General features: G+C 34.1%; 3 protein-coding genes and 1 pseudogene across 7 annotated transcripts; all 4 read right to left on the bottom strand.

The window, feature by feature from the left end:
- Positions 1-16,984: 16,984 nt before the first annotated feature.
- Positions 16,985-90,157, bottom strand: LOC148955629 (NFX1-type zinc finger-containing protein 1-like). 5 transcript variants are annotated; one of them, XM_089108279.1, is made up of 5 exons: positions 90,037-90,157; positions 78,674-78,812; positions 41,834-41,957; positions 28,261-28,392; positions 16,985-19,131 (listed from the first exon to the last, which is right to left on the bottom strand). In XM_089108279.1, exons 2-5 carry the CDS (start codon positions 78,788-78,790, stop codon positions 17,729-17,731), a joined length of 1,776 nt encoding a protein of 591 aa, XP_088964405.1. In that variant the 5' UTR covers positions 78,791-78,812; positions 90,037-90,157; the 3' UTR covers positions 16,985-17,728. The 5 variants fall into 5 exon arrangements, with proteins under 5 accessions (XP_088964405.1, XP_088964406.1, XP_088964404.1 ...); XM_089108280.1 differs by lacking the exon at positions 90,037-90,157 and adding an exon at positions 87,378-87,477; XM_089108278.1 differs by lacking the exon at positions 90,037-90,157 and adding an exon at positions 87,336-87,432.
- On the bottom strand, positions 36,111-37,040 carry LOC148955630 (serine/threonine-protein kinase PLK4-like; annotated as a pseudogene).
- Positions 90,158-114,588: 24,431 nt separating the features above from the next.
- On the bottom strand, positions 114,589-124,399 carry LOC148955631 (uncharacterized). The gene is made up of 4 exons (XM_089107818.1): positions 124,394-124,399; positions 122,562-122,721; positions 117,122-117,350; positions 114,589-114,967 (listed from the first exon to the last, which is right to left on the bottom strand). The coding sequence occupies exons 1-4, from the start codon at positions 124,397-124,399 to the stop codon at positions 114,589-114,591; spliced, it is 774 nt and encodes a 257-aa protein (XP_088963944.1).
- Positions 124,400-126,726: 2,327 nt separating this feature from the next.
- Positions 126,727-142,559, bottom strand: LOC148955632 (NFX1-type zinc finger-containing protein 1-like). The gene is made up of 4 exons (XM_089108284.1): positions 142,430-142,559; positions 139,366-139,637; positions 131,578-131,721; positions 126,727-127,055 (listed from the first exon to the last, which is right to left on the bottom strand). The coding sequence occupies exons 1-4, from the start codon at positions 142,506-142,508 to the stop codon at positions 126,744-126,746; spliced, it is 807 nt and encodes a 268-aa protein (XP_088964410.1). The 5' UTR covers positions 142,509-142,559; the 3' UTR covers positions 126,727-126,743.
- Between the last annotated feature and the right edge of the window lie 1,620 nt (positions 142,560-144,179).

Raw genomic sequence — 144,179 nt, forward strand, 5'->3', positions numbered from 1 at the left:
AAATCTGTAAAGTTTTGAAAAATAGGATTTTTTCAAAATATATGCCAAAATAATATAGGAAGGCGCATATCCCCTAGTTATCATGAAACTAAGGGGAGGGGAATGTATTTTTTTCATAATCTGCGGACAAAAATTTATTGTTTTTTCCATTATTTCAATGAAAATTTAAAAAAGCCATTCTTCAATAAAAATACAACAAAAGTATTTTTGAATGAAAATACCAAAAAAGCATTTTTCAACGAAAACACTGAAAAAGGGTGTTTCTTAAATTCCAGAGGGAGCACGTGCCCCCTCTCCAATTGAAGCCACTACATTGAATTGGAAAAATTATCAAAATTAAAGTTTAAAATTTTTATGGTATCTTTTCATTTGCCAATTCTTACGGGTATCCGCATCACCGAAACAGATAACTAGTTTTCTTGTAACATGCCCTTCCTCTTTCATCTGTATCTACTATTTGAAGCTTTTACTTAGCTTCTGGAACAGGAAATATATCTTGGGGTTCCGAAATTTCTACTTTCAGCGTACAATCAGGCAACTAAAAACCCTGTGGCTACATTCTATTGGATCTTAATCAAAATGCACCCGAGGATTTACGTGTAGTCACAGATATTTTTGACAATGAAATTACAGTATATATTTCCATGAACAGTAAAAAAGGCTATTAGTGGCCATCCTGACACAAAAGACACTACATGAAAATAGACATTTATTTTCCGTTCTAAGCACTTCAAAACCCTCCACTTAAGAAAGAAACACTCACACATGGTATTAACAATGATTTCATTAATCTAATATCTTAACTTTGTTAAATCTTAACCGAGGGCAATGTTCAACTGCCAGAAGTAGTTAAGCAACAGGCAAAGCAGCATCGTTCCATTGTATGTGCCTTGGCTTGCAAAAGGAAAAGAAAAATATTTAAAAGGAAACTTCTTCTCGAAGCCGGTGGTATTTTTTTACACTCTTACTGCCAATAATTGCAGGACTTGTAAACAGTTTTCTCTAGATAGCTAAACCATATAAATCAACTCGAAAAGAACTAGCTCTTTCACAAATTGAGCACTTTGAGGAAAATCCCAGTAAATTTACTAGTGATAAGAATATTGATGATGATAAAAAACTGCTTTTACTTCAAGATACACTTCGACGTCTGGATAAACATAAGCCCTATCGTGTAAGACCAGTAAATGCAAGTTTCGTCGATCACAAAAGGAAAACATCTCTTCAAGATTCTGCTGCAGCTAGAACAATAACACAATTAAAGGAGGAGGAATTAAATTCAATAGTTTCAAGCATTGGAAATCTAGTGCCACACTCATATCGTGAACAAAGTAAAAGGCTTATAGCATATCTCATGGAAACTAGTCAAAATCAGATTTAAGTTGATAGCAATGGGAAACGAATTATACTTCAGGTGAAGAGTTATAATCTAAAAGATTTAATTTATGATATGGTTACAAATTGTAAAGGAATTTTATCATTTGACACTCATCTATACAACTGTCTAAATACATTAAACTTCCCCAAAAGTCATATTAAAAATAGGCAAATTCTAAGAAAAATAAATGAACATAGTCCATCGTCATCAACATTAAAACAAAAAGAAGAAGAAGAAGAAACAGGTGAAGATTTTGAATCAATCTTGGAAAATTCTAGTACACCTAGTGGAAACGTTGATTTGACGTTGACGAGACCGGTGATAGCTAGACAAAAGCGAAGACGTATTGATATCAACTCATCATCATCATCATCACCCACTAGTATACAAAGTATACTTCTCGAAAAGCCTTATTAGCAATAAGCAAATTCTAAAGAAATTAAATGAACATAGTCCATCAACAACAACAACAACATTAAAACAGGAAGAAGAAGAAGAAGAAGAAGAAGAAGAAGAAGAAACAGGTGAAGATTTTAAAGCAAGCTTGGAAAATAGTAGCAAACTTAGTAAAAACATTGATTTGACGATGACGATGACGAGACCAATGGTACCTGGACTAAGGTTAAGACATAATCATAACAACTCGTCGTAATCATCATCACCCACTAGTATGCAAAAGGGTAGTGGACTTTACACTACGTGCTTGCGTTCAATATGTTTCAAGTTTTGAAACAAGTTTATAAAAATACTGGTGAAGTGGGAAGTTTAAGCGCCCACACCACGCTTTCCAAAGACTCTGGTGTTGATACTAAAAGTGAACAAGAGTATCTACAAAATGAACCAAGTTAAAATCCATATCAAAATCATAGGGTTTGTGGTAATCATTATTGAAAAACTAAAGCATTTTTCCCACTGTATATAATGCAAGCAGATCTCTTAACTCTAGATGAGATTCAAAGGCATAACAATACACCGTACAGGTATATTCTACATGCAATTAGTGTCTTTAGTCGGTACATTCTACTTAATCCACATGTAGAAAACGTACTAATGAAATATAATACAATGCTCTATCATAGTCAGCGTCCTATAAAGTCTGCATTGGCCGAAAGATTGATAAGAACTAGTCGACTTCTAATCTCAAGATATTTAACATTGAAAAATACAGCTGCTTTTATTTATGATTTAGATAAAATCATGTAAATTTATAATCAATGTCCACATCGATCATTGTCCAAGTCAACCCCCACGGAAGTTCATCATGCTAATCATAATACATTTGACAATTTTCTTAAACAACATTCCAATGAAAAGGTTGTGAAGAAAAGATTCAATGTTGGTGATATTGTTCGAATTAATAGAACAACTAATATTTTCGAAAAGGGTAATTACTTATGGTCCACTGAACTTTATAAATTGTCAAAAGTCGTGGAAACCAAACCCATAACTTAACGTCCACGAGACGCCAAAGATCAAGAGATTCTCGGTGGTTTTTATGACTATGAAATACAAAAAGTTAAAAACACTGAAATATATCAAATTGAAAAGATATTAAAGAGCCGTACAAACAAGCGCAAGAAACAGTTGCTTGTTCGTTGGCTAGGATACAACTCTGATTTTATTCTTGGATTGGAGTTGAAGACGTACACAATGCCGAATGATTTTTATGTAACGCTTATGCCCAACATCTCCAACCCTCTCTATAATGATTTGGATAAAAGATGTGATTTTGGACAAAACTCTCCCCCTTCCCATCAAAGTCAATGATAGAAAGTATGAAGTTGCTATTGTCGATTGTATTCTCAAAAATACATACGATATCCTGAGAAAAGATCGTGCGTATGAGATAAAAGTTATACCATTCGATTTGTCACTCTTTGTCGAGTATGAATGGGGTGAAGCACTTAAATCTAGTGAATATCCATGTCACATTGAAATATAAAGAATGTGGTAGTATAACTGATTTGTGTCGTACAATCGATAGAAAAATCTCTGCATCTGAATGATAATCTGAGGGATGTTCTTGGCTTTAAACAGAATATGATCAGTGGTAAAAACGCTGGAACTGTCAGTGGGATGAATCATGTGTTTTTGTAGATTATCCACCTGGTTTTGCCTTGGACTCTTGTATATTCCTTTTTGCGTCCTTTGTGGAAACATCGAGAGTTGGTAATTCAAATGTCCCCTTCCTACGTGTTCTTGAACGAAAAACAACCCATGAACATGTTCATCACTATAATATAAAGCATTTTCGGTATGTTTCTGTAAACACTTTATATTTGGAACTCCGTCAGTTAACACTAAGAAGTGAATTAGGTGATCATCTAGTAATAACAAAAGGTTTAGCTGTGATTACATGTCATATTTGACCCTTCATTCCTTAAGATGAAAAATAGAAGAATTCTACTTTTCTGTCCTGACATTGATTGTTATGTTGGTGTTCGGAGTCCTAGTTAAATACGTCATGGTTCGCACTATTACAAGGGGCGTACTACAATGTCTGGCAATGGTCTTGGTAATTCGTTTGCTAGGCTATTTCGTTCTGCGCTACCCCTTCCCAGAAAATATTTTGTACCTGCTGCATCAAATTTTGCTGCCTCAACACTGCAGGACTGGGGGTCGGGTAAAAACTTCAACAAGAGTCTTAAAAAAAATATTAGATCTTCAGCAAGAGCCGTTGGCGAACAATTAAAATCTCAGCAAAATGGGAAGGGCTTAAAAAGGATGCATGGTTATCATTCACTCATCAGTCTCTACCTAGGTGGGAAGCGAAAGACATCAACAACGACTTTGAGGAAAAAAGGAAGAAGAGCAATAAGGAGAAGAAGAAAAAGATTGTTAGATCAAAGAAGAATTTCTTCTCTAAAGATGACCTATTTCCCCCACAAAGAGTCGCATCCATCAATCAGCTCCTCATTGAATCTATTCAATGCTAAAAAGGTTGATGTCAGTGTCAAGTATGGCTACTTTGAACAATTTAATCCTCAACAACCCCTGTCGGAAAATATACAATTTCAGATATTTTCCAATGAGGATTATTTCATCGATTTATCATCAACATTTATTGATTTAAATTTTGTGGTGAAGAAAAAGTCAGACAAGACAACTCCCATTGCTGGCGATGGCCTGTCCTATGAAAACTGTATCCTACACAACTTGTGTAAACAAAATGAATATATTCATTAATGGGACATTGGTGAGAACTAGCAATAATTTATCGAACTATGCAAGCTACATACAATTTATGATGATGAATCTAAGGTAATACAAGGAGTTGAGAGGACAGTTATTGGGATATGAAAATAGATCATATGTTGATACTGACGGTGAGTTAACTGTTGCAGTGACCCAGGAGTATCATTTAGTGGGAAAATTAAATCATGAGATATTTAATATATCTCAATGGTTGCCTCCCAATGTTAAGATTGACATAAAGTTACAACTAGCTCCATCCAATTTCATTTTTAGAAAAACACTTGCTGCAGCACCTGATGTGAATGTAATTATCACTTCAGCAATTCTTCATATACGAAAACAACAGGTTATGAGCTGTGTTGCATTGGTAGTGGAAAAGCTGAGAGCCAATGGTAACAATATCAAATTTCTTGTCCCCCATACAATCCCCAATTAACGTCACATTGCCACTGGTTCTGGTAGTTATACCAATTCGTCATTTATCAATGGAGAATTCCCCTCAAAACTTGCTTTGGGCTTTGTGAAGAGTGGTAGTGCCGTTGGATCTGGACCGCATCACTCCATGATTTTAATTTTCTTGGCTTATCTAGCCCTGTGTGCAAAGTAAATGGAATTCCCTTGTACACTTTATCATTTGATAAAAAATCCTACAGAACTATGTATTAATTGCTCTGCAATCCCTAGATCATGATCACAACTATTTGAAAATGGAATAACCAATTTGATGTTTTCAAAAAATCATGGTTTAATTGTTTTGGACTTGTCTAGCACTCAAGATATGAGCATAGTACGAACGGGGAATGTGCGCTTAGAGTCTAAATTTGCCGATGCTTTGACTGAAAGTATCAAATTAACATCACTGAGTCAAGTTAAAACTTATTGGGAAATCACAACCGACGGCAGTGTTCTACTAGACCTCACACCATGAACACAAATCAAATAATTAGCGTATTTAGTATGGATGTATATATGTCCAAATACAAATCCTATTGTATACCATCGGACTTCCTTGAAAAAATTCCAAGTATTAACAATACCCTAGTCATTGTTAATAGCAGTCCGTCAAGTGTAAAGACAGGTCATTGGCTATGCATCTTTCAAACAGCAAAGAATATAGAATTTTTGGATCATCTTTGCCTATCACATAAATTCTAAAACCCCAAACATCAACAACTTTATTGAAATCAGTGGGAAAGCTTTTATTCAAAATCGGAATAGAGTGCAAGATCTAGCGACTAAAATCTATGGCTTTTATGCACTACTCTATTTTATTTTCAGATGTCGTGGTTATACTTACAACAAGTTTCTCAACATTCAAGTTGACAATCCTCTTCTGAATGACTTCCTAGTGGAGAATGGACTTTAAAACATGTTTAATATTGATTTTCTTGCCCTACAAACAAAATGTTCTAAAAATGTATGTAAAATTGTTTTTTAATAAAAATAATGTATATACATAACAAAAACAACTTTCTCCTCTTCTTCTACTACGTATACGTATTTGTCGAGAATAACTAATGCTGATAGATCATCTGAATTCACTGTATTCTGGTCCTGATGTGCTGCAATGTCAGGGCCACATTTTCTACAGTAGAATGTAACTTCTATCTTATTATGTCTCTATGTATAGTCAATGATACTATTTTCGTTCATATTGTAAAATTCACGTTTTTCAATTTGCTTATTTGAAGCAATGTCACATACTGTGTTTTCAAATGGTGAATCACATTCTGTAAGAGCCAAATAAAAATCATTAGGCCTATAATCATACTAGCCATTGTTTTCACACCGATGACGTCACAATTAAATTGACAAAACATGACGATACCAGTCTCTTAGTAATAAACTAAAATCACGCTTAGTGTTCTTTCTAATCATACCAGGATTTGTATTCTCTCACTGATTACATTTATCATAATGTGAATTGGAGCATAGGTGTCCTCTAGGGTGAGAGTCACACATCTCTTCAAGGCATGAATTACAACCGTTAATTTGTATGGCATATCCTCTATGCAATTTACACGGGTTGCATACTCTACACTTTTGATCGTACTCGTCAATAATTGTACAATTCTCACATGATGACCAGCTGCCCAGTGTATACATACATAGTGGACATGTAATGAACATTTTTTCATGTGTTGACACTCTCACCATCAAAATGAAACTGATATATGATCGGTAAATTGAGAGGCAGAAGGGAGAGAGAGAAAGAGAGAGAAAGAGAGAGAGAGAGAAATAGAGTGAGATAGAGAGAGAGAGAGAGAGAGAGAGAGAGAGAGAGATAGAGAGAGAGAGAGAGAGAGAGAGAGAGAGAGAGAGAGAGAGAGAGAGAGAGAGAGAGAGAGAGAGAGAGAGAGAGAGAGACAGAGAGACAGAGAGAGAGAGGAGTCAATCATGTTTGAACAGCATCTTATAAATTCTTGTGAAAAATCATAGTCTTAAATTTCTAAGGTAGTGTGTTCAAAAGCAAATCCACAATACTATTTTGTCTTGTTTCGATTAATATGTCAATAAATTGTGTAAATGCCTTTGGACTACGACGTAAAAGTTTCATACAATCGTCTAATGATGTAGAATCATTTTTCATTGTATCGATAAGTATTCTCTAAGAAAATATCTTCCTCTGAAGAGATAACTGCAGAAAATCATTATCTAGAATCAAACATTTTTCCATAAGAACTAGATTTCGTATAATTTTCTCTTTCTCAAATCCATCCATTTTTTTACAATCTTAACACTCTCACAACCAACTCCAGACTAACCAGGATTCTTTCTACTTTAAGAATATACGCTAATCTACTATAAAAATATATCTTCGATTTAGAAACATTTTTATTAAAATAATTACAATAATAATAATCACTGATAAAACATATTTTCCTCAATATATTTCACTATTGCATTTAAAGCAGCTTGTGTATCTTGTGTATATATGCACTATATCTAGCTTCGAGGCAAAGCAAAAATGCTGTTCCAATTTAAATTTGCTCAGTGATATCACATATCTTGCATGCATATCATCCCATTCAAAGCTTAGTCAAGATCCTCGTGTAATTTCCACTGCTACGTTTTGTACTCTTGTCTTTGTATCGTTGCTGCTACCTGCTCCACCATCAAGCTCCAATAGCGCAAACATAGCACTCATTTTCTACGCTAATATTTTGTCAAATAATAGAGTATAAGAAAAAAACAAACTGTTCTCTCTCTCTGAATTAAATTCTCTTACTAGTATGAATTACAATGAAAATCACTCCTTATATTGAATCTGGTTACTATGGTTTGGTTGTTATGACCTCATAGCTACGATATTCAACTCACCATAAATGGTGTCCCGTTAGTGGAAACATCTCTGAGTGGCCCAGAAATCAGTGTAGCTGCAAAAACCTGTCTGACAGGTCTTGTGTATCTTATATTCCCTATGGCTCAATAGTACTCTCAATAGTAACCTTAACTCTAAAAATCGGGATTTTAATACCAAAAGATACACAAACAAAATCAGGTTCTTATGCTGATTTCAAATATATAAGTTTCATCAAGTTTAGTCCTACCCATCACAAGTTGCGCGCCTGAGAAAATTTGCCTGATTTTAATAAATAAGGGGGAAACATCCCCTAAGAGTTATAGAGTCTTAATAAAATTCACACCATCAGATTCAGCGTATCAGAGAAACCCACTGTAGAGGTTTCAAGCCCCTATCTGCAAAACGTGGAATTTTGTATTTTTTGCCTGAAGAAAGACGACGGATGCGCCTCTATTTGTTTGTTTTTTTCAGGGGTGATCGCATCGACCCAGTGGTCCTCCCACGCTCATTTTTTTCCCAAAGTCACCCAATCAAAGTTTTGAGATAGCCATTTTGTTCAGCATGGTCGAATATCTAATAAATATGTCGTTGAGGATGACTTAATCCTCCACAGATCCCGGGGGAAGGGCTGCAAGTTATGAATTTTACCCAATGTTTACATATAGTATTGGTTATTGGGAAGTAAAAAGACGTTTTCAGGGGGATATTTCTGGTAGTGGGGGGGGGCTGGGGTTACGTGGGAGGATCTTTACATGGAGGAAGTTTTAATGGGGGAAGGGAAATCGCAATGAAGGGGGCACCAGATTTCCCAGCATTATTTTAAAAAACGATCAGAAATTCAATATAAAAAAACAGGTTTTCCAACTGAAGGTAAGGAGCAGCATCAAAACTTAAAACGAACAGAAATTATTACGTATATGATTGGGTTCGCCCCCTAGTCAAAACCCCGCTCTTTACGCTAAAGATTTTTTAGAGCTTTCATAAGAGGTATTTATTCTAATTAACAACCCTTGTGATTAAGGGGTCATTTTTAATGAATTGGAACAAAATTCGAACTCTATCGTAAAGAGTGAGGTATTGACTAGGGGGCGAGCCCCCTAATATACGTATTAAAAATATAGGAACATAGAAGTCCGTTACGTAAGTTAATTCGTAAGTTACGCATATCTGTTACTAACAGAAACGTTCGTAAATAAAATTAAACAACGTTCGAGAAAGCCATTTAACCAAAAAAAAGTAGAATTAATATGCAAATTTTGTTTTAATTATTCATGTATGGTGCCAAAATCAAGCCAAAATCAAAACCCGTGGTAATTCAAAAACGTTCAAAAATTAAATTAAAAAAAGTGTTTATTTAACTGAAGGACCGACATTTAAACTTAAAACGAACAGAAATTATTCCGTATATGAAAGGGCCTGTCCCCTCCTCAACGCCTCGCTCTTTGCGCTAAACTTAGACTCTTTCTCACAACTCTATTTTTGTAAACAATAAAGAAATTTAGCGTAAAGAGTGATGCGTTGAGGAGGGGACAGCCCCTTTCATATACAGAATAATTTCCTGTTAGTTTTAAGTTTTAATGTCGCTCCTTACTTTCTGTTAAAAGAACTTGCTTTTTTATTTAATCAATATAAGTATTGAAGAGAATTACTTAAAAGTAATATTTCAAATTAAATTTTTAAACATTCAATGGCTTAGTCAGGCCAGACCCTAAAGATATCAATAAAATTCAGGCACCTCTCTTTTCCATCAAGACAAAATTTGAGGTATATTCACACAAGAACAAAATTCAAAGAAAGAAAAGGAAAGAATCAATTTAATGGTTTTAAAGAAAACAAAAATTGAATAGAAAAAGAGTAGATTTGAGATTAAGGTGGGGAGGAGGCTAATTTAATCACCTGTTATTTTAGTTTACTTTATTGCACATAGGAACCGTAAAAATCGATAAAGATATCCTCCTTTGTTTTTTCTTCTCAATTTTTTGTTTTTGTTTTTTAAGGTATCTCTTTTCAATGTACTACTATTTTCCACATTAGTTATTTCTCTTAAGTGTTATGTCATATAAAAATGAGAAACTTGAAAAAATTACCCCCCCCTTAGATTTTTGAAAATATACCCACCCTTTTTTAACCTTTAAGTAACCCTTTTATAACCCTTTTTAAGCAACATACATTGGAAATTAGCTCTTTCAGAAACTAAACCAAATATTGAGAGAGGAGGGGGGAGGAATGGGAAGGAAAGAAAAAGAAAGGCAGAGATAGAAGGGGGAGAAAAACCAGGTGACAGATTGAAATTCGAGGCCGTATTCAAACTACTCAAAACTTGCCTTCAAAGAGCTAAAATAAACTTAAAGTAATACCTTAAAATACCGTTTTTTCTAAGGAATCTTAAAAGCTTTTCTTTGGTTGGCCCAGGAACCCCTCGTCAAGCTTCAGCCAATATCCAACAACTTCAGCCAACATTTTCAATATAGTTTTTTTTTTTACTTTAACGTTTTACCGTAATGATAGACTGAAATTAACGGCCTTCCAATACATAAAAACAATTAGAAAAACATAAGTTCATGAATTTTTTTTCACTCAGAAAAGAGACTAGTTTTTTAGTCCTGTACTCTCACTCGCGAAACTTCCTTTTTTAAAAAGATTCATCAAATAAAAAACAAAAATATCACGAGAACCGGACAAGGGTATACGCAGGAAGGGTATAGGTGCCCGAACGCCCTGAAATCCCAATTTCTGGGCACTTCTTGCTCAAATTCTCAAGTTTTTTCATTACCACCCCCTCCCCCTCCAAAAAAAAACAACAACAGAATTGCGCTGGTTTTCCATATCCATGTCTGCAGGCTGACTGGTTACAAGAGTGTCCCTACCATAACGGTAATTCAGCATCAGTCGGCAATTTTGATGATGTGACAAGAAAGGCTGATACTGTGGTAATGATGTGATGATAATTTTACCGTTATTTTTATGAATAAAGGCTTGTCAAATTTTAAAAAGTTCCCCCGCGTATCGGAGGTATCCTCAAATGCATATATCGTAACAGTTGAAATTATGAAACCATAGTATTCGTCAATACCGCTTGCGGTAACAGAATTTATCGATATAATTTCAAACACTTCGACAAACACTTCGGACATACAACAAGAGAAAGACAGGCACTTTAGACATACAAACCAACAAAGAGAGACATTAATTAAAAAAACTTTTTCCACAAAATAAGTTTTTCAAAGAAAAGTAAAGAACTCCATTAAAAAAAAATGAGCAAAACTAAAATCAAATAATCTACCAAGCGTGGAACTACCACATGTCAGGATCGATAAATCAATGAAACCCAAAACGAACAGAAATTAGAATAAATAACCGAGTCAAGCTCCAAACGAGCAGAAATTAACATAAGTTGGGCGCAAAACTCCTTTGCCTTCCGAAGGCCAGAACAAAATTTGCACTTTACTGAAAAAATATAAATGTCTTTACTTTTGTAACTTTAATAAATCAAATAATATTAACATTTTGATTACTAAATTTCAGTATATGTATATTAACTGACAATGCAAATTCATTTGTATTTTTTTTTCAGTAAAGTGCAAATTTTGTTCTGGCCTTGGGAAGGCAAAGGGGTTTTGCGCCCAACTTATGTTAATTTCTGCTCGCTTTGAGTTTGACTCGGTTAAGTATTTGAATTTCTGTTCGTTTTAGGTTTCATTTATTTATCAATGCGGGTTTGTGGTAGTTTCACGCTTGGTAGATTATTTGATTTTAGTATTTGCTCCTTTTTTGTTTAATGGAGTTCTTTACTTTTTCTTTGGAAAACTTATTTTGTGGAAAGTTTTTTTAATTAATTTCTGTTCGTTTTATATTGACATAGTCTTTTCAGGGAAAAAGAAAATAACAATTTGAATCTTTTCGTTTTTTTAAGACTTTATAGTTTGGCCTGCTATTTGTATGCTGGAGAAATATTTTCAGCAATTTTTAACAGCATACACCCTTTTAAAAATCTGGACACAAATAGTACTGTTTAATTTAGTTTCATAACTTCTCTAGTTGACCTGTAATGGAAAACTTGATACCATTTGCAAAAAAATCTGTTTACTTTCTTTGATAGCTTGGATGCACTTACGCCATTTGGATTTGGTTAAATTTTAAGAGCAGAAATAGCCCCGAACGTTTGAACATAATACCCTCAGTCGTTCTTGGGATACTGTTGAGATGCCTTATTGGGAATTAGCATTATCACAGTGCTTTTTGATTTAATCTTAAGTCAACATTTAGTTTTTAAACATTTACAAATTGGATTTGAGGAAGACTAAAATCTATTCTATAGATCATACACAACAACTTTCTATATAAACCTTATATGCCCCCAGGGCATAACTTACAACCCTTGCACTGAGGGCTCTGAGGGGGTTATCATCCTGAAAGACCTAATTTCCAGAACTTTCAACTACGTTGAACAAAATGGATATCTCAAAATTTTGATTGGATGTGTTTAGGAAAATGGTGGGCGTGAGAGAGATATTAGTCGCTCTCCAATCACTTCCAACTATTAAAAAGGCACTAGCCCTTTCAATTCCAATTGATTGAGTCCTTTGGAAGTTTCTGCGATAATGCTTTCAATAAAAATATTTTATGCCCCCAGAGAATAACTTACAACCCCTGCCCTGAGGGCTGTGAGGGGAGGCGTTGTCATCCTTAAAGACCTAATTTCCAATACTTTTAACTGCGTTGAATAAAATGGCTATCTAAGAATTTTGATTGGATGTGTTTTGGGAAAAGGTGGGCGAGAGAGGGGGGTTAGTTGCCCTCAAATCACTTTCGACTGTTAGAAAAGGGTACTAGTCCTTTGAATTTCAAATCAAATGAGTCCTTTTTCAAGTTTCTATGACAAAGATTTCAATAAAAACCTTATATGCCCCCAGGGCATAACTTATAACCCTTGCCCTGAGGGTTGTGGGTGAGTGTCCCCCTTAAAAATATGTTTTCTATCTGGAAATCCACTACCCTGAACAATATAGCTATCTCAATATTTTTAGTTGATGTGTTTGGGGGAATAATGGGTGTGTGGGAGGGGGGTAGTTGACCTTCAATCACTTTCGGCTATGAAAAAGGGTTCTAGTCCTTTGAATTTTAAATCGAATGAACTTAAATTGAAGTTTCTACGGAAGCGTCTTTTTTAGAAACCTTATATACGCCCAGGGCATAACTCAAAACTCTTGCCCAGCGGGATATGGGGGAGTGTCCTCCTCAAAAACATATTTTCTATCTGGAAATCAACTACGCTGAACAAAATGGCTATCTCAAAATTTTGATTGGATGAGTTTGGGGGAATGAAGGGGGTAGGGGGGGGGGGCGTAGTTGCACTCACATCACTTTCGACTATTAAAAAGGGTACTAGCCCTTTGAATTCAATCGAATGAGCCTGTTTTAAAGTTTCTACGACAACGCCTTCTATAAAACCTTATATGCCCCCAAGGTGTCTTCTTCAAAAACAAATTTTCTATCTGCAAATCAACTATGCTGAACAAAATTGCTATCTAAAAATTTTGATTGGAAGTGTTTGGAGGAATGATGAGCGTGGGGGAGGGGGCTAGTTGCCCTCCAATCACTTTCGACTATTGAAAAGGGTACTAGCCCTTTGAATTTCCAATCGAATGAGCCTTTCTTGAAGTTTCTAGGACAACGCCTTCTATAAAAACCTTATATTCCCCCAGGGCGTAACTTAAAACCCTAGCCCCGAGCGTTGTAGGGAAGTGTCCTCCTCAAAACACATTTTCTATCTGGAAATCAACTACGCTGGGCAAAATGGCTATCTCAAAATTTTGATTGGATGTGTTTGGGGGAGTGATGGGCGCAGGGGAGGGGGGGGCTAGTTGCCCTCCAATCACTTTCGACTATTAAAGCGGGCACTAGCCCTTTGAATTTCCAATTGAATGAGCATTTTTTGAAGTTTCTACGACAACGCCTTCTATAAAACCCTCATATGCCCCAAGGGCTTAACATAAAATCCTGACCCCGAGGGTTGTGTGGGAGTGTCATCCTCAAAAATATATTTTCTATGTGGAAATCAACTACGCTGAAAAAAATGACCATATCAAAATTTTGATTGGATGTATTTGGGGGAATGATGGGCGTGGGGGGTGGCTAGTTGCCCTCTAATCACTTTCTACTATTACAAAGTGCACTAGTCCTTTGAATTTCCAATCAAATGAGCCTTTTTTGAAGTTCCTACGACAACGCCTTCTATAAAACCCTCATATGCCCTCAGGATTTTACTGAAAATCCTTACCCCGTGGGTTGTGGGGGAGTGACGTCCTCAAAAAGATATTTTCTATCTCCAAATCAACTACGCTGAATAAAATGGCTATCTCAAAATTTTGATTTGATGTATTTGGGGGAATGATGGGCGTGGGAGGGGGGCTAGTTGCCCTCCAATCACTTTCGCCTACTAAAAAGGGCACTAGTCCTTTGAATTTTCGATCTAATGAGTCTTTTTTGAAATTTCTACGACAACGCCTTCTATAAAAACCTTATATGCCCTCAGGGCATAACTTAAAACCCTTGCCCCGTGGGTTGTGGGGGAGTGCCCTCCTCAAAAAGATATTTTCTATCTGGAAATCAACTACGCTGAACAAAATGGCTATCTCAAAATTTTGATTGGACGCATTTGGGGGAATGATGGGTGTGGGAAGGGGGGGGGGGTAGTTGCCCTCCAATCACTTTCGACAATTAAAAAGGGCATTAGCCACACCAATTTCCAATCAAATGAGCCCTTTTCAAAGTTTCTGCGACGACTCCTTCGATACTAAGTGCCCGGGTATGGAGAAAAAAAAAAAAACACTTTGTGCCCACATCGTTCTTTACTTAGGAAGCGCTAGCGCACTGCCTATGATGATTTGTATTTAGAGGTGTGTAAAACGAAGTGTGTTTTTTATTTATCATAACATCAATAAATGAAATAAAAAAGTCACAAAGCTAATCAAGATTTACAACAAAGAGTGTTGCAACTTCCCTCTCAAACTTTCTAAGAGGTCCGAGTGTGACTTACGTTTTATTAAAAACAACATGTGTTTTGAACGGTGTGTTTTTATTTGTGAAAACCTTCACAAATAAAATCACTACATTAATCAAGATGACTTGAAAGAATTAATGAAACTAGACTTATCATTTAATTCCTAATAACAGTATAGGCAAAAGCATAAGCTGCATATGTATGAAACCGGCCTGGGACATCAAGTTTATACGCCCATTCTTGGGGTCCTTTAACACCCTTCTCCCTCCCCAAAAAACTGTTTTGTCCCTTGGCCCAGCAGCTTGAGGCTGTAAGCTAATCGGGGACGACAAATTTTTAGCCTTATTTTTCGGGCCCCAGACACCCTTCTCCCTTCCTAAAAGATGGCTCCTTATCCCGGGAAACGGCACTTCGAAGCTTCAACCCAACAGGGAAAAAAGGAATTTTTCTCGACCAGTTACAGGTCTCATATTACGGGAACCCGTACTTCATTTTATGGCCAAATTTTTGGGGGAAACCAAGTTTTATTTTCAATTTTTTCTCATGGACTGGTATCCCCATGACCCAAGGACTTAAAGATACAAGGATCAAGCCAATTAAAAAATTACTTGTTCCCGAACTAAAATTGTTTTTGTGCATTAGGGCCCATATGACCCAAGGGATTACTATTTGGAGTCTCAACCCTTTCAGAACAAAGTTTATTGGTCCTTTGTCAGGCTCAGTTTCTGGATAAATCATATTCTTTTTTTCTTCTGCATTCGGATGCCCTTATTCTAAGGATTAAAAAGTATAAGTTTTGAGCAGATCTGATAAAAGCTTTTTGACGTTTTTCAGGCTCCATTCTTGAGGAGCCCGCGGGAAGTCCTCCAAACAATTACTTTTTCTACGTTAAGTTCCAATTGGCCAAAGGACTGACAACTTGAGTTTCAAACTAGTCAGGGACAAATAATGCTTTGACCCACTTACAGGTCCACTAACACCCTCTCCTCTCCCCATAAGACATGTCTTCTTCATGGCCCAAGAAATTCGGTCCCTGAAATTTTCGAGCCAATCGGACACCCAATATTAGCATTTTTCCTTTGCCCCACTATAAATCATATCTGCAAATTTTAATCCAGGGGAGAAGAAGGGGGGGAGGAGGTAAGTCACCCTCGGAACCATATCCATTGGACCTACAAAGAACTTTGAATCAATCTCAAAATTTGTATTCAATATCGAAGGGAGTTACGGAAGGCTGGGTAGCAAAAAGAGCATGGCAAAAGGGCTGGTTGCGCTCCAGTTACTTTCAACCCTAAAAACCACACTATAATTGCAATTTTCAACCAAATGAGTCGCCACCGAAGTTCCTATGAACACTTCTTTCATACGAAGTTGTCGGGGGAATAAAAAGAAATAAAGAAGCAATATAAAAAAATAGAAGCAATACTTCGTTATCTATAGGAGGCAAAAGACGTACAAAATAGCATCAAATGCAGCCATTCTTTGGACAACTAGAGAAAGAATAGAAAGGGCTGAGACTACTCTAGGAAAGTTCTAGAAAAAAAAGATTATAAAGACACCAAAATTAAGCCTCTTGCAGGGGGTACAAGCCCCTCTAAAGAAGCCTAGAGCTAAACATGAACGAGAGCGACAATTCTATTTGACACAGAATAAAATGAATGGATTAAAAGATAATATTAATAAATAATAACAGTAATAAATACTGAATTTATGGCAAGAAGAAAGTGAGTAGTCTATTGGAAAAAAATTGAGCACAGAAATAGATAGTTTCGTGTGTGAGTCAAAATTTTTTTTTTTTTAGATTATTCGAAAAAAAAGTATTAACATATTTCCTTACAAGGAAGTCGGATTCTCAAAGATTGAAGAGGAAATATTACCTCTCCCCCCTCCTATTTTACAGAGCCCAGTATTAAATAAACAAAGCGTGCATTCTTCACAACGTATTTTTGCAATATAAATATATATGAATAGAGAACATCTCTTAGAATGTGACAAAAGCTCTGGTGATTTCCTCGGAAATACAACAAAGAACATATCAACCGAGCATTTTTTTTTTAATTAAACAGTTTATTTATTTTATTATAAAACGAAACCTCACCTGCCCATACTGGCTAAAACTTCCCAAAAGCTTGAGTGGGATAACACCTCTGTCTAGTAGTTCACTTTCATGTAAAAGAATTTTGTTTTCCACTAGCTTAATAAGACAATTTTCTTCATGTAACTTGCTCGTTAAATCTCTTAACTCTTGTCTTTTCTCATAAAGAAAACGGCGGTCAATAGCTGTATTCAAGCGGGCCTTAGACTTTATTCTTAGTTCACTTAGATTACAAGCCTTGATTACTTCAGATTTAGACATGCCACCGATACGAACAACATCTGTGGTGAAACTTAATATACCTTCTAAGAATTGATCAAGAGCATGATTTGTGTAGCAAACAATCAAAATTGGACTTCTATCCGGCTGAGACACTTAATTGATTCTCCAAATATGATGATTTGCGAGTAGAGTTTGAACTACTTTCAATCCGATAAACGTTTTTCCAGTGCCTGGTGGTCCATGGATAATAGCTACTTTTTCAGTTAGTGCCAATTTAAAGGCTTCGAACTGATTCTTATCCAAATTTAAATCACCTGGAGTCATTACTCTATCCAACTGCAGAATATTAGCAGACTGACGATAATAGGTAGGTTGGACAAGAGCACTTAAATTGTAAGTTGTGTCGATCTGTGGTTCCCTGGCTACAGACAAGTAATCAGGAAGATGACTATCTGTTACTTGTCCCAGTACAAATTCCTTCAAGGGAAAGTTCTTCTCACTGTACTCTTGCAAAACATAAAGAATACTACGCTATGCTTCAAAATATACTGATGATTCCGCCATTATGAAGTTTCCGTTTGTGTAACCTTCAGAATTTTCAGTTTCTTCAATTTTCACGTGAATTGTTCTCTTTTCTGAGAGTGCTTTTGCGTCTCTCTTTGCCACTGTTGCAAAAATACCTGTCCTAAAATCGTCCTTACTCAAGCACAGCAACGACCCATGCATCAGTCTTTTCGAATTCTCCCATGTAACTCGAGCAAGACCCGCTTTTGAAAAAGCAATGATATAACTACCACTTACTATGTCGTAATCAACAAACTTAACATCACGATAAATTCGTATATTATTAATTTTGCTACGGTTTTTCTTTCTATCTTTTATCAGATTTCTATACTCTTGTATACCGGATCTAAGGGGGGAGAAAAAATCTTCTCTTAGTAATCTAAATTGAACATCCAGGTAATGATCAATGCTTTTATACGGACGATGGAGAAGTGCTGGCCGAACAAACGGCTCTTCTTCATAGTTCACATCCTCAAATGTTGGCACTATATTTAATTCCCTGAAATCACCAGGTGGCTGAGCATGTGACAATTCTTCAGCATAAGCCATTCGACGCAGTTTTCTTCCAGCATTGTCATCATTCTCGCCAACAAAATTCTTTCGGGCGTCATCAAGTCTTAATTGAAGAACAGCTAAATCAGCATAAACATCCTGCGGAACCTCATACCTATTTACAGACAAAAGTGATTCCATTTTTACTATTGCCTCAAAGTACTTCTCTGGTACTGAGTCACAAGCTGAAGTTGAAGACTTATCCATGAATGTCTGAAAGAAAGAAACTAGATTCTTGTGAAGCTGTACAACTTTTTCATTTGGAATCTTCTTCCCTGTACTAAAGACAACAATCTGTGAAGGTAGCTTTGCGAGGAAACCCGATCTTTTTACCATTACTAGTAGGTCCAAAAACAACGATTGATACAGCTCTGGTACATCCGATTTGCACAATTTTGCCAGCAGACTTATTATTAAATAATACCAATCAAAATTCATCTCCTTTGTTAACAGCATACCAAATTGCTTTTTTTCACTGTTTAACAATTTTATTATAATCGATGCTTCAAAATTTTTCAGCATATCCTCAAGCTCTCTGTAGCCAAACTGTCTGTTAGGATTGATGCTGTATTTTTCCTTCTCAGACGAATACTGACTTTTTTCTGCCGTATGAGACACCAAACCTGTATCATTATTTACATTGTTTATTCTTCGGTCAGTCCTGGAAGATGAATTTGGATGCTGAATTCCATTTCGGCCGCTTTGCCTACCCCCCCGGAAACTGGGAGATGCTCTACTTCCATCCATGTAATACTCATTTTCATTCCCACTACTCCCTTGTGACCACTCGTTTCTTCTAACTGGCTTTTTTTGTCCACCTAAAATAAACAGCATTTCAGATTTTTTCAGTTTATTCTTTTTTGTCAAATTTTTTATACATTTTTACTAAAATATTTTGAATACAATCAGCTAGCTCTTTTTAGTGTCATACCGAAATTCAATAAAATAAAAATTGTACAAACTTAAATAATATTGTATTATATTTTATCATATTTCTTTTAAACAATAATAATTCATAAGATCAACGAGTTTGAAATCAACAGACCGTTCGGCAACAAAAAGCTTAACAGAATTCGAGTCTGATAAAGTAGGCTGGACGAGTTTTAAAACAAGTTTTGCACTATGTTAAGCTCGAGATTGCTCACAGGATATTTTCTATCTGTGGAGCATAGGGGAGGGGTAGAGGGGGCCAAAGCATTTAAAGGCCTTGAAACCTCGATACAGAAGTGTGCTGTTTATTCAGAATATTTCGAGATATTGCCTTTAATATTTTCTTACTCAAAGCAGAAAAATGTACCTTATATTTTGCTGATTTTACAGGATAATGAAATAAAGTTTTCAAACTTTCCGCAAGAATTTTTTTCAAGAATAAAGCACATTGTCTCAATAATTCAAAGATGACACTCAAATACTATGAAGGCTGTAGGGTTGCGACAATACGTTGGCTATAATTTTTGTCCATTGAAATTTTACTCTTTTCACACTGTAATCTCTCGTTGTAAGATAACTTGTCTCTCATCATGGTAGTTGAATAGGTGTCTTCCACCAAGGTAAGCTTAATTTTAGGCTTAATTGACCTTGATAAGTTTTAATATCGCTTTTTACTTTTCGTCGAAAAAAATTTTTTATTGAATGATTTATTTATACAGGTGACACGCACTATCATCATTTGGTGACGGTACATCATAAAATTAAATAAAAAACAAAAAGTTTTTTTTAACTGAAAGTAAGGAGCGACGTTAAAACTTAAAACGAACAGAAATTATTCCGCATATGAAAGGGGCTGTCCCCTCCTCAACACTTCGCTCTTTACGCTAATGTTTTTTATTGTTCTAAAAAATAGAGTTGTGAGAAAGAGTCAAACTTTAGCGTAAAGAACGAGGCTTTGAGGAGGAGACAGCCAATTTCATATACGGAATAATTTCTGTTCGTTTTAGGTTTTAATGTCGCGCCTTACTTCCAGTTTAAAAAAAACTAGTTTTTTTTAAATTAATTTCTGAACGTTTTTTTATTAATGCAGGTTTTTATTTTGGCTCACCGTGCATGAATAATTAAAACGAAATTTGCAAAATAATTTTTCTCTTTTTTTTTGGTTAAATGGCTTTCTCGAAAGTTGTTTAATTTTATTTACGAAAGTTTTTATTAGTAATAAATATACGTAACTTACGAATTAACTTACGTAACAAACTTCTATATTCATATATTTTTAATACGTATATAACAAATGAAACTCAGAGAGGAAAGAAAATAACAAAAAGAAAAATAAAATAAAACATTTCTGTCGAAATTTTTCGACAGAAATTGTCGAAAGTAAACTTCGTCGTTGGCAAGTAAACTTCGAAAGGTTGGATTTTCAAAAGGAAAAAAAATAATAAATAATACATTGTGCCAACATCGTTCTTATATGGCCCCAGGGCATAAGTTAAAACCCTTGCCCTGAGGGTTGTGGGAGAGAGTCCTCCTCAAAAACATACTTTCTATCTGGAAATCAACTACGCTGAACAAAATGGCTATGTATCTCAAAATTTGAGTGGATGTGTTTGAGGGAATGATGGGCGTGGGGGGGGGGGGCTAGTTGCCCTCCAATCACTTTCGACTATTAAAAAGGGCACTAGCCACTCCAATTACTAATCGATTGAGCTCTTTTCGAAGATTCTACGACAACTCCTTTGATACGAAGTTCCCTGGTCCGAAAAAAAAATAATACATTGTGCCAATATTATTCCTACTTAGGCAGCGCGATTGCGCTGCCTATGATAAATAGCTCTTATGAAAGTACAAAAAAAAAACTTTAGCGTAAAGAGCGAGGTATTGACTAGGGGGCGAACCCAATCATATGCGTAATAATTTATGTTTCTTTTAAGTTTTGATGTTGCTCCTTACTTTGTTTTTTATTTAATTTCTGATCGTTTTTTTTTAAATAATACAGGGAGTCTTCCCAATAACCAATAGTATATGTAAATATTGGGCAAAGTTCATAGCTTTCAGCCCTTCACCCGGGGACTGTGGGGGATTAAGTCATCCTCAAAGACATAGTTATTACATTTGTTGACTATGCTGAAAAATGGCTATCTCAAGGGAAAAAATGAGCGTGGGAGGGGGCCTAGTTGCCCTCCATTTTTTTGGTCACTTAAAAAAGGCACTAGAACTTTTAATTTCCATTCGAATGAGCCATTCCGCAATATTCTAGGACCACTGGGTCAATACGATCACCCCTGGAAAAAAAATAAAATAAACACACATCTGTTATCTTTCTTCTGGCAAAAAATACAAAATTCCATATTTTTGCAGAAAGGAGATTGGGAGAAAGGGAGAACCCTACTCTACAGTAGGGTTCTCTGATACGCTGAATCTGATGGTGTGATTTTCATTAAGGTTCCATGACTTTTAGGGGATGTTCCCCCCTTTTTTCGAAAATGAGGCAAATTTTCTTAGGCGCGTAACTTTTGATGGGCAGGACTAAACTTGATGAGTTCTGCAACTTATATATTTGAAATCATCATAAAAATCTGATTCTTTTGATGCATGTATTGGTATCAAAATTCCGTTTTTTAGAGTTTAGGTTACTATTGAGCCGGGTCACGCCTTACTTACAGTTCGTTAGCACGAGCTGCTTGATGCACACGCCAAAGCATAGAACGTCAGATTGCCAAAAAACAATAAAACTACTATTCAGGGACGACTACCAACACAAGAAAAGAAGAAATTACCTGAAAACTTACTTAAAATAGAAGTAATAGGAGTCAACGAGGAGAATAAAGAGGAAAAAAAGGTCTGGTTTCTCAGAAAACCAGTAATTTCTACTAAGTTTTCGCTGACGATTCAGTGATGACCGGTGTTGTTTGAGACCTCGTTTATGGTTTCGAAACTGGATATATCACTCTTGCGACTAAAGCTGGCTCATACGGCGTTCACGAAGTTAATAGTTTTATAGAAGTTACATACGGCAATATTTATGACACTTGGATTTAAAGAATTAAACTCTTAAACTCTTAAAGAGTTTTTGGTACTGGTTAAGAAAACGATAAGGCGACAATTATATTGAATATCAGACAGGATAATAGCCGGGTAGTCTGCAATGTATAGTGATTGAACAAAGGTGTCTATAGTATATTTAAACTTTAGTTTTTTGGGGTTTAGGGGGAAGAAAAGGTACCTAGGTTGGGTTAGGTTCTGTATTTAATATATGCTATGCTTTACCCCCCCCCCCCTAATGTGCATATATAAAACTTATATACTTTCATCCTGTTTTGTTTTATTTCATTAGCATTGACGAAACTTCAGTTATCGCGTGCTCACTGCTTTTTTAACCAGTACCGAATATTGCTTTACGGAATTTTTTTCTGAGGCAAATTTAAATTGTTCGCACAAGTTGTATGATGAAAATCATACAACTGAATTGGAGTTGTATGAATCGTCATGAAATCTGAATTGGACTTCAGTGTCCATCCTTGACTGCATTTCTTCATTGTATCTCCGTTTAATATCTTTTTTCTCTCTTTTAGTCTTCTTTATTCTTACTGCAGAAACAATTATTTCGTCATCAAATGGGAACTGTACTCCGACATTTGGTTTTTCATATTCTACAAAAATCTCTCGAATTTTCCGAGGAAAAGCGCGTACAATAAATTTCGTCTCATTTCTCTCTGGTACACTCAGCGTTTCATTTTGGCCTGTACTTGTTAGCGTCTCATATTCATTAAAAGTATTCTCAAGTTTTCTATTATTTGCAAATTTTCCTGAAAAATCAATTTTGCGCGTCTTATTTTCAATATTATGTGGTCTTATTACCTCTGCATCCCATTTTTGTGGATTATCAACATTTTGAACACGCGTATCATGTATTTCGTTTTTCCGATAGGGTGGCACAGCCTTCCCATTTGTTTTATGGGCCGGTTCACCTTCTCGCCTTGTCAATGAAGTAGCATATTCTTCCGTCGTAGTGTATAATGTCTGGTAATTTTCTTTTTGCCGCAATTGATTCTTAGACAAATTATTATGGGTATTTCATAGCCTAGAAGTTGGTTTTGATAAAGTCTCCCTTTCTGGAATTCCCCAGCGGGCTTCTATTAGGCCTATCATGGTTCTTTTAAACTCTTGGTGTTCTCTTGCTTCTTTCTATCTAGCTATTTTATCAGCCTCTTCCTTTTTTTCTCTGGCTACTCTTTCTTTCTCTCTTTCTTGTCTATCTCTTTCGTCTTCTCGTTCTCTGGCTCGTCTATCTCGTTCTCTCACTTCATTCATGAAATTTAATATTAGTTGTCTCTTATCTTTCTCCCTTTCTTTTCTATCTCTCTCTCTCTTTTGTCTATGGGATTCACTCACCCTTTTAATCTCATCTCTGTCCAACATAATTTCAAAATTTCGTTTGTCATTCTTTCTTTTAAATTCCTTTTCTGAATTCATTTGTTCTATATCTGTCCTATCTCTATCCGGCAACTCCCCTTCATTTGGCACAGCCTCCGAGGGATGAGTTCGTCTTGATTTTTCATATATTATTTCTTCTTTGTTTATTTCGTACCCTCTCATTTTACCGCGTATACTTCTCTCTTATTATATTATCTCATATTCAATTAGTCAAACTTGGTAAGTTCAAAAACTGTCACGCAAAAATTATGGCACGCAATTACTATTGTGAATTATCAGCTCCGTGTAATGAGATTCAACAATTTTTCAAATAACCGGAATGTCTAGACTTCATTAGGGAATAAAGGAATCTTTCACAGCAAACAGTTTTATGCGAGTGAATTATATCTCCAAAAAACAAATTAACAGGGCTTAGACGAAAAAATAATCAATAAACCGCTCGAATATTCCACTAGTGAATTAGCTGGACTAAACTCAAACAGGGGAACTATCCTGCAAAACCAATCACGTATCCTCCCTGGATACTTGTATTTCAAATATAATCTCCTCCAGGCCAGATCACTCAACAGGACAGGTGCCTCCCACCTTCCTTGTCCAATATGCACTCAAACTGACAAATTCTCCTAATTTGCCGTCCTCAATACTCTTATAACCTTCGTCAGTGAAGATTATCTCAAAGTCTGCCAATTCACTCAAATAATAACCCAACTTTCAACGTTTTCTTATCTGTCCTTAAACCCTGTAATACTTTTAAATACGGAGATTCCCCCACTGTAAACTCAACTCATTAATTTCACGTTATTCTTTTTTATTTTTGTCTAACAAGGCCCACAGCCCATTATAGACTTTTATAATTTTATCAATTAAATGCGTAGTTTTGTCTTTTTATATGTCACCACAATAGGCTACTTTGTTGGCCAAATTAACCTTTCTCTTCGAAAGCGCGGAATTCTTTTATTATCAGATTTACTGATAGGACCTTAACTCGCTGCCACCACTTATTGGATGTTTGGGCACCGCTGGTACCACTTATTGGAGGTTTATTATGCGGGGTCACCACTTTTAAAGGCAAATATAGTGCAAAGAGTTGCTATGCCACTTACTGGAGGGGGACGATCCCTCTTTGGCCCCAAATTAGTGGGATTTCCACGGTTACTCCAACGGTTCCGTATACTAACGTGATCGGATGGTCTATGGCCACATTTAAAGACAAAGTTTACCGATAAGATTTCTAACTAACTCTTTTAGATTCGACCTAAGCTGAAAAGTTAAAAGGAGTACATAGAAAAATTTTACTGGATTAACAATCACGCGGTATAAAATGAACTGACTAAAAAATGAATATTTCCTCCCGGCCCGCTAGCCGCATGCAGCGGCGGGGGTACGAGGGTGGTAATGAATCTTTCCAGCCAATCCTTGGACTTACTACTCTACTGGCTGATCTCCCTAACTGCGCAATTTTTCCCTCGTGGTCTATTAAACACGTACGCAGTTAAGAGGACCCAAAATGGCGTCAAAAAAAATAATAGGAAAATTAATATTTATTACTTAAGGAAGGGAAATAATTAAGGGGCCCAAAGAAATGAATCTGGGAGGGACATTTATCTGAAAAAACTGGGACCAGGGGTTCCAACAGATAGTAAGGATGCGCGTTTTTTTCTGGTTATCGAAGTGCCAATTTCTGGGATTTTGCGCGACAAAACAACAATACATGATCGGTCTAGGGCCAAAATGGTGCCAAAGGATATTCTTACACAGGCAATCAGGTTATAGCTGTCTAAAAACCGCTTATTAGTCTCTCAGTCTCATGGGCTATGATGCTCGGCGTTGGTTAATTCGTCCCCCAAGAATATGTGCAGTCCATACAAACTAAATGGTTACTATGAACCGTTTAACAGTAAATACTAACGCGCACACATCATAACATAGTGTCACGGCAACTAATTAGGGGGTCTATGAATGTTTTTAATGTGATAAGGGTGCCTAAAGCCTAAAAAAGTTCTTTTTCAGGCTTCAATTTTTCAGATTGTGGGTAGACGTCTTTCAGATAAATATGGATAAAGAATTTGCCTCCTTTCATTTAGAGGCATATATTTAGACTAAGCACAAAATATGGATGCTTCATAGGGGGAGGAGAATGACAGGTTAACTCTTAAAAAACAAAATAATTTCCAAAAAACATGTTTCCATGCTTAATGATTGTTGGTTACATCGCAAAATGTTAGACATTTTATCTTTACATAATACATCTAAAATATATAAAAAGCAAAAAATCTAGTTTTACAAACAGCAATTGCCAACCATACACGATTTTGTACAAATTTTAACTTAGAATTTAGGGAAATTGGCGGAATTACGCCCTAGAAAAAAGAATTCAATAATACAAACATTAAAATCAGGAGATATCATTTTCATATCCGATTACTTTCATTTAAAGCAAAATTTGAGATATTCCAGCTCTATGGAAAGTATTCTATAAGAAAGTATTTATAGAATAAACAAAAACAAAGGTTCGGCTTTACAAGCTATATCATTTACAAGTTTACACGCTAAAAAAGAATTAAAAGCTACACTTTTATGTTTAATTATTTTGATGGTAGTATAATTGAGGATTGTAATCGTTACGTTTTGTAGAAATCAGAATCATGGACGGGTACAGTTTTAAAAGCAGGGTATCCCTTTCAAATACATGGAATTCTGATAACTAAATATTACTTTATTCGGGCAAGCCAATTTACAATATTTGAGCCAATCTTTTTCTGTTGTACTAAGCACAAATGGTCCTAGCCTTATGGAGGTTTTAGGGAAAATTCAGCCCACCTAATATTTCCGCCAATTTCTGTATGTTTTGAGGATTGCTTCATTATTCAATGTAATTGTGCTCGTTTTATGCTTTATGAGCTCATTCATCATAGGTCCTATCCGGCTCAAATTTGACTTCTTACATGCGCTAATTTTTGGCTGGTTGAAATTTTAACATTTGTCTTTACTCTTCACCGCAAATTAAATGGGAAAGTTGCTTCTTTTCCAGTCCTTAAGATAATGTAATCTTATGTAAATAATTAAATAAATAAAAATAATTTTTTTCAACTGAAAGTAAGGAGCAACATTAAAACTTAAAACGAACAGAAATTATACGCATCAAGGGGGGTTACCTCCTCCTCAATACTTCGCTCTTCACACTAAAGCTTTTTGGTGCTTTTAAAAAAGCTTCTTATTGTTCTAATTAAACGACCCTTGTCTTTCAGGAGCTTTTGTTAAAAAATTGGGACAAAAAGTCAAACTTTAGCGTAAAGAGCAGAGGTCTTGAGGAGGGAGCAACCCTCTTAATACGTAATAATTTCTGTTCGTTTTAAGTTTTAAGGTTGCTCTTTAATTACAGTTGAAAAATCTTGCTTGTTTAATTTAATTTCTGATCGTTTTTTAACAATACTGGGAAATCCAGCTCCCTCTCCATGGAAAGAACCTCTAGATACTTCAATCCCGGTGAAAATTTATCCCAGATAATTACCATTAACACCTCTATGTGTAAAATTGAGTTGGGAAAATAAGACAAATAAAAGAACTTTGTGCAAGAATTTTGGCAAATTCCCCCGATGAAAAATTTCCACTGAACAGTCCCTGTCGAAAATCCCCCACTCGAAAAATGTACAAATACTTCTAATAAAAACGATTTTACGTAAACAATGGGCAGATTACATAACTTAGACCTTTCCCCAGGAGCTGTGGGGGGTCATGTTATGTCTGAAGGCATAGTTATCTTGAAATTTTGATCACACGACATTGGGAAAAAAGGGTAGTGGGAGGAGGGCTAGCTATCCTCCAATACTTTTGTCACTTAAACAGGGCACTATGTCTTTTAATTTCTATTCGAATGAGCCCTCTAACGATATTCTAGGACCATTGATTCGATACGATCACCAAAAAAACAAACAAGGGGAAAACAAACAAACAAAAAAACGAACACACACACATCTGTGATTTTCCTTTGGACAAAAATGTAAAATTCAACATTTTCGAAGATGTACGCTTGAAACCTCTACAATACGGTTCTTTGATACCCTGACTTTGATTGTGTGATTTTTATTATCATTCCTTGATTTTTAGGGGATGTTTCCCTCCTTTTCAAAAATCAGGTAAATTTTTTCAGGCTCATAGACTTTGATAGGGAAAATAAGCTTGATGAATTTTACATCTTTGGAATCAGCACAATAAGTCGATTCTTTTGATATATCTATTGATATCAAAATTCCGTTTTTTAGAGCTTTGATTACTATTGAGCCGTCTTGTTCCTTGCTTACAGTTCTTTACCACGAACTATTTGATAACTAGAGCTGGTTTGTACAAGTTTAATTTCAACAGATAACATACTTTTATTTCATCTCTACTAAAACTAGACGTGAAAGAACCGTTTTTTTTTATATTTAGTCCTCTTTAAGAATTAATTATAAAGAATACAAAAGATGGATTTTCTCGGAACAAGGAGACAATAAAATAGGGACAAAATAAGTAAATAAATACTTCCATTCTTTTGTGTGTGTAGAATAGAAAAGCTAATTGTTATCAGTGAGACTACTTACGTTGAGCGTCTCTTTTTTCTTGAAAGTATGAGCTTCTGTAATTCCCATTGTCAGCAAAATCTCTTCTCCTTGAATTTCCCTGATTTTGGTACAAATCTCTTTGCTCACTTGCTGAGCCAACCATTAGTCTTTCTGAAAATAAGGCTCCCATAACTAAACCTCCAAATCAACAAAAACAAAATTCATGTCCACACTGATGACATAAGACACATGAATTAAGATATATGTTGACTCTCGAAAAAAGTGATTTTGCGACAAACCCGCAGCTGTAACTGGCACCAAAAGGCGAAGATACTTATATCATTAAATTTATTAGTCTCAGATCTATCCATTCACCAAGATTGTCATTATTTTAACGATTTTCAACGAGTATTTCACATAATTTTCATCTAAAAACGTACTTCTCGTACTTTTCATCGAGCTGCCACGCTCTTTACGCTGATTTTTTTTTTTTTAGCACTTATAAAAAAACTATTTATTCTAATTAAACGGCCTTTGTGATTTAGGAGTCATTCTTAAAGAATTAGGACAGAATTTGAAAGAAAGAGCGAGGTATTGACGAGGAGGCGATCCCCTCATATACATAATAATTTCTGTTCGTTTTAAGTTTAATGCTGCTCCTTACTTTCAGTTGAAAACACTTGTTTCTTTTTATTTAATCCCTATAAGAGACAGCCCTCTGGCGCTGCCTAAGTAAAGAGTCACATTCTTTCAATGTATTATTTTTCTTCTCTAGCCACGTCGTATGGAAGGGGTGGCCATACAAACTTTGCAGGGGGTTGATTCAATTGGACATTGAAGGCTGTGAGTATTCATCGTAAATAACGTTGTGCAAATACAGCGTAAATCATTTTAACTGTAAATAAAATTACACATAATAAAAGGAAAGAATCTGTCGAAGACTTCAGCCATAACGAATAAAAATTTTGTCAAATGATATTAGGGTAATAATAATTATTCGTATTATTTGGTATGCTATTCTTGTTTTTCAATTGTATACAATATTTTGCCTCGGCATATCGAACAATTCGTGGTAATGAACTGTAAGTAAGTAGCGATGCGGCTCACTAGTAACCAAAACTCTAAAAATTAAATTTTCATACCCATAGATACATCAAAAGGATAAAATTTTTATGCTAATTTCAAATATATAAGTTTCATCAAGTTTAATGTTACACATCAGAAGCTACGGGCCTGAGAAAATTTGCCTTATCGTAGCAAAAAGGGAGAAACAACCCCTAAAAGTCATAATACCTTAATGAAAATCCCACCATCAGATTCAGCGTATCAGAGAACTCTACTTTAGAGGTTTCAAGCTCCTATCTGCAAAAATGTGGAATTTTGTATTTTTTGCCAGAAGAAAGATCACGGATGCCTGTTTATTTATTTGTTTTATTTTTCAGGGGTGATCGTATCGACCCAGTGGTCCTAGAATATCACGTGAGGGCTCATTCAAACGGAAATTAAAATTTCTAGTGCTCTTTTTAATTGACCAGAAAATGGAGGGCAACTAGGCCCCCTCACACGCTCATTGTTTCCCCAAAGTCACCCGATCAAAATTTTGAGATAGCCATTTTGTTCACCATGGTCGAAAAATATAATAGCTATGTCTTTGAGGATGACTTAATCCCCCACAGTCCCCGGGGAAAGGGCTGCAAGTTATTAACTTTGCCCAATGTTTACATATGGTATTGGTTATTGGGAAAGTATACAGACGTTTTCAGGGAGGATTTTTTCTGGTTGTGGGGGGGGGTCGGGGGTCACGTGGGAGGATCTTTCCAGGGAGGATGTTATAAGTTTTAATGTAGCTCCTTACTTTCAGTAAAAAAAAACGTTTTTTTATATTTATTCCCAAAAAGAGGCAGTGTCCTGGCGTCTTCAATGTAATATCTTTCTTCTCCGGCCACAAGAAAGTGGTGGTCGTACAAACTTTGAAGGGGGCTCATTCGATTGACTATTGAAAACTCTAGTAGTATTTTTAATAAATGAAAGTGATTGGAGGGCCACTAATCCACCTGTAGTGTACTTCATTCCTTCCCAAACCTCGGTAATCCCGAAGACATCCAGTTAAGAGACAAATATTTTAAGTTCCTGACCAGTTTGTAACTTATAGCAGTAATTCTTTGGGTCTCGAGGTTAAGGAACCCCAATGCAGAAAGAATAAGTAGACAAAAATTGTTCCTCCAGAAACAAAGCCCGAAAAATGGCCAGGAAGCTTTTTATCCCGGCTATAAATATGCCTCCCGTCTACTATGATTACTTATTTTTCTTTCCCCTGGCCACTTCGCATGGAAGGGATGGTTGTAAAACTCCGGAGAGGGCTCATTTAGTTGAAAATTGGAAGCTTTATTGCCCCTTTTGAGAGCCACAAAAGATTGATAGGCAGCAGTATCCATCCCATGCCATTATCTGCTACCTGACCCCCCGGTAGTCCCCAATGGTACTCGATCAAAATTCTGAAATAAGCATTTGGTTCAAAAACACCAAAAGGCCTAATAACTATGTCTCCAGGATTGAAATCACCCCCACAGCCTCAAGGGAAATGACACTGAATTTTTACTTGGTTCTTTTAACATCTAGGAGCTCTTAGATACCGTTCGCTAGGCGCAGATTCCCAAGGTTTCACAAGAGTTTACTTTGGATGCGACAAGCTTACCTGAATAAATAAAAAAAATCCTATGCGCAATCGAGTTTTCAAATTATCTGTAGTATCTCGAGAATGGCTTGGAAGTATCTCGTTCGCTAGGCCCAGATTCCCAGAGTTTCCAAAGAGTTTGCTTTGGAATTATCTGTAGTATCTCGGGAATGGCTTGAAAGATTGAATTGAAACTCAGAGTGTCAAGGGGACAGTAAGGTTGGAAGGTAGAGTAGACCCACAATTATGAATTTTGGAGGGGGCTGAAGTAAATCGAAGGACACTATGTTTATCCTGGTTATAGAATCCAAAGCGCTTACTCGAAATATAGCTGATCAGAAACAAAGTTTTTGACTCAATTCCAGACCCCATACGTTTCAACCCCACCCCCAAAAAATATTGCTTCCCTTTCCGACGGAACAATAGATGAAAGTTTTGAGCTAAATGTACACCAGGATCATCAGTAACTTCTTTATCCATTTTAAAACCTATACAGCATCCACGCAATGGGTAACTTGCGTAATTTATGGCCTTGTCTAATGGGCCATGGGGGGTCTTCTCATCCGCATAAACATATCTTTTGGATCTTTCGACTATTCTGAACAAAATGACTATTTCAAAATTTTGATCGGATGTCTTTGGGTGTTAAGGGTGGGGAGGGGCTGGATGCCCTCAAAATCATTTTGAAATTTTACAAAATGCCACTAAAACTTTGGAATTCTAATCTAATGAGCCCCCTCTGAAATTTTTACAGTCATTCCTTCCATACAAAGTGGTCTGATAAAAAAATATTTATATAATGCATGAAAACCTCATCGCTCTTTACTTAGGCAGCACCCTCATTTGGAACATTATAAATGACAATGATATAAGTCGGTTAGGATGCCTTCAGGAGAAACTTCAAAACTTCAATTCAATCGGAACTAACCAGCTGCATGTAGCCTATAAGGGAAAAATACTTAAAGATAAAAAAAATCCTGTAAGGAGTTTTGACATACTGATTAATCCCAACTCTGCATTAATTTCAGGTTTTTTTTTTCACAATTCATTTAATTTAAAAACGAAGGAGATACTCTTCCTGCTCGTTTGCGCACAAAATTCCAACTATGATTTGAAATTGACATTTAATCAACATCCATGGAAAAGTTGCTAGCTCTCCATTTCTACTAAAAATACAGTGAAAATGGTAAAAAAAACACGCATGGACAAAATTAATTTTTAAGTCTCTTACAGTTTTTACCTTAAAGCTCTGAGAGAACTAATTCAAGTACAAAAGATTGATGATTTGCATAGTTTCTCCCTCCTCAAGCAACATTTCCCAGACAATGAATTTGTGCGATTATTAACATGTAAAGGAGTTAACCCCCAAAATTTCCCATTGAGTCAATTGACAAACACAATTTCGATATAATGACACTACTGGACCCTGTGTGTGAAAACATAGTATTTGTACTTGTACATGTACAGAGAACAGAAAAACATGTACAGAGAACTTGCACTTGATTTGGGTTTTTATATTTTCTACTCAACGCCAAGTGATGGACTAGATACTCAAGATCAGTAAAAACAAAATGAGACTAACCACCAACATAGACTGACATTAATTTCTAGAGCGGTCCATGAGAGAGACCTAATTCACATAGACCAGCCAGGGAAAGATCAAATGGTGTTTCACTCAACATGAATTCATTTCGCCTATCTGGCAGGTTTCACTACTCTCCACCTTGCGGCAGTTACAAATGGTTCGACAATTTCTCTGACCCAGGCTACCCTGAAAATGCCAATGATGAGGAGAACGGGCCTCAAGAACGGTATTTCGAAATTGATGGAGAAATACCAGTGGAATGTCATGATTGAGAAAAACTTTCCTTTTCCAACTTATCAATACACCGATTGCCCTTGACTCCTTGAATGGTTACAATAGTTCCATGGAGAGTGAATTTGCATTGCACACCTTCAAAACAAAAACGAAATGCCAATCTCTTACCGAAACAGTCACGAAGAACTTAATCACAAAAATAAGGCCTCCAATTTGACCTAAATGAAAACGTTTATCTACACATTTAAAAAGCTGCAAGACAAAGCCTATGGCTGAAGATGAAGCAGCCGAATTGATTTTAAACACGACATTTGGAAAAATGTCCGCGTTGCAACGCTGTAGTTATTGTCGACCCAAATTACATATCATAATCATAGCTTCATATATGGTACTTTTACATACAAAGAAAGAAATATCGTATTGCCCAAAAATGTGGTTGCAGGTAGCTTAAACAGGAAATTTCCAAGAAACTCATGTTGTAATTTTACTTAAGATTAGCTAGAGTATGATAGTGGGTGAGGGAAAAGAAGAGGTTTGCTATTGAGATACGGAATCGTTACTGTTGAAAGTATCATGAGTGTCATACCTGAAAGTTTAACGCTGCTAGGGATGGTGTGAAAGTGCTACAATCATATCATAGCTTATTCTGTGAGTATTGTGACACAGATGTATGTTTTATGTTAGGGATCAGCTTGATGGGAATAAAATCGTTAATTTTTTTCCCCCGACGGGGAATTTTTGTTGATTACAAGAAAAAGTTATGTTTAAGGTAGTCATGATACTTATTGAATTTAAAATGTAATATATATATTACATTTTCTATTTAAACAGTGATACCTAAAATAACACATTATTTTTTCATCTAATACGGTACCAATTCTATTTTTGGGTTTAAAAATTCTTTAAGTTTTTTATGTTTACGATTGATTGTTGTCATACAGAAAGATATTTATTGAATAAACAAACATATTTTCACTAAGTTTTTGTGAAGCTTCAGATAGTAAATTATGTTTGAATTTAAAGTTCCATTTAGTTCATTTCTCTGTAGGAAATTCAGTTCTTTGTTTATAATTAAAAATGATTCTGAATCGTAGTAAAATGTTATCAGTAATACCAAAGAATATTTACTATTGCTATTACATATGGAAAGAATCGCGTGAAAAAACAAGCCCCTTATGAAGAGGCTGGATATATTGATCAATTGTCTGAAGAGATGTTGCAATTCTTACAATATGTACCCATCGTAAGATATTCCTATAACTGTCATGTAACTTAGATTCATGAGCACTAACTTGTGCTCATCTTACTTTACATCTTACTTCTAAGAAAATACATTCCTAATCACAACCTTACCTAATGTAAGCTAGTAAGCTGGTTATATCGAACGGGCAAAAGTTCATGAGCTAAATATATTCAGAGTCATAAACTATCTCTAAAGTTAAGCTAAATTAATGTATTTAAATCGAACATAGAAAAACTTACAAGTGAGCAATTTCCCACGTGCTTATTTTCAAACAGTTCGAGGTAACGAACTGTAAGTAAGGAGCGACGCGGCTCAATAGTAACCGAAACTGTAAATACTTCAGTACCAATATATAATTTTTATTCCGATTTCAAATACGTATATAACTTTCATTAAGTTTAGTCTTAAGATTCATAGGTTATGAACCTGAGAAAATCTGCCTGATTTTCGAAAAAAGGGGGAACAGACAACATTTTGACAATTTAGAAAAGAAGCAGAAAAAGTTAAAGACGTTGCATATACTAATGATAAAAACAGTAGAAAATACGAAAACGATTTCATGACAGAATTTGAGAACATGAAATAAGATTCAGTGGCAAAGAATATATTAAAGTTAAAATTTTGTTACTATATGTGATTCTTTAATAAACAACAGTAAAAAAAACACCTGAGGGATATAAAACTATTAACAATAAATTCAAAACAATTGTTCATGATAGTGATGTTGGTGACTCTTCAATAGAACAGGACTTAAATATAGCAGAACTGAAAAATGAAGTATTACAATTTAAGTTTTTTACAAGTAAAGAAAATATTATTTCGCCCGTGTCCATGTGGTCATTCATTCGGGAAAATAATTTATTAGAAAACTCCCTAATTCAAACATAATTCTGAGCATTTATTTAACCCTTCCAATAAACAATGCAAGCGATGAAAGAATATTTTCAGTAATGGCAAAAAAAATAGATCCATATTAGGCCATCATAATTAAATAGTTTATTATTACTTTATATAGAAAAAGAAGTTAAACAGCTCTATTAATTATGAAAAACTAATTGACAGGTTTGCAGAATTAAAAGAGAGAAAAAAGGCAACATAACTAATCAATCTGGGTATATTTGTTTTAGTATCATTGTTTGTTTTAATAAATTATGTCTATTTAGTTTTTATAAATGTGCATTATTTTTTCTTTTGTCTTAGAATTTAGGGCTCGCTTTAGCCTTAGTTGGCCAGTGTCTCAACACATTACAAGTCCGCTTGTAGACAAACAGCAGTGCAAAACTGAATCAGTTTCTTGTATTTTTATCTCAAGAGTCGTCACGTCTCGAGGGAGGAGTTGCAGTAGATAGGCAAAGAATATGGACAACTAATAAGAGTGGAAACTGGCGCTAGTATCGACAAAAAAAAAACAAGAAGTAGAACAATAGGGATTTTGTTTATATAAGAAAGTGGATTGCAACTTTAAATGAATATTTCGACCCTATATCCAAGGGTCGTCCTCAGCAAGACAAATGAAAAGGAAAAACGAAGAATATAAAAGAACTCATATTAAAATTCAATCTTCAAAACTAAAATAGTTTCTCAAAACCGTCCTAGTATCATTACTTCATCATAGGGTCAACATATTCATTTAAAGTTGAATTCCACTCTCTTCTTTAAAAAAAAATTCCTACTGTTCTACTTGTTGTTTATGATGGAAAGGCAGTGTGGTCTTCGTCGGTAAAAAAAATTTCAACACCAACTAGCATCTGGCGACACTTGACATTTTTTCAGGCTTTAATCATTTTCCTTCATGAACTGAGCTCCGACACTTATTACTACCCTAATTTTACCAATTTCTCTAATTAACTTTATTATTTTTATTATTAAAAGGAAAAAATACCAAGTGTAAGGAAACGCTAGATGGCGTTGATAGCTGTTTTTTTGTCGACACTAGCGCCAGTTTCCACTCTTACAAGTTACCCATACTCTTACGTAGATAGGATTGAAAAAAATGACTAGAGTTTAAATTAGGTAATTTCAGCAAGGTATACACAAATTTAAACAGATCTGGTAAAATCTATCAGTCTATCAATAATATAAGTTAAAATTACGACAATGAAAGAGTAGATCAGCCATTAACAAGAAAACAACTTGGAAATTTTGAAAAAGAATTATAGTGCTTGAATTATTAATTTGTCTAGCCATTGAAGAACACTGGAGACACTTGGTCGCTTCACAGCATCAATATCCAAACATTTGAATACAAGATCCTGGAACGAAGATGAAACTTGTGATTCCGTCATTTTGTAAAGTATAACTTGTTTAATATTGCATGCATTTAGTCCTTCTCCAAAAGGTTCTTCGCCAATTAGAAGTGATGCTAGAGTAATGCCTAAGGACCAAGTAGTCGCTGGGCCTATTGCATACTTTGTTTTTTTCAGTTCCACCTCAGGAGCAATATATCCAGGTGTGCATATACCATTTTTATTTGCCTTTTCTAATTTTATGGCAGCACCGAAGTTAGTTACTTGAATATTATCATTTTGATCAATAAGTATGCTACCACATTTCAAATCTCGATGTGCAACACCAGCCTTTTCTATATCCAGAACTGCTGCTACTATCTGCCGAAAAATGTGAGCAACCCTAAGTTCACTCAAGGGTTTCTGCCTGCCAATGAATTTTTTCAACGTCACAGAATCCCCAAGCGATTCCGTAATAATCCACCATTCATCTTCTATCATGTAGACATCAAGTAGCTTGACACAGCTACCTACATCTTTTACCAAATTCAAACACCGGGTTTCTTTTTGTGGTTTTACTCTAGAACAGATCGACCGAAGTTTGGTCCCTTTCCGCTGGATCTTCTTCAACCTCACTTGTTTTTTATCTTCCCTCCGTATTGCAACACAAACACTATTCGACTCATCTTCTACAAACTTTTTATCCGTCATAATATATTTCTTGATAAAGAGGTCTAAATCAGTCTGTCTAGTATTGTTTTTCTGGGTTTCATTCCATTCCCGGGTTTCTTTATTCATTTTTTCGAATACACACAGGTTCTCAATATACATCTACCTCCAACTACCCTTCTGTGTCATTTACAAACAGTGAATTGATTCAAAGAAAAATTTCTGGTCGTTAATTAAAAATTTTCTGTCAGACTTACTAAGAGTAAAGGTAACCAGACCCTTTACTTTAGTAAAATCAAACATTGTGCATCAATCAGTATTCCCCTCTTTATGAATGTTAAAAAAAATTATAGAACTGTAAAAAAATAAATTAAGAATACGTCATTTATTCTTTGACAATAACGTCAAGAGCTTTATCTAAAAGGAATTAATTTAGACATTATAATAGAATGTAACACATTTTGAAGCTAAAAACTAAACCAAAACTAAAAAACAGAATCCTGATTCCGTATACACCAATAAAAAAAATCAGTAAAAAAAAACAAATTAACAATACGTCATGAATTCTTCGACAAAAACGTCAAGAGCTTTATCCTAAATGAATTAATTTAGTCATTATCTTAGAATGTAACATTTTCACCATGACGTCGCAGAATATACTTTATCCTAAAAAGCTTAATTTATTTTCAATAATTATTTCTGTTCGTTTTAAGATTTATCAGGGGCATTGTTTCGAGGGGGGGCACGAGGGGGGGGGGTAGTTGCCCCTCCAAATAATTTATAGAAAATATCTATTATATAGCCCATGCTCCTCGACTATCCTGATATGGACCCCTCTTGCCCCCCCCCCTCATTAAAAATACTGGAGCTACTCCCCTGACTATTATGACACTATTTCTGCTCGTTTTAGGTTCAAACCTGGCTCTTTGCTTTGCTTTGAAGAATTTTTTGGAAAAACATCTCTTATTTAATTCTCTTCACCGTTTCTTTATGCTCATTTCAAAATAAATAGTTTTTATATAGTGGAGTAATAGCACGCATAATGGATATGCGGCAACCCAAACTAATTTACCCAAATATCTAAAAGTTACTACTACATAGTTACTGCAAGAGGGATTCCAATAACAGCACCAATTTTCAAACAATTCATCTTTTTTCACCGTTTCAACGAAACTACCTGCCCTCTTTAAATAATTGCTTAGTATGATCATGAGTACTTGCGACACTAAGTTAAGCTAAAAATAAAACCCTAGCTAAGTTTATGTTCAGCCGAGCAAATCTCAATGGAGACACCAAAACATGTGAAAAGAGCTGCAAGAGCTTTTTTTTCTTTTTAATATTTGTATATGTAATTCATAATATAAACATAATAAGTCTATTCTCAAACAGTTCGTGGTGACGAACTGTATGTAAGGAGTATAACTATATTATATATATATATATATATATATATATATATATATATATATATATATATATATATATATATATACTATCTTTATATGTGAGCAATAATTGCGTATATATTTATGTGTGTATTTATTCTGTTTCTCAAAAACGGCTCCATATTTTTTCGGGAAAATTGGTATCTTGGGATATTCTCGCATGGCACAGAAACGATCTAGATAGGTCAGAAGTCTGAGAAAAATCATTATTAGCCTTAATTTTGGTTTTTGCAAATGACGTTATGTACTATGTTATTACATCATATAAACATTTCTTATGACATCATAAATGGCATAATATAAGTATTTTCCTTATGACGTTATGCATAGCATAAATAAGATTGTTGAGTTTCCAACGCAACAGTTATCTATATAATATGATGTCTGTTGAAAGGCCCAGAAAACGAAAATTTGCAGATGCAGTTACTAAAATGATGATTCTTTGAAAGCAGCACCTGAACTATCAAACGTGATAAGATGTGAAATTTGACAGCCTGGAACACCAATTGCGACAGCACCAATACAGACAGCTAAAGCAGAGGTCATTGCAAAATTGTCTGAAGTAATCAAAATCCAAAAGCGTGTTAAAAATGAAAATGAAGGGCAAACACACACGCGGATAGAAGACATACGACAACGAACAAGTGAGGGAGTCAAAAATGAAAATGAAAAGCAGGGAATCAATGCAAATCAACCTGGACAGCGAGAATCAAAACGTGTTAAAATTGAAAATGATAGCGATGGTGATTGGGTTGAGGATTTTGACATGGATAAGGTCATCAATGCCTACCATACCTTTGTCAAAAAAACAAAGGTTCGGCGATATGTATTCCATAATGACGAAAGATAAGCCGAGGTGTAACTGAGCAAACAAATTGAAAATGATAGCGATGATGATTGGTCTTTGGATTTTGACATGGATAAGGTCATAAATACCTACCATACCTTTGAAAATAAAAAATATGGACTGGATAAATCGTCGAAAGAAAAATAAGTTTTTGTCCCACCACCTGAACAATGAAAAGAAACAAAGGCTTGTAGGTATGTCTTTCATAATGACAAAAGACAAGCCAAGGCAAAAGAAGAAGTTTTTGTCCCACCAAATGAACAATTAAAAGAAACAGAGGCTCGGTGAAATGTCTTTCATCAAACAGTTCGTGGTAACGAACAAAGGTGGCCGTCAGTGCCTTCAATACCTTGTAAAATCAAAAACCTGGACTAGATAAATTGTTGGAAGAAAAAGAAGTTTTTGTCCCACCACCTGAACAATTAAAAGAAACAAAGGTTCGGCGATATGTCTTTCATAATGACAAAAGACAAGCCGAGACAAAAGTTAAAGGTCCAATAAAAAAAAATATAATTTTAAAAAGGCACCACTTCTAATTTAAGGTCCATTTGGACGTCATGACATAAAGTAAATGCTCAAATTGTCTTCGTTTAGAAGACAAGCGACAGTGAGAATCTATATATATAGAAGAATAAGAATATATAGAAAAAGTCTATATATATATATATATATTATATATATATATATATATATATATATATATATATATATATATATATATATATATATATATATATATATATATATATATATATATATATATGTATATATATATATAATTTGAAGAAAACATAATATTCATTAATTTTAGTGCAACTAGACTTATGCAACTTAAGTGCAACAAAAAAAGAATGCAGCGAATTTGTCCGTTACCGACACTAAATTATGCTCCAAATAAAAATCTAGCTACATTTATGATCAGCCGAGCCAATCTCTATGGAGACACCAAAACATGTGAAAAGAGCAGCAAGAGGTTTTTTTTCTTTTTGATATTTGTATATGTAATTTAGAATATAAACATAATAAGTCTATTATCAAACAGTTTGTGTTAACGAACTGTAAATAAGGAGCGACGCGCCTCAATTGTAACCAAAATTAAAAAACGGAATTTATATATCAATACAAAAATTTTAGATTTGATAATGTCATATCAGGGATTTTCATAGCTGAAAATTTATATATGGAATTATATATTTAATAAATATATATATATATATATATATATATATATATATATATATATATATATATATATATATATATATATATATATATATATATATATATATATATATATATAATAGTTTGATGAATATATAATAATCATTAAGTTTAGTGTTACCTATCAAAGGCTTATAGCCTGAAATAATTTACCAGTTTTTCGAAAAAGGGTGGAAACACACTTTAAAAGCCAAAGAATCTTAATGAAAATCACACTATCATATTCAGCGCATCGAAGACCCCTAGAGTAGATGTTCCAAGCTCCTGTCTACAAAGGGGCTCATTCGAACGGAAATTAAAAGTTCTACTGTCATTTTGAAGTGACCGAAAAAATTGGAGGTCAACCAGCCACTCCCCCTCCCACGCCATTTTTTCCCAAAAGTCCTCTGATAAAAATTTCGAGATACCTATTTTGTTCCGTATAGTTGAAAGGTACAATAACTGTGTGTTTGGAGATGACACCCCCCCCCCAGAACCGCCGGAGGACGGGCCAAAAGTTATTAATTGTGTCCCTTTTTTACAAATATTATTTACTATAGTAAAGTATATCGACATTTTTCAGGGGGGGGGGGGATTTTCTGTGGATCAATTTTCTACGGGGAGAATTTCCATTAGGAGGGAAGTTTCCGGGTGTGAACTTTACAGGGGAAATTATACACGGGGGGAATTTGCCAGAATGTTTATTTAAGTTCGTTTTATTTGTGTTATTTTCTCGTCGGCGACCCCATTTTACATGTGGAGATGCTTTGGGGGAATTGTCCAAGGGTAATTTTCGGCAGTTGAAATTCTCTGGGGGATTTTTACGTGGCGGGGGGGGGGGGGTGAATTCCCATAGAAGAAAATATTCTTAGGAAAATTATCCCTAGGAGAAATTCTCCACGGGGAAATTTTCTATGGGAGAAAGTTTCCATTGAGGGGAGAGGAATTTCCGGCAAATATTTTCCACGCAGGGGGGATGCCCCCATGACCTGAAAAAGGATCAGAAATAAAACGAAAACAAGCCTTTCTTCAAATTAAAGTATTTTAAAGAGTATTTTTCAGGAAAGAATTTTTCCGGGGGGAATTTGCAGCAAGGATGGAATTGTCCGGAGGATAAATTCCCGGCGGACAAATTTTACGTGGGAGTAACTTACTACGAAGGTGTTTTTCACGGAGGATTTTCCAAGGAGGGGGTTGGATTTCCTGGGATTATATGAAAAACGATCAGAAACTAAATTAAAAAACTAAATTAAAAAGTTTTTTCTACTGAAAGTAAGGAGCAACATTAAAACTTAAAACAAACAGAAATTATATAGTATATGAGGGGGGCTTCCCCCTCCTCAATACCCCGCTCTTTACGCCTAAGTTCGACTTTTTGTCTCAATTCTTTAAGAACGATTCCTGAAACTCAAGGGCCGCGTAATTAGAATCAGAACTTCTTTTCGAAAAGTTCTTAAAAAAACAATACTTAAAGTGAATCTGTCCGTTACCATATGCAGGGCCTTCGAGTGGCATCTTCAATGCGTAGCCGAGTTGTTCTTCCTCAGTCATCGACGCAAAGTTCAGCTCTGGCTTGAACAGGCACTGACGGAAGCAGATTCCCTCTGGTACTAACTAGACGGAAAAAGTACGAATAAAAATAGTGAACCCGTGACTAAAGCGTAAACATCCGTAACGAAAAACACCCGTAAACGTAAAAGAAAGATAAGAGCAATGATTGTAAACAGCATCAAGGATTCCGTTTTTGTCCTTGATCCTAAATACAAATTGTATATCCCTTTAGAGTAAAATAACGGAACTAAGAATAAAAAACCACTTACTATTACTTCTGAGCTTAAAGAGTTTTGATTTTCCAAGCAACCACACAAAAATATTTCAGATAAGAACTTTATCATTTATCATTGGTAAAGAATGATATGTCTCCCATGGATTATTTCTTGTTGGTCTTTTTCTCCTGGCCTCACCCTATGTAACGTATTGTAATAAAAATTAGGAAGAACGCTCATTCAATCCTAGGACCTTTTAAAGCTCAAGCAATTTAATATTTTCTTTCACTATAATATCTATTTCTATTTTCAGTGTTGTAAGTACAAAAGAAAATATTTGTAATATAATTTGTTTTCAGTAAAGCGCAAATGACGCAGTACGCTTTAGATTTTTACGGTTAGGAAGGTGGCAGTAGCCGAACTTGTTTGTAGGGATTTTGTTCATTTTAAGTCTGACTTGAATGTTCAATTTAAGCCTTACTTGTTTAAGATTTATTTATTCATTTATTTTAGCACGCCGAGTGTTTGTTAGCTATGATTGATTATTTAATTTCTGTTTGTTTTGGGTTTCATTTATCATAGTAGAGGGAGGTGCTACTCCCACGCGACACCCCTGCTGCCACCAACAACTTTTTTAACACCAAATATGGGCATAGCCTCCCACGCGAACCCCGTGGTTTATGGTTTTTGTCAGTGAGAATTAGAAAAACAGGAATTTTGTCACATTTATGGATGTTTTTATGGTTTTTGTCAGTGAGAATGAAAAAACAGGAACTTTCTCACATTTATGTCTGTTTTTATGGATTTTGTCAGTGAGAATGGAAAAAAAGGAACTTTCTCACATTTACGGATGTCAACAGCAATTTATGTCTAGGCCCCTATTGATCCGACGAGAACCACGTGGTTTATGGTTTTGGCACTGAGAATGAAAAAACAGAAACTTTCTCACATTTACGGATGTCAACAGCAATTTATGATACTGTCAACATTTCTTCAGGAATAGATCCAAGTCCTTAATGTCTTTGCCTTGGAAACAACTGTTTTGGTCGAACTCCAAAAGATATTAATAACCAAACGCCATGGAAACAATTCTCAGAGAAACATCTTAGCGATGAATTGTTTTAGCGCGGGAATCAGGTTTCTTATTAATTTGAAATGCTTCAGCGCAGAGATGCCAAAAACAAAAGGAACACGCTGAATTTACGTTTTGGGATTATTTGGGCGAAACTGTTTTAGACAGGTTATGGAATTATTTCGGCGAAACAGTTAGAGACATTTTAAAAGATGATTTTAAAAGATGATTTTAGAAGAAGATTTGAGGGTGAAACTCTGTGGTCCTTATAATACACAAGTTCCATTTGACCAATGTTGTGAGGCCCCCTACCACAACCCTAAAGGGTTCCGATCCCCCCACCCCTACACCGAAGGAAGCCACCGGTCCTCAAAGGTCCCCCAAGCTCCCAAAGGCCCCCCAGACCCCCAAAGGACCCCCCAGGCCCCAAAGGCCCCTCCCCCCTTGGCCCCCAAAGAGTCCCCCCTCCCTCTCCTCCCCCTCCTCACCTTCCCCTCCCCCTCCCTCTCATCCCCCCTCCTCACCTTCCCCTCCCCCACCCTCCTCCTCCCCCTCCCCTCCTCCTCCCCCTCCCCGTCCCTCCCCCATTTTTTTTAATATTTTATGATAGTGACTAAGTTTTAGTTAAGAGCTTAGAGTTTTTTAGCTTAGAGTCTTAGCTTAGAGTTTTTTTTTGTTAGAGTTATAGTTTAGTTTAATTTTAGTTAAGAGTTTGATTTTTTACCTTTGAGTTTCAGTTAGAGTTCTAGTTTAGTTTAGTTTCAGTTAAGAGTTTGGTGTATTACCTTAGAGTCTTATCTTAGAGTTCTAGTTTAGTTTATTTTTAATTAATAGTTTAGAGTTTTAGCTTAGAGTCTCAGCTTAGAGTTTTTGTAAGAGTTCTAGTTTGTTTTAGTTTTAGTTAAGAGTTAAGTGTTTTTAGCTTAGAGTCTTAGCTTAGAGTTTATGTTGAAGTTCTAGTATAGTTTAGTTATAGTTTAGAGTTTTAGCTTAGAGTCTTAGCTTAGCGTTTTTGTTAGAGTTGAAGTTTAGTTTAGTTTTAGTTAAGAGTTTAGAGTTTTTTTTTTTTATATTTATATTTTATTTTAATTTTATTTAAGAATTTGATTTTTTAACATTGAGTTTAAGTTATAGTTATAGTTTATTTTAGTTTCAGTTAAGAGTTTAGAGCTTACCATAGAGTCTTAGCTTAGAGTTTTAGTTAGAGTTCTATTTTAGTTTATTTTTAGTTAAAGTTAAGCATTTATAGTTTTAGCTTAGAGTTTTACTTAACGTTATAGTTTGGTTAAGTTTTAGTTAATAGTTTATGTTTTTTAGCTTAGAGTTTATGTTGAAGTTCTAGTTTAGTTTAGTTTTAGTTAATAGTTTAGAGTTTTAGCTTAGAGTCTTAGCTTAGAGTTTTTGTTAGAGTTCTAGTTTAGTTTAGTTTTAGTTAAGAGTTTAGAGTTTTAGCATAGAGTCTTAGCTTAAAGTTTTAGTTTGGTTTAGTTTTAGTTAAGAGTTTTTTTTTTATCTTAGAGTATTAGATTAGAGTTTTTGTTAGAGTTCTAGTTCAGTTTAGTTTTAGTTAAGAGTTTAGAGTTTTTAGCTTAGAGTCGTAGCTTAGAGTTTTATTAAGAGTTCTAATTTAGTTTATTTTAGTTACAGTTCAGAATTTAGAGTTTTAGGTTAGAGTCATAGCTTATAATTTTAATTAAATTTGTAGTTTGGTTAAGTTTTAGTTACGAGTTTAGAGTTTTAGATTGTATTCTTAGATCAGAGTTATTGTTAGAGTTTAAGTTTATTTTAATTTTAGTTAATATTTTTTTTTTTTAACTTTTAGTTTGAGTTAGATTTATAGTTTAGTTTAGTTTTGGTTAATATTTTATATTTTTTAGATTAGAGTCTTATCTTATTGTTTTATTTTTGTTTAGCTTATGTTTAAATTTTAGAGGGTTTTTTTTGATTATACTCTTATATTTTAGTTTTTGCTATAGATATAGTCTATTTTAGTTAATAGCTTAGAGTTGTTTGATTAGAGTATTAGCTTGGAGTTTTATTAAGAGTTCCAGTTTAGTTCAGTTTAGTTACAGTTCAGAATTTAGAGATTTAGCTTAGAGTCATAGCTTATAATTTTACTTAAAGTTGTAGGTTGGTTAAGTTTTAGTTAAGAGTTTCGAGTTTTAGCTTAGAGTCTTAGCTCAGAGTTTTTGTTAGAGTTCTAGTTTAGTTTAGTTTTAGTTAATAGTTTAGAGTTTTACCTTAGAGTCTTAGCTTAGAGTTTTAGTTAGATTTGAAGTTTAGTTTAGTTACAGTTAAGAATTTAGAGTTTTAGCTTAGAGTCATAGCATAGAGTTTTACTTAAAGTTTTAGTTTGACAAAGTTTTAGTTAAGAGTTTCGAGTTTTAGCTTAGAGTCTTAGCTTAGACTTTTTTGTTAGAGTTCTAGTTTAGTTTAATTTTAGTTAAGAGTTTGATGTTTTACCTTTGAGTTTCAGTTAGAGTTCTAGTTTAGTTTAGTTTTAGTTAAGAGTTTGGTGTTTTAACTTAGAGTCATAGCTTAGAGTTCTAGTTTAGTTTAGTTTTAATTAATAATTTAGAGTTTTAGCTTAGAGTCTAAGCGTATATTTTCTGTTAGAGTTCTAGTTTATTTTAGTTTTAGTTAAGAGTCTAGTGTTTTTAGCTTAGAGTCTTAGCTTAGAGTTTATGTTGAAGTTCTAGTACAGTTTAGTTTAGAGTTTTAGCTTAGAGTCTTAGCTTAGAATTTTTTTTAGAGTTGAAGTTTAGTTTAGTTTTAGTTAGGAGTTTCGAGGTTTTTTTTGTTTGAGTTCTATTTTACTTTAATTTTATTTAAGTTTTTTATTTTTTAACTTTGAGTTTCAGTTGGAGTTCTAGTTTAGTTTAGTTTTAGCTAAGAGTTAATTGTTTAACATATATTCTTAGCTTATAGTTCAAGTTATAGTTCTAGTTTATTTTAGTTTTAATTACAGTTCAGAATTTAGACTTTTAACGTAGAGTCATAGCTTAGAGTTTTACTTAAAGTTATATTTTGGTTAAGTTTTAGTTAAGAGTTTAGAGTTTTTAGCTTAGAGTTTTTGTTGAAGTTCTAGTTTAGTTTAGTTTTAGTTAATAGTTTAGAGTTTTATCTTAGAGTCTTAGCTTAGAGTTTTTTTTTGATTTTTAGTTTAGTTTAGTTTTAGTTAAGAGTTTTTATCTTAGAGTATTAGCTTAAAGTTTTATTTTGGTTTATTCTTATTTTAGTGTTTTTTTTTATATTATATTATTATATCAGAGTTTTTGTTGGATTTCTAGTTTAGTTTAGTTTTATTTAAGATTTTAGAGGTTTTTTTTTGTTAGAGTTATAGTTTAGTTTAATTTTAGTTAAGAGTTGGATTTTTTACTTTTTAGTTTCAGTTAGAGTTCTAGTTTAGTATATTTTTAGTTAAGAGTTTAGAGTTTACCATAGAGTCTTAGCTCAGAATTGTAGTTCGAGTTCTAGTTTAGTTTTAGTTAAGAGTTTAGAGTTCTACCTTAGATTCTTAGCTTAGAGTTTTAGTTAGATTTGAAGTTTAGTTTAGTTACAGTTAATAATTTAGAGTTTTAGCTTAGAGTCATAGCTTAGAGTTTTACTTAAAGTGTTAGTTTGACTATGTTTTAGTTAAGAGTTTCGAGTTTTAGCTTAGTGTCTTAGCTTAGTTTTTTGTTAGAGTTCTAGTTTAGTTTAATTTTAGTTAAGAGTTTGATGTTTTACCTTTGAGTTTCAGTTAGAGTTCTAGTTTAGTTTAGTTTTAGTTAAGAGTTTTGTGTTTTACCTTAGAGTATTAGCTTAGAGTTATAGTTTAGTTTAGTTTTAATTAAGAGTTTAGAGTGTTATCTTTTAGTCTCAGCGTAGAGTTTCTCTTAGATTTATAGCTTATTTTAGTTTTAGTTAAGAGTTTAGTGTTTTTAGCTTAGAGTCTTAGCTTAGAGTTTATGTTGAAGTTCTAGTATAGTTTAGTTTTAGTTTAGAATTTTAGCTTAGAGTCTTAGCTTAGAGTTTTTGTTAGAGTTGAAGTTTAGTTTAGTTTTAGTTAAGAGTTTAGAGGGTTTTTTTTTGTTAGAGTTCTTGTTTAGTTTAATTTTATTTAAGAGTTTGATTTTTTAACATTTAGTTTCAGTTAGAGTTCTATTTTAGTTTAGTCTTAGCTAAGAGTTTAGAGTTTACCATAGAGTCTTAGCTTAGAGTTTTAGTTAGAGTTCTAGTTAAGTTTAGTTTTATTTAAAGTTTAAAATTTAGAGTCTTATCTTATAGTCAGAGCTTATAGTTTTACTTAAACTTATAGTTTGGTTGACTTTTATTTAAGAGATTAGAGTTTTTAGCTTAGAGTTTTTGTTTAAGTCATAGTTTATTTTAGTTTTAGTTAATAGTTTAGAGTTTTAGATTAGAATCTTAGCTTAGAACTTTTGTTAAAATTGAAGTTTAGTTTAATTTTATTTAAAAATTTGACTTCTTACCCTTGATTTTCAGTTAGAGTTCTAGTCTAGTTTACATTTAGTTTAGAGCTTAAAGTTTTTTAACTTAGAGTCTTATCTTAGAGTTTTATTTTGAGTTCTATTTTATTTTTAGCTAATAGTTTGGAGTTTTTTAGATTAGAGTCTTAGCTTAGAGTTTTGGTTGAAGTTTTAGTATAGTTTTAGTTTTAGTTAATAGTTTAGAGTTTTAACTTAGAGTATTAGCTTATAGTTTCTGTTAGAGTTGAAGTTTAGGTTAGTAATATTTATGAGTTTAGAGTTTTAGGTTATAGACTTAGCTTAGAGTTTTAGTTAAGTTTAGTTTTAATTAAGAGTATACAATTTTAGCTTAGAGTCTCATCTTTGAGTCTTTGTTAGAGTTCTAGTTTAGTTTAATTTTAGTTAAGAGTTTAGTGTTTTTAGCTTAGTCTTAGTTTACAGTTTTTGTTGAAGTTCTAGTTTATTTTAGTTTTAGTTTAGAGTTTTAGTTTAGACTTATAGTTTTAATTAGAGTTATAGTTTAGTTTAGTTTTATTTAATAGTTTGGAGTTTTTATCTTAAAGTCTTAGCTTACAGTTTTATTTAGAGTTTTAGTTTAATTTATTTTTAGTTAAGAGTTTAGAGTTTTATCATAAAGTCTTAGCCTACAGTTTTAGTTAGAGTTAAAGTTTAGTTTAGTTTTACTTAAGAATTTTGAATTTAAGCTTAGAGTCATAGCTTAGAGTTTTAATTAAAGCTCAATTTTTGCTAAGATTTGGTTAAGAGTCTTGATTTTTAGCTGAGTCTTAGATTATAGCTGTTGTTAGAGTTATACTTTATTGTTGTTTTACTTAGTAGTTTCGAATTTTACCTTAGAGTCTTAGCTTAGAGTTTTTGTTAGAGTTCTAGTTTAGTTTAACTTTAGTTAAGGATTTGATGTTTCACCTTTGAGTTTCAGTTAAGAGTTCTAGTTTAGTTTACTTTTAGTTAAGAGTTTAGTTTTTTACCTTAGAGTCTTAGCATAGAGTTTTAGTTAGAGTTCTAGTTTAGTTTTAGTAAAGAGTTTAGAATTTTAGCTTAGAGTCTTAGCTTAGAGTTTTTGTTAGAGTTCTAGTTTATTTTAATTTTAGTTAAGAATTTGATGTTTTACCTTTGAGTTTCAGTTAGAGTTCTAGTTTAGTTTACTTTTAGTTAAGAGTTTAGTGTTTTACCTTAGAGTCTTAGCTTAGAGTTTTAGTTAGAGCTCTCGTTTAGTTTAGTTTTAGTTAAGAGTTTAGAATTTTAGCTTAGAGTCTTAGCTTAGAGTTTTTGTTAGAGTTCTAGTTTATTTTAGTTTTAATTATGAGTTTAGAGTTTTTGGCTTAGAGTCTTTTGCTTAGAGTTTTTGTTGAAGTTCTAGTTTAGTTTAGTTTTAGTTAATAGTTTAGAGTTTTAGCTTAGAGTCGTAGCTTAGAGTTTTTGTTAGAGTTCTAGTTTAGTTTATATATAGTTAAGAGTCTGGAGTTTTACCTTCGGGACTTAGCGTAGAGTTTTAGTTTAGTTTAGTTTTAGTTAAGAGTTTAGAGTTTTAGATAAGTCTTAGCTTAGATTTATAGTTAGAGTTCAAATTCAGTTTAGTTATAGTTAATAGTTTAGAGTTTTTAGCTTAGAGTCTTAGTTTAGAGTCTTTTTTAGAGTTCTAGTTTAGTTTACTTAAGATTTTAGATTTTTATCAAGTAAAACTATATTATAGTTTTTGTTTAAGTTTTAGTTTAGTTTAGTTTTAGTTAAGAGTTTAGAGCTTTTTAGCTTAGAATCATAGCTTAGAGTTTTTGTTAGAGTTCTAGTTTAGTTTAGTTTTAGTTCAGAGTTTGGGGTTTTACCTTTAGAGTTTTAGTTAGAGTTATGGTTTAGTTTAGTTTTAGTTAAGAGTTTAGAATTTTATATTTTAGTATTATCTTAGAGTTTTTGTTAGAGTTATAGTTTAGTTTAGTTTTATTTAAGAGTTTAGAGTTTATATATTAGAGTCTTATCTTAGAGTTTTTGTTGAAGGTCTAGTTTACTTTATGTTTAGTTAATAGTTAACATTTTTAGCTTAGAATCTTAGCTTAGAGTTTATTTTATACTTTTTGTTTATTTTAGTTAAGAGTTTTTTGTTATACCTTAAAGTCCTAGATTAGATTTATAGTTATGTTTGCAGTTTAGTTTAGTTTTGTTATAGTTAAGAGTTTATAGTTTTATCTTAGAATATTATTTTGGAGTTTTAGTTAGAGTTATTGTTTATTTTAGTTTTACTGAATAGTTATAGATTAGAGGTTTAGTCTAGAATCTTAGCATAGAGATTTAGTTAGAGTTGAAGTTTAGTCTAAACTAGCATAACCACAAAATTACAAAATATTGCATAGAAATACCAAAACCATAGGTTAGATTAGGTTTGGTTAGAGGTTAGGTTTCTCCTCTTTTTTTTTTGTTTATTTTTGGTTAGCTTATCATGCGCGCTCATGATACGCTAACCAAATCTAACCTTTTCTGGCGAGTATGGTTAGGTTAGTTAATGCTAGATTAAGTTAGTTTAGATTAGGTTAGGTTAAGTTAGGTTAGCCCACGTACGCTTCACTTAGGTTAGCTTAGGTTAGGTGAGAGACAGGCAAAACGTTATGTGTATGATTAGGTTAGGTTAGATTAAGTTAGGTTAGGTTAAGTTAGGTTAGGCTAGGTTAGCCTACGTACGCGCGCGTACGTAGGAACTCTAACAAAAACTCTAAGCTAAGACTCTAAGCTAAAAAACTCTAAACTCTTAACTAAAACTAAACTAAACTAGAAGTCTAACTAAAACTCTAAACTAAGACTCTAAGCTAAAAAACTTTAAGCTATAAACTAAAAGTAAACTAGACAAGAACTCTAACTGAAACTCAAAGGTAAAACGTCAAATTCTTAACTAAAATTAAACTAAACTTCAACTCTAACAGAAACTCTAAGCTAAGACTCTAAGCTAAAACTCTAAACTATTAACTAAAACTAAACTAAACTAGAACTTCAACAAAACTCTAAGCTAAAAACTCTAAACTCTTAACTAAAACTTAACCAAACTATAACTTTAAGTAAAACTCTAAGCTATGACTTTTAGATAGAACTCCAAATTCTTAACTTTAAATAAAACTAAACTAAAATAGAACTCTAACTAAAACTCTAAGCTAAGATTATATTTTAAACTCTAAACTATTAACTAAAACTAAACCCGCCTATAACTCCAACTTAAACTCAAATTTAAAAAAATAAAACTCTTAAATAAAATTAAACTAAACTATAACTCTAACAAAAAAAAATCTCAACTCTTAACAAAAAATAAACTAAACTTCTACTCTAACAAAAACTCTAAGCTAAGACTCCAAGCTAAAACTATAAACTAAAAATAAAATATACAATAACTTCAACAAAAACCCTAAACTAACACTCTAAGCTAAAAACTCTAAACTCTAAACTAAAACTAAACTATACTATAATTCTAACATAAACTCTAAGCTAAAACTCTAAACTAAAAACTCTAAACTCTTAACTAAAACTAAACTAAACTCGAACTCTAACTAAAACTCTAAGCTAAGACTCTAAGCTAAAAAACTCTAAAATCTAAACTAAAATTAAACTAGACTATAACTATAACTTAAACTAAATTTTAAAAAATAAAATTATTAAATAAAATTAAAATAAAATTAAAATCAAAAAACAAATATTAGCTAATAATATAATATAAATCTATAAAATATTAAATAAAAATAAACTAAAATAGAACTTCAACAAAAACTCTAAACAAAAAACTCTAAATTCTTAACTAAAACTTAACCAAACTATAACTTTAAGTAAAACTATAAGATATTAATATATTATAAAAATCTAAATTCTTAAATTTAAATAAAACTAAACTTAACTAGAACTATAACTAAAACTCTAAGCTAAGACTCTATGTTAAACTCTAAACTTTTAACTAAAACTAAAATAAAATAGAACTATAACTTAAACTAAAATTTAAAAAATAAAACTCTTAAATAAAATTAAACTAAAATAGAAATATAACAAAAAAAAAACTCTAAACTCTTAACTAAAACTAAACTTAACTTCAACTCTAACAAAAACTCTAAGCTAAAACTCTAAACTAAAACAAAATATACTAGAACTTCAACATAAACTCTAAGCTAAGACTATAAGTTAAAAACACTAAACTATGGACTAAAACTAAAATTAAGTAGAATTATTGCAAAACCTCTAAGCTGCTACTCTAAGCTAAAACTCTAGAATCTTAAGTAAAACTAAACTAAACTAGAACTCTAAGCTAAAACTCTGACTCTAAGGTAAAACACCAAACTCTTAAACTAAAACTAAAATAAAATATAAATCTATCTTAAACTCAAAGGTAAAACATCAACCTCTTAACTAAATTTAAACTAAAATAGAACTCTAAAAAAAAAATCTAAGATAAGACTCTAAGCTAAAACTCGAAACTCTTAAATAAAACTTAGTCAAATTAAAACTTTAAGTAAAACTCTATGCTATGACTCTAAGCTAAAACTCTAAACTCTTAACTAAAACTAAACTAAACTAGAACTCTAACAAAAACTCTGAGCTAAGACTCTAAGCTAAAACTCGAAACTCTTAACTAAAACTTAACCAAACTATAAATTTAGGTAAAATTATAAGCTATGACTATAAGATAAAACTCTAAATTCTGAACTGTAACTAAACTAAACTAAACTAGAACTCTGAATAAAACTCTAAGCTAAGACTCTAAGCTAAAAACTCTAAACTCTTAAATAAAACTAAACTAAACTAGAACTCTAAAAAAAACTCTAAGCTAAGACTCGAAGCAAAAAAAAACTCTAAACTTTTAACTAAAACTAAAACAAACTAAAACTTTAAGCTGACTCTAAGCTAAAAACTCTAAACTCTTAACTAAAAGTAAACTAAACTAGAACTCTAACTGAAACTCAAAGGTAAAACATCAAATTCTTAACTAAAATTAAACTAAACTTCAAATCTAACAAAAACTCTAAGCTAAGACTGAGATAAAACTCGAAACTCTTAACTAAAACTTAACCAAACTACAACTTTAAGTAAAATTATAAGCTATGACTCTAAGCTAAAACTCTAAATTCTGAACTGTAACTAAACTAGACTAAATTATAAATCTGAATAAAACTCTAAGCTACTACTCTAAGCTAAAAACTATAAACTCTTAACTAAAACTAAACTAAACTAGAAATCTAACAAAAACTATAATAATAGAATCTAAGCTAAAAAAAACTCTAAACAATAAATAAAGAAAAAAAAAACTTTAATATAAGACTCTAAGATAAAAACTCTAAACTCTTAAATAAAACTAAACTAAACTAGACAACTAATAAAAACTCAAAGCTTAGACTCTAAGCTAAAACTCTAAACTATTAAGTAAAAATTAACCAAACTATAACTTTAGCAAAAACTCTAAGCTAAAAACCCTAAACTCTTAACTAAAACTTAACCAAACTATAACGTTAAGTAAAACTCTAAGCTAAAACTATAAATTCTGAACTGTAACTAAAACTAAACTAAACTATAACTCCAACAAAAACTCTGATCTAATAATATAATGTAAACTATAAAATCTTAAATGAAACTACACCAAGCTATAACTCTAACTGAAACTAAAAGGTAAAAAATCAAACTCTTAAGTAAAATTAAACTAAACTATAACTCTGACAAAAAAAACTATAAACTCTTAACTAAAAATAAACAAAACTTCAACTCTAACAAAAACTCTAAGCTAATACTCTAAGCTAAACCTCTAAACTATAAATAAACTATACTAGAACTTCAACATAAACTCTAAGCTAAGACTCTAAGCTAAAAACACTTAACTCTTAACTAAAACTAAAACAAACTAGAACTCTTACAAAAACTCTAAGCTGAGACTCTAAGCTAAAACTCTAAACTATTAAGTAAAACTAAACTAAACTATAACTCTAAGCTAAGACTCTAATGTAAAACATCGAACTCTTAACTACAACTAAACTAGAACTCTAACTGAAACTCAAAGGTAAAACATCAAACTCTTAACTAAAATTAAACTAAACTAGAACTCAAACAAAAAAACTCTAAGCTAAGACTCTAAGCTAAAAACTCGAAACTCTTAACTAAAACTTAGTCACTATCATAAAATATTAAAAAAATGGGGGAGGGAAGGGGAGGGGAGGGGGAGGAGGGGAGGGGGAGGAGAGGGGGGGAGGAGGGGTGGGGGAGGAGGGGTGGGGGAGGAGGGGTGGGGGAGGAGGGGTGGGGGAGGGGAAGGTGAGGAGGGGGAGGAGAGGGAGGGAGAGGGAGGGGGACCCTTTGGGGGCCAAGGGGGGGGGGGGGTAGGGGGCCTTTGGGGCCTGGGGGGTCCTTTGGGGGTCTGGGAGGGGGCCTTTGGGAGCTTGGGGGACCTTTGAGGACCGATGGCTTCCTTCGGGGTTGGGGTGGGGGGATCGGAACCCTTTGGGGTTGTGGTAGGGGACCTCACAACATTGTTCAAATGGAACTTGTGTATTATAAGGACCACAGAGTTTCACCCTCAAATCCTCTTCTAAAATCATCTTTTAAAATGTCTCTAACTGTTTCGCCGAAATAATTCCATAACCTGTCTAAAACAGTTTCGCCCAAATAATCCCTAAACGTAAATTCAGCGTGTTCCTTTTGTTTTTGGCATCTCTGCGCTGAAGCATTTCAGATTAATAAGAAACCTGATTCCCGCGCTAAAACAATTCATCGCTAAGATGTTTCTTTGAGAATTGTTTCCATGGCGTTTGGTTATTAATATCTTTTGGAGTTCGACCAAAAGAGCTGTTTCCGGGGCAAAGACATTAAGGACTTGGATCTATTCCTGAAGAAATGTTGACAGTATCATAAATTGCTGTTGACATCCGTAAATGTGAGAAAGTTCCTGTTTTTTCATTCTCACTGAGAAAACCATAAACCTCGTGGTTCTCGTCGGATCAATAGGGGCCTAGACATAAATTGCTGTTGACATCCGTAAATGTGAGAAAGTTCCTGTTTTTTCATTCTCACTGACAAAATCCATAAAAACAGACATAAATGTGAGAAAGTTCCTGTTTTTTCATTCTCACTGACAAAAACCATAAAAACATCCATAAATGTGATAAAATTCCTGTTTTTCAAATTCTCACTGACAAAAACCATAAACCACGTGGTTCGCGTGGGAGGCTATGCCCATATTTGGTGTTAAAAAAGTTGTTGGTGGCAGCAGGGGTGCCCCGTCGGAGTAGCACCTCCCTCTCTACTTATCATTACACATCAAAGTATCAAAACATCAAAGTGATGTTTTTTTCATCATTAAAGTTTCAACGTTCCCCTCAACACTTCCTGAAAGTAGTCAAAAGGGGATGTAGTAGCAGTTGCAGGCAGTCACAGTCACAGTTGCAAGTTATCGCAGTCGCAACTAGTCTCACTTGCAGCTGCAATAGTAGCTGTAGCAGTACTGGCGAATGTGGTCAAAAATCGAGAGAAAAAATCACTTTTCTATGAGTTAGTTTAGTTTATAATTGATGGTATGCTGGAAGACCAGTGAGACCTGAACAAACTCGAACAAGGTTATTTTACCTTTCTTGATGCTATTGCGAAACAGATTGCGTAAAGATCTAAGATGTTTGCTAAGTCTTTTCTGATGATTTCAGAAATATTTGACTGGTGTAGGACTTGAACTGGGGACTCCTAAAGATGAAGGAATAAAGTTCTAGTCAACTGAACTAACAAGTCAATGCTAATAAATTGTTTCTAGAAATACATTGACAGAAACCCTCACATATCCCCTTATGAATTAACAACTATATGAAATAAGTAGTATCCTATTAATACATCCGACCACATCCATTGAATTTAAGAACTTATTGTTCTCCAAACATTTGCTTTCTATGGCGTAATGAAGTTTTCGACACATCTTACTCAAGAGGGTTAATATTTAGTGCTTCTGGAGTAGCTATTCAAATTCTCGTGGCATTTCTGTCGGATACCTTGCATCAATCTAACAAAAAGGAAAATTTCCTGTTTAAAACTTTCATCCTCTTGCTTTCAGATGGTCCTGACTCTTCTAAATCTTCTTCAGGGAAGTTCATTTCCTCCAAGATCCCAATTTCCTGGTAGATGCTGTCTACCAGGTTCAATCTTTATGCTGTGTTTCCTTTTCCTTTTTACCTGTCAAACGGAACTTTCTTTGGTAAACTAGTTAGGTACTCCCCATAGAATAAAAGACTAAATTTGGATAAAAGACTCATCACGTTTGAAACACTGAGTTTTAAAATACTTTTTAATAAAAAGAATGTGAATTCCGAGACAGATTATGCAAAAACCCGTTAAATTATTGCAATACCCGAAACTGGCTCCTAAAGGTACCGGGTCGCGTTATTGGGACTAGAAACTATTGTAATTCTGTTTTCCTTAAAATGACAACACTTATGTATGGAATATAAAGTTTCAACAACAACATTGGCTTTCTTTTGAGATATTAAGCGTGATTTATTATTTACCATTCTGGAGTTATGGCTTTATACATCAACTTTTGGCCAAAAATTTGGATTTTTTTCAAACTTTGAGTGAAGAGCGACACGGATTAACATTGCTTAATCGAGCTCAGACTTCGACCATCTCAATATCTGGAAAGGGGAATCGTTGTGTGGGGTTGAGACAAACAAATTTCTAACATCGATATTTTGTGGTCACCCTAATGGCTAGTCATTGATTAGTTTGGAAGTAGTCTTAAACGATCATATTTAAATTATTCAGACTAAAAATTGAAAAAAAATTTAAGTTAGCCCTTTCAGAACCGATTTGTCCAATCTGGACCATAAATGAGGATTTCCCACAGTATATTCAATGTGTTGGATCGCTCCTTACTGACCTTCTTATTTACCTACTATGAACTTTTTGATACAAAAAATATTTAAAATGAAGAGATAGCGGTGTGTTTTGCGAATCCATTCCCCCTTAAGGAATAATGTGATTGGCTAGAAAAATATTTAACGATTGACGTCGTAAAAAAAAACAAAAAAACAATGCACTAAAAGCTTTTTTTGCACGGCAGCATGGGAAAGTTATCTCTCTTCTTTCTTTGGTAAAGACTTTTAGCTTTATAATTCATACCGCCACAGTACGTGGTACCACATTGTGGTTTTGCCTGATTAAAGTTTTTCGTTCATTCGTCATGACTCTACTTCCTGACGGTGCTGGAAAGACCCCATTTATGTAGGCATTCATATGCAGCTATGGCTTGCTCCTCTCCAGAGCTGTTTGCTGTTACAGGAACTCCAAGCAACTGTTCCTTTTCGCCATATGAAATTGCAATGGCTATTCGCTCACATTGTTCATTTTTTAAACACCCAGTAAAAGTTTACCGTCCCAATGGACAACCAGGGGCTCTTTTTCAGGAATATTTACTTTATCAAAAAAACATGTAAGTATATTGTTCTCCAAACATTTGCTTTCTATGGCGTAATGAAGTTTTCGATACATCTTACTCAAGAGGGTAAATATTTAGTGCTTCTGGAGTAACTATTCAAATTCTCGTGGCATTTCTGTCGGATACCTTGCATCAATCTAACAAAATGGACAATTTCATGTTTAAAACTTTCATCCTCTTGCTTTCCGATGGTCCTGACTCTTCTAAATCTTCTTCAGGGAAGTTCATTTCTTCCAAGATCCCAATTTCCTGGTAGATGCTGTCTACAAGGTTCAATATTTATGCTGTGTTTCTTTTTCCTTTTTACCTGTCAAACGGAACTTTCTTTGGTAAACTAGTCAGGTAATCCCCATAGAATAAAATGATCAAATTTGAACAAAAGGCTCATCATGTTTGTACACTGAGTTTTAAAATACTTTTTAATAAAAAAAATGTGGATTCCGAGACAGATTATGCAAAAACCCGTTAAATTCTTACAATACCCGAAACTAGCTTCTAAAGGTACCGGGTCGCGTTAACATATATCAATAAAACTAGTGCAAATAAATCAACTGGTGATATTCCCCTATATTTGTAGGATTACAGAAAACTAACGCTTTACTGAAAACGAAACAATATAACAGTTTTGGCAAGATAAAAGTAAACATTTAAGGGCACTTTTAACAGTATAAAAGTAAAGCATTTTTAGATTGTTGCCTTATCTGTTTATTTTTTCGTTTAATTTGGCATCACTTCTGCACAATGAGCTCAGTTCAATGATTGACTGTCATTTTGTATATGACAAAGACATTTCATGATTATTTTGTAGACAAGTTTGAAGAGAAGGAATCTCATTAGTATTAAGATTGCAGATTCGCTTTAAAATTTGCATCACAAATTGAAATTCTCCGTTTTATAGAGAGAAATAACCGGATGTCCAGAGTCCATATTATGGTTGATGTTCTTCATTCCGAGTAATACTAGGTGATACCAAGATGTCACCCGACAAGCAATCCATTATTTTTATGCTGTTTAAAGACTGTAAACTTATTATTTTTATGCCTAAGTTTTTAAGATAATTTTAATTGTATACTGAAAGTTATTGATATCACAGCTCAAGTAGGACTATGAAAAGCGTTATAGATTAGTTTGTTACTATGAGGCTACGTATTTACTTTTGAGTCCTAAATCAATATTCGTGTTTTTATACTCGGCTTTTGTGTTATTAGTAAAGCGCTAGTTTTCTGTAACCCTACAAACATAAGGAAATATCACCAGGTGATTAATTTGCATTAGTTTTATTCATAAATGTTAGATAAGCTGTGAAGTAATAATTTTTGTTCGTTTTAAGTTTCAACTTCGCTCTTTACTTCCTCGAAAAAACTTTTTTTTAATTAATTAACGGTCATACGGCATAGCTTAGTTGTGCAAGCAGTAAATAGGGGAGGCTCATTATATATTTTGAGAGAGAGAGGGGGGCATAAATTAGGGTTCAAAAAGTTCAAGTATAGACCCAAAATTCCAAACGCTCCCTAGCAGTTCCATGAGATAAATATTGAGGGCAGGATATAAATTCTTTAAATTCGGGACCAGAATTAGACGGGAATTACTAAAGATACAGCCGCTACTCTCCCCCCCCCCCCAAACATTTTTCCATCAATAAATTATTTTTACAGGGACCTTTCTTTGTAAATGAAGTAGCATTGACTTGGTGAAGAGTTAGGGTCGTGCATACTGAAACATGAAAGGAAATAAAAAAACAAGACACAAATTAAATGGATTATCTGGAGTTGTAAGTATACGGATTACTTCTATTAATTTTTAAATACTATTGAATGTTGAAATTTTTCGAAAAAATTCAGTGGTGATTGGATTGTTAAATCTTCAATTCTACAAATTGGTTTTTGAGACTTGGATTTTCATGAGGCAATTCATGAGTCCAAAGCAGGAATGTAGACTAGAAAAGAAACTGCTAAGAAGCCCTGTTGTTGAATTAATGAATTTGATCCTCAATTCATTAATTTGACAGATATAAGATACAGTGCTGGCGTCATACCTAAAATAAGAAATGAATTCATTTCTGTTTACTTTCTTTATCAGTACATATTTTTCACTTAGTATGTAAATTTTTTACGTTTGTAAATAACCATGGATTTTTCGTTTTTTTCTGATAAGGAATAGATTGTGCAAAAATATGATGCAACAAAAAACAAAAATCACTCAAGAAATGCAATGCACTGATCCCACAAAGGCTCCATGACCTGTAAAGGATGGGGGAGATGTTGTTACTACATAAACACCAACTCCCAAACAGTAGTTAAAACATAAAAAGAGAGAAAGAGAGAGGGAGGGATGGAGAGAGAGGAGGAGGAAAGATTCGAATGTTTCCGTCTCTTGACCTTTTAAGACCGTTTCTTACATGTACTTCAGAAAGGAGTATTGTCCAAATAATTACAAAATTTCTGCGTCTCTATTTAGACAGCATGGTAGGAGATAAAAATCTTTATTCACCTATTTTGAATTTTTGCGATTCAGCCAATTTGCGATGAGGAAACTATTCAGATAGGGTTGATTCATTTTTTTTTTTTTTATTTTCTTTAACTCGAATCTGTGTCAATTGCAAAGACCGCTTTTTAGACTAGGATGTTTACCTAATGAACCTCGGAACCAAAATAATCCTGAAAACTACTACAAGTCATATTCTAGATTTTATTGATCAGATGAAGGTATTTGAAGACACTGATACGACTATCTCCACATAAATGATAGTCTTCAACTTAGATTCCAGTTGTCCTTGCTTTGGCGTCTTCACATCTCTCGTCACAAATGAAACAAGTCGAGCACGTTCTGAATACAGTTTCCAGAAGACTTAAATCATACCACTAGGTTTTCCAGAAGCTGCCAAATTCAATGGAATTCACAACAGTCATTATTTTTAATACCCCCTCGCCCTGTACTGTGAGCAAAATGCGATATATTTAAAATACCAAAATAAAGTTCCTTCTTTCTAAAGATAATTCCGACTTCCTCTAATTAAGTTAAATCTAGTTTCAAAAATGAAAAGTCCTTAATCAGCAAAGAGAAAAAGTGCAGTCACTTTCACAGGAAGTTTCAACGATAAGAACCGTGTGAACGTCTAAATCATCAAAAATATTTAAGACGTATTATTGGACGAAGGGTTCACATCCTTGGGGCCACTCGGGACAATTGTGAGCCAGTTCTTACAGCGCAAGACTAAAGAGCTAAGTTTGATAGTGGGGTAGAAGTGCTTTTAGAATAGATTCGTATTGGAGAATCAGGACCGCTTAGACAGATTTACTCGGCGTACGATCTTGGCAATTCTTTGATTGTTGTACATCTGTCACCCTTGTTGTCTCTTGAAGTGATTCACTGCTGTGCACCTAAATATTTCGTTCCCAATAAATCTATTGTTTTTTACCTGTGTTTATTTCACTTTATATGTCTGCATCTAGTCTAGTAGCGGGTAATTAGGTCGCTAAATCTCTAAGGTCGTTCCCAGGGAATCTGATCTCCAGACAGCTCAAGAAAAAAAGGCCACATTTATATGTATACATATTCTATTTTCTCACATTAATCGAGGGTGGCGCTAGCCTAGTTAACACAATCTTTAGCGCTATAAGCGGCGCTATCGGAGAACCTATAAAGTGTAAGTTCTCAGCTTTAAGGTACGATATTATATTTAACGCGGTCAATATTTATGACCACAATTAAGCCCAGTCCTTTTTCTTTTATAACCACAGTAAAAATTTCATCGCTACAAATGGCACAGTCGGAAATTGGAAGAAAAATTGCGAACTAATTACGCTATAAACTTTGTAATTCGAATTTAATTATGAGAGAGATACAGACCTATAATTAAAGTGATTAGGCCTATAACCGCTAAACTACGGCAGGAAACCCTTTAAAATATCTCTTAGGAGATAATAGCCTCCACCAAAATAGGTTAAGTGAAAAAATAAAATTTATACAAAAAAAAAATGTCTGAATATTTAGAAGAACAATTAATAGCACAAACATTGGTCGCGAGAAATATACAAATGGCAAAATCTATCACAGAGTACAATAGTCAATTATAAATTTATGAATACAACATCTAATAGGCCCAGTTTATAAACTAACAAAAACAGAGCTAGAACTGTTAGTCAACATGCTCCTACTACGATTAAAAGGCCAGGCCTTAACCTTTCTAAAACAGATTGAGCATACCATAGGCAATAACGCCAGTAACTACGGTTGATAACTTGTTAAAAGCATTTAAAGATAGGTTTATAGAAACCAGTTCCATAAATAAATTAAAACACGGAACAGTGAGCTCTGACTTTTCACGAAATATAAGAGAATACCTTGATAATATACGCATTTCTGTAGAAGCAAAATACGGAAGTGGTTCGGGGCAACTGTATCAAAAAGTTATACTAAATACCTTTTTGCAAGGGCTACCCCCAAAACTATATAGAGTGGTAATATCCAAAAATATTCAGACATTGGATATCGCAGTTCAGGAGGTAGAGCGATTGATCGAAGTCGACACGATGGTCGCAAATCACAGTAAAGCAAAAATAAATAGCCTAGGCGATTCAAATGCGAACATAAACTTCAAGAGCGATCAGGCGTCTCCCAATTTCTTTTCAAGGGATAACTCCCCAGTACCACAAAGAAATAAAACGCAAGAACTCGCTAGGCAGAAAACAGTACGTTTTCAACCTATCAAACAATCCAATTACGAATATAGCCCTACAGTAATAAGGTGCTATAATTGTAATCGTGTTGGGCATATCGCGAGAGAGTGCCGTTATGTCCCCAAACGTATACCAAGAATCGCTGTCTGTAACACGCAAAATTACGGCAACCATTTGTGCGGAAGAACAAATTTTAGCACCGGTCGTGCACTAGACTATAGGCAGGGGGATTGCGCCAATCAGTACCTTACAACACGCACCAACCAAACTTGTACAACCCTCCCCCCAACAGACAAATTAATTACCGATTTGAAAACCCAAATACTCGCCAAAGCCAATATAAGCCAATATGGCTGTCAGTGCCAGCAAGCGGCACTGACATAGGACATCCACGTTACCATAATAATACATGGCGAAGACAGACAGACGTAAATCAATTAGATACGCCTACGGAAACTCATACGTCTGAATATCTATTACAGGCACCGACACATGAAATAAATCCTCAGGGAAACGTTTCAGGCCCTTCAGAAATATAAATTGGACCCAGAGGTTGCCCGGAATATTTAATAGGTCCAAAACAATGGTTGTGCCGTCTTGTAGTGATATTAATAACAAGTTACCTATATTTAATGATTTTTGTGTAGAAAATGTTTATTTTGAGGCTTTGATCGACTCTGGTGCAACGATTAGTATCATAAACTCTTGCGTATTTAATATGTTGCCTCTGCATATTAGGCGACAGAGGAACCCTAATAATCCCAATTTAAATAGTGTGACAGGCCTTAAATTGGACGCAAGAGGTTCCATTTGCCTAACTGTAAAAAGAGACAATAGGACCGTTACGAGAAAGTTTATAATATGCGATATCTTTCGATATAAAGTAATCATAGGGGCAAATTCTTAAGATCTAACAGAGTAATATTGAACGTAGCTAACTAGAGCCTTTTCTACCCAGCCACAGTAGGGGCCGAAATTTCTACCTTAAGAAATCGTAACAGAGGATACGAAGGCAACATAACAGTAAACAAAATTTCTGACGGTATAATGTCGCAATATTTTGAACCTCATGTCTCGCAAAGAGAAAAAGGAATAATCATAAACTTGACCAATTATTCTGAAAGACATTGCAGAGATGAAGTAAATTTAAATGATAAAAATATTGAATTGGCAAAAATAAAAATAAGAGAAATGCGACAGTACAGGTCAAACGAAATCAAGAAAATAGTGGAACTATGAAAAAACATAGTAAAACCCAACGTGACGCCACAGGAGGCCACAATGGCGCAGCATAGCGCCAGTATGAATCTAATAAACAATGAAAATAAAGAGAAATATTACGGATTCGCGATAAGGAAAACAAAAGTCCCCCAAAACGATGCAAAAAATTCAAATATCACAGATGATTGACCCAGTGTTTAGCAAATACCAAACTCGGTTTGCGACACCGTCTGAAATATCTAAAAATTTGTTCTATGATGAACAGAATATATCTTATGACAAAATAGAAGGTTTTGTTAGGGTAACTAATAATCAAGAGAATGATACAACTACAATTAAAAAGGAGATATGTTTAGTTTAAATCCAGGTTTTAACGGAGAATGATTTAAATACATGGGAAAATTCTAAAAGAAACCTAGTTAACGGTATTAAAACTTCAAATAACTAATATCCTTTAACTAAATCGCAATTTTTAAACAAATTTAATATGGATCATATTACGGACTTGGAACTTTTAAATGGAAGAAAAAATATGCGAATTATTATGGAATTTTAAAAATGTGTTGACGTGGAAGAAAAAATTATGCGAATTATTATGGAATTTTAAAGATGTGTTTTCGGCATCTGAAGATGACATCGGGCTGATACCATTTTATGAACATTCAATTTTAACGACTGGTAATTCCGTAGCAAAACAGCCATATCGTGTGCCATATAAGCACAAAGAATGGTTAAAAAATAAAATTCAGGAATTAGAAAAAAATGAAATTATACGCCTAAGTATAAGTCCGTATAGTGCACCAGTGATATAAGTACCAAAGAAGAATGGTGATCTTAGACTTGTAGTAGACTATAGAGCCCTTAATAAACAAGTAGTTAGCAATAAATTTCCTCTACCAAGAATAGATGAAATTCTTGACTCAATTTCAAGCAAAAACAAAATTTTTACTTCTTTGGACCTTACCCAAGGCTAACACCAAATGAAAATAGCCGAAAAGGATGTCCATAAAACTGCATTTTCAGCATCTGAACGTGGCTCATATGAATACTTAAGAGTACCATTTGGACTGAAAACAAGTTCAAGCGCGCTTTTTAGACCCCTACTGCACCTATAAAGAGGATTAAAGAATATCATGCATTTTTTCTACGATGTCATATACATGGGGGAAAATACTGAACTAAACTTAGCGACATTAGCTAAGGTGTTCGAGAAGTTCAGACAAGGCAATTTAAAATACCGGCCTGAGAAAGTAAATTTATTTCCACCTAAAATTAAATTTTTAGGAGTAGTAGTGACACAAGGGGAGATATCCCCAGACCCTGATAAAATAAAATGTGTTGAAAACCTCAAGGCCCCCAGAACTATGAAAGAATTAAGAGGAATTTTAGGTCTTACTGGCTACTTTAGAAAATTCGTACGCAATTACGCTCAAATTTCGAAACCCCTCACGAAATTAACTAAAGGGAACTCCCAAAATGTTACCTGGTCCCAGGAAGCTCAAACTTCCCTAGGCCGTCTCAAAAAGGCGCTCACTTCTGAACCAATTTTATCACTTCCTGATTTCGAAAACGGAGGATTTGTGGTTACGACCGATGCTAGTTCAAAAGGCATTGGGGCTATTCTATCGCAAATAGTTCCCATGGGAAACCCTGATCCTTTCCAAGGACCTTCTAATCAAAAAAAATAGAAAAAGTTATCGGCTTATTGATTTGAGAGCTATCAGAAAGTAACGGCAGTTGCTTCACCACAAAATTGGAATAATTACCTATTATCTACCATGTAGATAAACTTAGACACTATTTGATTTGTCGTAAGTCTATGATACGGCCAAACCATAAGATCTAACAGCACTTGCGCACATTAAAAAAAACCCACGGGCATTCTAGCTAGATGGATTATAAAAATCCAAGACCTAGATTACGAATTTGAACATTTAAAAGGCAAACAAAATGCAGCTTGCGACTTTTTGAGTAGATACCCAGAAAACATTCCGTCGGAAGCTCAGGAAAATGAAGTTAACGCTATCAATGCTAAGAGCAAACATAAATGTAAGAAAAACAAAGTCAAAGAAGCAGTAAAGGAAAATAAGGTTAACTATTGTCCCTTGTCGTTAGAAAATATAAAAAGAAAGCAAAGAAAGGACGAAATGTGTTCGGCGCTTATTAATTAATTTGTTAATGATGATACGTTACCAGATAAACTCAAAATTCTTAGAAAAGAGATAGATAATTATTACTATGATCTTGATGAAGAGATGCTGTGTAAAATAGTGACGGCTGAGACAAAAAAAAACAAAACTTCAATAATACCTGTATTACCATAAAACTTAATAGTGCCTGCATTTGAATATTTTCATTTAGATATAGGTGGACATTTAGGAGTAATGAAAACTTTCCATAAATTAAAACAATATTTTTACGTGCCGTCAGCAATGACAAAACTTAAAGAATTTGTAAGTACATGCGAAGCATATAACTTAAGAAAAATCACCCCAGCTTATCCTAATCCTCCAATGGGAAGGGTCCCGGTAGCAAAGTACCCCTTCGATATTATCTCATTTGACTTATACGGAACAAGTGGAGCCTTACCTGTTTCCAGCAGAGGCCATACTTGTATTCTTTCGGTTATAGACCACTTTTCAGGATTTACTTTTTCAAAATCATTAAAAAATCAAGGTGCTTATGCCACCAGTAAGGCGTTAGCAAAATTATTTTTACAATTTGGCGTTTCAAATAAGATTTTGAGTGACAACGGAGGAAATTTTGTTTCAAATGTAACAAAAGATTTAATGAGTTTTATTAATACAGAAAAATTGGTGACAGCTCCGTACCACCGACAAGCTAATGGTAAAATAGAAAATAGGCAAAGAAATTTGTCGAATGTATTAAGTATTTATACGAAAGAGAATAGGAGCGATTGGGATCAATTCTTACCTTCCTTAACTAACGTAATCAATACTGCTTATTCAGAAACAATCAAAGACAATCCATTTTATTTACTTTTTGGTCGTGATTTTAGAATCCCGTATAATGAGATTATTGAATCTCGGCAGTATTATAATATCTCGGAAGATTAAAAACAAGAATTCATTAATAGGACCAGAAAAACTTAAAAAATAGTCAGGAAATAGTTGGAAAATTTTAAAAAAAAACAAGAGCTAAGAAACCAACCCAAAGTCAAGGGGAGTATAGATTTCAAAGTAGGAGACTTCGTTTACCTAAAGAACGAGGCAAAAACGGAAGAAAAAAACTTTCCAACAAATATTCTGGACCGTACAGAATAGTCAAAAATTACGATAACGATTATACTTTTAAAATGGAGAACCCCGATAGCGGAAGAACTTACAAGGCACATGTTAGCAGAATAAAAAGAGCCGAATTTCCGGAAAGATGGGTATCACATCCCTCCTCTACTGATTCGTCAGATTCGGAAAATGAGCCACCTAAATCAAGATTGTCAGAGCTAAAACCCTTAAATTTTAAACAAGATTATTTTGAAGATGACAGTGGTGAGAAAAACTTTGAAGAATTTTTAGTAATGAAAAATCTAGTTGTTCATAAGAAAAAATCCCTAATACCAGGATTTTTTCCAGAAATAAAAACACCAAAAGATCAAAAAAGTTATTCAACGACGAGCGTAGGAGTTACAATACAGTATCTCCAAAAGCCCAATTTTCCTCCGATATAATTTTGACACCATGTCCCCCCCCAAGATTTCCAGACGATATGGTTTCCCCTGCATCACCGATAGAAAGTCCCCTGTCTTTACAGGAGGAATTAAAAAGAGTTGAAGAAAACCCCGTTATGACTATAAAGAAAACTCCCCCCAAAGATTCACCTAAAACAAACCTACGAAAAGCTATGGATTTCAGGAATTTTCACATAAAAACGAGTCAGACTACATTTCTCAATTATAAAACTACCGGGGATGACTAGAAAGGACAATATCATTACATATCTTCGTCAAAGGTCTAACCTAATCATTAGATTTCATGGAGAAAAATTTTAGTGCAAAAAATGCCCCATCCGTTCGAGGACAAGACATTCGAACAATGGAGGAACCCTGCAAAAACTATTGATTCCTCCCAAAGCTCTCAAGAATCTTTCAAATCCCCCGAGTTGAAAACTCACAGCGAGGACTTAGAGAATAAACCTTCTATTTCCAAAAGAGTAGAAATTTACGAAGGAAGGGCAGGTGATACCTCAAAAAGTGCCACCTCTAAAATTTCTAATCCGGATTCGTCGGAAACTACTTCCGAAGAGTTTGACGTCGAATCAGACCATATAGTAGTTAAAGAAATAGGAAAATCAAGACCGACTTCAGCCGCCGCACACGCGGAAGAAACAAGATTAAAAGGGCAAGAATTTTTCAAAAAAAAATACAAAAAGTTTGACCTTATTTCGTAAGAAAAACCGAAAAAGAAACCGAAGAAAAAACCGCAAGAAACAGAGGATAAAATAACGACACAGTCAGGTAGAACGGTTAAAAAACCTGACAGATGGAAATATCCCTAATTAATGTAAAGACAAATTTCAAATATAATAAATTTAACACCATAATAAATTCAACAGTGTGCAAGTAAAACTAACCAAGTAAATATTAATGAAAAAAAAACAATACGACTGATTTCAAAACACTGGTGATCAGAGAGAAAGGCCCAAAGGTAGGACGCTCATGGTCGACTGAAAACAAGAAGTGGTGTTGGACCAAGTTTTGTGGGAAGCCTGGGGAGGAACTCAAAGCCCATGCAGCTTTTAATTTGTTGTGGGCGTGTTCGCCCTCGGATTTTCTATGAAAAATCGACCCATGTCCTAACCAAGATGGATATTATCCAAAACAAGAAATTACCAGTACAGAAGCGTCTAATTATATGAAATATTTTTTCTTAGTGCAGATTATAATTATTTTAGGCCTACACATAAAGTAGGATACCAGTGTAATTACGTGCTGCACGCTTGCTTATTCATGTGTTTCTTACTCGAGAAATATAATGTAAAATTAAATTGTATAGTGATTATTAGCTACGCTTTAAAGTTATATCTCAACCAGTCATTAAGGTATATCACGACCAGAATAAAGCTCGGAAGTCCTAACTTTACTTTCCTAGCCTATCTAATCCTAAAATATTTATTCTGTTTTACGCCTACAAATAAGTTTTCTTTGGCCAATGCCACGAAATGATTACATAATAAAAAAAAATAACCTAAATTAAAAATTAAAATGCCTTTGAAAAAATATATAATAATAACAAAGCAGTAAACAAACGAATTTTGCAAAAAATGGGTAAAATTAATGATAAATTAATTCTAGAAACAAACAATAAGATGAGGCTTAAGAATATCATCCTAATCCTCGTTGTTTACCCAGTGGCCCAAGATATTGTAAAACATGGAGTAATATCCAAGCAGGAAAATTCATTGCTAGCTAGCCATGACGCATGAAAGATCTTTATGAAATTGGACCCCAAACCCATCGAGGCCATGTTTCAACAAGTAACAAGACTAGAAAGAAACACGAATGAACTCAAAGAATCGACCAATTTCTGGTGGAACATACTATTGGCCGTATGTTTCGTATTCGCGACTTCCCTGACCATAAGAACCCCCTACTGACTTTTAATTACGGAAAAATTCTAAGACTAAGAAGACGAAAACCAAGAGATGAACACGGGGAAACAGCTGAAATGCAGAGGTTAAACCCGGAGCCCCATGAGAACGTCTAAGCCAAGAAATAGGGAAGACATTAGAAAACGAGTTGGTATAGAGGTCTCCACTCATCATTGCTATGTCTTGATCCCTCATTGTAGTGTCGCTTACGTCAATCCGTGTGGTTATGACGCTGCAACATGCGATTCTTAAACAGCACGGACGTGCATGAGCAATGCAGGCATGAAACATGTTGTAAAATTAGACCTCAAAATTAACCATGTAGCGTAAACTCTGTTTAAATGATTATTTTAAATCTAATGTAAAATTAACTGAGTGTTGAAGGAGTGTTGAACACGATAAAAATTTAGTTTTCTGTACTAATATTAGTGTATTTATTTAACTCTGTCTCATAGCGTAAAATTCATGTACCCGATTAATACGTGACTTATTTGTACAATAAGTATTTACTTTAAAGAACGTGTGATTCTGCCTCGTTATTTTTATTACAGGAAGTGGATTGACACATTAGATATCGAGCATTACAATGAGTTGCCAAGTGCAGATACAACCTAGTAGCATCTATTTTCATCATACCTCAACCAACGAAGAATACTCATCATACACTCCAGGCAATTTTCATCCCAGCTTCGTCTACGAAAACAACAGTTACCTTTGATGATTGTTTCTTCAACCACAAACCATATTACGTATCAGGTAACGTTATATTTTAATCCCAGTATCCAGTGCTTTATCGAACTATATAATCACATAAATGCTGAGAACCCAAACGATCAGTACAAGATATAAATACATAAATATCGCCTTTGACAATCATTATGGACCCCAGAACCATTTGACTGTATGGTGATGATATTTGATGATCCCGAAAATTATTTATAAAACGCAGATTCACGCGTCGAATCCCTTTCGACCATCTCCCAGAATCCATCCTATCCCCTCTGTGTGAAAAGTTCATATCTCTGTTATGCCATAAATGTATGAGATAATTTCTGAAAAAAAGAACCTAGAAACCAAAATTAACTACAGTGATCAAGCCAGTGACAATATGCCCCTCTAAGAAGTTAATGACAATATTTTGAAGGAGTCACCATAGTTTGAAGTCAACCCGTCCAAATCCAATCTTCAATTCCCCCGTGATTAACCTAGGAATCACCACAAAGTTTAATAGACGCAAGCCATGAGCTAACAATTTTATAAGAGACACAAAAGAACAATTTTATACGAGAATACATTCTCTATGTGCCTCAAAATATCGCAAAAGATATGGCACCCTATGAACTATCGAAAAGCAGGTGAGAGTGAACTCTGATGGCATATTCCAACACCTGTAGGTGGAAGCATTATTTCCCAGCTTACAATTAGAGAAAGCCTGTCGTGTGAACACAATCGTGCTTGAACTGTCCCATGAAGAAACCATAACGTAAGTGCTTCAAAAATTTTGCCAAGACGAAAAGAGTGAAGGAAAATAATTTACAACAGAAGGATTGAGTACGCTAAAAATACTCGAAGGTACTGAAATAGATGTGAATTTACATATGTTACTTCTTAATAACTTTGATAACTCAAAAATCCCAATATCCCATCATTAACTTTGCGTAGCAAAACATCCCCAGTGAAAGTGTTTTAATTTTACCAGTGAATATGGTGAACCCAATATTGTGTGTTTTAAATCGTTTTTGTATGTAGTGTTAGATGTCTTGATAGAGTTATGTGTAGCGTTGTCGAGCTATTAATGTAGCGTAGATAGCGTTGTCGAGCATTTAATGTAGCGTAGATAGAAAGTAGTGTGCCATATAGACAGCAAAAAAAAGGCCTTGTAAAAAGTGAATTAAAAAAAAAAAGATCTTATGTGAAGGTAGAATAGCCCCAACCTTGTTGGAAATGTAAAAGTAATTAGTGTTAGATGTAGGAAAAAAAAATCTTTAGTATAGTAGTTAGCCTAGAACCGTGAATGATCTTAGTCCAGTAGATGCATTTTAGATAGGGATGTAGAATAAAATAAGAAAAGTAATAGAGAAAATTTTTAGCACTCCTGATTAAGCCATAACATAAATTTAAAATAATTATGTAGAAGAAATAGTTAATAAATGGCGAACATTTTAAAAGCCCAAAGGCAAGAAAATACTAATGACGGGACGTCATTAATTGATGGGAAGGGTAATATTTACTGTGAGAAAAATGCGATATATTTAAAATTCCAAAATAAAGTTCCTTCTTTCTAAAGATACTTTCGACTTCCTCTAATTTAGTTAAATCTAGTTTCAAAAATGGAAAGTCGTTAATCAGCAAACAGAAAAAGTGCAGTCACTTTCGCAGGAAGTTTAAACGATAAGAACCGTGTGAACGTCTAAATCATCAAAAATATTTAAGACGTATTATTGGACGAAGGGTTCGCATCCTTGGGGCCACTCGGGCCAATTGTGAGCCAGTTCTAACAGCGTAAGGCTAAAGAGCTAAGTTTGATAGTGGGGTAGAAGTGCTTTTTGAATAGTTTCGTAATGGAGAATCAGGACCACTTAGACAGAATTACTCGGCGCACGGTCTTGGCGATTCTTTGATTTTTGTACCTCTGTCCCCCTTCTTGTCTTTCGAAGTGATTCATTGATGTGCACCTAAATATTCAATTCACAATAAACCTATTGTTTTTTACCTGTGTTTATTTCATTTTATATGTCTGCATCCAGTCTAGTAGCAGGTAATTAGTTCGCAAAATCTCCAAGGACGTTCCCAGGGAATCTGATCTCCAGACAGCTCAAGAAAAAAGAGGCCACATTTATATGTCTACATATTCTATTTTCTCCCATTAATTGAGGGCGGCGCTAGCCTAGTTGACACAATCTTTAGCGCTATAAGCGGCGCTATCGGAGAACCTATAAAGTGTAAGTTCTCAGCTTTAAGGAACGATATTACATTTGACGCGGTCAATATTTATGACCACAATTAAGCCCAGTCCCTTTTCTTTTATAACCACATTAAAAAATTTCATCCCTACAGCCCCTCGCTTGATCAATCACCTGATAAAGCAAAAATAAGTGCTTGAAATAACTCCCAGGCATGAGTTTACGTGTTTCTAGCTTGCGATCCCTACGTGACAAGCAGGTAGTGGATATTGAGAGAAATATTTTTATCGATTTTTATTCATTCATTTCGGAGACCTTATCAGAAGCTCAGCCAAAGATTTGACAAATAAGCTTTCTAGGGTTGCGAAGGAATGTGAATCACTACAAAGAATAGCTCGGATCCTCATTCCCAAAAAGCCCCAACTAGGGCATTAGCTTTGATTTTCGATCAAGTTCCGATTACATCAGACAACCTCTTCGATTAAACATCCTGATAACAAGTTTAAGGACTCCCTCCCCCTATAAGGGTCACATCAGGTATGGAACTCTAAACACATAGCTTAAACACTATCTCTTACTTTAAACCATGCTGGGTTGAGATCCGATAACTCAGACTGCTAGATATTCTAATGACAAGAATATACAATCCCCCTCCCTTTCCCTATTGCAGAAAAGTTGTATCAGGTAATTATCCCAAAAAGGCATAACCATGACAATAGCTATTACTTCCCACTAAGTTTAAGATCCAACCATTTTTTTTCTCATGTGTCTCATGACTTTAATTCAGACCTCACCCCCCCCCCCCACACACACACACATAGAAGAAGGATTCAAAGGTGTCCAGATACCAAAACAGCGCTGCTAGGGCACTCATCGTTACTTCCAAACTACATTTGGCTTTCCAACTTCCAACAACATGCAAGTGATCTGGTCACCTCTTTTGCTAAAAGATTAAACATCAATTGTGAAATATCCACTTGCCGTATTTTGACTTGCCACTGTCGTAGGATCATTTCAGGTTATACTTTATGGGATCCTTCAACAATTACATGCCTAAAGAGGTGCAAAATGTCTACATTTGTGAATTTATTTAAACAACATGTAAAATATATGTAATTACCGTGTTTTTGTTATTGTGTACTCTAGTCTTGGCTTAAGGATCTCTCTCGGCTTTTCTAGGCAAGGTCAAATAATAAGGCTAACGAACTATAGTGGAAATAAATATCTAAGTATCTTTTATCATAGGAAGTAGAGTCATGACGAATGAACGAAAAACTTTAATCAGGCAAAACCACAATGTGGTACCGCGTACTGTGGCGGTATGAATTATAAAACTAAAAGTCTTTACCAAAGAAAAAAGAGAGATAACTGTCCCATGCTGCCGTGTAAAAAAAAGCTTTTAGTGTATTATTTTTTTACGACGTCAATCGTTACATATTTTTCTAGCCAATCACATTGTTTCTTAAGGGGAATGGAATCGCAAAACACACAGCCATCAATTCCATTTTAAATATTTTTTGTATCAAAAAGTTCATAGTAGGTAAATAAGGAGGGCAGTAAGGAGCGATCCAATACATTGAATATACTGTGGGAAATCCTCATTTATGGTCCGGGTGGTGACAAATCGGTTCTCCAAGGGCTAACTTGAAATTGTCTGTTTTTTTTCGATTTTTAGTCTGAATAATTTAAATCTGATCGTATAAGACTACTTCCAAACTAATACATGACTAGACATTAGGGTGACCACAAAATATCGATGTCAGAAATTTGTTTGTCTCAACCCCACACAACGATTCCCCTTTCCATATGTTGAGATGGCCGAAGTTTGAGCTCGATTAAGCAACGTTAACCCGTGCCGCTCGTCACTCAAAGTTTGAAAAAAATCCTAATTTTGGCCAAAAGTTGACGTATAGAGCCATAACTCCCGAATGGTAAATAATAAATCATGCTTAATATCTCAAAAGAAAGCCAAAGTTGTAGTTGAAAATTTATATTCTATACATAATTGTCGTCATTTTAAGGAAAACAGAACTAGAACAGTTTTAGTCCCAATAACGCGACCCGGTACCTTTAGGAGCAAGTTTCGGGTATTGTAAGAATTTAACGGGTTTTTGCATAATCTGTCTCGGAATCCACACTTTTTTTTATTAAAAAGTATTTTAAAACTCAGTGTTCAAACATGATGAGCCTTTTGTTCAAATTTGATCATTTTATTCTATGGGGATTACCTGACTAGTTTACCTGACTAGTAACTAGTTTACCAAAGAAAGTTCCGTTTGACAGGTAAAAAGGAAAAGGAAACACAGCATAAATATTGAACCTGGCAGACAGAATCTACCAGGAAATTGGGATCTTGGAGGAAATGAACTTCCCTGAAGAAGATTTAGAAGATCCAGGACCATTTGAAAGCAAGAGGATGAAAGTTCCATTTGCAAGGGGTGTTAAAGACATTTTAAACATGAAATTGTCCATTTTGTTAGATTGATGTAAGGTATCCGACAAAAGTGCCACGAGAATTTGAATAGCTACTCCAGAGGCACTAAATATTAACCCTCTTGAGTACGATGTCTCGAAAACTTGATTACGCCATAGAAAGCAAATGTTTGGAGAACAATATGCTTACATTTTTTTGTTAAAGTAAATATTCCTGAAAAAGAGCCCCTGGTTGTCCATTGGGACGGTAAACTTTTACTGGGTGTTTAAAAAATGAACAATGTGAGCGAATAGCTGTTGCAATTTCATATGGCGAAAAGGAACAGTTGCTGGGAGTTCCTGTAACAGCAAACAGCTCTGGAGAGGAGCAAGCCTCTCCAGCACCGGCAAGAAGTAGAATCATGACGAATGAACGAAAAACTTTAATCAGGCAAAACCACAATGTGGTACCACATACTGTGGTGGTATGAATTATAAAGCTAAAAGTCTTTACCAAAGAAAGAAGAGAGATAACTGTCCCATGCTGCCGTGTAAAAAAAGCTTTTAGTGCATTGTTTTTTTTTTACGACGTCAATCGTTAAATATTTTTCTAGCCAATCACATTGTTCCTTAAGGGGGAATGGATCCGCAAATCACACCGCTATCTCTTCCATTTTAAATATTTTTTGTATCAAAAAGTTCATAGTAGGTAAATAAGAAGGGCAGTAAGGAGCGATCCAACACATTGAATATACTGTGGGAAATCCTCATTTATGGTCCGGATGGTGACAAATCGGTTCTCAAAGGGGTAACTTAAAGTTTTCTGTTTTTTTTCAATTTTTAGTCTGAATAATTTAAATCTGATCGTTTAAGACTACTTCCAAACTAATCAATGACTAGCCATTAGGGTGACCACAAAATATCGATGTTAGAAATTTGTTTGTCTCAACCCCACACAACGATTCCCCTTTCCAGATATTGAGATGGTCGAAGTCTGAGCTCGATTAAGCAAAGTCGCTCAAAGTTTGAAAAAAATCCAAATTTTTGGCCAAAAGTTGACGTATAAAGCCATAACTCCAGAATGGTAAATAATAAATCACACTTAATATCTCAAAAGAAAGCCAATGTTGTTGTTGAAACTTTATATTCTATACATAATTGTTGTCATTTTAAGGAAAACAGAATTACAACAGTTTTTAGTCCCAATAACGCGACCCGGTACCTTTAGGAGCCAGTATCGGGTATTGTAAGAATTTAACGGGTTTTGCATAATCTGTCTCGGAATTCACATTTTGTTATTAAAAATTATTTTAAAACTTAATGTTCAAACATGATGAGCCGTTTATCCAAATTTAGTCTTTTATTCTATGGAGATTACCTAACTAGTTTACCAAAGAAAGTTCCGTTTGACAGGTAAAAAGGAAAAGGAAACACAGCATAAAGATTGAACCTGGTAGACAGCATCTACCAGGAAATTGGGATCTTGGAGGAAATGAACTTCCCTGAAGAAGATTTAGAAGAGTCAGGACCATCTGAAAGCAAGAGGATGAAAGTTTTAAACCTGAAATTGTCCATTTTGTTAGATTGATGCAAGGTATCCGACAGAAATGCCACGAGAATTTGAATAGCTACTCCAGAAGCACTAAACATTAACCCTCTTGAGTGAGATGTATCGAAAACTTCATTACGCCATAGAAAGCAAATGTTTGGAGAACAATATACTTACATGTTTTTTTGATAAAGTAAATATTCCTGAAAAAGAGCCCCTGGTTGTCCATTGGGACGGTAAACTTTTACTGGGTGTTTAAAAAATGAACAATGTGAGCGAATAGCCATTGCAATTTCATATGGCGAAAAGGAACAGTTGCTGGGAGTTCCTGTAACAGCAAACAGCTCTGGAGAGGAGCAAGCCATAGCTGTATATGAATGCCTACATAAATGGGGTCTTTCCAGCACCGTGAAGACGATGTGTTTTGACACTACAACATCCAAAACAAGAAGATTCAAAGGAGCATGCATCATATTGGAGCAAATGTTAGGAAGATAGTTGTTATACCCAGCTTGTCGTCATCATATCTTGGAAATTCTGTTAAGAGAGGCATTTGGCACAAAAATAGGATCAACTACAGGGCCTCATCCAGACACCTTTAAGAGATTCCTCACTGTGTGTCCCAAGATAGACAAAGGAAAATACGACATAGGCATCAGTGACAATCTAGTGCAAAAGCAGGTAACTCCAGAAGTAATTGCAAATGTTGCTGCTGAATTCGAAACCAAATTAACTGAGAGCCACCCCAAAGATGATTATAAAGAGCTATTGCAGTTGGCTCTGGTATCTATTGGATCTTTATACGGCAATGTTGCGGGTTTTAAGAACTCCAAGAGCCATTCATCACGCTAGGTGGATGGCAAAGGCTATTTACTGCTTTAAAATGTTCAATTTTCGCCGTCAATTTAAGGTGTCTGAAGAAGAAGGTTCTGTGAGTGCCATATCTGTTTTTCTAGTTAAAATTTATTGTAAATCTTCGTTCAATGCTCCAAAAGCTCATATTGCACCAAAGCAAGATTTTGGTATTTTGCATAGTCTGCTAGACTATAAACCATTTGTGGTATTTGAATTCAGGGTTGGTGGGATTATCTTTTTTCAATCCCACCATTACAGACGACGAAATGTTGTTAATGGCTAATAAACTGCATGGTAGCACCAATGAACCGTCAGAGCGCATTAGGGTTGTAAACCCAAAAATAAGGGAAGAAAAATTAAAACAGGTAGTTGATGGAGGATTGGTAAATTTACTAACCAAAGAAACGTTTACATTCTTTGACCGATTTAACATAAAATCGATTTTCTAAGACAACATCCAAACATCTGGCCTCAAAATAGTGGCTTCCAAGAAGGACTGAAAACTATAAAAGAATTAAAAGTAGCTAATGATATGGCTGAGCGTGGTGTTAAATTAAAAAAAGACTTTAACAACCTTTTGACGAAAGATGAAGGCCAAAAGAAATAATGAAAGATGAAGAATAATAATAATGAGAGATGAAGGCCAAAAGAAAGATGAAGGCCTCCAAGTTGTAAGCAAATGCCGAGTATTACATTCTGAAGTTTCAAAAACTACTTTAACAAAAGCTCTAGAATAGATTAAATAACAATGTAAAATTATCAACTCATGATTGTACTACGTCTGTATCATTTTTGAGTCTGTTTTGATAGTGTATTATATACCTGACATTTATATTTTAAAATAAAAAAAGGTCATTAGACTTATCAGCATTACTTTTTTTATTATATTTCTGCTTTAAACTAAAATATACCAAAAAAATAAAAATTTATCACTTAATAACAAAATACACAAAGTGCGCTACTAGTGGTACCAGGTCACATTTTTGGGGCTAAAGACTGTTGTAACTCGGTTGACTTATAACAACAATTAGGTGTAGAATATGAATTTTGAAGAACAATATTGGCTATCCTTTGAGATATTAAGCAGGTATTTATTATTCACCGTTCTGGAGTTATGGCTCGATATTTCATCTTTTTGGCCAAAATTTTGATTTTTTTCAAACGTTGAGCGACAAGCAGCACGTATTAACGTCATTTAACTGAAGTCAAATTTTGACTATCTCAATATCTGGAAAGGGGAATCGTTTTGTGGGGTTGAGACAAACGAAATTCCGATTTTTTTTTACCCCCTCTATAAGATCCGGTCACCCTACTAGCCACAAGTCACAAAAGAGTACAGTCAGGGTAGAAACAGGTTAAACTGTTTTTTCCGTTTCTTTACAAGTATGCATATTTATAATCAAAAAGGACGTAGACAACTAATTTATTCTCATTAATTGCAGCATTCTGAATTAAGTAAACATTACAGAACAAATCAACTTCTTTACAAAATTGTAAAATATTTAAATTTGAATCCCCTTTAGTGTCTCGAGTCTAATACAAAATCTGCAATCCCTCGGTGATTCGCATAGCCTCAATAGTCAAAACAAAGCTGCACGCACTAAATATAATTAATACTCCCCTAAAGACCTCTTACTATTACTGTCAAAATCTACGTCATGTAATTCCAAGCTACTATTATCATTATTACCGTAGTCAGTGTTTCCAATACTTAGGGGCGGAGTATTCTATTAATTTTTGTAGTTGCAAATCATTTCCTTCGAACACTTAAAGATAACAATACTTGCCAGCTTGCAAATACAAATCCGGTGAGTCATCGCCGGACTGCGCTACAATGGATGATGCGCAAATGAAAACACACAATTTAAAGAAGAGTGGGATCGAAGAAAACAGAACGGCAAAAAAAGGTAACAGAAACGGTACTGAAAAAAACGCTACTGTCCGTTTTTTCACTTCCCTCTTAAACTGAACAGAAAACACTAACAAAATAAAAGAAAAAGAGAAAAAGAAACAATAACGGTTTAAATTCCCCTAAAGTGTACATTTCTTCAGAAGAGGAAATCCACCATTAGCATAGCTTGTAATTGAAATTAAGCAGAATCCGTATTATCTTGAGTTCTTAAATAGGTTCTAAGATTGCACTGGTTATACCAGACCTACGAATAAAACGAGGAACAAAAAAAAAGGATAAAACAAAAGACAAAAGTGAACTAGGTTAATCATCAACCACTGACTAAAAGGACAAAAAGTTTTTATTCACTAGCTGAATATGATCCTCCTTCGCTTTTGTCCTATTTCGTTCAATTCGTTCCTCGTTTTTTTCGCAAGTCATGTTTAGTTTTATTCAAGAACAATACATACCATTTGTCCTGTTGTCTGAGTTCGATTTTCTCCAGCTGTCTGCTGGATGGTCATTTCTCCGATAGCCTTGGCCTCTATTGTTTTGACGATTTCTTCTTTTAGGATCACTTTGCTCATTGGCAGATGACTCCATGATTCCCTGTAAAGGCAAATAGTTACAAAAAAAGACTAGTTAGATCTTGAATCATAATGCATTAATTAATAAAAACAGTTGAAAGCTGGTCACTCTTGGGGGACAATCTGCTAATATATCTGTTCAAAATACTACTGTGAGCACAAAGTGATTTTTAACGACACTTGCTTTTCAGCTCAAGTTTGGGCGAAAAACTGTCTCTTAAGGCAAAAATTCAGACATCTAGATGTTGACACTGGTTATGCCTGTCAGTAATACTTACGATTTTTAGCTTAAAGTAAAGTGGGTGGGTTGGGATCCTTCAATCGCTAGAACTTGATGCAAAATTTCTGTTTTAGCATCTTTCTTTTATATCCACAATAAAAAGAAGAAAGCAGACGGTTAAAACACTGATAAAGTTAAAGTCAATGTTTGTGTAATTTTGGCTTGGATTCAATAGATAAAACTAGGAAAACTCAATAGCCTATCGTTTGGGCTGACTGACTTTATGTAGGCTAGGCCTTTTTTAGGTCTAATTGGGATTAATAGCATTCATGCAGTATTTAAACATCCTTTTTGCCAGCTCATTTTTGAGTATAGCTGCATTCCATTTTAGTTTAATAGAGAAAAATTATTTTTGTCATTTTGGCATTCCTTTCAAACTATAAACCGATAAATTATAGGCCTATATAATATAAAAACACTTCTCAATATTATTACTCTTTGCATTAGTCCTCTACAATTCACAAAAAAACACAATCGTAAATGTTAAAACCTCAAGTCCAAAATGCAACAAGCATTGCTGTGCTTTCGCAGCATATTTACTGTATTTGCACAGGGATAATTAGGCTAAATTACCTAGTTTAAACGCTATATTTTAATATCTTTGTGCTGTGTGATCTTTTCTCTTCACCTTGGAATATCCCGTGGCCAATCCTCCTTGACATTCCTGATTAAATAAGCCATGGATAACTTAGAAACCACAAATCATTCTAATTGCCTCATACATTTCTGTTCTGCGAGCTGATGTTTGAGGCCCTGCAGCATTGTTGTAGAGATCATCAACTCTACTATATAAATTAAATAATAAAAAAAAACTAAAAGTAAGAAGCAACATTAAAACTTAAAACAAACAGAAATTATTACGTATACGAGAGGATTGCCCCCTCCTCAACACCTCGCTCTTCACGCTAAAGTTTTTTAGTACCTTTAAAGAAGTTTCTTATTGTTCTAAAATAACGACCCTTGTGTTTCAGGAGTGGATTAAAGAATTGGGACTAATGAAACTAAGAGAGGAAAGGAAAGAAATGAAAAATAAAATAAAAAAGGTGAGAAAACGAGGATTTTGTCATCCAGTGGCAAAACATGAAGACAAAGAACAAGCAAATATTTCGACAAGGACCTCTGCCAAGTTGTCCTCAGTGCTAAACAAAAGACAAAAAACAACAACAAAAATCTAACCTTTCGAAGTTTACCCAACAAAAAGAGAAATGACACTGAATAAAAGCCAGGCAGGAATCAATTAAAAAGGATTTACCAAGATGATTGAGCAAGAATTTTTTGTCTTGCAATAGTTTTAGCTTGTCTACAATTTCGGTTTTCATTAGATATACCAATAGCTTCTCTTAAATTAGACTGGGCAAAAATATTGATTAAGTCTTTTAGTATTAAATTGTTATAAATTGGGCTTAATGAAATTTCTCCTGTGTCTCTATTTATAGCCAAATTTCTGTTTACATATTTTTTTTATCTCAATTACCTTTTTAAAAGATTGCAGTAGGCCAATTACACTAGATATTAAAGTAGCCTCCTCGAAAAGAACCAGATGTGTAGGATTTTCAAAGATATGCAGGGCCAAGGTGGAATCAAAGTTCTCATTTTTATTTTCCAATCTCCAGAACTTATCTATTGAAATTTTGTGTTCATGCAAACATTCACCAAGTTGTTGATAGGTCCTACCAATGTAAAATTTCCCACATGAGCACGGGACTATGTAGACACCACTACCCAGTACAGGGTCAGTTTTATCTTTTCCTGAGTTCAAAAAATTTTCAACTTTTTGTTCAGTTTTGGAAGAAACAGACATATTATGTTTGTTTAAAATTTTTCCAAATTTATTGCTAAGTTTTGAGATGTATGGTAAAGTGGTGAAAGTTTTGTTCTCAATTGCCAGAATAACTGAATAAAGGGGGACGGGCTCCCTATTTTCTTGATTTATCTTTTTTAATTGTCTATCTATGATATTTTCAATGAGGTTTATAGTAGTAAGAGACCATATACTCCTACAGGAAGTCCATATTTGAAAGACAACTAGACTCAAGACAGAACTACAAGAGAAGGAATTTGACCTACTTTAAATAGAGAGGCGTTAGAATTCAATTGACAGATTAGTGACATATTACAGATTATTGACAGATTGAGTCTTCAGGAATTTGTCACATGATTCTGGCATAGACATTTCACATAGTTATTGCATGCACATAGAATGAGAGTATTTTTTTTAATTTCTGAAGAGAAAGGCTTGAACTATTAATTGCTTATCAACTAAGGGTAAATCTGAGGGAATGGTAACTCCATTAAGAGATACATATTATATTTATTTGAGGGATGTCTTGAGAATAATTATCTAAATTTCCAAAGAGAGTGTTTAAATTTTAATCACTTACAGAACAATCCTTAGAAACCAAGTAGTGATAGGGTTATAAATCCAAAATGACAAGGATATCACAAAGAAAAATTATTTAATTTCCGAATATATTTAACACGGAAATTTTAAATGTATAAGTGTGATCACTATAATACACAAGTACCAAGTGAGGAGTGCAGTTAACACAAAATATTGTGTAGTATTGGGAATATATATAAAGTCAAAATTAATAAAGCTGTATACATTTTAGACAATGATAAGATACCTCTTGAACATCCATATCCCAACCATCAAAGCCTCCAGCCACCAAGGACACCAATACCCCCCCTAACTTTTTGGCCCCTCCCCCCATTTTTTTATATTTTTTTTTAAGTTTAAAAGTTTTTTTAACTTTTTTTTAAACATGGATAAAAATTTACCTTTTTTTGCATGTCTTTAAAATGACATGAAATATACTTAAGCAAAAAAAAAAATCCCATTGAATATTTTCGAAATACAAAATGAGAAAGATATAGATATGAAAGTCGTAACTTTTACTATTAGAAAAATAGTGTTTGTAGTCGCACTTTTCTTTTACATAATTTTTTTTGGACTTGGAAAATTATTCTACCTTTTTTTAGCCTACAGGTCTTAAAATGAGATGAAAACGTATATTGAACCTTTAGGTGACACCCCAGTAAAAAGAGTGTATGACACAAAAGAAATAAGAACATTCACATTTAAAATACATCTGATTTTATTAATAATATTTGATTTTACGAAAAGTTGGGTTTTTAGTTTTCAGAAATAAGAACATACACGTTTAAAATATATCTGATTTTATTAATAATACTTGATTTTTTTTTTAAATAAAGTTGGGTTGCAGTTTTCAGAAATAAGAACATCCACATTTAAAATACATCTGATTTTATTAATAATATTTGATTTTATTTTTAATAAAGTTGGGTTTTAGTTTTCAGAAACAAGAACATCTACGTCTAAAATAAATTTGATTGTATGAATAGCATCTTATTTTTCAAGAAAGTTGGGTTTTAGTTCTCAGAAATAGGAACATCCACGTTTAAAATACATCTGATTTTATTACTAATATTGGATTTTTTTTAATAAAGTTGGGTTTTAGTTTTGAAAATACGAACATCCACGTTTAAAATACATATGATTTTATTCATAATCAATCTGATTTTATTAATAATATTTGATTTTTTAATAAAGCTGGGCTTTAGTTTTCAGAAAGAAGAGCATCAACGTTTAAAATACATCTGATTTTATTAATAATGTTTGGTTTTTTAACAATGTTGGGTTTTAGTTTCCAGAAAGAAGAATATCCACGTTTAAAATAAATCTGATTTTATTACTAATATTATATTTTTCAATAAAGTTGGGTTTTAGTTTTCAGAAATAAGAACATCCACATTTAAAATACATATGATTTTATTAATAATCAATCTGATTTTATTAATAATGTTTGACTTTTTAATAAAGCTGGGCTTTAGTTTTCAGAAATAAGAGCATCAACGTTTAAAATACATCAGATTTTATTAATAATGTTTGATTTTTTAACAAAGTTGGACTTTAGTTTTCAGAAATAAGAACATCCACGTTTAAAATACTAAGATCAAATATTATGAATAAAATCAGATGTATTTTAAACGTGGATGTTCTTATTTCTGAAAACTAAAGGCCAACTTTATTAAAAAATCAAATATTATTAATAAAATCAGATTTATTATAAAAGTGGATGCTCTTTTTTCTGAAAACTAAAGCCCAACTTTATATTAAAAAAAACAAATATTATTAGTAAAATCAGATGTATTTTAAACGTGAATGTTCTTATTTCTGAAAACTAAAATTTCAGAAATAAGAACATCCACGTTTAAAATACATTTGATTTTATTAATAATATTTCATTTTTTTTTAATCAAAAATCATTTATAAAATCAGATGCATTTTAAACCTGGATGTTCTTATTTCTAAAAACTAAAAACCAACTTTATTGATAAATTAAACATTATTAATAAAATCAGAAGTATTTTAAACATGGATGTTCTTATTTCTGAAAACTAAAACCCAACTTTATAAAAAAATCATATATTATTAATTAAATCAGATGTATTTAAAACATGGATGTTCCTATTTCTGAAAACTCAAACCCAACTTTACTAAAGTCAAATAATAAAATTGATTTACTATAATGAAATCACATATAATTAATGAAACCAAATGTAATTTAAGCGTGAGTGCTCTGATTTCATATATTAGTAACACAGCTTTATTTAAAAATCAAATATTATTACTGAAATACGACTAGTTTTAGGCGGTAACAATCCTATTACCGGTCAAAATAACCCAACTTTATTAAAAAATAAAATATTATTAAATTAATCAGATTGGTTATTAATAAAATCCGATGTATTTTAAATGTGAATGTTGTTATTTCTGAAAACTAAAACCCAACTTTATTAAAGCATCAAATTTTATTAATAAAATCAGAGGTATTTAAAACGCGGATGTTCTTATTTCTGAAAACTCAAATCCAACTTTATTAAAATAAATTAATAAAATTGATTTATTGTAATCAAATTAAATATCATTATTAAAATCAAAAGTATTTTTAACGTGGATGTTCTTATTTCTGAAAACTAAAACCCAACTTTTTTTTTAAATCCAATATTATTAATAAAATCAGATGTATATGAAATGTGGATGTTCTTATTTCTGAAAACAAAACCCAAATTTATTCAAAAATCAGACGTATTTTTAATGTGGATGTTCTTATTTCCAAAAACTAAAACCCGACTTTATTTTAAAAAATCAAATATTATTAATAAAATCAGATGTATTTTAAATGTGGATGTTCTTATTTCTGAAAACTAAAACCCTGCTTTATTAGAAAATCAAATATTATTAATAAAATCAGATGTATTTTGAACATGGATGTTCTTATTTCTGAACACTAAAACTCAACTTCATTAAAAAACAAATATTATTAATAAAATCAGATATATTTTAAACATGGATGTTCTTATTTCTGAAAACTAAAACCCAACTTTATTAAAATTAAATCAAATATTATTAATAAAATCAGATATATTTTAAACGTGAATGTTCTTTTTTCTGAAAACTAAAACCCAACTTTATTTAAAAAATCAAATATTATTAATAAAATCCTATGTATTTTAAATGTTGATGTTCTTATTTCTGAAAACTAAAAACCAACTTTATAAAAGAAAATCAAATATTGTTAATAAAATCAGATGTATTTTAAACGTGGATGTTCTTAATTCTGAAAACTAAAGCCCAACTTTATTTTAAAAAATCAAATATTATTAATAAAATCACATGTATTTTAAACGTGGATGTTCTTATTTGTGAAAACTAAAACCCAACTTTATTAAAAAATCAAATATTATTAATAGTATCAAATGTACTTTAAACATGGATGTTCTTATTTCTTTTGTAAAATACACTATTTTTACTAGGGTGTCACCTAAAGGTTCAATATACGTTTTCATCTCATTTTAAGACCTGTAGGCTAAAAAAAGGTTGAAAAATATTCCAAGTCCAAAACAAATTCTGTCAGAAAAATAGTACGACTACAAACACTATTTTTCTATTAGTAAAAGTTATAACTAACATCCATCATTCTCATTATGTATTCCGAAAACAATAAATGTGATTTTTTTTTAAAGTATATTTCATGTCATTTTAAGACATGTAAAAAAAAGTTGAAAACTATTCCCATGTTAAAAAAATATATAAAAAATAAAAGTAAAAAAAATTAATTAAACTTCAAAAAAAGTATAAAAGAATGGGGTGAGGGGCAAAAAAGTTGGGGTGAGGGGGTATGGGGGTCCTTGGAGGTTAGAGTCCTTGGTGGCTGGGGTCCTTGGTTGTTGGGGTCCTAGATGGTTGAGATATGGATGTTCAAGGGGTGCCATATCATTGTCTAGAATGTATATGGCTTTATTCATTTTGACTTTATGTATATTCCTAATACTACACAATATTCTATATTAACTGCATTCCTAACTTGGTCTTGCATTCCTTGTCATTTTGGATTTATAACCCTATCAATACTTGATTTCTAAGGATTGTTCTGTAAGTGATTAAAATTTCATCCCTTTATCTTTGGAAATTTAAATAATTATTCTCAAGACATCTCTTCAAAATAAAAAATCCCCTCCCAAAACGGAAAAATCCTCTAGACAGTTCAATCCCTGTAAAGACTTATCCTGGACAATTATCCTTAACATCTCCATATGTAAAATTGTCCCAGAGGCTGTGGGGGGTCATTTTATCTCTAAAAGCATAGCCTAGTTATTGGACCTTTCAACTATGTTGAAAAAACAGGCAATTTTGAGGAAAAGGAGACTTGGAAGAGGGACTAGTTACCCTCCAACCTTTTTGGTCACTTAAAAAGGGAACTAAAGCTTTTAATTTCCTTTTGAATGAGGTTTCTTCCAATGTTCTAGGACCACTGGTTCAATAAAATCACCCCTTGGGGAAAAAACAAATAAAAACAAAACAAATCAACACGCATTTGTGATCTTTCTTCTTTCAAAAAAAAATTACAAAACTCAAGTTTTTTGTAGATAGGAGCTTGAAACCTCTACAGTAGGGATCTCTGATGTGCTGAATCAGATGGTGTGATTTTCATTAAGATTCTTTGACTTTAAGGGTTGTTTTCTACTTTTTTTTGAAAATCAGGTAAACTTTCTCTGGCTTGTAGCCTTTGATAGGTAACACTAAAATTAATGAATCTTACAGATTTGGAATCAACATAATAAGCCTGATTCTTATATCTATTGATATCAAAATTCCTTTTTTTTTTGTTTTGGCTACTATTGAGCCACATAGCTCCTACTTATAGTTTGTTACAACAAACTATTTGATTGGGTGAGTGATCAGTTAGTACACCCTGATTTCAAGCTTCCAATGGTGCCAACAGATATTAATTCTTCAAATAAGCTCTTCCATGGTATGAAAGAAGAATTTGGGAAAAAAACAACTAAGTTAGAACGCTAAGTTGTTTAGAACAACTTAGAGCTGAGACTGTCTCATGGGCATGGGTTTGGGATGCAGGTCAGTGGTGTGACTCTGTAGGCTTAGCCAGAGTCAACCCAGATCTAAAAGGTTATAAAGATATAAGGTTATAAAGATATGCAAATACATTCCCTAAATTTTGAAAAAAAAACATTGATATTGCTTAAAATTCTACTCAAATAACAGGAATTCTATTTTCAGAACCAAAGCTAGAGAAAAAGAAACAGATCACTGAAAACTAAGGTAAAATGTTGTTTTGTCAAAATTTCAATAGGTAATAGACCTGACATGTAAGCAAATTTCAGGACCCTTTAGAGGGAGAAGGAGTGAAGGTAGGTACTTCAAAATATCTTCCCATGGCATACTTTAGCCTGTAGACCCATCACTGAAAGCTTCTTTTTCCTAACAGAACCCCTTACCAAGATAGCCAAAAGTAGCTAAAGCAGAATTTTACTGTTTGGACCTTAAGGGTCTATTGCTGTCATCCTTACTTACTTACTGGCTTAATGTTGAAGATTTTTTTAGAGACAATATAACTATGGGACAGAGGAACATTATGTGAATGAAATCCCCTCATTCTAGTCTAGTGCTAAAGTGTTGGCAGTTTGAGCCTTTTCCAGCCTGGAGGAAGCTTCTTATGGCCTTTGACAAATTGATAGCTCCTCTTTCAAGACTCTCTAGTAACTTATAGTCTCATGATTTATACAGAATTGACCCAAAACTAACATTAAAGCAAGTTATGGTTTCCTGAAGCAAAGTTTTTAGGCATAGAAGGATAGCTGAGGAAGCATTAGACCTAAATAGCCTAGTAAATAGATAAGCTATGCTATTTGGAGTTAATGCAAAATTGCTAAGATAACATTTAAATGCACATAAGTAGGCACAGTAGATGACATCATTACACAGTTCATTTGGTAAATTTTTCATTGTTCATATTATTGACTTATAATTAAAGTAAACATACCACTCAATACCTTTTTTTATGCTCTTTCCAAATATAATAATCATTTTTGTCATAAATTAATTTCACCTCCACCTCTATATATACCAATTCAGGGTATATATTTGCAAATTAGGTGGGATGGGGGTAAATTTTATTTCTGATGTAAATGAGAGGTTAGTTTAAACCCCCCCCCCCTAATATGCAAATATATACCCTGAATTGGTATATATAGGGGTGGGGTAAAATTCCTTTCTGACAAAAAGGATTATTATATTTGGAAAGAGCATAAAAAAGGCATCATGTGGCAAGTTTACTTTATTCATAAGTCAATAATATGAACAACAAAAAATTTACCGTTCATTTACAGGGTTGCCAACTTTTTGGTCCATAAATATGTCCCTTGAGTATCCAAAATTATGTCATTTTTAGCCAAAATATGTCCATATTACGTTTTAAATATGTCCATCTTGAAATCTCAGAACCTAGAGGTTATTTTTCTTATCAATTGGAATATTGACCAAAAGACGCTTTGGAAACATCTTTCAAAGCGGCTAGTCAACATCAAATATATTGAAAACAAAAAAAAACATTTAATACCAGCACAAAACTCACAAAAACAAGTAAACACTAAAAATAATTTATGGGAGCTTAAGATTAGTCTTCTAGCAAGAATTCATCTCGAAAATTATGTTCAGCATGGTTCATTTACAGGGTTGCCAACTTTTTGGTCCATAAATATGTCCCTTGAGTATCCAAAATTATGTCATTTTTAGCCAAAATATGTCCATATTCCGTCTTAAATATGTCCATCTTGAAATCTCAGAACCTAGAGGTTATTTTTCTTATCAATTGGAATATTGACCAAAAGACGCTTTGGAAACATCTTTCAAAGCGGCTAGTCAACATCAAATATATTGAAAACAAAAAAAAACATTTAATACCAGCACAAAACTCACAAAAACAAGTAAACACTAAAAATAATTTATGGGAGCTTAAGATTAGTCTTCTAGCAAGAATTCATCTCGAAAATTATGTTCAGCATGAGAGTCAGCTTTATTTCTTCCTTTGCTAGCTATTTGCCAATTGGAGTATTTCTTGCACATTTAAAAATGTATAATCCAGGATTCCAGCAATGTTCCAGAATGCCAAATTAGTTGCTTGACATGCATTAAACAACTAGTCATTTGCATTAGAAGACCATTCTGTAATTTGGTTTTGATGTTACCAAGTATTGTAAACTTTCTCTCAGCAGCTGCTGAAGAGTGTGGCAGGCCACATAACATTAGCATAAAATCACAAAGATCCTTGTATTTTTTTTTTATCCTTGGCATCCTTACATTTTCTTAGGGCAGACCAGAAAACTGATGTATTTGCTTGTTCAGAACGAAAATTAAAAGTTCTAGTGCCCTTTTTCAGTGACCAAAAAGAATGGAGGGCAGCTAAGCCCCCTCCCCGCTCATTTTTTCCCAAAGTCACCGAATCATAATTTTTAGATAGCCATTTTGTTCAGCATGTTCAAAAAATACAATAACTATGTCTTTGAGGATGACCCCCACAATCTCTGGGAAACAGTCTGCAAGTTATGAACTATGTCCAATATTTACATATAATATTGGTTATTGGGAAGTATACAAAAGTTTTCAGGGCAAATTTTTTCTGGTAGTTGGGGGGGGGAGGTCAGGTTTTATGTGGGAGGATCTTCCCAGGGATGAAGGGACACTGCTATGAAGGGGTTGCTGGATTTCCTAGCATTATTTAAAAAAACAATAAGAAATAAAATAAAAAAACTATTTTTTCAACTGAAAGTAAGGAGCAACACCAAAACTTAAAACAAACAGAAATTAATACGTACATGATTGGGTTTGCCCCTTAGTCAATACCTCGCTCTTTGCACTAAAATTTTCTTTTTAGTTTCATCAGAGCTATTTATTCTAATTAACGGCATTTGTGATTAAGGGGCCATTCTTAGAAAACTGGAAGAAAATTTGAACTTTGGCATAAAAAGTGAGGTATTGACTAGGGGTTACATAAGTTAATTTGTAAGTTACATCAGATCAAAAGTACACAAAAGCCATTTACCAAAAAAGTAAAATTAATATGCAAATTTTGGTATGATTATTCATGTATGGTGAGCCAACATCAAAGCTGCATTAACTCAAAAACGTTCATGAAATTAAATAAAAAAAACAAGTTTTTTTTTAACTGAAAGTAAGGAGTGATATTAAAACTTAAAATGAACAGAAATTATTCCGTATATAAAAAGGGCTGTCCCCTCCTCAAATATATATATATATATATATATATATATATATATATATATATATATATATATATATATATATATATATTTGTATTGGAAATGAATTTCAGCCCCCCCCCCTATATATGCCAATTCAGGGTTAGGTATAGCCTATATAGGGGGGGGGGGGGGGCTGAAATTCATTTACGTTAGAAATACTTATTATATTTGTAATGAGCATAAAAAAAGGCATCAAGATATGCCCTTTGGACATAAAATATGTCCAGTTGGCAACCCTGTTCATTTACCTGGAATCTAGGTTCGTGGAGATGCAGTAGGCTCTACCTTAAATAAATTAGCAAAGCTAGGCTAAACTTACTTGGGAACCTGTGAAGCACTATAGTTGAATAATATGGAACTGAAAACTAAACTTAATTTTATGCTGACTGAACAAGGCTTTTTTTATCTGTTTGTCCTATTTCATCACTAAAATACAGATTACTTTGTTCTTATCACATATCTATACAACTCATGCAGTCCAGTGTTACCAACACATCAAAACAAAATGTACCACAAATTGTATGAAAAATGTACCAAAGACAAAAAAATTGTACCATATCCAAAATTTTTTGCCGCGTGTTACGCAACGCGTAACACGCGGATCGTCGGTGACGTAACGTACTATCTATGAAAATTCACTTTCTCTCTCCATTTCTTTGTTTTTCTTTCTCTTCTAATACAGTACATTACTCCTGACAGTACGAAATTGTTCGGAGTAACATATATTATTACAGAAACATTTTACTACAGGCCAACAAAAGTCGTTTCGGCCATTTAAAGCACCGCTTGAAATTGATCCCAAATGACGATTTTAATACAAATCAGGGGCTAAAATTGCCCCTGATAAAAGTAAAGGTTTTATCCTTGTATGGTATACCAGACAAATACATTAAAGTCATTAGTGCTATGTACGAGAATAACACTGCTGCGGTTAAGGTAGGGAATGAGGTTGGCAGCTGGTTTTGTATTAAATCAGGAGTTAAGCTGGGATCTGTTCTGTCCCCCTTTATATGGATTATTTCGATGGACTTTGTCTTAAGGAGCACAGGAAGGGCAATGGGAGATCACGGAATCGAATGGGGAGGAAAAATTCTCCTAGACTTTCCATATCCTGGAGACATTTTGATGTTAAATTCTGAAATTTTGTCGATCCTCTTGAAAAGAGTTTATCTGTAAAACAATGAATTTTATTCTCTGTTTTTTAAACATGAGTTTTTTTACGATTTATCCAACAGGCTTCAATAAAAACCTCACACTGTCTTTTTGTCATCAATGCTGGTCTTCAAAATTCAGAAATTTCACAAATACAAGTACCAAAGAAGAACTTCACTGGTCATGAGATAAAATTATTTTTTAATTACATTATCAAATAGTTTGTGGTAACAAGCTGTAGGTAAGGTGCGAACCGGCTCAATAGCAACCGAATCTCTAAAAAACGGGATTTCTGTACAATAGACATATCACAAGAATTGCCTTTTTATGCTGATTTCAAATATATAAATTTCAATAAGTTTAGTTTTACCCATCAAAGGTTACGAGCCGGAGAAAATTTTCCTGATTTTTGAAAAAAGGGAGAAATGCCCCCAAAAGTCAAGTGATCTTAATGAAAATCACACCATCAGATTCAGCGTATCAGAGAACCCCATTGATAAGGTTTCAAGCTTCTATCTGCAAAGAGGTGAAATTTTGTATTTGTTGCCAGAAGAAAGACCACAGATGCGTGTTTATTATTTTTTTCCCCAGGGGTGATCGTATCGACCCAGTGATCCTAGAATATCGAGAAAAAGCTAATTCAAACGAAAATTAAAAGTTCTAGTGCCCTTTTTAAGTCACAAAATATTACAGGGCAGATAGGCCCCTCCCACGCACCTTTTTTCCAAAATCTTCTGATCAAAATTTTGAGATAGGCATTTTTTTCCTCATATTTGAAAGGCCCAATAAACATGCGTTCGGGTATAACTTGACCCCCCCCTCCACCACCCCAGGGGATAGGTCTTTAGATTATGAATTTGCCCATTGTTTGGGCATAGTGTTTGTTATTGAGATGTATGCATACATTATTGGGTGGAGTGGGACACATTTTCTGTTGGGAGGTTTTCCAAGGGAAAATTTTCCATGGAGAGGAAAGTTTCCAGGGAGTGAAATTTTCAGGGGATATTATGCACTGGGGAAATTTGCCAGAAATCTTATACAAAGTTTTTTTTTATGTCTTGCTTTCTCTTTTCCGTCTCAATTTTATGCGCGGAGTGGTTAAGAGTAATTGTCCGGGGTAAATTTTCACCTGGATCGAGTTGTCTAGAAAATATTTTCGTGGGAAGCGGGTTTCTTCATGAAGGTGGGGCCAGATTTCCTGGCATTATTTAAAAACGATCAGAAATTAAAAAAAAAGTATTTTCAACTGAAAGTATGGAGCAATATCACAACTTAAAAAAGACAGAAATTATTAAGTATATAAAGGGGGTTACCCCCTCCTCAACACCTCGCTCTTTATACTAAAGTATGAATTTTGTCCCAATTCTATGAGAATGACTCCCGAAAGACAAGGGTCGTTTAATTAGAACAATAGGCTAAGACGCTTTTTTAAGAGTACTATAAAACTTGAGCGTAGATAGCAAGGTGATGAGGAGGGGGCACCCTTTATATACGTAATAATTTCTGTTCTTTTCAAGTTTTAAATAAGTAAAATGAATCATTTTATGAAATTCTGAAACAAAAGACAACTTTTACTGCTTTCAAAGTTTGGTAACTACAAGTTTTTTGCATATTATGAAGTGATCACTGTTTCTTAACACGTTTTCTTCTCAATAACCCCAATTTTTGGCTCATATATATATATATATATATATATATATATATATATATATATATATATATATATATATATATATATATATATATATATATATATAATATATATATATCCAACCACCCAAGGTGAATCTCCTCAGTTTGAAAATTTTTATTACGGAAAAAGGAGCCTGCTGAGAGAAATTAAAAGTACCAATAAATTTAAAATAAGGCGATCTAGCTCAACTATATATATATATATATATATATATATATATATATATATATATATATATATATATTATATATATATATATATATATATATATATATATATATATATATATATATATATATATATATATATATATATATATATATATATATATATATATATATATATATATATATATATATATATATATATATATATATATATATATATATATATATATATATATATATTATTATTATTTTCTTCATATTTTATTTATATTTTTTCATTTATGTGACTTAACCTGTCACCGCTACATTCTGTTGGTGTTTCAAATTTCAGTTGGATTTTTTGTTGTTGAAATTTATGATTTCGAATATTGTTTTAGTGTTGTGTAGTAGTTTACATTGTCACTGTTACATTCTGTTGATGTTTAAAATTTCGGTTTGGAATTTTTTCGTTGAAATTTAAGACTTTTTCATTGTTGTAGTGTGTGGTTTACTTTGTCATTCTTACATTCTGTTGATGTTTCAAAGTTAATTTGGAATTTTTCATTGAAATGTAAGACTTGGAATATTTTTATAGTGTTGTGTTGTGGTTTACCTTATCTTTGTTACATTCTGTGCATGTTTCAAAGCTCATTTTGGAATTTTTTCGTTGAAATTTAAGACTTGGAATATTTTTATAGTGTTATATCGTGGATTGTCTTGGCACTTTTATTTCTGCTGATGTTTCAAAGTTCATTTTGGATTTTTTTTTTCATTGAGATGCATCACTTGGAACATTTTTATAGTGTTGTGTTGTGGTTTATCTTGTCAGTTTTACTTTTTGATGATGTTTTTAATTCCATTTTGGATTTTTTTTATTGAAATGTAAGACATGGAATATGTTTTGTAGTGTAGTGTCGTGGTTTACCATGACATATGTAATTTTTTACATTCTGTTCATTTTTCAAAGTTCATTTTGGATTTTTTTTTCGTTGAAATAAAATACTTGGAATATTTTTATAGTGTTGTGTTGCGGTTTAATTGGTCACTTTAATATTCTGATGATGTTTCAAAGTTCATTTTGGAGTTTTTCATTGAAATATAAGAATTGCAATTTTTTGTAGTGTTTTCTAATGGTTTAGCTTGTCAGTGCTACATTCTATTGATGTTTCAAAGTTAATTTCAGACTTTTTTGTCATTGAAATGTAAGACATGGAATATTTTTGTAGTGTTGTATCGTGGTTTACCATGACACTTTTACATTCTGTTGATGTTTCAAAGTTTAATTTGGAATTTTTTACATTTAAATATAGGACTTTTACATTCTGTTGATGTTTCAAAGTTCATTTAGGAATTTTTTCCATGAAATGCAAGACTCAGAATATTTTTGTAATGATATGTTGTCGTTTTCCTTGCCCATTTTGCATTCTCTTGACGTTTCAAAGTTCAGTTTGGAATTTTTTTTGTTGAAATGTATGACATCAAATATTTTTTATAGTGATGTGTCGGGGTTTCCTTTGTCATTGTTACATTCTGTTGATGTTTGAAAGTTCATTTGGAATATTTTCATTGAAATGTAGGACTTGGAATATTTTTGTAGGGATATGCCATGGCGTACCATGTCACTGCTACATTCTGTTGATGTTTCAAAGTTCATTTGGGAAATTTTTTCTTGAAATGTAAGACTTGGAATGTTTTTGTAATGATATGTCGTGGTTTCCCTTGTCAATGTTACAATCTGTTGATGTTTCAAAGTTCAGTCTGGAATTTTTTCGTTGAAATGTAAGACTGAATATTTTTGTAGTGATGTGTCGTTGTTTCCCTTGTCACTGTAACATTTTGTTGATTTTTCAAAGTTCAGTTTGGAATTTTTTCACTGAAATGTAGGAATTGGAATAGTTTAACTGTGTTGTATCGTGGTTTACCTTGTCATTATTACATTCTGGGTATGTTTCAGAGTTCATTTTGAATTTTGTTCGTTGAAATGTAAGACTAAGAATATTTTTTTAGTGTTGTATTCTTGTTTACCTTGTCATTGTTACATTCTGTTCATGTTTCAAACTTCATTTTGGAATTTTGTCCTTGAACTTTAAGACTTGGAATGTTTTTTAGTGATGTGTCACGATTTACCTTGTCATTGTTACATCCTGTTGATGCTTCAAATTACATTTGGACTCTTTATCGTTGAAATGCAAGACTTGGAATATTTTTATAGTGTTGCGTCATGGTTTACCATGACACTGTTACATTCTGTTGATGTGTCAAAGCTCATTTGCTATTTTTCTTTGAATTGTAAGACTTTGAATATTTTTGTAGTGTCGTGGTTGACCTTGTCAATGTTACATTCTGTTGATATTTCAAAGTTCATTTTGGATTTTTTTTTCAATGAAATGTAAGAATTAGAACATTTTTGTAGTGATATGTCGTGGTTTTCCTTGTCATTATTACATTCTGTTTATGTTTCAAAGTTCATTTTTGATTTTTTTATTCATTGAAATATAAGACTTTGAATATTTTTATAGTGTTTTGTTGTGGTCTACCATTTCATTTTTATTTTTGTAGTGTTATGTAGTGGTTAATTTTGTCACTTATACATTCTGCTGATGTTTGAAAGTTCATTTTGGAATGTTTTCTTTGAAACATAAGACATGGGATATTTTTTATAGTGTTGTATCGTGGTTCACCTTGTCATTGTTACATTCTGTTCATGTTTCAAAGTTCATTTTGGAGATTTTTTTCGTTGAAATGGAGGACTTGGAATCTTTTTAAAGTGTTATATCGTAGTTTACTTTGTCACTTTTACATTCTGCCGATGTTTCAATGCTCATTAAAAAAATTTTTTTTCATTGAAATATAAGACTTGGAATATTTTTTGTAGTATTGTGTAGTTGTCACAGTTACATTGTTTAACTTGTCACAGTTACATTTTGTTGATGTTTCAAAGTTCATTTGGAATTTCTTTTCCATTGTAATGTAAGACATGGAATATTTTTGTAGTGTTGTGTCGTGGTATACCATGAAACTTGTCATTTTTACATTCTGTTCATATTTCAAAGTTCATTTTGGATTTTTTTTTCGTTTAAATGTAAGACTTGGAATATTTTTATAGTGTTGTGTCGTGGTTTGACTTGTCACTTTTACATTGTGCTGATGTCTTAAAGTGCATTTTGGAATTTTTTCGTTGACATATAGGACTTGGAATATTTTTCTAGTGATATACCGTGGCTTACATTGTCACTGTTACATTCTGTTGATGTTTCCAAGTTCATTTAGGAATTTTTTCCTTGAAATGTAAGACTTGGAGTATTTTTGTAATGATGTGTCGTGGTTTCCCTTTGCAATGTTACATTCTGTTGATGTTTCAAAGTTCGGTTTTGAATTTTTCGTTGAAATGTAAGACTTGGAATATTTTTTATATTGTTGTGTTGTGGTTTACCGTGTCATCGTTACATTCTGTTGATGTTTCGAAGTTCATTTTGGAATTTGTTCGTTGAAATGTAAGACTTGGAATATTTTTGTAATGTTGTATAATGGTTTACATTGTCACTGTTACATTCTATTGATATTTCAAAGTTCATGTTGGAATATTTTTTGAAATGTAAGACTTGAATATTTTTGTAGTGTTGTCTCGTGGTTTACCTTGTCATTTTTAAATTCTGTTCATGTTTCAAAGTTCATTTTGGATTATTTTCGTTGAAATGTAAGACTTGGAATATTTTTTTTAGTGTTGTGTCGTGGTTGACATTGACACTCTTACATTCTGTTGATGTTTCAATCAGTTTGGAATTTTTTCGTCGAAATGTAAGACTTGAGAATAATTTTATAGTGTTGTGTTATGGTTTACCTTGTCATTGTTACATTTTGTTCATGTTTCAAAGTTCATTTTGGAACTTTTTTCTTGAAATGTAAGACTAGGAACATTTTTGAACTTTTGTTTTGTTGTTTACCTTGTCATTTATACATTCTGCTAATATTTCAAAGCTCATTTTGGAATTTTTTCGTTGGAATGTAAGACTTGGTGTATTTTTAGTGTTGTATCGGTTTACATTCTCATTGTTACATTCTGTTCATGTTTCAAAGTTTATTTTGGAATTTTATCATTGAAATGTAAAACTTGGAATATTTTGTAGTTTCGTGTCGTGGTTTACCTTGTCACTTTTTACATTCTGCTGATGTTTCAAAGTTCATTTGGATATTTTATTATTGAAATGTAAGACAATTTTTGTAGTTTAGTGTCGTAGTTTACCTTGTCAATGTTACATTTTGTTCATTTTCAAAGTTCATTTTGGAATTTTTTCGTTGAAATATAAGACGTGGAATATTTTTGTAGTGTTTTGTCATGGTTTAGGTTACCATGTTAAGGTACCATGTTAGGTTAGGTTGCCATGGGCGGCTTACATTGAAACATCAAAACCATACTGTTATCCGACATGCTGAATCTGAAGGTGTAATTTTCATGGAAATTCTATGATTTTTTTTAGGTTAGCTTACGCTAGGTTAAGTGGCCCACTTCTTTTGCCTTAATCACCTCAAAGTGTTTAAGGGCGCTTCTCTTTAATCTAGCTGCAACTCATTGCTCTTTGATCTTATCGTTAAACGACTCAGTTAATTTGTCAAAAATTTCCAATTTTTTGATAAATTCATCGACATCTGAAATTCACGCGTATTCCGCCATAATTATGACAATTTCAAACACCGTTGATAGGGAAGTTATTTTTTCATCTAGTAAAGCCTTTTCTGTTCCAATATTCAATTTTTATTTAGTCCTCCCGACCCACCTTTTCCGACTGCCACCAGCTGTGGTAAAGTTATTTTATGGTTGTTATAAAGTACCGTTATAGTGCCACCCAGCTGTTATCAGTTTGTATATCTTAAGTTTATGTTGGTACCTTATTACTCCCTTTATATAGGGGTATAATTATGGTCCTAAGGTAAATAAACTTTGGTAGCTTGCCTGAGGGTTTGAACTGACTAATTTGGCGTACCAGATGAGATTATTCGAGGGACTAAAATAAGATTGTAGAGAGGTTGGCTATAGCACAATACTTTTATTAATGCAACACACGATACAACCTCTGGTAATATAAAACTGCAGGGACTAATTGTCCCAGAAAAACAAAAATTATAAGACTAATATCATAATATAATAAGACACTTAAACACTTACGATATTTGACATATAATCCAAGGTATTTCTAATAAGATATCAAACGGGCAGAGGTTCACCCGGCAAATGGGTTAGTACGAACTCAGTCTAAAACATCTGAGTATTTATATGAAAAACCAACCGTATCTATCCGGCCAATTGACGTACTTAGCCAGGAAAATGGTTATTGATCAAGTTCCTGTCAAGCCGAGACATTCCGAGATGCGTATTTTTATCTTAATAAAAAGTGGCAATTCAAAACTTTGTATCTTGTATTTTTTGCGTTACAAATGTTTTTGTTTCATAGTAAATTATGTTTATTTAGTTAAGCAATTACCACACTATTATCAAACTGTAGTACTTAGTGAATAGTTTTTATGAGTATGTTTATGACTTTTAACATTTACCCTAGGTGATAAAAGCTTCTCATGGTTCACTATGCACCATCTGGCGGGGGTGGTCCACATTGATCTAGCCTATGGTCCAGATTTAGCCACTGAAAGATGCATACAAGTATTAATTAGTTTAATGGCTTATAAAGCTGTAGAAAATGAAGTACAAAACTAAATATAAAAACTGACACCTTTTATAGTCTTACCAATATTCAAAAGTGAGGAAAGAGGATGGTCTTGATACTGTCCCTTCCGCAGGAAGTGGGTTTGAGATCTTCTTCAAAATATCCTCGCGAGGATGGATTATGGAATCGTCCTTTTCAGGCTACTTACATTTACGTATTCCTGTTATATCTAATACGCTTATTTTAGATGAGTCATGATTCTTTGCTTGAACCCCACCATGGCGATATACTCTTTCATAGACCTCTTTCACATATCTCCCTCTGCAATAGTGTCAAATATACCATCCTCTGCAGGCTGCTTATTTTCTTCCCGTCCTAGGTGAAAAGATGAGTCATCATTCATTGAAAAACTCCAGATCATATTTCAATATTTGTTTCACCACTACTTGCTGGACTGCTTTTGGCCTTGCAACTTTGCTTCTTTTCCCCTTTTTTAAGTTCTCTTCAGCTTCAACTTGTTTTTTTATGAAGTATCAATTGATACTTTTGTTGAGCCACGCTTACTTCCCCTCGTAGATTGTTTTCTAGGAACAACTTTTGCAAAAGCTCTGACTTGCTCTGGAGTGATAATGGAAGAGAAAGTTGTTCACTACCAGTAAAGTCTGTAATACCCATTTTTGGTATGCATACTTGGGCAGCCTTGAGGTTCGTCTTTGTCATTTTCGTTAGCCATATGATCAGACGACATGCTTGGTCTGTCACTTACATACAGGGACAAAAAATCTTCCTCAGTAAAGACGTCAGGGTTGAAATGCCAAATACCAGATTTGACGAATCCACTCAGGATATTGAAAGGGGTGAATGCACGTGGGGAGGACAAACCAACCAATCCTGCTATATTGTAGATGGTAATCGTTTTCCCCGGATCCCTTAGCATCAAATGATCCATCACTCTGTTGTAGTGAGCTTTAAAGGGAAAAAACACTGATGTCTAGTGGTTGTACCCTACGGCTTCTATGAGGAGGAATGGTAAGAAGAACAATGCCGTTTTCCTTTATTTTTTTCAGAGCGTTTACTGAAGTATGTGATTCATGATTATCGAGGATCAGTAGCATTTTTCGCTCAGGTGAGGCACAGTCATTGCACTAAGCGGTGCAATGACTCGCAGAACATCTCTTGTGATATCCATTCAGACGGGTTTGCTCCAGCAGCTGACCCATGTGGACTCCCATTTAGCATGGTGGGATGGAAGTTATTTCTTGGAAAGACAAAATAAGGCAGTAAGAAATTTCCACTCGCAGCAACCATTCCAATCATTGGAACCAAAGTCCTTGTTTGGCTGAAGTAATTATGCAGACCATTTTCTGACATTTATCATGGGTCGTAAGGATGTCCAGGTCATCAAATGATCATACCTTCTTTATTTTGAGAACGGCCGATGATAGGCACTCGGACAGGCTTAAAAGTTTAAGTTGTTTATAGACGTGGGTAATTTTTGCGGGAGTACTTTTGTTTGTTTTTTCTTGTTTTCTTAATCTTTTGCTGAGCAATTTGTTAGGTACAGAAGGCAAGAATAAATTTTAGAGGGTAAATGATGCTATGGTACTTAGTGAGCTAGTAGCTCACTATGTACCACCATTCACTGGCGCAGTATTCACCACCATTCCTCTAGCCACTAAAACCAAAATCTGATGAGATTTGCTGATTACAAAAGGAAACGATAGAGCTACTTACAATGTTTGATCATCAAGGATTCTAACAAGCCAATAAAAACATTTCTATGATCAATTGAAATATAGATAAATAAAAAATTTTGGGCACAAAATATTTTTCTAGGGCGTAGCAAAAACTTTAAAGATAGCTAGCAAAAAACCAAGGTTGTAAATTATCTTCAAAACAGGATAATGAAGTAAACCGAATTGTGAGCAACATCACATGGATCAGGCAACTTGTTTCCACCTGAATAGATGGCAGCAGTTAAGGTGAATAGCTCACTATGTACCTATGCCCAGTACGGACCAATTTCCCCTACTTACTACAAAAAAAAAATATTTCTTACAAAACAAAAACGCATCCTAAGAAATCAGAGATTGCTCTGGCAAAATAAAAAATATTTGTTGCCAAATACAAAAATATACTACATAAAAAGGAAATCATAATTCTTACAAAACAAAAAAATACAGCCTAAGAAATCACAAATTCTTATTACAAAACAAAAAGAAATAACGATATACATCCTTAGAAATCAAAGATTGTTCTAAAAAAATACAAAATACTTCTTACAAAAGAAAAATTCTTACCAAGCAAAAATAATTCTTAAAAAACAAAAATAATCCATAGACAATAAAAAATTCTTCTTACAAAATACAAAAGGCTTATTACAAAACAAAAAGATTATTATTACAAAACAAAAATACATCCTAAAAATCTGAGATAGTTCTTACAAAGTACAAAATAATTAGTACAAAACAAAAAATAATTCTTACAAAACAAAAATACATCCTGGGAAATCATAAGTACTTATTACAAAATACGAAATACATCTTACGAAACAAAAATAATTTTTAATAAACGAAAATATATCCTAAACAATCACAAACTGTTCTTACAAAATACAAAATACTTGTTACAAAAACAAAAAATACCTTTTACAAAACAAAAATGCATCCTAAGAGATGAAAACAAACAATAATTCTTACAAAACAAAAATACATTCTAAACAATGCCAATTTGTTCTTACACAATACTTGCTATAAAACAAAAAATACTTCTTACAAAACAAAACAAAATAAATCTTACAAAACAAAAATACATTCTAGACAATCACAAATTCTTCATACAAAATACAAATACTTATTAAGAAACAAAAAAACAATTCTTACAAAACAAAAATACATCTTAAGAAATCAGAGATTGATCTCACAAAGTATAAAATACTTCTTACAAAACAAAAATACACCCTAAGAAACAACAAATTCTCATTACAAAACACAAAATACTTCTTACGAAGCAAAAATAATTCTTACAAACGAAAAACAATTACAAACTGTTCTTACAAAATAGAATATACTTGTTACAAAACAAAAAACACTTCTTACAAAACAAAACAAAATAATTCTTACAAAACAAAACTGCAGCCTAAGAGAGGACAAATTTTTCTTACAAAATACAGAATACTTCTTAGAAAACGAAAATTAATTCTTACAAAACGTAAATACATCCTAAGCAATCACAAACTGTTCTTACAAAATACAACATACTTGTTACAAAACTTAAAAGACTTCTTGCAAAACAAAACAAATAATTCTTAAAAAACAAAAATACATCCTAAAAGATCACAAAATCTTCTTACAAAAAACAAAATTCTTCTTACAAAACAAAAATGAATAGTAAAAAATCATAAATACTTATTACAAAAAATACTTCTTACAAAACAAAAATTCATTATGAACAATCCCAAAGTTATTTACAAAATAACAAATACTACTTATAAAAAATGAAATGATTTTTGCGTATATTTGACAGGTTAATAGCAAATGGTTCGGATAAGTGAATATTTTTGGAAGGAGACCATTGAACAACAGGCTGTTAAATCAAGGATTTCTCTTGCAATTGGCTTGTTTTAAGGAAATATTTGAAATTGTATGCTATAAAGTGAGGCTGACATAGACAATTTGAAATGATTTCAGCATAAACATGACAGGTTATTAGCAAATGGTTCTTTGAAGTGAATAATTTTTGGAAGGGTGCCATAGGACAATTTTTTTTTCACGAGATCAAATAAAGTGCTCAAGTCCCTACAGTTATCTATTAATTTGAATTCATAGATGACACCGTTTTTTTATTTTACAGTTCCAGTTCCAGTTCTACCACCCTTTTTCACTACAGTTATTGATGGCACCACAACTGATTTTTACCTTATGCAACATTATGTTGACTGATTTTGAGTTAGGTTCTTTCGGGCTCGGTAAGCGGGCGCACACGCTTACTAAGAAAGTTTAAGTTTTGGAGTTTTAATTTAGAGTTTTAGTTTAGTTTTTTTAGTTTAGAGTTTAAGTTTAGAGTTATGTAAATTTCAAGTATTTTAATTGGTGACTGAGTATTAAAAATTAATAGAAAAAAAGACTTTTGCACAGAACAAACACAGTTACTTGGTAAATACCAAGTCTATTAATTGGTGACCTAATATAAAAATAATAAAAAGCACTATTGCCTTGAATAAACTCAGCTACTTGGTAAATTCCAACTTGGTAAATTCTTTTAATTGGTGAATGAGTATAAAAAATAATAAAAATCACTTTTGAATAGAAGAAACTCAGCTAATAGGTAAATTCAAAGTCTTTCATTTGATGACTGAATAAAAAAAAAATATATAAAAAAGCACTTCCATAGAACAAATTCAGCTATTAGGTAAATTCCAAATCATTTAATTGGTGGCTGAGTATCAAAAATTAACAAGAAAACACATTTACAGAGAAAAAACTCAGCTACTTGGCAAATTTAAGTCTTTTAATTGGTGACTGAGCATAGAAAATTAATCAAAAAAGCAAAAAACTCAGCTACTTGATAAATTCTATGCCTTTTAGTTGGTGACTGAGAATAAAAAATTAATAAAAAACACTTTAGAATAGAGCAAACTCAGCTACATGGTAAATTTCAAGTCTATGAATTGGTGACTGAGTATCAAAAATTAATAAAAAGGCACTTTGACATAGAACAAGCTCAGCTACTTGGTAAACTCCAAGTATTTTAATTGGTGACTGAGATTCAAAAATTAATAAAAAAAACCTTTTGCATAGAACAAACTCAACTACTTGGTAAATTCCAAGTCTTTTAATTGGTGACTGAGTGTCAAAATCATAGGCAGCGAAATAGCGCTGCCTAAGTAAAGAACGGTGTTGCCACAGTGTATTTTTTTTCTTGGTCTTAGACCAGGGCACTTGAATTCGAAGGATTTAACGTAGAAACTTAGAAAAGGGCTCATTCGATTGGAGACATTGGAGTGGCTAGTGCCCTTTTTAATAGGCAAAAGTGATTTAAGGGGAACTAACACCCTCTCTCGCCCACCTTTTTCCAAACACATCCAATCAAAATTTTGAGATAGCCATTTTATTCAACATAGTTTTAAGTTCTGGAAATTAGGTCTCTGAGGATGACAACTCCCCTAGAGTCCTCAGGGCAAGGGTTGTAAGTTATGCCCTGGGAGCATTTAAGGTTTTTCTAGAAAGCGTTGCCGTAGATACTTCAAAAAGGGCTCATTCAATTGAAAATTGAAATGGCTAGTGCTCTTTTTAATAGTCGAAAGTGATTAGAAGGCAACTAACACCCCTTCCACGCCCACCATTTCCCCAAACACATCCTATCGAAATTTGATATAGCTATTTTGTTCAACGTAGTTGAAAGTTCTGGAAATTATGTATTTAAGGATGACAAATCCCCCACAGCCCCCAGGGTAAAGGTTGTAAGTTATGCCCTGGGGCATATAAGGTTTTTATAGATATAGTTGTCGTAAAAACCTCAAAAGGGGCTTATTCAATTGAAAATTGAGAGGGTTAGAGCTCTTTTTAATAGTCAAAATTGATTGGAGGGTAAATCCCCCTATCAGGCCCACCATTCCCCTAAACACATCCAATCAAAATTTTCAGATAGCCAATTTGTTCAACGTAGTTGAAAGTTTTGGAAGTTAGTTCTTTAAGGATGACAACCACTCCCCCCACAGCCCTCAGGGCAGGGATTGTAAGTTATGCCCGGGGGGGTATAAGGTTTTTATTCAATCACTCGTAGTTGGAATTGACTGGAGAGCAACTAACGCCCCTCTAACGCCCACCATTTTCACAAACACATCCAATCAAAATTTTTATATATCCATTTTTTCAACGTAGTTGAAACTTCTGGAAATTAGGTCTTTTAGGATGTTATCCCCCCCCCCCCAGAGCCTTCAGTGCAAGGATTGTAAGTTATGCCCTGGGAGCATATAAGGTTTATATAGAAAGTTGCTGTAGAAATTTCAAAAAGGGCTCATTTGATTGGAAATTTAAATCGCCCTTTTTAATAGTCGAAAGTGTGTGGAGAGTAATTAACCCCCCTCTAACGCTCACTATTTCTCCAAAAACTTTCAATAAAAGTTAAAAGATAGCCATTTTGTTCAAAGTAGTTGATAGTTCTGAAAATTGTGTAGTTAAGGATGGCAAACCCCTCAGAGCCCCAAGGGCAAAGGTTTCAAGTTATGCCCTGGGGGCATATAATGTTTTTATAGATATAGTTGTCGTAAAAACTTCAAAAGGTGCTCATTCAATTAGAAATTGAGAGGGCTTGCGCTCTTTTTAATAGTAGATTGGAAAGTGATTGGAGGGTAAATCCCCCTCTCACGCCCACCATTCCCCCAAACACATCCAATCAAAATTTTCAGATAGCCATTTTGTTCAACGTAGTAGAAAGATCTGGGAATTAGGTCTTTGAGGATGACAACTCCTCCCCTCCCCCAGCCCTCTGGGCAAGGGTTGTAAGTTATGCCCTGTGGGCATATAAGGTTTTTATTGAAAGCGTTGTCTTAGAAACTTCAAAAGGGCTCGTTTGATTGGAAATTGAAACGGCTAGTGCATTTTTTTATTGTTGAAAGTGATTGGAGAGCGACTAAAGCCCCTCTCACGCCCACTATTTCCCCAAACACATCCAATCAAAATTTTGAGATAGCCAGCCTTTTTGTTTAACGTAGTTGAAAGTTCTGGAGATTAGGTCTTAGAGGATGACAACCACCCGAGTAGCCCTTAGGGTAAGGGTTCTAATTTATGCCCTGGGGTAATATAAGGCGTTTATAGAAAGCATTGTCGTAGAAACTCAGAAAGGGCTCATTCGATTGGAAATCGAAAGGCCTAGTGCTCTTTTTAATAGTCGAAAGTGATTGGAAGGCTTGATATTTTTATAGAAAAGATCGATGTGGGTATAATGTATTATTTTTTGTTGTTGCTGTTGTTTAGACCAGGGCACTTCATGTCGAAGGAGTTGTCTTAGGAGCTTCAAAAGGGCTCATTTGATTGAAAATAGAAAGGGCTGATGCCCTTTCTAATAGTCTAAAGTTATTGGAGGGCAACTAATCCCCCTCCCAAGCCCAACCTCCCATTGGCCCATTATGTTTAAAAACTAAATGTTGCCTTAAGATTAAATCAAAATGCACTGTTTTAATGATAACTCCCAACAAGACAATTCAGCAGTATCCCAATACGACTGAGGATATTATGTTCACATTTTAGGGGCTATGTCTGCTCTTAAAACTTAACCAAATCATCTTAAAACAGCATACAAATAGCAGGCCAAACTATGCAGTCTTGAAAAAAACGAAAATATTTATAGCATTATTTTCTTTTCCCCTGAAAAGACTATGTCAATATAAAACGAACAGAAATTAATTTAAAAAAAATTTCCAAAAAACAAGTTTTTCAAAGAAGAATAAATAACTACATTAAACCAAAAATTAGCATATCTCAAATAAAATTGTCTGCCAAGCATGAAACTACCCCAAATCAGCATCAATAAATAAATGAAACCCAAAACGAATAGAATTTGCAATAAATAACCAAGTCAAACTACAAAAGCGCAGAAATTAACATAAGTTGGGCTCAAAATTCCTGTGCTTTCCCAAGGCCAGAACATAATTTGTTTTTTACTGAAAAATATACAAATGAATGTACATTGTTAGTTTATTATACATATACTGATATTTAGTAATCAAAATGTTAATATTATTTGATTTATTAAAGTTACGAAAGAAAAAACATTTATATTGTTTTCAGTAAAGTTAAAATTATGTTCTGGCCATCTATACTATTAAATGTGAAACTTACTGATCTCCTTTTATGCAGCTGATTCCGTAGTACTCTATGGCTGGTTATCGAAACTATCTAGTTTACTGTATGCTTTCAATCAGTATTATTAAAAGACTTTAAAATACCAAGTAGTTGATTTTTTTCTATGCAAAATTACTTTTTTTATTAATTTTGATACTCAGTTACCAATTAAAAGACTTGGTATTTACCAAGTAGCTGAGTTTGTTCTATACAAAAGTACTTTTTGATTAATTTATTGATACTCAGTCACCAATTAAAATACTTTAAACTAAAACTAAACTAAAATTCTAAAACTCTAAAATTGAAAAAACTCTAAAATTACTCTAAAAAACTCTAAATTGCTCTAAAACTCTAAAATTAAACTTTTAACTAAAACTCTAAACTTACACTTTAAACTAAAACTTTCAACTAAATCTCTAAACTAAAACTCTAAGCTAAAACTAAATTAAAACTCTAAACTAAAACTCAAAACTAAAACTTTAAAATATAACTCTAAACTAAAACTCTAAAATAAAACTCTTAACTAAATCCTAAAATAATATTCCAAACTAAAAATCTAAACTAAAAATCTAATATTAAACTCTAAACTAAAACTCTAATCTAAAACTCTAAACAAAACTTCTAAACTAAAACTCTAAACTAAAACTATAAACTATAACTCTAAACTAAAACTCTAAACTAAAACTCTAAACAAAACTTTAAAAAACTCTAAACTATAACTCTAAACTACAACTCGAAACTATAACTAAACTAAAACTCTAAACTAAAACTCTAGACTAAAGTATTGATTCGAGTATTCGAAGTATCGAGTATTGATTCAGAGTTCAAAGCGATCACACCTATCTAAAAACAGATATTTTTTCGAACATAATCAAATTAGTAAGTTTCGCGATCTAATCTCAGTGAAGTAAAAGAACATTTATTTCATAATGAAATTGGAACGTTTTACGAGCACCATCAGATTAGTAATTTTTGCAATCTAATTTACTGTGGTACTGTGAAGATCAATATATGCAGTAAATAGCTATAGTTATTACATTTGAGTGAAAAAGGATTATAATTGTGCAACGTTTGGATTATAAAACTTGGAATATAAAGGATTATAAACAGCCCGTTTTTTGGATTTTCGGGGGGTAGTCAAACTCCCTCCTTGCGAGTAAGTCTCGTCTAATGTTTTGAATTATCATTATGCTCTTGCCCGAGTAACAGCATAGTTCACACGAGGGTGCTTGTTATCAGTGTTCAGTGGCAGATTTGGATTACTTCACGGATTTTCGAAGCCCATATTCCCCTGTTGCCGTTTCTATCACCCAAGTTTGATATATAGCCATTATTGAGGCCTACCTGTCCTGGTTACATTTTTAGCCGTGCCAGTAATTAACGGCCAAAGCCAACAGTACGTTAAGATTAGAGTGGGTAAACAAATAATTTATCTATTTGAAGTGGGCGAAGTCTCTTTACTTTAATTGGTATGGGTCGTAATCGCAAACGTAATCGTCCCGCTGAGGACTCAGAAAACCCGTTGAATTCTACATCTACTAGTACCGGAAGTTCTATCACCCAAATTACCGTGGAAACTTTATCACAGAATTTTAATAAAGTACTTGAAGCTGTCCAAGAAAATGGTAGAAAACTAGACATGGTGAACGATAAGTTAAAAACACTAGACGATGGTGTTTCCAAATTAGAGGTGACCGAGTGTGACCACTGTTCTCAAGTTGCTATTCATGATAGTAGAATTGAAGTTCTAACAAATGAGAACTCATCCTTGAAATCACAATTATCAGTTCTTTTTGATGAGGCTAAGGCCCAGGGAAATGCAGTTTTGGAAATGTCGGATAGGCTTATTAAACTGGAAATTGAACAGAGGGGTAAAAACATAATTTTTTGGAATGCAGGTTGCGAAAGTGAAAATGTTGCTGTTGCTTTGTTCCAGGATATTGTTAAAGTGGGTTTAGAACAGTCTACAGTACCACCATTCAAAGTTATTCAGTGCAAGAAGGATGCCAAATTTTTCAAAGTTGAACTAAGTGACAAGGAAACAAAATTGGTCTATTACGCAGTGCAAAAAAACTAAAGAATAAGAATATTGGCCCATTCAAGGAATCGTTTCTTAGTGATGATGCTACCCCTGAGTTACGTCGGGATAGAAAAATTTTATTTAATAAGCGAGCCCAGTTGCGAGATGCAGGTTTTGATGCATGGGTTTCTAAATCTTTCCCACCTTGTGTTCAATTTAAACGCCCTGATGGATCGATCGCTAAGTATTTTCAGAATGATGTAATTACTGAACTTGCTAGACCGGTTATTAGCCATGATTATGGAGGGCGTAGTCAAAGAGGTCGATTCGGAAAGCAGAAGTGAATGTTTTGCTTGTTTGTAGTTAATCAAGGAAAATTATATTTGTTTTTATAGTTTGTGATGTAAGGTTAAGTAATTTAATTGGCTGTTAGAGTTTAGATTGGATGCCCTCTGTGTGATTATATTGTGCTCTTTGGTGATTAATAATGATTGTTTTCTTCGCTTGCCTTTATTTAGAATTCATACCTTATTTCTTTTGGTGTTTTATCTTTTCATTTTTTCTTTTGTTTCATTTTCTGTTGTGAGTATTGAGAGAGTATCTTTAATTGTGATTGGTACATGCCCTATTCGTCACCACAGGCCATTTTGATCTTTAATAGATAGTGGTTAGAGATCTTGTTCTACCCCTGGGGGCTTGTATTATAATGGATTTGGAAAATAAGAAGGTTAATTTTTATAATTATTTTAATGAATGTATTAATAAAAATTTGGACTTTGTGGTTCCAGCTTTTAACCCCCCTGAGGATTCTAAATTTGTTTTTAGTTATGATTTTCCTGATGTTGAGTATCGGCATGGTGGATCGGAAGATTTTGGGATTTTTCATTTGAATTGTTAGGGTTTTGATATTGATATTGAGGAAGCCATGGATACGACATTTGATTTTTTAGCGAATCTAGGTAAACTTAATCTTTTCCATGTGTTTGCTTTGACGGAGACCTGGTTGAAGGACCACAATTCCTCTCTTTTAGATATACCTGGATATACTTTGTTTATTCGGAACCGGGAGTTACGTAAACACGGGGGTCTTGCGGCTTATGTTCGTGAAGATCTCCATGTTAGAGTCCGAGATGATCTAAGTGAATATAAGGAAATGGTGTGTGAAACACTAGTATTACAAGCTAAATTGAATAATGTTGATACATATTTAGTAATTGTATATAGGCCTCCTTCTGGTTCTATTCAAGAATTTTTTGAGAATCTTCATGAACAGCTGGCAAAAGTACAAATTAGTAATAACCCTTGTTTTGTTCTAGGTAACTTTAATATTAACATGCTGGATATGGAGTCTTTTGTGACTTCTCAGTTATTAAAATTTGTGTATGTCTTATGGGCTGTTCCCAACGATTAACATCCCAACTAGAGTTTCTAGGGCGTCTGCAAAACTTTTGGATAATATTTTTTCCAATTCACCTTTTAGATCACCAAGAGTTCTTGTAAATGTGGAATCTGACAGCTTTGGTGTTTTGCAGATTTTGAGGTATTTATCTCTAAGCGAGAAACTCCTGAACGGAGTAAAAGAGTTGTAGTTTTTGATCGTAGTGCCCTATTGAAACTAAAAAATAATATAGTTCATATTGATTGGGTATCTCTTTTTGGAAATGAGAGTGATGTAGCCTAAATACTAAATTTTCACTCTTTTATAGTAAGCTTTTAGAAATGGTTAAGAAAGTGGGAGCAGTGAAGAATTCGAAAGGTCGAAAACATAAAGGGAGGAAGCCATGGATAACGCATGACCTTCTTCAAAAACTAAATGTAAGAGATAGACTGTTTAAGTCACAAGCTTTAAGACCGACGGATGAGAATAAAGAGCGATACCGTGCTTTTCGTAATTGTTTGAATAGTCTCCTCCGTGAGGCAAAACAAAAATATTTTAGTATGAAGTTCAAGGATGTTAAAGGTAACCCGTTGAAAACTTGTCAAATAATCCGTAATGTTATAGGTCAGCGGTCTAATAATCTACCAACTGAAGTGACTGTTAATGAGGTCATAATTGCAGATGGTACTGGTATTGTAATGAGTTTTTAAATCATTTTTGTTCGGTAGGCCTACAAATAGCCGAGATGATTTCCTCGTCTCCAGATGACCCACCCTTTGGATCTACTCTACCATCTCCTGCAAATGTATCGCTACATCTAAAGATGATTATATTAGATGATTTAAGGGATATTATCTATAGTATGAAAAATAGTTCGTCCGGTAGTGACCTAGTTAGCCTAAAAATTCTAAAATGCATTTTCCCTTGTATATCTGGTGTTTTGACATCACTGATTAATGATTGCTTCCGTCAAGGAGGGTTTCCAGATTGTTTAAAAAATGCAAGAGTGACACCGGTTTATAAAGGTGATGATAGAAATGATTTGGGTAATTATCACCCAATATCAGTCTTGCCAGTTATTTCTCGTCTTATTGAAAAATGTTTTAGTAATCGGTTGACCTATTTTTTAGAGAAGTTTAAATTTTTGAATAATAATCAGTTCGGTTTAAGAAAATATATGAAGACAGAGGATGCATTGTTATTTTTTAAAAGTATAATTAAAAAAGCTTTAGATGAAAGATTTAAGGTTGGTGCAGTGTTTCTAGACCTACAGAAAGCTTTTGATATAGTTGACCATGGCCTACTCCTGGAAAAATGCGAGGTCTATGGGATCTGAGGTAAAGCTCTTGACTTTATACGGAGTTTCCTTAGTAACGGGTACCAGTTTGTAGAGATGACTTGTATACAATCAGGCGCCCGCCCAGTGACTAGTGGTGTCCCGCAGGGGTCAGTTCTTGGTCCGATTCTTTTTTTGTTGTATATTAATGATATGCCTAATTGTATCCCAAGTTGTTGTTTTAATGTTAGTGATATGGCCAAAAATCCCGGGAATGAGACGGTGTCATTATTTGCTGATGACACAGTTGCTGTTAGTACCGCGAAGACAGAAGAATTACTTCAGACATCGATGAAAGATGTTATTGAAAGGTTATATTCCTGGTTGAGCGTAAATAGATTAAAGATTAATCTGGGTAAGACTAATTTTGTTATTTTTTCCCGTTCACCAGATTTTTATCCATGGTTTCAAGATATTGCAACACAGTATGGAGCTTTAAAGCGGTTGCGTTCTTATAAGTACCTGGGGATTTATATTGATGATGTTTTATCATTCAAGCGCCATGTACATTATGTTTTTAAAACCGTGTCTCGTAACCTGGGTATAATGAGAAAACTTAAGCATTTTTTTCCTCCTTTTGTTATGCGCCTTCTTTATTATTCCCTTATCCATCCATATATATTGTTTTGTAGTAGCGTTTGGCTTGGAACATTTCCTTCTATTGCTTGGCCAATACGAGTTCTACAAAACAACGCTGTTCGGCTGTTAGATGGCCTACAACCCCGGGATTCGGTACGAAACGTGTATGAACGTGTAAAGATACTGCTTCCGGATTACGGGAGTTGTATACAGTTCTATTCATTTTTAGGATTCAGAGGAGTATAAACCTCCCGTGTTTTGATAGCTTGGCTAACCTGAGATCTTCTGTCCATGATTATGATACTAGGTCATCTGCAGAGATTAATATTCCACAGGTAGTTTCGGCCCGATCGATGTTTTCTTTGCTTCACTGGGGGATCAGAAGTTGGAACCATCTTGATCAAAATATAAAAAATATAGGTGATATTTCTTCGTTTAAGATAGTAATTAAAGGGATGCTTTTTAGCAAGTATGAATTTTAGGTTTTTTTTTTTTTTTTTTTTTTTTTTTTTTTTTTTAATAATGATAATGGTAAATTTTTATGGCTCTTGGGGGTGATGATTATGAATATGATTGCAAATTTAATGAAAATGTTAAGGTTAAAGGTTTTTGGTGCTGTTTGGGGACTGTGATATAGGTAGGTTATTATTTTTTTTCGTTTTTTTTTATTTTTTGTTATGTTAGTGTATTTTTTCCACCCCCTTGGACAAGTTTTTACTTATTGGGGTGGCCGTTAAACTTATGTTAAATTGTTTGTTTGTTTAGAATAAATCTCTTTTCTTCCTGTCTTTCCTACTCCTTTTTCTGCTGCAGGGAGACTAGGCGCTGTAATTCTAGAATCTCCGTACTAGGTTTTGGCTTTGTGAAACTTGTACCACTTTAAATACTAGGTCGTATCTCAGAAACTGTTGCGGATGCAAAATATTGACTTGCTCAACTGGACTTGCCGTGTCAAGATTAGTGGAAGCCCATCCCTAGCTAAAAACTGACTTTTAGTGTAGATACTGGGCTTTGGCAGAGGACAGAACACTGTACAACATGTTAAACTATACTCTTAAATTAGTCTCTATCCACTCAAACTCTTTTTCCTATATTTAGAAATTACAAGAAAAGAAATTTGGTTGCAAGAAATCTTAATATTCAACGAATTACTCTCAGTTTTGAATATTTTGCCGTCTTCAAAACCCCACTCCCTTTAGGATGCGTGAACCTGATTTCCGTCTCATCAGAAGGAATTACACATCTCGGTTGTCTTGTACATTTCTCGAAGGAGGACACAGCTAGACTTTTCAACTGGTTAAAAAAAGTATTACTTATTCCGTTTTTTACGCACATAAAAAAATGAAAACAAAAAAAACAAAAAATACTGCATGAGCAGGAACAGGTGTTCGCGCTCAGACTCTAATACATATTAAATAATTAAAAAAAACAGTTTTTTCAACTGAAATTAAGGAGCAACATTAAAACTTAAAAGAAACAGAAATTATAACATGTAAGAGGGGGTTCGCCCCCTAGTCAATACCTCGCTCCCTACGCTAAAGTTCGAATTTTGTCTCAATTCTTTAAGAGTGACCCCTGAATAACAAAGGTAGTTTAATTAGAATAGATAGCTCTTTTTAAAGTACTAAAGAAAACTTTAGCGTAAAGAGAGAGGTATTGACTAGGGGGCAAATCCCCACATATACGTAATAATTTCTGTTCGGTTTAAATTTTAATGTTGCTCCTTACTTTAAGTTGAAAAACCTTGTTTTTTTTTTAATTAATTTCTGATCGTTTTTTAAATAATGCCGGGAAATCTGGTACCCCCTTCATAGAAATGTCCCTTCCCCCATGAAAACATCCTCCATGGAAAGATCCTCCCATGTAACCCCTCCTCCAACCCCCCCCCACCAGAAAAAATCCCTCCTGAAAACGTCTGCATAATTCCGAATAACCAATACTATATGTAAACAATGAGCAAAGTTCATATCTTGCAGCCCTCTGGGGACTGTGGGGGAGTAAGTCATCCTCAATGACATAGTTATTAGATTTTTAACTCTGCTGAACAAAATGGCTATCTCAAAATTTTGATCGGGTGACTTTGGGGAAAAGATGAGCGTGGGAGGGGGCCTAGTTACCCTCCAATTATTTTGTTCACTAAAAAGGGCACTAGAACTTTTAATTTACGTTCGAATAAGCCCTCCCGGGACATTCTAGGACCACTGGATCGATACGATCACCTTTGGGAAAAAAGAAAGAAAAAAAGAACAAAACAAATGAACAGACATCCGTGATCTTTCTTCTGGCAAAAAATACAAAATTCCACATTTTTGCAGATAGGAGCTTGAAACCTCTACAGTAGGGTTTTCTGATACGCTGAATCTGATGGTGCAATTTTCATTCAATTCTATCACTTTTAGGGGTGTTACCCCCTTTTTTCGAAAATAAGGCAAATTTTTTCAAGTTCTTATCATTTGATGGGTAAGACTAAATTTATATATTTGAAATCATCATAAAAATCCGATTCTTTTGATGTATCTACTGGTGTCAAAATTCCGTTTTTTAGGGTTTCGGTTACTATTGAGCCGGGTCCCTCCTTATTTACAGTTCGTGGTACACGAACTGTTTGAAAATGTATTCATCTTTTAGCGAAACCCTTTTAAACAATAAAACCAAAAACCTTGCCTTTCGGAAATGTACCGGTTACCCTGGCTGCAAAATCTTTTGAACCAAGTCTTTTTGGCATGGTGATACCTTTTTAACAACAACTAAACTGACCTATTATGACGGTTACACCGTTATATACAACTTGGAAAAAATATACTATACACAACTCACAAGCTCGGTAAATATATACAACCAAAAAATCCGCTTACAGGAGGTCTAAATACAAAAAAAAAAACACATTAGTTGTATAACTAAGTCAATGTGTTGTAATGCGACGCAAGAACCAATGTGCAAAATTAGCCTTAATTGCTCAAAAGAAAGCATCTGAACTGACAAACTGTGGATAAGAATTTATGTCTTGGAAATTTCACTATCTTTAGGACCGACTTAAAATTTAGGACTTATTTATTTCGTAAGCTAAAGGAACCTAACATATGTAAACAGGAAATTACCAATTTTAGGAGCACGGTGCCTAATTAATTTGTTGTGTTTGGCACATCCAGAAGTAGTAGCAGCCACAACATCCATAGTTGCGCAATACAAAGCATCTTCTTCAACTGAAAGGTCATTGATCTGTTCGCGAAGCCTCTGGTATCTTCTTTCAAGCGAGTCTCGTTTCTTCATAAGTTCATCCAATATATCTTGTCGCCATTTACCGTATAAAATCCACCTTTCTTGCGGTGGTAAAAGATTAAACGCTGCACTAGCAGAATCAATGATAGATCTCAATCTGTCTTGGGATACTGGAGGAATAGCTTCCAAAATCTTCAAAATCAATCTGGTAGACTCTTTATGCCTAAAAAAAGAGACAAATTTGAAAACTTACAAAAGAAACAAAAAGCCTGACTACCAATCAGGAATACTATCAAACATTTCTAGATATCTCAGAATTTGCGAACTCCTTCTTAAACCCAGCTAAAACAGGATACTGATATGGTTTATACAATACCCACTTGGATTAATATTTTGTCACTAGCGACTAGTCTGGCAAAACAAAAAAACATCCGGAACAGCTTGTAACTGTCATGATGAACTAAACCCTAGGCTCAGGAGAAGCCCAGGGGCACCAATTCACGAAAATACAGAGGGAAGGGGGAGATATTTTTCAAATCTTGGAGAGACTATTTTGTTGTTTTTCGACTTTTTCAATGAAAACGCCAAAAACAAAGGTATTTTTCATGAAAATACCAAAAAAAGTATTTGAAAAAATCTTTGAGAAACGAGCAAAGAATCTACCGGAGAGAGGGGGCTCAAATCCAGTATGACATGACTTGCGCAGACTTGTCACGCACAACATGACAGTTGATCGGAGCAGACTTGTCCAAGTCTGCTCCGGTCAACTGTTCCAGCTAGCATGCATTAAAGATTACTTTGTTTTTTTTTTATTGCGCTGTGACTATAAGAAGCTACGACGCGTTCGCACATACGCGTTCAGTGGGCGTGTAATACGGTGCTAGTGTTATTTTGACTGAAAAGTGAAAAGGCAGGATTTTCCGATGCTATTTATATAGCATTATCCTATAGGGTTAAAATTAAAAAAAAAGCTATTTTACGGCAATCCTCCATTTGCTTATGTAAATACTGATGTATATGTGATACCGTGAATGTCCAAAGTTGGTGAATGCCGACATTCACCAGTGAATGTCCGAAATTCCTTTTTCTCTGCTTGGATTCAATTAGCTTTTTGAATCAGCTTTTTCAGTCTTATGCAAGCTATGATAAGTTCTTCGAAAATTCATTCAGGCGATACTTCACTTTAAAACATCGAGGGGCTGACAACTTCCCGAAAACAACTCTTGATAATCCTTTTCGCAAATGGTACGTAATGACTATAAATAATTACGCAACACTATGACGTAGCTTGGCAATTATTAGTAGTTTTTATGAGGCAGTCAAGCGCGTGATAGGCAAAGAATCAAATTATTTTACCCATAAAATACATATGAAAATATTAATTGGTGTCGTATTTTGAGGTCAAGGACCGTAGCCTCATCTTGTACAAGCTGCAAGTTTGGAAATAGCAGCATATATAATGTTGGGTTAAATTTTTTTGGGGCAAAGTAAAAAAAAAAAAAAAAAAAATAGCTTTTATACATGTTGCAGTTGAAAACTAGGACACTGATCGGATATCAGGGAATAGAGAATAAATTTTATTTTAAGAATACAGTATACGTTGAGACTATCTTTAAGGAACTTGTCGCCATTTCTTTTTGTTTTGTTGTTTTTTCTTGAAAAAAAATTCTTCTTGAGACATACCATTTTAAAAGCTTTGAACCGTTGACAACTATAGTATTCAAAAGACGGCGGAGAAAACATCGGAGACGGCGGAGAAATAATAAGAAGTAACGCAAAAAGCAATAAAAATGACTTCCTATTCTCCACCTAATGCATTTCTTTATGTACATTTGCTTAAGATTAGTGAACGAACACTATTTTGCCCACTAATTTTGAAGAAGATCACACTTACACACTCTGTAATACAAAACCTCAAGTAGTAATGTGAAGCAGCAGCAATATAGAACAAAGTAACACACACAATAGACTAAAAATAGCAGTTCCTAGGTAGTATCTTTAAACTATATATATATATATATATATATATATATATATATATATATATATATATATATATATATATATATATATATATATATATATATATATATATATATATATATATATATATATATATATATATATATATATATATATATATATATATATATATATATATATATATATATATATATATATATATATATATATATTTATATATATTTATATATATATATATATATATATATATATATAATATATATATATATATATATATATATATATATATATATATATATATATATATATATATATATATATATATATATATATATATATATATATATATATATATATATATATATATTGATACAGAGACAGATAAAAGTAAAACCTTTTCAATTCAGCATCAGCACTCTTATACTCTGCTTTGGACAAGTTTTTAGTCTCAAGAATCTGTTCAAACTTCCTAATAGCTTCATTAGCCAGTTCTTCGGACCAGGTAAATCTGAATGAATTTCCCGAAGCTGTAGTTGTTCTTTTGAGACCCTCCACAGTAGAGACAAAATCATCCACGGAATCATCAATATCTTGAGTGTCAGCTATTGTGCGTTCTAAACCATCTAGAAAACGTCGATCGTTTTCAGAACATAATAATGCACATATTAATAAAAACAAAAATAGCCTTCAGATGAATACCCTTTGAATTTCCGTTTCAACCTAAGTGCCCAAAAGATTATGAGCGTTTTCCAGCTAGTATTTATTAAAAATTAGTTTTTTAGTGTATTACGCCAATAGAAACTTCAACGCGTTAGCGGATCCGCCTTCAGTGGGCATTTAGATGTTAGTGTTATTTTTACTGAAAAGTGAAAAGACAGGTTTGTCAGATGTTATTTATATTGCATTTTCATATAGGATTAAAATGAAGAAATAGGCTGTTTTAAAGTAATACTCCATTTAATCAGAGGCCACGCCATAGCGTTGCCTATAGTAAAGGCCATACGGCTCCAATGTTTTATTATTATTATTTTTTTCCAGAGGCACTTCATATGGAAGGGGTCGTCATATAAACTTCATAGGGGCTCATTCGATTGGGAATCGGAAAGTTCTAGTGCCCTTTTGAGAGTCAAAAGTGATCGGAGGGCGACTAGCCTCCCCCCTCCTCTCTTTTCTCCGCAAATACATCCGATAACAATTTTGAGATAGCCATTTTGTTAAAAATAATTCAAGGTTCATATAGTTTCATTCAGTTTTCATTCAGCGCTCGTCTGATGAACATCGCCTCGGGGAGCGTTGCTTGCAAGTGAAATACGAAATAGAATTTAGACTCTTGTGATAATATCTCTGGACTGTTATTTATATATGATTATTGATCGTGATTTGGATTACTGAAGCAGGAATACGTAAGCAGTGTGTATATGTCTTGAAATTTAAATCTGTAATAGAGAATTTTTATTTATATATGTTTTCATACGGATAACCTTGAAACCAGATACTTAACTATGCATTTGGTATTTAATGTGACATTTCGGAAATAAGTATGAATCATTTCGCTGAATGAAAATCTGTTTACATTCAGCGTTGCTTGCAAGTGAAATACGAAATAGAATTTAAACTCTTGTGATAATGACTCTGGACTGTTATTTATATATGATTATTGATCGTGATTTGGATCACTGAAGCAGGAATACGTAAGCAGTGTGTGAGAGGACTGAAATTTTTGAAAAATGAATGACTCAAACGGAGTGACTATAGCTTTAAATGAGGCTATGCCTGAGGGTACAGCCAGTGCTCAGTTTATACAGGAAATTAATTTCAAGCTAGATCTGATACCACGATTAATTTAGGCTACTGAAAAGACTTTGCCGGAAGTTTTAGTGAAAGTTACATCAGTTGAAAGCCAGTTTTCTTCTTTAAGCCAAAAATAATCTGACAATGCGACAACTTGTGAAGAAATGAAAGGATAAACTAAGACGCTCTGCAAGAACTTATGTGCAGCTAACGGTCATGCTTGCACATGTAATGAAGAAATGTGAAGATTTAACGTCGACTTGCATGACTTCGAACTTATTAAACCTGCTATATATACGCTGAAGTAAGAAATTACTATGGTTCTTAACAAGTGTATACCGGATTTAAATTTGAACCGTTGTGACGTCAAAGACGTGTTCAGAATGCGTGCAGGACCAGTCTTACTAAAGATGAACTCTGTTGAATTTCGCGAGATAATTCTTAAGTCTAATCCCCTTTTGAAGAAGAATGGGTTGTCGGCTGCCCCTGATTATAGTGCCAGGCAAAGGGAAGCCCGTAAAAACCTTAAACCGGTCTTAGAGTACGCTTTGTCGAAACACCACCAAGCTAGGCTTAGGGGGAGATAAGTTATACATCGACGGCAGAGTGTTTGTTTATGACTTTCCTTCGGAATGTGTTAAAAAAGTAACCACCAGCTCCAGTGAAGTGAATAAACAGGGGCCTCCTCGAAACGGGTCAGCAGAAACAAGAGAAGTCGAAATAGCTAAAGAACCGGCTAGCGAAAAAATGGACATTTCCGTCGCTAACAGAGTGGTGTCTGAAAGCTCTGAGAGTGATAGTCAAGCCGAGAGTGACATCGAGAGGTGATCGAATTTAATATACGTGATCCAAAACCACATTTCTCGAAGGGTGCTCCGCGTCCTGTCCGGAATTCTCCAATAGTTGCGAAAAAATACTGAAAAGCGAAAAGCCTGGGAGGTCATAAGCCAGGATGATCAAAATCGTCTTGATGCCCGTAATGTTGCAAGAAAGAACTCTAAAAAGAACTCCCCGCCCAAGCCCCTTTTTCCCCAAATACATCTGATCAAAATTTTGAGAAAGCCATTTTCTTCAAAATAATTTAAAGATCAAAAAACAAAAATTCGAGGTTAAAACAACCCCCAGAGCCCGGGGAAGTGTTTTAAGTAATGCCCCAGGGGCAGATAAGGTTTTATGTAAGGGATGATTGTAAAAAAAGCAGAGGTGGCTCATTTGATTGGAAATTGAAATTTCTATTTACCTTTTTAACATTCATCAAAAGTGAACAGTGGGCACATATCCCCCTCCCCTCACCCTGTTTTGCCCAAATGCATCGGATCAAAATTTTGAGATAGCCATTTTTTAAAATAGTCCAACGATCAGATGACAAAACATCGGAGTCAACATACATTCCCCCTCCTCGGGGGAAGGGTTGTATCTTATGCCCCGGGGCATATAAAGTTTTTACGGACAAGGCAGTCGCATAAACTTCGGAGGGGACTCAAATGATTAGAAATTGAAAGTTCTAGTTTCCTTTTTAAGAGTCAAAAGTGATCCAATGACAACTAGCCTCCCCCAACCAACCCCAAGTCCATAAGGCTCCAATTTTCTTTCCCAGAGGAACTTCATATGGAAGGGATGGTCGTATCAACTTCGGAAGGGGCTCATCCCGATTGGAAATCGGAAGTTACAGTGCCCTTTTTAGGAATCAAAAGTGATCGGAGGGCAAATAGCCCATCGTCCTTTTTTACCTAGATGCACCTGAAATTTCTTTGTCTTAGTTATAGCATTTATCAAAGGCATGTATTCACGTTGGCTATAGCAAAGGCCATAAGGCTTCAATGTTTTATTATTATTAAAATAAAACTTGCATAAAAAGAAGTTTTTCAAGGAAAAGTAAAGAGCCATATTGAACTCAGGACCAGCAGAAATTAACTCCTATTATAGCAAAAATTCAAAAAAGACCAGAAATTATTGTTAAAAATAAATGAAAACCGAAAGGAACAGAAATTAAAATTAACGATCATAGCAAACATAAAGATAACCGACGTGACAATGAGCTTCGTAATTGAAGCAAGGTCGCAACGTCACAAGTGGTTTGTCGTCTGTCAAAGTATAAAAGAATTTGAAAGTTGCAGCAATAAAAGGAAACAATTGGCAAACACCAATTATAGGAACAGCGGGTGTTTGCAGTAGGAAAAACTGCAGCCGTGGGGCTGCATTAATGAGGCCTAGTAAAAATGAGATATAAAACTGCAGGGGACTGCAATGAAGTATATTTGCTTTACCATAAAATAAAGAATGTTCGTTTTGGTAAACAAATAAGTACTTATTTTAAGTATAAGACTTTGTCAAATAGGTTTGCAAATTATTTAGCGCCATTTGGATGAAAATAAATTCGTCGTAGTTAAATTCTTTTATAAGTGATACCAGACCCACATCCAAAGAATAATAGAATTCGTAGAACTCCGGGGAGACTCAAGAAACGCGTAGGCAGGAGTAAAGACTTCAACAAAAGGTGAATATTGACCCAAAGCATTTTTGGGAAGAGTATACCAAGAGAAATGGACAGTTTTCGGACAGTCCTTGATTATTAGCTGTTAGTGAAAGATGTTAGTCTAGCATAAGTAACAAAGGTGGTTGATTTGACTCAAGTTATGTTGAGATAGAAGTTAGCTTAGACTCAGGCAACATTTAGACTCGTTCTCATCAATTCGTTATGTTTTATCCGTGCTGACTTACCGACTCTCGCGTGTTCAAAGTGCTGCACCTGTACCTGTATTGCAGTGCATCCATGTCTACCTCATGTAAGTCTTCAATAAATCTCTTGTATTTTTATTTGAGTTTATCCATGCTAGTAAATCTGAGGATAGTCTTGTATCTCCGTTCGCTCTCATTGGAATCTGATTTCGACCTATGAAATAACTTGCAAGAACAGCCTAACAATGATGACCTTACTTACAAAAATCAATTAATGAGCTGTAAAACGAAATTCCACAATTCTGGAACAAAATTCCCATGTTCAAGAGCTTAATAATAGTTTTCCTTCGATCTTTTGGCTACGGCGTCGTGTAAAGGCTTCTTTAGCAGCAAGGTCTAAGGAGAACAATAAGAGAATACCATTTAATCACAACCCAAATAATCACCCATAAAATCCCCCCAAAATAATTGACAAAGAGGTTACAAATGGAATAGCATCCCTGGAACTAAACCCTCAAATTAGTGTCCCCTGGAGCCAAAATTGACAACCAAATCCCCCACGGAAGACTTCAGCACCCCAGTTAATCTAATATTAGGCAAATACTTGTACGATACTCATATAACAAAGTCGGTTATTAAAGAATATAGAAACGGCAACCCGCTCAAACTTTGCAGAAAATCTGAAATCGTGAATACTATCACCCTGGAAAACGACAAGTTTTTTATGGACTTTACTCTAATATTCGATCAAATAATTCGAACTGATCAAACTTCATACTCTGAGTAAAAGTCAACACCCTTTGATTCAGGCTAAGGACAAATCCAGGGGAAGTGGTCTGTGACCTCTGTTTCCATTTTTTACAGTCTTCCCTTCAATTTCGGTCAATTCTAGCATAATTCTCCTATTTTCTGTTGTTCGAAGTCTTGAGCCCCTTTGTCCCCCTGTGCACACATCTTGGTTAGGTCGCTTATATCTCTGTTCTAAAAAAAAAATCAATGAAGTGCTCAGTCGTTTCCTCCGCCATTTTTTACTGACTTAATGTACACCCTAGCTACACAAAGCTCAAAAAACACGGAGAACTAGTAAGACTCAGAGCTCATTCAATACAGCATAAATATAACGCCTTGAATTTCATGACCCCCTATGAGCTTGTAGTTGTCGTAAGAAGTTTGGTAACTCAACTCCTACCAATGGACCGATCTACGACTAAGGGAATGGTGTCATTATACATATTAAATGATCAAAAATTAAAGAGAAAACAGATTCAATTTAAGCTAATATTCTCAAGGTATAGCATAATAACAGAGCTATGAGTCTCTAAATAACCAAGGTTTTTCAGTTTTCAAGGCGTCAACGCACTCACCAATTTCATGCTCTTCTTCTTGGTTAGTGTCCTCAAGATCAAGAGACCCCTGAACCTCTTGTGAAGTCGCCGAGAGATTTTCCAGACCTTCCAGTGCTAATTGAAGCGAGGATATCTCATGAACACCCAGCCAACTTGCCATACGACTTCGTTCATCTTTCTAAAAATAGTGCTTATGACAACGGTACAATACATTTGATATAACTGACCGCTCATATTATATATTCAAACCGTCTTGGATTCTAGCTCTTCATATAACGACCAGAAAACTGCCAACCCACCGAGATCAAGACAAGAAGTGCCGTAGAACTCTTTATACCCATCTGTCCTTTTAGTCAATCTTTAGACATGCTCGGACTTATTTTTAGACAATCAGACCCTCTAATAATAAACGTAAAAGAACTTAAACGTAGACCTAGTGAGTAACTAAATGTCTGACAAACTGCTTATCCAAAACCAGAGGGGTATGCAATGTATATGTTATGGAAGGTTAGAGAGTTCAAGTCGTACTTGCACTTCTCAACATTCGTCTTTAGAATATGTTTAACTAGCTAATGAAATCAGTATTTTAAGTGTTTCACATAGATCAGAAGAAGTTAAAGTGCTAACTAGAATATGAACAGCATCATTTTTGGTCAACGTCTACGTTGAGTTTCAGACTAATTTTGGTCTACGGCAATTAAAACTTCCTGAATTTGTTATCAATTAATTCAAAAAAGCTTTCCAAGAAAAAACTATTCCAAAACAAAATTAAAGCGTTACACCAAAACGAGCAGAAATAAAAAAAAATACATGATGACTCGAACCTGAAACGACCAGAAATTAAAATGAAGAATCATACCAAACATAAAGATAACATACACTCCTATAGATAAATTGACATATTCTATAACAAAGATAAATTAAAATGAATAATGCAATCAAATATAAAACGATAGATATTACCGCTAACAAAAGCAGGACTATCGTCTCCTAAACTATCTAAAGATCAAAGGTTCATTTCCCCTTTACTGAAAACTGTGAATCTGTGAATATATCTTGTGAAAATTGGTGCAAAAACTATGATATGAGCTATGAATAAAACTCTTCTAAACGAGTAAATTGTTCGTTAGTTTCACGAATAGTTGGAAACAAATAAGTGTTGCAATCTTTTCTAACCAGTTTCTTGCCATCTTAGGTTTCTGCTTCTTAAATATGAGTTCGACGTTAAAATCAAAAACAACCACATATCATTTGCAAGGGCGTATCCACGATTGTTTTTTTTGGGCGGGAGGCTTTTTTTTTGGGGGGGGGGGGGGGTAAAAGAAAACTTCAAAAATGAGTTTATATCATTTTTGGTACGTTTTTACGAGTACCACAAAATGTCGGGGAGGGAGGGGCCAAACCCGGCAACTCCGCCCACTTGGATACGGCTTTGGGCATTCATATTTTTTTTTTGTCGACAAGCGTGACATTGATGGGACTCGTGGCATAAAATTTAAATATCGTTTATGTTTGGCTCATTACGGAGTAAACCAGGTTCTACGGTACAAAGGTGATTTTGCCTTTTCGAAAATGTTTTGAAATAAAAAAAAATATATACCTCTGAAGTACCTATGGTCAACCTCCCTTTACCACATTGTTTGATGTCTGTACTTCTACATCTGTATATTTTTTAACACAGTAGACAGAATATACCAGTAAGCTTATCGCAGATAATTTCTGGTCTTCGTTCTCGTTGCGAACAAAAAGCTCCTCCCGCTTATTTCTGCATTAGCGGGAATGCAGGTTAGTCTATTTCCGAGTGTTTAAATGCACTTTGATGTAAACAGACGTAAACAGGACAGACTAACCGGCATTCCCGCTAATCTGACTTCGCCTATGTTTATATCTGAAAAAACGTTCTCCGGAGCACTCGCACCCCGGTCCGGGTTTTTATAATGGGTGAGATAGAGAATGATCATACTGGATTATATATGAACTGTGATTTTTTAAAGAAAGGTTCTGTCTCTGACGGTCTGGTGCGGATATATATGAAATCTTTTATTTTACAACAAATGTTTTGTTTTGTAATAAGAAAGCTATCACCTGACAAAAAGCTTGTCAACAATGATCTACAAACTTAACCGACGGGGAAAACAACCTAGAGATTATTGACTTTAAAACAAGCATACGACAGAAAAAACGGGTTAAATTTAAATAGAGCAGTGGAAGAAGCTTAATTCAGTTTAAATCCGTCTTTTCTCTCTTTATTTTTTTTTGTATATGGGAAACTAAGTGGAAATTATGTAAATTGTTTTATTTTGTAACGTTTTTATATCCCCCCTAAAAATGACTAGAGAACCCGATTCAACCATATTGTGCAAACATCCTTGAAGAAAAAAACTGGTAATTTGACTGGAAAACAATCCTTTCAGATTTGCAGCTAAACCTGAAAAAAAAATACCAGGTGCCAAAAACTGCTCAGCCGTTATTTCTTTCTTTTTTCAATCTCACTTCAAAATCTTATCAGAAAGCCGTCGGAAAGACAATTTCCGTAGACCGAAGTTGTCAAACCTACTTGCTAAACAAGAATGAATTACATTGGTTGGCTTTGGTCCGCCCTATATTTTACTTTTGACCAATAAACCACGCCGATTGAAACATATGGGAAATGATAAAGTTGCAAAAAGCGCCACCATAACGGAATAATTTGGATGGAGCCGATCGAAATGAGTCTTTACATAACCGTTAAGGGTTTGGATCGGGATGAAACTTACACAAACAAGCTCGACATTCTGGGGAATTTTAGGACTCCAGGAATCTTTCCCCAGAACAACAGTATGGACATCTAAAATTTTTTCTTCAAGTACCTGTTAGTAAAATAGGTAAAGAGCGACCCGTGTTAAAACTAACTGGGCCTCTAAAAAAGGATATTTGACAACAATATGTTGATCAAAAGAATCGTATTTAAAGCACATTCTAAATATACAAATTCATAAACATTAATTTAAATATCTAAATCTATTTGCATAAGAAAGCTCGCTTTATTTCAGAAAAAGGATGTGATTTAGGCGAAGATTAGACTATGAAATTCAACTTGTTTCAGAAATCTAAAGCGGAGGTTGCAAGTTCCCATCAATAAAATACGAAAATCCAATTATTCCTGAAAAAAAAGGTGCCAGACGCGTTTTTGGAAGGCTTGTGTAATTATTATTTTCTTCTGCTTTTTCTTTTCATAAGGGATCGTTGAATTGAGCCTGTGGTCTTGCAGGACAAAGGGATGGCATACTCGAATTTTTTTTAAAGCTTTATGGTTCTTTTCAGTAGCTAAAAACAGAAGTTAAAAAAAAAAAACGTATTTCAAAGGAAAGCAATGAGCAATATTAAAATCTAAATCGGGCAGAGAAAAAATTAAGTAATAAGTCAAACCTAACATGAAGAGAAATTACTATGCATGAATGAACGAAACTTCGCATGAATATGAACAAACATTTACTGAAATTTATTATTGACATTGAAACAGTTTTATTTTTTCGTTACAAACCTATTGAATTAAATACTGCTCAAAACTCTCTGGAAATTGTATGAAATAATTTCTTTGCTATTACCTAAATTAAAACCTAAAATGAATATAAACAAAGCACATAGTAAGTCGATCTTAAAACGAACATATATTATAGGATAGAACTAATGAAACCTAAAACAAACAAAAATTAAAACGACTAACAGAAACGATCACAATTGATTGGTGCTACCGCCTTCTCAAATCCTCTAAAGTCTAGATTCTCATTTGCGTTTAATTGAGAACGACATGCATTTCGAATAATATGTGTTTTATTTGAGATCACATCAATAATTTCTTTTTCTTTAAGGTTTTTTTTTATACATAAACAACTATTTTTCTTTGTTTTAAGTTTGACTAATTATTTAACTTAGTTATTATATGTATTAGATTTTGATATCGTTCTCTACTTTTCTTTATAAAGCATTTTCTTATTTTGTTTCTTTTTTTTCCAGTATTAACGAATAAGGCGCATTAAAAAGTGTGGTGTCACTTTTTTATATTTTTTGCCACCTTCAGTCCAATTTTGTGAAAGCATTGTCATATGTGGGATGGACCACCCTCACCCCGATCCTGAGAGAGGGAAGAAATGTCTATTTACACCCCTATTCTGCAATCCAATATTAATTATAGACTAAGCATTGGAAAACAAGAAGATTTTATTTAGATATTACCTGGCAGACGAGCTCCAATTGAGGGCCGATTTCATTGTTTTCATCAAGTGTCTTGTGAATACTTTTCCATAGCTTACTTTTTGAGTCCAAACTACCCATGTTACCAATCATGTAGAAACCGTGCTTAGCACGAGAAAGTGCAACACAAACCCGATTCTCAATAGAGAGGAAGCCAATTTTAGCATCAATGTTGGACCTTACTAGGGACAGGATAATGATGTCATTTTCTTCTCCTTGATAGTTGTCAACGACAGTTATCTTCACTCCGCTCAAACTTTCAAACGATCTCTTTCGTAACTAAAAAGCAAAAATTAGAATCAAAGGGAATTAATATGTAAAAAAAATACGAAAGCATATGAGTATTGATGTTGATAAAATTAAATTAACACCAGCAAAACTTAAATTTAATAATAGAGCAAAAAACGAAATTGAACTAAAAGAAAAAAATCAGGTGACTAAAAAAATGTTCATGGTTTATAAAACGCCCGTGTCAAAAGTGACGCCTGCAAAAAGTTATAACGGATCATAAAAATAAAATTTGGAATCCATAGATGGCAAGAAATCGTTTAATACTGTTTTATTTCGTATATTTGCAGGTTTCAAGATTCAAGATTCACTTATTTAAAACAGCTTTCATAGTTTTGGCAAAAGCTTCAATTAAATTACGCTATCTTTTACAACAAAAGAAAAAAAGAAGAAAACTAAGCATGATTAATGACACTTGTATAAAACTGGATAAAAAAAATTGCTGAAGCGATTCGTTCTGCATCTTATTGGCTCGAACTTGTTCGTGTGTCGAGTATTGTCTGTGTGAGTACAAAGAGGAGGCAACAACGTGCTGTGTTTTCATTAAATAAAAAAAACAAGTTTTTTAAACTGAAAGTAAGGAGCGACATTAAAACTTAAAACGAACAGAAATTATTCCGTATATGAAGGGGGCTGTCCCCTCCTCAACGCCTCACTCTTTACGCTAAAGTTTTACTCTTTCTCACAAATCAATTTTTTAAAACAATAAAATACTTTAGCACATAGAGTGAGTCCTTGATGAGGGGACAGCCCCTTTCATATAAGGACTAAGTTATGTTTATTTTAAGTTTTACTGTCGCTCCTTCCTTTCAGTTTAAAAAACATGTGTTTTTTATTCAATTTTTGAACGTTTTTGAATTAATGCAGGTTTTGATTTTGGCTCACCGTACGTGAATAATTAAAACAATTTTTATTGTTTTTTATTTTTATTTTTTTAAACAGTTTAAACAATTTTAACTGTTTTTTTAAAACAGTTTTTTTATTGTTTAAAAAAATAGAGTTGTGAGAAAGTCAAACTTTAGCGTAAAGAGCGAGGCGTTGAGGAGGGGACAGCCCCCTTCATATACGGAATAATTTCTGTTCGTTTTAAGTTTTAACGTCGTTCTTTACTTTCAGTTAAAAAAACATGTTTTTTTTATTTAATTTTTGAACGTTTTTGGATTAATGCAGGTTTTGATTTTGACTCACCGTACATGAATAATTAGAACTAAATTTGCATATTATATTTGGTTAAATGGCTCTCTCGAAACTTGTTTAATTTTATTTACGAACGTTTTTATTAGTAATAAATATACGTAACTTAGAATTAACTTTCGTAAAGAACTTCTATATTCATAAATTTTTAACACGTATATTAGGGGGTTCGCCCCCTAGTCAATACTCTGCTCTTTAAACTATAGTTCGAATTTTTTTTCCAGTTCTTTAAAAATGACCTCTTAATCACAATCAGTTGATCAGTTGAAATACTTGCTTTTTTTTATTTAATTCCTGATCTTTTTCTTTAATAATGCTGGGAAATCCGGCACCCCCTTCATAGCAATGTCCCTTCCCCCATAAAAACTTCCTTCATGGAAAGACCCTTCCATATAGCCCCCGCCCCGCTCCGTCCCCCACCGACCCGAAAAAATCTCCTCTGAAAAAGTCTGTATACTTCCCAAAAACCAATACTATATGTTAACATTGAGTAAAGTTCATAACTTTCAGCCCTCCCCTGGGGACTTTGGGGGATCAAGTCATCCTAAAAGACATTTTTATCATATTTTCGACCATACTGAACAAAATGGCTATCTCAAAATTTTGATCGGGCGACTTTGGGAAAAAAATATGCATGGGTGGGGGCCTAGTGGCCCTAAATTTTTTTTGGTTTCTTAAGAAGGAAACAAGAACTTTTAATTTCCATTCCGCTTCGTCATATCACTATATTATAGGACAACTGGGTTGATAAGATCACCCCTGGAAAAAAAAAAAAAAAAACAAACAAACAAACAAACAAACAAAAACGCACCCGTGATCTTTCTTCTGGCAAAAAATGGAAAATTCCACATTTTTGTATATAGGAGCTTGAAACCTCTACAGTAGGGTTCTCTGATGCGCTGAATATGATGGTGTGATTTTCATCAAGGTTCTATAACTTTTAGGGGGTCTTTCCCCCTTTTTTCGAAAATCAGCTAAATTTTCTCAGGCACGTAACTTTTGATGGGTAAGATTAAACTTAATGAAACTTATATATTTGAAATCAGAATTAAAATCTGATTCTTTTGATGTATCTATTGGTATCAAAATCCCGTTTTTTAGAGTTTCGGTTACCATTGAGCCGGGTCGCTCCTTACTTACAGTTCGTTACCACGAACTGTTTGACTAGCGAGGAGCGGTTGTCCAAATTTACACATGAGATGGAATCTCCGTTCTCTCAGCGTTGGTATTTTCAATGTTGCAGTTACAGACGTGTCATAATTGGGGCCTAGTATGATTTTGTCACCCGTTTTTGAACAGCCTCGAGATCATCACTTAAGTAAGCAATGTTGTGCGCCTGTGGTCTCCAAACAGGGCACGCGTATTCTAGCAAGGACGTATATTGCAGATATACGATGGTCGTAACAAATTCACTGGGAAACCAAGACGTTGGAGTGTATTCAGTGATCGCAAAGCGTAGTTGCCCTTTTTAACAAGGTTAGCAATTTTTTGGCTGAAAGAACAGTCAGTCCTAAAAATCACACCAACAATAATTGTAGTTGAAATGGTAAGGATCCTGGGTTCAGGACAAGCTTCGCCCTTTTAAGCGGATTAAAACGCATCACTTTTGTTTTATTGAGGCTAATTTGAAGTCCATTATTCCTGCACTCACCAGCAAAGCTGTCTTTCAATTCACATTGGAACTGGGGCATTGCTTGGGATTTATCCACGAGAAATTTGAGCAAGGCGGACAGATCATCGACGTATTTAAAGCGTTCATCAGAGTCAACAAGAACATAGTTGATCACAGATAAGAGCAGTCAGGCAGCCAGCTTGGTACCTTGGGGAGTATCATACGCTACTTCAGCCCATTCAGAGTTGAGATCTCTGGGAAAAAGCACATAGACGCACTGGTGACAGCTTCTGAGGAAATCAACTGTCAACAGTAGGGTCTATTTTCTAGCCCCCATTTGTTTCAGGTTTTGTACAGCAGGGATATGGCAGGTTAAATCGAACACTGTACGGTAATCAACGAGCAGAAGGTCTACTAACGTATTTCCCTTATGAAGCCATTCAGTTATCAGATGATAGAGACACACAAAATAATGGGTAGGGCTGTTTCATTTTGAACAGTTTTAAACATACTGGATAGAGTCTAGGGAAGGGTTGATTTGCGTCAGGAGTTCACGATATATAAAAGATTCGGTGATCTTGGCAAGATTCGGGGCTGTTGAAACTGGACAGAGTTGCTCGCATGAGGTCATTAGCTCAAGTTAAGAGTTTATCAAATAAAATTTCAACAGATTGAATCCCATGACTTGAATTTTTGAGGTACTGATATGGAAACCGTGTATTATCACTGGATATTTTTTTTTATTCTTTCGAGAGGCGGAGGTTTCAGAAGAAACACAAAAGGATCGCTAACTTTCCGTTTAGCTGCATTGCATGATTAGTTCTTTTAGTATTCCGTTTGTTTATTACGAACTGTTAATATTTTACTATCCCATAGTCGACAAAATTTTATGGTCTAAGATTTCTTGCGGGGGGGGGGGGGGGTGACAAGGTCTTATGAAAGCGTTGCATAATCAGTGATCCCAATTAATTGTATGCATTAAACAGAGCAAAAGTAAACCATGATTTGACACTAGTAAGTAAAACAGACTCATATACTCCGTCAGCAAATATAGTTATAAATAGCCTTCAAATTTAACATTTTTTTCATAGATAATCTATTTTTGTATTTGTTTTAGATCCTTTATAAGTGAGATATAACTCTTCTTCTTACTATAGAATAAGAAAGATCAAACAGTTCGTGGAGACGAACTGTAAGCAAAAGAACACGTGTCTGAACCAATTAAAACTCTATAAACACACTTTATTATGAATGCATATATTCAAAGAATGCCCTTTTTATGGTGATTCCAGACAAATAAAATTCATCAAGCTTGAAGTAACCATAACAGTTTAAAAGGCTAAAGAAAATTTCATAGTTTTAGGAAAAGAGGGAAAGCATCCCCATTTGGACTCCGCTTTCGATGAGAATTGGAGCATCATATGCAGTATCTCCAAGAATTCTTTAATGTTTCAAGTTCCTATGTTCATACATAAGAAATTGTGTTTTTTTCGAGAAGTTTGATAACGTCTGCCTGATTATTGATTTGTTTTTTCCCTAGGGGAGATTATGTTGAACGGTTATGATTATGATTCCACGGTTTTCTCCATATAATTTTATCAAATCCAATATTTTTCCACGAATTCCAAAACTATTTATCATATTCATTAAAGAACATCGTCAAAAACCTAAAAACAAAGAAGGAAGAAGAAATTGGCACAAACAAACCTGCAACATATACAGTAGCTGTCCAGAATAAGTAGTCAACACAGTAATCTGACTAGGCAAATATCCTTGTTGTATCAAGTATCTAGCAAGGTTCAAAGATATTTCTGCTTCATGTGGATTCAAGTGAGACTTTTGTTCGTTGTCCTAAAATAAACAGAAAGTTTTAAAGAGAAACCCGACTAGTTTAGGCAAGGGTTCCATACTTCGACTCTGTCTATCAAATTTTTCTAACCTATGCAAAAATTTCCCGAAAATCCCTGATTAGTGACTTCATAAAAAAACTTCGTCACTTTCATTAAAACACGTACTAAAGAGCAAAAATAAGTGAAAAAACCAACATTAAGTACCTCCTAGCCCAATTACACATGACAATTAGATAAAGAAAACTAATTAGAGGCAACACCTCTGATTGCTTGCCTATAGGAAAGAAAAATAAGGCGTCCATCTATCTATCTGTCATTCGTCCATCTGACTGTAAACAAAAGAGTTATCTGTTGTGCACTATAGACATTCCTTTGTCTTGTCAATGATTACAATAACTGCAGTTCTGGAAGTGTTTAAAATATCTCATTTGTCGGTCTGACTGTAAACAGGAGAATTATCGGTCGTATACTATAGACACTCGCTTGTCTCGTCAATAGCTGCGTTCGTTTTCGCCGTTCTATCTAAGTCCAATCCTCGGTTTTATTAATAGGTCGTTCTGTTTTACTTTGCACTTATAAGCCGTTCTTTTAAATGTCGTTCTTCGTTCTTAAGATTTCGTTCTTAGAACGATGAACTGAGCCTCATACTCAGTTTCACTATTCTGGTTTTGCTTTTGAGCGCCAAGTTGTAAAATCGAGAAACATTCTTAAACTAACTACCAGCCAGTGTCTTGATTTGCTTAACTTTGTATGTTTTATGGATGGGATATTTCATCTGAAAATGGCAAGAATTTGTTTTTGTAGGTGTGTCAGAGCTTTTATATCTTTTAACAAGTTTTTGGAAGCAGTTTTGGCATCAAGTGCTTTCCAAATTTCCTAACAAATTTCTAAGGGCTACTTCGGAAAAATCTTAGGTGGAATTCTTCGATATCAGAGACTACAACTACTTTCCAGAGTTTATGGGAGCTGACCCCTGGACCTCCATTGCCTAACTCTCCTTCCGTCCAAAAAAATATTTACAATATTTTATTCCTAAAACTTTTACAGAACAACATTTTATTCCAAAACATACTATCCAGAATAATTGTAGCTAGCACATTTTGCCTGCAACACTGCTCTACTTTACCCCCAACCTTCTTAATGTGCAAATCTATACCTGAAATGATATTTCTCATTTATTCTGCCATTCTGTCTCTCTTGTTCCAACCCAAGTGCCAATAAATTCAATCAACTGTGACAACACAAGAACTAGAAAAAAGTGACAGGCAGCAAAATGGATTTGAAATATATAATTTGGGCTATATATTTGCAAATTAGGGGGGGTTGGGGGTAAAGTGTAAGAGAGCTGCCTGATTTTCCCCTGGGTATGTTGGCAAAGGTGATGGTCACTTGTACCTGATGTTGTCCCTACTATTTTTAGTTGGATGGAAAAACATCTAAAGAAAGTCTCCTTTGAAAAGAAAGAGATCAAAAATGGGATTGAACTTGTCGAAGTCTGAAGATTTACCCCATCTGTCTGTTTAAGGAATACAGATGCATAATTGAAGCTTTGTTCATTTCTATCTTAAGGGTGCCCTACATTTATGATTACGTTTGATGGGGGAAAAGGGTTCTTTTCTTTATTCTTCTGTCTTGTTTGTTTCTAAAAGAGTGTTGTTTTATTTTTAAATTGAAGCCACATTTTTTTTATTTTTTTTTTTGCAAAAGACTTATTCACATCAGAGGTTCATTTACCATGATGACCCATTTTAGAATCCATGGTCACAAAATTATATTTGAACTTGTTGAAGCTAGGAGGCATAGACCTCCTGCCAGTTGATAGGAAATGGATTCACATAGGTAGGTTTTATTGCACTAATGCCCTAGGGCCATGGCAATACGTAACAAAGAAAGAAAAATAGCTTTCAATTACTTCGTATTGCATAAACACAAAAGAAACAAAGAAAAACAAATCACAAAATTCTTCTTCTGTACCAATTGCCAACCCGGGCAATTATCCTAGGTGTTTCAATCTTACAAGACATTCATCTTTCTATACATTCACAATCCATCTCCCATCAAACCTACACTTTCAATACACTTTATTTCTCAAATCACTCAATTATACACACAAACACACATCACATGACCCACACTCTCATCTATACTCCCACTAAGGTAAGGCTCTTCTTACATACAATTCAATCTTAAATTTAATGGGTTTAAAAGAAGGCGTCTGTTGCTAAGTCGTTACTTAAATATTTTGTTTCATCTTTGAACAACCTAAAGCTGGTAAAATAGGGACGTCTGAGATTAAGGAGCCAAGCTTATTAGGCTTAGGTCATTTTTTGGCCTGTGAGTCCCAGCAAATTCATCCCAGTATTTTGCATACTAGTCCAATATAAGTTCTCCGTCATGAGTCAACCCGAAAATCTTCATCATTCCTTAGTTCAACCCTTAGATGGATGGATGAATGGATGATAGACTATCTATCAACAAGTGAAATGACATCACTTTTATACAATTCTGAAAAAAGCTCATGCCAGATTTGCCCTCCAATTAGCCATGGCTCGATGGCAGGTTGATTTTAATTCAATTTGGTATTAGAGTCTGTCACAAATCATTTGTGACAGCAATATACCCATGGTTGTTTTTGACCCTTTCTAAAATGCTTTAAAGCAACAGAGATTTTAAAAACAAATTTACTGAATCCGATATATGAATATTTACATACATTTTTAAACTTAGTTCTTTGTTAAGACAAATTTTGAACAAAGCAAATGCACAGCTTTAATTTTGTTCCATGTCAGCTCTAAAAAATTTCTGGCTGATTGAAATTCTATCTGTGGTTTGAAATTTTATCTGGATAAGGAAAGCTCTTATAAGCCGTATTTTCAGTTAAAACGACGTTTTTAGAACGGCAAAATAAACGCAATATAAGAGTAAAACTGAGGAAATCTTCGTAGAACTAAGAACGACGGACAACGAAAACGAACGCAGCTAGTGACTACAGTTGTGGAAGTGTATAAAATGTGAGTAATATTTATCCGTGTATTTTGTGGTTGTTGTTTTTTTTCTAGTGTGTCTGGCGGAAGCCAAACATAAGCCGCTTTACCAAAATGCACTTCTACAATGTGTCAGTCGGCACCGCCCTGCTGTATGGAGTGGAGACATGGTCAGCTACCAAATCTATCCTCAGTGCCATCGATGTCACTCAGACGAAACATCTCCAAAGAATCGAAAGACTTCACTGGACTGACTTCATTAGCAACCAGAGTTTCCTATAACGTACGGCTCAAACTCCTTTCTCGACGCAGCTCGCCCAGCGTACTGTTCGGTGGTACGGCCACCTCCTTCGCATGCCACGCGACGCCCCAGCACGGGTTGCATTTGACTTCGACCCCACCCTACACGGATGGAAACGACCCAGAGGACGACCACCCACTAGGTGGAAAGACAAAGCCGATGAATTCCTCACCCAAGCCCACATCCCGGTGGAAGAAGCTGCGATCCTGGCAAGCGATAGGTCAATCTGGAGGCGCCTAGTCTCATCGTTCTCTACGCCGAACCCTCGGCAGGAGCCTTAAGTCAAAAGTAAGTCAAGTTAGTTGTTGCTTTTTTTTAGATCGTTTTATTTAAAAAAAAAGTTTGTTTATTTTTCCTTAAAGTTTTTTTACGTAATAAAAGGCTCCTGGACGTGGTCTAAATGTTCGTAATTTTTTGTATTATTTAAAATTTTATTGTTGTTATTTCTGTGTTTTTGTTCCACTGCTTTATTTAAATTAAATCCATTTTTCTCTCTTCAATTTGTTGTATACATCCTATTGATAACCTGCGTGCGCATAATGTGTTTTGATTTAGCCCAACATTTCCCTCAACAGATCCTGAAAGTTCCACATTAATACCATAAGCCTTACTAATATTAGTAATAACAGCAGTAGTAGTACTACTACTACTAGCAATAGTTTATTTTTATGAGTTCAACATACCCCTAAGCACGCTCTGAAAGTTTCAGCCTAATAATCTAAGCTATTCTTGATATACTGCTGATACGGCCATTTGATATCCTGCATACATACAGGGTGTTTCACTTTAATTTAATATAACCCCCCACAACATTATCTGAAGATGTCTTCTTAATACCGTTAGTCCTAATAGTTGTATTAGTAGTAGTAGAAGTAGTAGAGGTAGCATACATATAGTACCTTTTGGCTAGTTCAACATACCCCTTAACATGCACTGAAATTTTCAACTTAACACTCTAAGCTGTTCCTGAGATATAACTGTTACGGCCTTCTAATAACTTGCATCCCCATAGCTTATTTCAATTTAGTTCACTATCCTCCTCAAAATTCCCTGAAAGTTTCACAATAATACCCTTAGCTTTAGTAGTACTAGTGTTAGTAGTATGAAAATTTTACATTTTGCTTAGTTCAACATAGCCCTTAACATGTAATGAAGCTTTCAACTTAATACCCTAGACTATTCCTGTGATATTGCTGATATGCTCTTTCAAAAGCCTGCTTGTGCTGTGTGTTTTTATTTAGTTCAATATCCCTCTAAATATTCCCTGAAAGTTTCAACTTCCTAACGTTAGCCTCAGTAGAAGTAGTTGAAGCAATAATAGTAATAACAGCCAAAGTAGCAGCAGCAATAGTTGTAGCAGTGTGCACAGAGTGCCTTTTGGTTAATTCGACGTCCCTCTCAACACGTCCTGAAAGTTTCAACTTGATGCTCTAAGCCAGTGGTTCCCAAAGTTGACTGGGCTCTGGCCCATCTAACGAAAGTTTCCAATTTTGGGACCCACCTTTTTACTGTCTTAGAGAAAAGAGGTAGTAAATATTATACTCTACAACTAGATGAGTCTACCGACGTGCAAGGCATATTTCAACTGCTTGATTTTATGCGTTAAATTTGGCAGAACGAAGTGCATGAAGATATCTTGTTCTGCAAGCCAATAGGCCGAGGAACTGCTGAGGTAATTCTCAATACAATTGATTCCCATATAAAAGAAAAAGCTATACAGTAGAAGAACTGTGTCGGTATATGCACTGACAGTGCGCGGGCTATGTGCGGGAAAAGCAGCGGTGTGGCTACGAGAGTTCTTGAAGAAAGTCCGTGTGCTTTGTGGGCAAACTGTAGCCTTCATAGAGAAGCACGGGTTTCCAAAGAATTGCCTGATGATTTCAGAACAGTACTTGATACATCTGTGAAAATTGTAAACTATACTACAACAAAACCCTTACAAGCCCACCTATTTTAAAATTGTGTGAAGAAATGCGCAGCCGCAATACACATACGAGAGTTCTTGAAGAAAGCCCGTGTGCTTTGTGGACAAACTGTAACATTCATAGAGAAGCACGGGTTTCCAAAGCATTGCCTGATGATTTCAGAACAGTACTTGATACATCTGTGAAAATTGTAAACTATACTACAACAAAACCCTTACAAGCCCACCTATTTTAAAATTGTGTGAAGAAATGCGCAGCCGCAAAGCATCTCTTCTTCTGCATATAGAAATTCGTTGGTTATCCAGTGGAAAAGTACTGACGCGATTAGTGGAATCACGCAATGAAGTTAGAATTTACTTGGAAGAAAAAACTGAATATATTAAACATCTACTAGACGACGAATTCATTCTCAAGCTCACTTATTTTTTTCTAAATTAAAATTTTTTCCTAGGATATTTTTCTAAATTAAACGAACTCCATTTTACAATTGAAGGGTTCAAACGGATCAAACATTTCTGCGGTTCACGGTAAAATTCGAGCGTTAATGGAAAAGCTTATGCTGTGGAAAAGTTGCTTTGAAAAGTTGCGTTGATGCAGAAACCGTAATGAAGAAAAATCAGAAACAAATACACCCTTCCCATTGACATCATTTTGCAGGTGTAGTGTAAGTGATAAAAAATCATTTAAGTCGTGTTTCTCACTTTAAGAGTCTTTCATTTATATTGGTAACACAAAAAAAAAAAAAAATTTCAGTTACATCAAATAAGTTCTACTACTCAACACTACGGAATCTGAGCATTACAATATTAATGCTCGCGGCAACGACCTAATATTCGACCGCGATCCACTGGTGGATCGCGATCCATAGTTTGTGAACCACTGTCCTGAGCTTTTTCTGAAAAACTGCTTATACATCCTTTTGGCAACCTGAATGCACACAGTGTGTTATGATTTAGTTCAACATCCCCCTAAATATTGCCTAAAAGTTTCACCTCAATATCCTTAACCTCAGCAGAAATAGTAGTCGCATCAGTCATAATAGTAGCAATAGTGTCGACATGCAAAGAGTGTATTTTGGTTAGTTCAGCCTCCCCTCATCATTCACTTAAAGTTCCAACTTAATACCCTGATCCATTCCTGATTTCCCCCTTTTTGACAACCCGCATACAAATAACATGTCTTGGTTTTGTTCAACACTTACCTCAACATTCTCTGAAAGCTTTACTTGAATGCCCTTGATCTTTTTGAACACCGAAGGTCAAACATGTTCTCTCTGCCAATACCAAATACTATATATATATATATATATATATATATATATATATATATATATATATATATATATATATATATATATATATATATATATATATATATATATATATATATATATATATATATATATATATATATATATATATATATATATATATATATATATATATATATATATATATATATATATATATATATATGTATATATATATATATATGATATGGCATATGTATAATTATAGTTATATGATCAATATATCCAACATCCCCAGAGACAAAGTTACTGGAACTTTCAACTATGCACAAAATGGATATCTCAAAATTTTGATTGTATATGTTTTGAGAATTAATGGGCTTAGGAGGGGGCTGCTTGTCCTCCAACCACTTTTCACCCTTAAAGTTTGGTGTTCACCCAGGATATTTTGGTGTTAAAAAGCACCCTTTGAGGTATCTGCCCCCTCCCTAACTATAAAACAATCAGAGAGCCCTACTGTACAGGTTTAAAGCTCTTGTATACAAATATTTAAAATCGTGTATTTTTGCCAAAAATTAATAATGAATAAAAATAACAAGTAAAACAAACAGTGAATTTATCTACTACAGTGAAATTTGTTTGAACCTCAAAAATATTTAGGCTCTATATCCAAGATCCGTCCTCAACAAGCTACGTAAATAATTGAAATAAAACTTACATTAAAATGGGGTCTTTAACACTAAAATTGAACAATGAAAAACAGTCCCATGTTTGTAGTTCTTATGATGGACAGGCAGTATGGTCTTCGTCGATATTGAAAGGTGTGTGTTGTTTGTTATTGCTTCCCCCAGAGATGATCAACTCGAACCAAGGGTCCTAGAAGATCGGGAGGGAGCTCATTTGAACACATATTCAAAGTTTAAGTGCCCCTTTGAGTGACCAAACAGAATTGAGGGCAACTAGCCCCCTTCGCATGCCCCTTTTTTACTAAAGAAATCCAAATGAAAATTTTAAGATAGCCATTTGATTCTTCATAATTGAAAAGTCCAATAAATATGCCTCTGAGGATGACATAACCCCCCATAGCCCCTAGGAAAGGGGCCACAATTTTTGCAATTTGTCCAACAAATACTATCTCTTTAAGCCTTAAACGTTGTAAATTGTACTACATTAACAAAGCACTTACTGCTTTTTCCAAGACTTCGTGAGCCAGAAAGAAAACGTTTTGTTTCAACCCTTTCACATCCGGACATTCAAGTACAGAAGAATCATTTTTTAGTGACTGATAGATGGCCGGAGCAATAAGCCGCGCCACTTCGGGTCTCATTCGGTGTTGTAGAGATAAGGTGACGTGCTTCATCCCAAGATTTATGAAACGCTCAAACATTGAAACATCAAGATTAAAGTCTTTTGCCAATATATATGACGACGTAGAAGGCCGCAGTTGCTGGTGATCACCTAATAGGACAAAAAGTTTTTAGAAGACTCAAACATTTGATATGAATTGAAACAAAGTTCATAACGAGGCAAATATAAAAGAACAAGAACATTTGCAAGGGGCAAATTGCACGACTCAGGGAAACAGAGGGGCAGAATTTCAGAAGGGCTCGCAACTTTCAAGCTCAACCAGCCTTCGATGCAAAAGAGCCCAGATTCACCTGAAATTTTATAAGACACATAGGTGAAGTTGAGGAAACTTTCCTTAGGAAATTTTAGACCGTGGCCTCTTAGGGAAAATACAATACCAACCTTTAATATTTCATAAGCTGGAAAATACCCAAACTAGGAAAGTTTGAACATGGTTGTTCCTGGCTCGTAAACGTCAGTGGCCTAACGTTTTTTAGGCAAACTTTCCTTGCTTGCCCACCTGACAAAACTGAAAGTGAATCTCATCACGTTTGATTTTTCCATCACTTCCACGGCAAGCTACCACAGAAACAGCCAGTCTCACAAGGTCTCACAATACGGCTCAATCTAAAACTTTTCAAATCCCAATTTCTGTTTACCACACTATAGTCTACCTGACATTGGCTCAGCATCTTTGCTAACTAGCACCTCGGCCCAAATTTTGTGGCTTTGTTGCCTGTGTATTTCTGCTTATAGTTGGATATCCTTATGATTGTACTGTATGATCGGAGACATAAAAAAGATCCAGGAACGCTCTATCCCCCTCCAAAAACCCCAGTTTTAGCAAAAAGCCAGGGATTTTGCACCCTTTTGAAGTTGATTTGTGCATGGATTTTCCATCTGTATGACTGGAGGAAAGTAGGTTCTTGAATCTTCTACACCCCCGCCCCTCCCCTCTTTTTAGCAAAAAGCCAAAAACATTCCACATTCATTAAAATGGAATCATTAAAAGATTTCCATTATGTATGATCAAAGGGCCAACGTGGGACCGTGCAGCCTTCAACTTGTAATATATAACCCAAAATCTGTTTCTACAAACCACGAAATATTTTCAGATGGACTGCTCTGCTCTAGCTGGAACCTTATCAAACTAATTAGCTGATCTGTAAAAAGATTATTTAAAACATTTGTTTTTGTTGTTGTCGTTCAAAATAAATATTTTAGCCAGGGGGCCAAGAAAACTGCACAAAAAATTATATTTACACTTTGGGTTTATAACATGGTTTATAAAAATGGAAAGTGTGGCTGTATCGCTTGGGGTAGAAGTTATATCAAGTTGAAAACTTTCGTAATTGAAGCTTTGAAATGTTCATGTTTTTAACATCATTACTTCATTATTTACTTTTTTTGGCACGTTAAAAATACTTTCGGCTTCAACGTCATCTATTTTAATTAAGAGGTAAGTGGAAACTTGTAATTCTAGGGGGTTGTCAATTTAGTTGAGTCAACACCCCCATCTGATGGGTATTATTGTGCTGAAGTTGAACCTCAATTAAATTTTTTTTTTCTCAGATGCTCAATTTTACTATCATTCCTTAATTCATTAAATTGAAAATCAGACCTGGCATGACATGGACGAAAAAAAAAGAAGAAGATGATTCGCCATGTTAGAACTTTTCTCTCTCATCACCATTCTCAAGTTTTACAGTATCAGCGCTGATAGACTTCATGTCCCGGACTAACAATCTGCTGATATATAATAATCAGCTTTGTAGACTATGGGGTTGCAACTTTTACTGGTTGATGTATCTATCATCAGTTACTGATAAGCATCTGAGATCAAAGGATTTTTTTTTCATCTCTATCACGAAGATTGACTTTCAAGCAAAAATCTTAAAGCATGTTAACAACACAGCAGAGGGGTTACGATGCTCTTGCTAAGTATACATTATTGATTTCTGATGTGCCTTTAAGCCTAAGGAAAAATTTTTCCCAAACAAAATTGTTCTTACCGCAAGGCCGTATCCCGGGGGGCGTAGGGGGTTTGAACCTCCCACCCCCCAAAAAAAATGTTTGTCTGACTCGTAAAAACGTGATAAAATTGACATAAACAAATTTGGTATGTGTTTTTGAGTTTTTTTGGGTAACCCCCCCCCCCCAAAAAAAAAAATTGTAAAACCCCCTTCGACAAAATCCTGGGTACGGCCTTGTCTTACCGTCAAATAAATTGAAAACAAATGGCAAATTTATTGAGACTAAAAAAAGTGAAATATTCGGGAAATTATTCAAAAACTTATAAAAACAAAAGAAAAACTTGATAAATCTGAAAAATCTTGATAAATCTTGAAAAACTTGATATATATTATGTAAGGTCCATCTGGATAAACATTGGGGTAATACAATATTTCAGATTATCACATGGCTTTACATTTCTCTACCTTGCTTTATACTTAGAACTGAAACAAAAATTTTTGATTTCGACAACTTCGTTTAAAGAATATCAAAAAGAGAAGACAGGGTCACTATGAAAATCATGGGTGCCCATAAAGGGGGGGGGGGAAGGGGGTACCATCTCCCGCCCCTTGCTGAATGACGCAGCCTTATGTTTTTATATTTTGTTTCGTTATTTGTTTTATACAGCATTGGAATTGCAAATTGAACCCGTTAAGCCCCCCCCCCCCTAAAATTAAGCTTATGGGTGTCACGATGAAAATCAATTAATAATGATAGAGAGAAAGAGAATGGAAAGTAGATATCACCATCGATAGATGTCTTCATTGTAATTATACAAAAAAAGGAAAAAAATTCAAAACGTAACTAGACGGTCTAATAAGACAAATTAGCAATAAAAAAGAAATAAAAAGAGGCAAAGAGGGTAAAAGGAGGAAAGTGCGTATACTTACCAATGAGGATAAAATGCTCACACTTGGAAGTTAATGGAACTAAAGCATGCGCTTCTAATACTTCAGCTGCTTCTTCCATTACGACTAAAAGAAAGTGAACAAAAAATAAGTTGAATCTCAAAATATTTAGACTTTGCCAGAATTAGTGACGTTATGCTCGTTCATCATTTATTCGGTATCTTGATAAGATATTTAATGCAATAAGCAGCAAACAAACAAACAGACAAAAGCCACAAAACAGCCAAGTCTGGCAATTATAACCACTATTACGGTACCCTCAACAGAAAAAACTGAAAAACTAAAAAAAAATCTTGAATGTTGTACCGCTTGAATTATATCACTAAGCGCTGCTTGCGCCCCCTAGTTTTTACGCGGGTGCCACTCTGTGTCCAAAAGAAAAAACAAAAACAAACAAAATACGCACAAAGTGAAACACACAAACTGACACGACTGGGATGATTACGAGCCAAAGTCTCACCGAAAATTTTCTTGGAGTAAGTAAATAAAATTTGTAGAATTAGAGCACACCCGATAGTCGGATACTAAGAGCAAACGATTTGGATTTGACAGCTATTATTTCCAGGTATCACTCACTAGCTGATAGATCGAATATTTGTTAGCAATACAATATCAAGTGGCATTATTAGGGTAGAAACTGCTTTCGCAAAAACTGCGTTAAAGAAATGTCTTTTGTAGACGTCCCGTTTACTATATTCTCCCGCGATTGACATAAAAAGTGTTTATGCCTTGAACACCGATTAGCCGTATTCCACTTCAGCACTACATTGTTTACAACTGTTCCCAATTCCCTCAGTCATCACTAGTACATAATTTTCATTATTAATATATTTGACTCATCAGATATCCATATCAGATATAAATTTCGAGTAAGAATCGATCCTTCTTTAATAGAAAACAAACCGTCATGTTTTCGTAGAATTTCAAAATTTGAAACTTGTAGTCTAAAATGCTGGTAAAAGAAAGAAAGAAAAGTAAAAGACTGTAAGAGAATGCTGGGCGAGGGTGAGGGGGTAATCGGAACTGACAGGCAAGTGGCAATCATCTCGTACAGCTTGAACTGAAACCCAGGATATGCAGGTAGTAAATAGAAGAAACCCAAAGCTATAGCTATCTAGCACAGGACAAATAAGATTAAAAACCCTCGTACCGCAAACAAAACACTGTTTTTGATGTTTTAAAAAATGGATCCAATTCAACTAAACTTGTACCTCACTGAGAGGCAAGAAAAAGTGAAAACTTCAAAAAAGATGTCATTTTGAAACAGAGAAACAATGACATGAAGCATAACTTCTCTTTAGCATGGAATCCTAATTTCCTGTCGCCAAGCTGTAAAACTGAGAATTGGGCTGGTCCACAACACACAGGCTGATAAGTATACTTTTTAAAACCATTATATAGCTCAAGATTAAATAGTCATTATCCAGGACCAAAATAAAACTCACGATTCAAGAGGGATACAGTAACAACTGTGATTTAGCAATGCAATTAACAATTGATTTAGTTCGTGCTTTGCATTTGTTTGTGCACCGTCAACTCCAAGTATGATTCCAACTTCCTGCCTTTCTTCAATTTTTAAATAATAATAAAAAATAAAGGAATTCAAAAACTTGCCTTGCATTTGTATTTTCATTTGTTTTATAAGTTCTGATCAGAAAAGCAACAAGGAATCTCACTATTGTAGTTAATTATAGGTGGTGCTTGCATACAAATCTAAAATAAATAATTCTCT

The sequence above is a fragment of the Artemia sp. Qi Xiang Cuo genome, chromosome 2 (assembly GCF_049724085.1).
Source record: "Artemia sp. Qi Xiang Cuo chromosome 2, ASM4972408v1, whole genome shotgun sequence".
NCBI lineage: Eukaryota > Metazoa > Arthropoda > Branchiopoda > Anostraca > Artemiidae > Artemia > Artemia sp. Qi Xiang Cuo.

Excerpts from the sequence above, each read along its gene's own strand:
- LOC148955629 (XM_089108278.1), bottom strand. Across the intron at positions 41,958-78,673 it reads CTCAGACAACAGGACAAATG|TTAGTACCAGAGGGAATCTG; the intron begins GTATGTATTGTT and ends TTTTCCGTCTAG. Across the intron at positions 19,132-28,260 it reads AGAAAAAAGAGACGCTCAAC|GTGGACAAAAAAAGCCAGTT; the intron begins GTAAGTAGTCTC and ends TGTTTATTTTAG.
- LOC148955631 (XM_089107818.1), bottom strand. Across the intron at positions 117,351-122,561 it reads AGAAGAAGAGCATGAAATTG|ATGGTTTAGAACGCACAATA; the intron begins GTGAGTGCGTTG and ends GACGTTTTCTAG. Across the intron at positions 114,968-117,121 it reads GCTGATGCTGAATTGAAAAG|GCATAAAGAGTCTACCAGAT; the intron begins GTTTTACTTTTA and ends CTCTTTTTTTAG.
- LOC148955632 (XM_089108284.1), bottom strand. The coding sequence starts at position 142,508 with ATGGAAGAAGCAGCTGAAGTATTAGAAGCGCATGCTTTAGTTCCATTA. Across the intron at positions 139,638-142,429 it reads TGAGCATTTTATCCTCATTG|GTGATCACCAGCAACTGCGG; the intron begins GTAAGTATACGC and ends TTGTCCTATTAG. Across the intron at positions 131,722-139,365 it reads ACGAAGTCTTGGAAAAAGCA|GACAACGAACAAAAGTCTCA; the intron begins GTAAGTGCTTTG and ends TGTTTATTTTAG.